This window comes from Paramormyrops kingsleyae, chromosome 13, assembly GCF_048594095.1.
Source record: "Paramormyrops kingsleyae isolate MSU_618 chromosome 13, PKINGS_0.4, whole genome shotgun sequence".
Classification (NCBI taxonomy): Eukaryota; Metazoa; Chordata; class Actinopteri; order Osteoglossiformes; family Mormyridae; genus Paramormyrops; species Paramormyrops kingsleyae.
The window spans coordinates 24,253,628-24,365,730 of NC_132809.1; the positions used below are offsets into that span (position 1 = coordinate 24,253,628).

The 112,103-nt window shown below is 43.2% G+C and overlaps 2 protein-coding genes and 2 long non-coding RNA genes across 7 annotated transcripts; 1 reads left to right on the top strand and 3 right to left on the bottom strand.

Moving 5' to 3' along the window:
• The first annotated feature begins 7,575 nt into the window (after positions 1-7,575).
• otud7a (OTU deubiquitinase 7A) lies at positions 7,576-67,324 on the top strand. Of its 4 annotated transcripts, none has more exons than XM_023811172.2 (13): positions 7,576-7,746; positions 26,797-26,895; positions 40,762-40,915; positions 51,561-51,728; positions 51,969-52,187; positions 52,677-52,778; positions 54,331-54,458; positions 56,051-56,145; positions 56,734-56,861; positions 57,646-57,795; positions 62,469-62,583; positions 63,914-63,998; positions 64,792-67,324. In XM_023811172.2, the coding sequence occupies exons 3-13, from the start codon at positions 40,831-40,833 to the stop codon at positions 66,217-66,219; spliced, it is 2,703 nt and encodes a 900-aa protein (XP_023666940.1). In that variant the 5' UTR covers positions 7,576-7,746; positions 26,797-26,895; positions 40,762-40,830; the 3' UTR covers positions 66,220-67,324. The 4 variants fall into 4 exon arrangements, with proteins under 4 accessions (XP_023666940.1, XP_023666942.1, XP_023666943.1 ...); XM_023811173.2 differs by lacking the exons at positions 7,576-7,746; positions 26,797-26,895 and adding exons at positions 37,141-37,289; positions 37,452-37,508; XM_023811174.2 differs by lacking the exon at positions 26,797-26,895.
• Positions 67,325-68,367: 1,043 nt separating this feature from the next.
• On the bottom strand, positions 68,368-69,953 carry LOC111843543 (uncharacterized). The gene is made up of 2 exons (XR_002838187.2): positions 69,914-69,953; positions 68,368-69,720 (listed from the first exon to the last, which is right to left on the bottom strand). It is a non-coding gene; the product is annotated as an uncharacterized lncRNA (long non-coding RNA).
• A 524-nt stretch (positions 69,954-70,477) lies between these two features.
• On the bottom strand, positions 70,478-88,665 carry LOC111843533 (Krueppel-like factor 13). The gene is made up of 2 exons (XM_023811189.2): positions 87,709-88,665; positions 70,478-77,302 (listed from the first exon to the last, which is right to left on the bottom strand). The coding sequence occupies exons 1-2, from the start codon at positions 88,154-88,156 to the stop codon at positions 77,010-77,012; spliced, it is 741 nt and encodes a 246-aa protein (XP_023666957.1). The 5' UTR covers positions 88,157-88,665; the 3' UTR covers positions 70,478-77,009.
• A 9,786-nt stretch (positions 88,666-98,451) lies between these two features.
• Positions 98,452-100,370, bottom strand: LOC140578153 (uncharacterized). Its single transcript, XR_011982190.1, has 3 exons — positions 100,295-100,370; positions 99,381-99,438; positions 98,452-98,540 (listed from the first exon to the last, which is right to left on the bottom strand). It is a non-coding gene; the product is annotated as an uncharacterized lncRNA (long non-coding RNA).
• Positions 100,371-112,103: the final 11,733 nt, after the last annotated feature.

Below are 112,103 nucleotides of genomic sequence, written 5' to 3' on the forward strand. Positions count from 1 at the left end.
GTTGTACTTAATGTTAATACAATTTTATTAGTCATACTAGTCAGGCGTGTGTACATCATTACACCAGTGGGTGGCGAAAAAGAGGGCATGTTGATCGCCAGCAGCGTGGACTAGCTCACTCATCAACGAACTGAACGATGAACTGAACGAAACATTATTCAACAAAAGAACTGAAACAATCAGTGCAGTGACTCCTTCACTTAAAAGATTCGTTCAATCGCACGTAAATTTCACGAGGTGTGTACGCCCTGTGATGGGCTGTCCCAGGTGCCGCCAGCCCTCCAGCTGTTTGCTGAAGAAGTTTTCGGACTTGCAGCAACCCGATAGTAGCCTATATTTGTGTTTTGTTTTTTGGGCGGGGGATGGTGGATTATTATTATTATCCCACCATTTTGCACTGTTTCTACCAAAATGGTTGTGCATCTTAATGAAGCCAGGCTGGTTGAGAATAATATTTTAGAAAGTTACAGAAAATATGTCAAACATTAATATATATGAACATATGTACGTATGTACATCACCCTGAGGAACCTATTTGCCATATCGACTTCTTTGGTATTTTGAAAACAAACAAACACAGAGAGAGAGAGAAAGAGAGAGAGATAGAGAGAGAGAGAGAGAGAGAGAGAAAGAGAGAGAGATTTGTAATTATATCTTTGTGGAGACTCTCCAGTCATTTCTATGGGGAAACCTCCGATCCCAACTTTAACCCCTACCCAGCCCTAACCTTAACCATAAGTAACCAAACAAAATATGAGGTATTTTTACTTTGATTCACAGATCTTTGTGGGAACCTGAAAAATTATCCCCACAACATCAAGATAACAGATTTTTATGACATTGTGGAGAACATTTGGTCACCACAATGTAATATAAACCTAATCCGCAAAGACACACATACTTAAAATGGTTATCCAATTAAAACATTTTAATGTGTCTTTTTGATCATTCAGTGTCTCCAAAGGTTATTGACAGAAAGCAGAAATATGCATGATCACCATAGCCATTACTGTTCTATGAAGCACAAAACATTCTGAAAATGGGTGCAGTTTAGAGGGATTTGTGTGGCTCAGTGGGTAGCACCTGTTCCCTCACACCTCCAGGGTTGGTAGGTGTAACATCTCCCCCCGCTCTGTGTCAGTGGAGTTTGCATATTCTCTCTGTGCTTCCTTTCCATTGTGCATCCTCCCATAGTCCACAAACATGCAGTTGTATGTCCCTTTTGTCCCTGTCTCTAGTGTCCCTGTGTGGCTCCAATGTGCCTTCAGTCTGCTGGGATGTTTCCTGCAACCCTGTACTGAATATATTTTCCATTTGTTTCAAATAGAAAGTATTACAAAGCACCCCAGAATACTTTTAAAAGTTATTATAATTAGCATGTTTGCCTACATAAATATTCCATATGACATGCCTTTTCAAAGCACTGTTATAGGGTATATTAGATTAATAGGTAGTAGCACACAAATTTTATAAAGAATTTATAATTAATTTTATGCATTCCTATACTGCTGTCGATTAATTGACCATTCAAAAGCTAGTTATTCTTTAACTGTTTGACCTTTCTATGTAAAAATAGCATTAATGCAAATATGACCATACACCCTTTAAAGGTTATCAGAATAGGTATTACTTAAAACAATATGGCTGCCTCAAGTCAATCAAATTACGGTATTCCCAAATCCCATTTGAAGCTACATCACTGAATAATGACTTAAAAATATGGCTGTCCTGGTCTTAGAAATGCTCTGCACAATTTTATTGTGGCTGTAGTCATTCGTATCAGAGGTTATTTAAACAATTCAGAGGTTGTTTAGACCCCTTCGCTAAAATGTAAAGGGAAATGTTTGATGACATATATGAACAGTTTTATAATGTTGAACAATATCGTTGCTATACCATCATATTTATACTCAATGAGAGTCTTGATTTTCTGCCAAACACTAATTTTTTAATACAAAGAAGGTTTAATGTTATAAGTGAATAGATATCTTAAAGTACCTTTATTATTGATGCTATTAATTTGAAACTGAAATGCTCGTCTTCCAGAGTCACATAAAAGTAATTGTTACACAAAATTTAGAAAGTAACCTGACTGCTATAGAACTCGATCATTATGCTTTCAGCCTGAAATATGGGGACATTGGTTTTCCTCATGTTGTTTCTGTTGCCTCTCTGTTTGTCTCAGACAGGAGCAATCAGACCCTAATCTTGGGTCTTTCAGCCTTTTCATCTCCTATAAGGACTCTGGTGATTTGCTGATCCTGTGAGATCATCTACACTAGCTTGGACACAGGGTAACTTTGGACTTCCAACCAGCTATAAAGCTAAAGAGGGACTGTTTGTCGCTCATCAGATAGAACTAGCTGTGTCTTGTCCTGTATGTCTGCTGTATTAAAATTTTCAATTGGATGTGACATTTTTTTGCTCTTCATCACCACCAGCACCAGGAAATTCAGCATTTTTTTGTTCAGTTTCCTTTATCTATACACAATATTACTCTAAATCAAATGTTTATTCCATAGCATAATACATTATTATTATTTCCTCCTTAGTCACTATAATTAATTATAGCATACTATGTCTGATACTAATTTACATCCAAGTAAACTTCATTAACAATTAAGTATCAGCTTTCAGGTCAGGTCAGGTGAGCTTTCATCATGCTATTTAATACAGAGATGGCCATAGTATTAGAGCAATTGGCATTAATGTTTCCAAGTTATCCCAGCTGAGAAACCAGGGGGGTGTTCCACAAAGCAGGATTTCTTGGTTAGCCAGATAACTTGTCGGATTTAAGATAGTCTGAGCTAAATGTAAGTGAACAAAGATAATGTCCATTTAGCCCAGATTACCTTAAAACCAACAAGGTATTTTACTTTATTACTTTAAGCCCCATAGGAAAAAGGCCAGAGAGAGAGAGAGAGATCCTGTGCTGTTTCCTTGATTGTTTCTAATTGACAATGGATCAACCCCTTGAATAAAAGATAACAGTCCCTGAGTGGTTCAGCCAGTAAAAGCTCTCTTCTCAAGGGCAACTAGCTTCCTACAGCTCGCCTTAGGGTTGAAATCCATTCTTTGTCATTAACTGATCATGACCAGCAGTCCCACACTGACAATCATCAGTGGTGCTTGGAGAACAACCTCTTTCTCAACGTCAGCAAAGCTAAGGAGTTGGTAATGGACTTCAGGAAGCAGAATGCAGCTCATCCCCCCATCTACACCGGAGGAGATGCTGTGGTGAGGGTCAGCAGCTTCAGGTTCCTTGGGGTCCCCCTCAGCGCCAGCCTCAAGTTCACAGAGCATGCAGCAGCTGTCACCAAAAAGGGCCACCAACGTCATTACTTCCTCAGACGTCTGAAGAAAGCTAGGATGTCTACCTCAGTCCTCATAAGCTTCTACAGGTGTGCTGTGGAGCCCATCCTCACGGGGATCATCACATCCCAGTATGGTGGCTGCACTGCACAAGACAGAGAGGCCTTGCAGAGAGTGGTGAAGACAGCGCAGAGGATCATCGGCACACCACTTTCTGCGATAAAGGACATTTACACCACGCGCTGTCTCAGAAAGACAAAGCGCATCATGGAGGGCTCTAGTCACCCTGCACTGCCATTTTTCACTTTTCTGCCATCTGGCAGGAGAATCAGGACAACATATACACGCACAGCACGATTCAGGAACAGCTTTTACCCTAGTACTGTAAGACTGTTCAACACCCAGTAACACAGTAACAAAAGAGGCTTTTCTTTCTCTCTTTTTCTCCGGGCAATAAAAATTCTGTCTCCTCATACCATGTGCAATGCTGTAGCACACAACACTTTACATGGCACTGACACTTTATGTTACGCGTTTTTTTTGCACTATTATGTCTTCTATGTTTTGTCTGAAGTCTTATGTGTTTTATCTGTAGAGATGGTACTCGAGTAAGAATTTAATTGTGCTTTGTACACTGTTCTCTGTACATATGATAATAATAAAATAAACTCATCTTGCCAAAGCAGAGAGGGGGGAAAAATCAGCTGGGATACCTCCAGATGTGGCAAGCAGCTGCGATGCTCCTGTCTCCAGTGCTGCGGGTTGTGCCGCTGCTTTAGTAAAAGTTCTTGAACATTCTTCACGATACCGTATGATTTCCAGCCTGGTCAGCAAAGCAGATGAGTGTGGGAGCTGAATTGGAGGATCATAAACCAGGTGGTTTATGCTGTCTGGCCGGTGTTCAGAACTGGAAACTAGAAATATCTAAATTCAGAAAACAGGGTGAGTTGCAGCTTAGTGGGTTATCATTGTTTGTGTTATTATTATTACTATTATTACTTTCGGAACTCTTATTATTATTACTAGTATTAATGCTCCATAGAGTAAAGTTCATAGTATATTTATTTTGTTCTTTGCATTCTATACTTTGTTACAAGAAATATAAAACGTAAATGTGTAAACCTGTTCAAAATCAAGCACTTAGCCCACACTCAACACGCAACACTCACTCAGCACGGGAAGGGTGAAAGACAAAACAAGTTCAAAGCAAACACTCAACAAATGAAAAGCGGGAGCTGTATTTGCACTGTCTGCCTCTGACCTCGAAGCTCTGAACATGCTGCTTTAAGGGTTTGCATGGTTAGAACGGTGGTAGAGCTGGGCGATATGGCAAAATATTTTATCAGAATAATTCTTCTTTCATATCAATCTATATCAATCTATATAGATAATTATTACACTATAATTCAAATCATTGTTTTCTTACTTCAAAGCTCCATTTTTGCTTGAAATTTCCATAGAATTACCATTAAATGGATTCAGAAAATGAAAATGTGACAAATTGAATGGACTGCAAATTGAAATCAAATTCTGTAACTTTACTGAAGGCCATGTTTTTAGTCATCTTTAAACACATTTATAATGCATTATAATGCATTCATGAAGCATTATAAACATTGCTATAAATATTTATAAAAAGACATAACACATTATAGCCATGTTCATTATGCATTATGACTGCCTTATGAAGCTCTCTATTATTATTTATTATGGATGTGTTTATTAATTACCAAAAACATGGCCTTAAGTAAAGTGTTACCATAATTTTAATAAATAAATCATGCACACATACAATTATACAAAAAGAATCTTTTTATATTGCAGGGTATAACACTAGAAATGGCTGCAATTTTCACATGCTGCCTCACTGCTCATTCCAGAGGTTTGACATTGCTGGGACAAGTTTTCGGCAGAGTTTAAAGTGCACAGCAACAGTTTGTTTCCGTGTCAGACTTTAAACTGCAAAAAGTACTGCCACATTTCAGAATATCTCCTTTTTAAGATGAGGGAGAGTGATTCTTTTCCACAACTCACATGCATTTCCATTACAGTAGCACATGGTGTGCTCCACTAAGTCAGACTTTCTGAGCATTTGTTTGGACTTTGGGTGTTTGTTCTTAAAGGACTACCAGATGATTGGTTGGAACTGGGCTCATTTCTGTTATGTGCTGCTATCTAGCAATGTTTCTTATCGACAGTTTATCAAAGTTCCTTATTTTCTTATCATTTAAATGACATATTATGATAAGTATGTACAGTATACCATTTATATTATACAGCCTATTAGAATACCACTTTCTTATGTGGGGGACTTTTTACTCAACCTATATTTCATTCATTCAGAACATTCATTCATTCAATCATTCATCATGTTATATACTGAAAAAATAAAACAAAGCTGTTGTTTGTTCAGGGTGTTTTTTCTCATTCCAATACTTGAAAATTATTAGTTTGTTCATGTAAACGTAACTTTCTTATGTATGTTTGTGGATGGATGATTTTGTACAGGCTAAACTGAATAAATTATTTACATTGAGGCAACTTAAAATATTTTATGTGATCGATTGCTTCAAATATTTCACATCGATTCACCATTTCCAGCATTTAATTCTTTCATTGTAAATCTGCTCCTTAATTCTTGGCAATCACTATGGTGATGAGGTGACCAAGTATGTAGAAAGATGAGAAATAAAAGAGGAAAAATCCAGTATATACCAGTCAAGTGCTTCACTGGAAGACTAGAAAAGGGCAAAAGAAAAAAGTAATCTTTACTGAGACATCGTTCTGCTAATCCAGTCATTTGGAAACCCTCTGGTTTCACACCCTATTGACTGAAGATGTAGTACATAAATCCCCCACATCCAGGAAGGACAGGCAGAGGGGTCCTCGCTTTTAAAGGAGAGGAAAGTAATGAAGACATACAGTACAGACCTTAGAGGATGCTTGAGCCACGTTGACATTTTCAGAATGGTAGCAGAAACCAGAATGAAATCCATATCAAACCGTGAGAGACAAGAGGAGTGTTACAGCTGCTTAAGGACGGCTAATGCCTTATTCAAAGGTAGATTTTTAAAACAAGACGTTTTAACATTTAAACATTTTGCCAATGCAATAAAAGTGTGACTCGTGGATTTTAGTGAAAATCAATGCTGAAAGTCTTCTGAATAAATCTATTTAGCCCACATTTTCACTGTAGGGTTCATACACTTTGTTAGCATCTAGTGGATTTCTACTCCATATTCACCGTCCTGAGGGCACAGTGTAAGCTTAACTTAACCCAGTTATTGACATTTTGATGGGTATGAATCGACATATCAGCTAACACACCAATCATTCAATCTGCGTTTTTTTAAATCAACCAATGAAGGTACCTCAACCGATGCCGAAAAGACAGCTAAACTTTCTGTAAAACCAACAGATGAAAAGCAAGCCTTGGTGGCTGTTGATGTTAGCTAGTCTGCCTTGCGAAAGGTACATCTCACACAAAATCCCTGTTCCAGCAGCTGAGGGGTTTGAACTCCCAGTCAATACGGATCACTGCATCCATTACTGGGTGTGACAGACAGTGAAGCTTACACAAACACAGCACAAAGTACGTAGTAAACTGCAGTGATGAGCATTACATCTTGGGAGAATGGTACATTAAGGTTAAATGCACGCCATGTAATGACATAAACGCCATAATAACTGATCCTGGTCCCACTTACGGTAAATAAAATACCTGTCCAGGCAGAGAAGACAGACTAGAACTGCTTAAAGGATCACTTGTCATTAAAATACAGGGCTGAAGAACAGCAGTCAAAGTTTGTGTAGTGGAAGGAATACATTATGTGGTAGTATTTATCACCGGGCAATTTAGAGGCACATATGCACCAGATATCACAAAATGATAGACCATAAATTGCTTAGAGTCAAAGGATTCTTGAAAAACTGAACAGAGACTGGAAATGTATAACAAGAGTCCCCTCTTTAAAAATGTATAAAAAAAAAAACACCAGTAGCAGCGGCAACTTACCTACTGTACCTAAAGCAATTTTAACGTTATTCAAATCACTATAGCATAAAAGCAACTAAAAGGCACTATGGCGGTCAGACGTGAAATTTAAGATCCTTAGTATATAACTAGAGATTGTGGTGCATTGACCGCCATGTTGGTGTCTTCCGACCCAGCCGGTCATTTCTCTTCTAGTCGCTTTATGATTTCTGTGAGTGTAACGGGGACGGCGGATGCTTCCCATGCTTGACGTCATGCCGTGGAGGAGCTAGGTGGAGGAGTGACTTTGTGCTTCTGCTGCAGCAGAGAGTGACATGATGAGGGACTGGGAGACGCACAGACAGGAAGGCGTCTGTAATATATAGAGAGCATCAGGCGCCGAGAAAGGAATGGGGAATATCTGAATGAACAGCTATGGAGAAATGATTGGAAACGCGACGGTAAGGCAGTGCTTTAATATATAAGCGAAGCATGATATGTATGGTAAATAGGAATATAAAGTGGTGTTTAACGGCATATCTAGAGCAGGTGCGTCTGGTTATGAGGCTGAGGTTCATCTACCGTCTTCCATTTAGCAACTTGCGTGTTTTTTCATTTAGATATGTAAATATAACAATGTACATGGGTATGCCAGTCTGGTATTTGGTGTTATTGTATTTTTACGAGGGCACCTTGATGCCAATCGAGACCAATCGAAGCAGCTGATGTCGGATGATGGGGGGAGGTTTTCAGATGACAAGAGCTCAAAGCGTGTGAATATAATAAAGTGCTTTTTAGACGTTTGCATAACCGGTGCTTTTTTCCCCCCATCTGCATGATAGACAGCGGCGACGGCGGCGGTATGCTCCCGCTGATTGTCGCGTATAGCGGTGCGCCCGACGTCCGGGCACACGCAGCGCTCCGTGAACGCGGAAACTAAAAGCTGCCCTATACACGCTTTATTCATTTTCAACTTTTATTCTCGTGCGATCTCTTTGTCTCATTGTTCACCGATCGCTTTGCCGTAAAGGATGATTGTGGCAAGCTGGCTAAGATCACCTTTTCTATTGATGACATACACACCGTTCCTGGGAGACAAGAGAGCAAGCGAAGTGCTGTTCCAATTTATCCGTATTATTATTATTATTATTATTATTATCGTCGAAACGCATATTTTGGACTGGTAGTCGTGTTTTCCTCATATCATGTCATCGGTCTACAGGTAGCCTTTAATAGAATATGCAGCACGATCACTCCCCTTGCTGATGGTCACAGACAGACGTATGGACGTGCATTAGGTGCCCATATACATATGTAAGAGCATTCATACGCTGATTGGCCTTTACCATGTGTCTCCTAAAAACATACAATGGTGCGTGTCGGGCACAAAAAGCAGCAGCTCCTTCGTGTGCCTTAAAACAACGCTGAAACTTGTTTTGATCTCGCTTACGGCACAGAGATCCTCAAGCTTTCATTAAAACAATTGTATATCAATCATTGATAACTTACATGTCGTTTCTGTTGTATTTTCCCCGATTTTGATTGTGTGACACATTCCAAACTTTTGTGTCGTGCGGAATGTATAGAAAAACGAACATTTCACATCCCAGCATCCTTATCAGCCACGTACCTGCCGACTTACTGTGACAAATGCCATGTGTTGAGCCGCAGACGTGAACTTTACTACTGACATCTCCCACACAATTTTGTGTGGATGTTTTAAAAGAATCACCGCAATGCACCCACTTAGTGTTGGCTGAATATGGAACCCACGTGAATTCTAGTAATTTTCAGAACATAGATGGAAGAGGTGAGTGTAATAAAATTACCATGTTTATTTACTTCATAATAGTAAAGGATACCACAAAGGATACTTACAAGCAGCATGGGTATTGCCTAATTGAGTTTATGTTTACCATACATGAACTATCTACAATTTTGAATCATTATTATATTCACATACTGTACTCATATACTCATACTGTACTCATATTCATATGCAGTTTTCTAATTTTTTAAATTAATAAATAAAGTTAAATACAGTGGTTTTTATGACACCCCTGTGATGGCACTTGTATCTAAAAACACTGGGATATTTCTCTTTTATCAGGTAGGAACCTTGGTTGCTGCAATAATCTGGCATGACTGTCTGGATTAACATTTGATTTTTGAATTTCGGTTTGTCCTGTTGCTTCACGTGTGTAAGGCTTGAGTGTTTCAGTCATACCCCACATTCTGTGTGTATGAAATTTGCATGTTATCTCTGTGCCACATGGGCTTCCATCAGCAGACCAAAGACAGGCAATTAGGTTAATTCCATCCATTTTCCGACTGCTTATTCAGTACATGGACTACTTTTTTCGTAAATGGATGAGTCCAATCTGCACAAATGCATCAGTCTACTCTGTTTAAATGGTTGAGTCCACTCTGCTTAAATGGGTGACTCTTCTCTGTCTCAGGATTACAAATAACTTAATAGCTGAGCGAAGCCAACTGTGTAGTGGACTGTAGACGCTGAGATGGATTGCTTGAGGCATATATCAACATAGTCATCTGCACCGAGACACACAGACAATCTTAACCACAGAGTCAACGCGGGACATTGAAATAGTGCATTTCACAGGACCAGGCACTGTAAGAGTGTGTTTCAGAGAACCAGATTTTAATGGAGTGTGCCTAGCAGGCAGAGTTGGACAGTTCAGGTCCAGAAAGTAAAAATCCAGAACAAGATTTTGTATCAACCAATCAGTTGACTTCTCAGTGTCTGTGACTCTATATTCTCAACTGACTGGTTGAAACTAAATCTCGGACTGGATTTTTACTTTCTGTACCTGAACTATCCACCTCTGCTAACAGGGGCAGACATTGGAACAGTGTGCTGTATATGAGCGAGTGTAAGTGGCACAGAGGACTTGAGCAGTGAAGGTGAAGATATTGAAGACTGGCAGGTGTTACTGCTGCAGGAGGTGTCACATTGCACAGGTGTCATGATTTTTCAGACATTGTGGACAGTCTCACAGAACATGCTTGACTGGAACAACGTTGGCCAATGTCACTTTTTGATTAATTCATTTTTTCAGAATCAGTTTGAGGGTTGTGGGTTCAAATCCCATGGTTGCCAGTGTGGTGGTATCACCACTCGGGCTTTTCGTCAGGTGCCTTGGGGATGCGGGCTAATCCTGCCCTCCGAATTGAAAAAAATACATCTGGAGCCGTATTAGTTCAATATTAACAAATGCGTCTTTAGGCTGTTTTAAGGTGAATTACTGAATTACTTTGCCTGCACCTGCCTTTAACCTTTAACCATTAATTGGCTAAACACAGTGTGTGACTCTAACAGCTTCCTGTCATTTTTGACAGGAAAGTTTTCCTCATTTATATGCCACTTTGGTCCAAAGGATCAGCAAATATATGAATATACAATGAAAACATCCAAGATAACTGTAGCCAGACGTATGTCGACAATACATCACTGTTTCGTTGTTTAGACAAGTTATTGCTATTCTGCTACACAATGGCATTAGCTGGGAATGCAGCTTTTGATAAATATAATGTTCTTCATCTCAAGTCACCATAGAAGTGTTACCCAGACACCTGGAGTTATATGAACAAGCAATTGAACAAAGTGCTCAGGAATACCTTTGAGCAACATCTAGTTGAACACTGATGATGAGTGATCATAGAAAATGAATTCTAGATTCATTTAAAAAATGGCACAAACGGCAAACGTGTACAAGGGGCTGGCAGCTGTCAGAGTCATACACTGTGTTTAAGTATTGGTCACGGTGCAAGGATGCAAAACATCAGTTGATGTTATTAATCAGCCACAAAACGGCACATTGATGGATTCATTAACCAATACTGCTGCAAGTGTACATTTTTTGTCTGCAGACTTTAAACACGTTTAGTGTGCAACCTTTAAACCATTCAGTTAAACATAACTGAATCAAACACCTTCCACTTGTAATCAGTATAGATCTTCGTTCTTTAGTGTGTTGCCTGGTGGTGAGATTGCAGTATGACAGACTTTTGATTGTGTGTATAATGTTGTGTGCTGCCAACATAATTTCTACAAATTTCAGAACAAAGTCGTTCTTGTTTTAAGGTTATATCGGTTGTATTTACTATGTGCTGATTTGTTAATATAATAAAAAAGGTGAATTGGGAGTGTGATAAAAAAGGTTTTGCTTAAGTCGTTAATCAAATCAAGAAACTTCTCTCACTGATAGATCTTACAAACTGAACCTAATGAGTGAAGCAGTCTGTGATGTTGATTACCCATCAACACTTTGTGGAAATTGCTAGAAGTTATTGGAGAAAGTGAAAAGGGGAAGCTATTGATGTGTCGGACTTTAGAATTAAATCAGCAGCCAGACAGCGTCAATGGATTTGTCCAGATATTGTAGCGCTGTGCTGCTTTTTCCCACTTTATGATAAGGGAATTAAATTACTTTACTACACAGATGAGACTGCTGGGGTTAGTGGAAGAATGGATGCAGCGAGAGTTTCAGACCTGTTCCCTTTCAATGAAAAAAGCTTATGATGAAAATCTAGCCAGCAGATGGTTACCTTGGTTGTGGCCTTTAACTTGTGTCTTAAAAGCTGAGGGAAGGACCTCCCTCATTAACCTCACCGGTGTTACCGTTCATTCTCACCTGCCATCACTATATGTGTCTGAAAGTCCCAGTTACTGGATCTGGTGAACAAAGATGTCCTGAGGCTTTAACACTTTTGACTTCCAACAATCATCAAAACAAAATAACCAAGAAAGAACGATTTTTGTCTTGCATTTCGTTTTGCATCGATGCCCTCGTTTTGTCTTGTTTCTTAAATCCAGCAGACCTCTTTCCAGCCCCATTTTATTTGTCTCTCAGTTGAATTAAATATTAACGGTTCAATAAAATCCACTGTTAAAAAGACAAGCTTTTTGTAAAAGTTCAATAAATGCATGATCTCAATAATGACCAAAATAATCGGCATCATTATTATTGCCATAATCGAGCAGCCCTGACATACACTGTGAATCAAGTTGCATAAACTGTGAATGAAGATAATTTCATTTGCACCAGCTACATTTATCTTTTGAAAACTGACTACCCAAAGTCAAATATATGCATTTTGAAAGAGCTTTGACTTAGACATGTATTGTGTACAGCCATCAGCCTCTTCCTGTGGCTCCCTTACTGACCACCCTGGTTACTTGTCCATTGGCCAGAGATACATGTGAGTGTCACCTGGCAACAAGGAGATCCACGGCGATGACAAAAAGCATGTCGACTGCCGGAAGCTCGCACAGATTACTAGCTACGGCCGCCAGTTCCCCTAACAAGAGGTCTGTGTGTGGAGCACTGAAAATACAGGGAGGACGCAGATACACCACACACACTGAGCTGGTACTCAGGTCAGACCTGTGATTCTGCAGGTTTTGGACAGTAGCTATGCCTTCTGAGCCAACATGCCGCAATTCAGTCATTTATTTATTTATTCGGAAGTAAGGCTGATGATATTTAATGTAATGTATGCACATGAGCTCAGAACTGGCCGACCACATAACGATGAATCATCTATAGCAGTACAACCTGCAGTTGGGTCAGACTAATTGGTTGCATATCAGAAGACGCCAATATTCTTCCATCACTGGCAATCTGCACAGACTCCTGCATCCTTCTGAAATCCCACACGGAACTAGGTGGCTTAGCGGACAGAGCAAACACCAAAAGGTTTCTATGAAGACCTAGATAAAGTAATGGAGCGGCACCGAGACTTGTCAAGTGAAATTCATTGAGGGCAAATGCAAGCGATTCTCGTGGGAGGTCGGAAATCTACTGCGCATGTCGCCTTCGGGATTTGGCAGTCCCTCACATCACGGGAGATGTTTGTGTGTTCGCATCAATGCCTCCCCGGCCCGATGAAGTGCTCTGCAAGGTGCCTAAGTATAGATGCTTAAGAGCACAAACTTTAAGCCAAAGGACAAGAAAGAACAATATTCTTATATTTCTGATTGCCTCAAGAAGCATTCTGCTGTATTAGAGCAAGTCTTGCTAAGAGCAACAAGATTTATTCCTGGTATTAAAACAAGGAAACATTTTCACACAAGGGCTGGTAAGGTTCCTGAGCGTCATTAATGCAGTGTGACAAGTGGAACTGCATGAACTATATTTTTTTGCTTCTGCTCTTCAGTTGTTCTCTTATCCACGTCTTTCCTTTTGACTGACCAATCACAATAGAACAGCAAGGAGTTTGTCACACACATTAGGGAAGTTCGAATGTTTTGTGTTAAGGCTGCGAACGTGGGATTGGCCAGCTAGAGGAGGCCTTGTGTAACTCCTCGCAGATGCCTTGTGAAGATGACTTAAATGGTTCTATGTCGCTGGGCAGAATAGGGGGTGTATGGCATGATGGTTTGTTTGAAGAGCAATTCAAGGCTGAAATAATTGTCCCCTCTGTCTGTTTGTAATAAACCAACATAATTTGCGCTTATGGAAATGTTTGATTTCTGATGGCCGAAATGACTGGCGGAAAATATGTGGGTGGTACCAGATGGCTGATTTGCTTTTACTGCAGTGCCCCCCCCCACCCATCACTAAACTACAGGCCAGGTTCAAAGTCATTTCTATTGTTTAGTGTGGGTGAGGTCAGTAGGGGCTGTCCATGTCTGTCAGCGATCCCAGCCATCACATTAACGGGGCGCGGTATGGCTTAGTGGGTTATGTCTCAGATCAGAAGGTGGCTAGTTCAAATCCCATGGTGGGCAGAGTGATGTCGCCATTGGGTCCTTAAGCAAGACCCTTAGGCCCATTTGCTCTAGAGACAAGCTGACTCTGCTTTCTCAATTGTATGACGCTTCAGGTAAAAGAATCTGCTAAATGAGTAAATGTGAAGGGCTTTTAAAACCAGGCACCTTCACATGCAGCTTTTGTGACTCTAGGAAGTGGTGAGTTTTCACACAGCCGATGATGAGAAGGTGTGATGTGAATGAAATGGATGTGAATTTAAAAGCTAACTTATAGCCTGAGTGGCTGAATGGCTGAATAGCGGTGAGGTGATCATCACTGTGACTGTTGCACGCTGGGCTCAGACCAGATTCTGTCACTCAGCCTCGATTTGAAACTTAATACCGTCATGTGAGGATGGGAGTCTTTTCTGCGTGTATAACCTGATTTCCTGTCTTGGTTCCTTGAGACCAGGCTCTGCTGCTCTGCTCTGTTTTGGCTTTCACGCTGCATGGGCACCAGATTGATCTGACTGGCCCCAGTCTAACTTCTCAGCCGTTTCTTGAACTGAAGTTATGTCCTTAAAGTAGGTTGTGCATTAACATAGGTGGAAAGTTCAGGTTCAGAAAGTACAAATCCAGACCAAGATTTTGTTTCAACCAACCAGTTGAGCACAGAGTCACATTCAAAGAATACTCAGCTGGCTGGTTGAAACAAAATTTTGGTCTGGATTTGTACTTTCTGGAAATGAATGCATTGTTATAAGTGTAGCATTAACATTTTTCCCATAGAAATGAATGAGCTGTCTCCTCAAAGTCAGTGTGTGTGTGTGGGGGGGAGACAAACAACTGTCCCCACAACATGATGAATACCCGTTTTTTGACCTTATGTGGACCAGTTTCCTTGTCTCATAAGGGAAAACTGAATTTTCTAAAATTCTGTGACTGCAGACAAAAAAATTAAAATGGAAAAACTCGTATTTTGTTTGGTTACTTATTGTTAAGGTTAGGGCTGGGTAGGGGTTAAGGTTGTAATAGTTAGCATTAGCATTTTTCCCATAGAAATGAATGATCGGTCCCCACAAAGATATGATTACATGACTGTGTGTGTGTGTGTGTGTGTGCCCTGCCATGGACTGTCATCCTGTACTGGGTGGGGTGGAGCCCAGCCTTGTGCCATATGCTGTCTGGGATAGGTTCCAGGCCCCCTGTGACCCTGACCAGGAGCGGCTAGACGATGGATGTGTTCTTCATGAGAATGTAAATTCCTACTTATACCCATCCATCCATTTTCCATAACTGCTTATTCAATGCAGATTTACAGTGAACCTGGATCATATCCCAGGAAAAGCAGGCCACAAGGCAGGGGACACCCGGAAAGGAATGCCTGTCCTGTGCATGGCACACTCGCACACATTCACACTCGCACACGTTCACACTCGCACACAGTCACATTCTCACACAGTCATATTCTCACACAGTCTCACACAGTCACACACAGTCACACACAGTCACACTCGCACACAGTCACACACAGGAAAACTCGCACACACACACTCACACACAGTCACACTTGCACACAGTCACAAACAGTCACACTCACACACAGTCACATTCGCACACAGTCACACTCACACACAGTCACACTCGCACAGTCACACACAGTCACACTTGCACACAGTCACACACAGTCACACTGTCATACAAGCAAACATGCACAATCACACTTGCACACATATATATATACACACACACACACAAACACATACATATATATAAATACTGTACTATACTGTAAATAATAATGAGACATTAAGGATGATATTAATTATATGGATGGCATCTATGTAATGTTAAATACAATGTAATGACTGTGGATATATACTTATATACTTCACATATATATACATTTGTGGTACAAAGTGATGTGTGCCATTAGTCATGGCATTTCTGCATACAAAGCATAGCAGAAATGTAGGGTTATCTTGCTTTGACGTTTTAGCTATCTGGGCATTTGCGGGCGTGATGTACAGGGGCAGCGAGGGACCCCTGCGCCCCCCCACTGGCCGTGCGGCACCCTGCCCTCTCCTTGACCCTCGCTGATGTTTACATGGCATCGGGGCCCCGCCTTGTGAGCACCCTCTGTGGGGGGGGGGGGGGCGGCTGGCACTGGCCTGGGCTCCGTTCCAAGCCTTTGGCTGGATGTCATTCCTTGTGTGCCCTGGCTTCCGCTAATTGTGAAGTTATAACGAGTAAAGCTTGGAGTTTCTGATGAAATGTATTCAGCATGGGGCAACGCTGCTGTTTTGATAAGGCATTATTTTTATTACCTATATTGACATTTAATTTAACATTTTCTTTTCAAAATATATTTTTTTAACTGATATTGATTATTGGTCATTTCATTTTCAGTGAATCATATTTCAGTATTTGGGCCAAAGGTGCTTGGTGGACTTATGTGAACTTTTAGAATAGCAGAAAAAAAAAAAAACAGGAAATCCCCATTTATTATGTCAGACCTGTGCTTAAAGGTCAAAATGTGCCTATTGTTTTTAGAATGTTAAACAACTTATATAATTACACCGAAAGGGCAGCAAATTGTGTTTGCTAATGCAAAATACACACATTAGCTGGAAAAGGATCCAGGTCTTTGTACAATAGTCCATTTTTAAAGGTTTAGAGTCATAATGCTTTGAAACAGAATGTAACACTTGAAGCCTATGTACTGTTATAACTTTACTGCTGTTTAAGTTAACGTATTATGTGTTGCTGGAGGACTGCATTTCCAATGATTCTTTGGGGGGGGAGAGAACTTCCGCGCTCACTGAAGTTAGTTAGTATGTTGTTTCGGTTGAGCCGCGATCGAGGAGAGACTAACTTAGGGAGGCCATTGTGTTTGTGTTGTACATCATTTCGAAGTATTGTATAAAGAATTATCATTTACGTAACTGAAGTCCTGTCCATTTTGTTAAGAGGATTTGCTACATGTTCCATATTCAAACAGTACAACATTTCCCACATGTCTGAGTTTATGTGTGTGTGAACATCACAGGATCGAGATCGGGCCCCCCCCCCCCACCACCTAGGCTGGACCGTACCACCAGACTGAGCTGACAGTCCGGCCAGTAAGAGCTTTAGATGTGTTTACTGGCTGCAGTGAGAGGCAGTGTCCAGAAGGAGGCAGTATACTGCGATGGCAAGGAGGCAGGAATAGCTGAAAATGAGCTCTCCCTTCCGGGACAGAAAGAAAAACAAGTGGAGAGAAGAACAGGTAAAGTTCTAGAAGAAAGCCTGTTTTAAACATTTTTGTGTGGTCGGGTCAAAGTCCTGACTATCTACCATCCGTCCCTTAGGGAACCCAAAGAATTTGTTGCTAAAAATTGGCAGCTGTTTGAGAGACCGAGGACCGAAATTCATTAAGGTAATATAATAATAATAATAATAATAATAATAATCATCATCATCACCAATAACGTAAGTGCCAAGGCAAGTCAAATGTCAGAAATCTGTCATTACAATATGACCTGATGTGGAACAGAAACAGCCAATCAAGGAAGGTGAGGAAAATGGGAAAATTAGTACATATATTGTAGAAAATACTTAATGTGATCTGCCACCAGAGCCACAGAAGCATTGGATACGTGGCAGGATGCACTTGGACAGGAAGCCATTCCACTGTACATAACGGAGAGCATTATCACTACAAAAACAAACTTAAAATGGCATCGCAGGAAGTTAAACTGGGTCTGAACTAACTCAATTAAACTTCAGCTACCTGCAGGTAATAATCCCACAAGAGTCCACTGGGGACCATCATCCACATCCTCTCCTTCCTCTCAGTCTTTCCTCCTATCTGCAGGCCAGCTGCCTTTTATCAGAGTGAAACTAAGCTAAGTTCTCTTAGACCCAGCTGGATGTCAGACTGACAAGCTTTTGTAAAATACTTGAAATGATTTTCTCCGAAAATTCAGCCCAGTGTTTTTCACTTGCTCTCAGCAGCAGGAAATGTCTGATTTCTATTGATTTAGTGAATAATATGAGTCCTTGCTGCCTTATGACTTTTTAGTGCTTTAAATTCAGTTGGTTAACAGCCATTTTGGGGAACCAATCATATAATATGAGCTTTTAAAAAATAATCAGCAGTTTCCTGATTTTCATTGACTAAGTCTGAAATTTTACTAGGGGAATTTATTCTTTTCATATTCTATGTTTTATCTCATTATTATATTTTTAATTCAGTGGTTTAAAATTTAATGGAATAACTGAAAGGTCATATAGATCATTTGCTGCTCTCAAATAAAGGCACCTTACAACAGGAGGCTAACTGCTATATGACAGCTGCTCTTTAAGCTGAATTTAATGCTTTATTTGAAAAGACTAAACATAAAGTTGATGTATCATTCTATTGTTCAGATTCATGTTTTGGAAAAAGTACTTTAAAATGTACCATATACAAATGTGTTTTTGTAAAGAAGGCAACGAGAGACTGATTGACTTCTTTGGAGGGGTACGATCGAGGGAATATCGACTCAGCGGACAGGCGAGGGATTTAGCCTGCTAATTCCGAGCAGGAAAATCAATGCTTTTATGGCATTGGATTGCTGGATGCTGGACTAGATCAGGCAACGACTAGGATGTTCACAGCTCGTAATTTCTCAGCCTACAGTAATGAGATGAAGGCAGCAAATGCAGCTTGTCAGCCATACATACACACAATCTGTGCTACTTTGGCGGGACAGAAGGGTCACCCGCCCTTTTCATCGTGACAGTGATGCATGTTAAGATGGTCACGACCCTTCTCTCTGTTGATATGTGAAGAAGACTAACTCTTCTGTATGAAAGGGATTATGTGTGGCTCTTCGGGTTAGGACTCTGTGGCCGTGAGTGGATGGTCGCTGGTTCAAATCCTGTGGCTGGCAGAGTGATGCTGCTGTCGGGCCCTTGAGCAGGGCCCCTCGGGGGCAGCGTGTGGCTCAGTGGGCTAAGCCTGTGTGCCTGTAATCAGAAGGTCGCCGGTTCGAACCCAGCTTCAGCACGTCTGTGGGTCCTTGAGCAAGGCCCTTCACCCCCAGCTCCCTGGGTGCTGCTATGGGTGGCTGCCCTTCACAGACAACATACTCTACAAAGAAGAGCAAGTTGAGGGAGGCATAAAGACAATTTCCCCACAGGGATCAATAAAGTATCAATTATTATTACTACTATTATTAACCCCAATTACTTCCAGGCTGACTGGTCTCTCTGATCTGTTGCATTGGACAAAAAGCATCTGCAAAATAAAAAGATATAAATGAACAGTTGGTAGATCAGTGGGCACCTCCAGCCACTGTAGACAGCCTGGCTGTGGGGTACCTCTGAACCCCTGCTTCCTGCTTGATGTGATCACATGACCCTCAGCTGCCCGGATCATAGGCTCTGCTTCCTGTGGCTTGTGCCACTGCCTCTTCCTTGTCGGGTGAGAGTGAGACAGTTCCCTGGCTGCCCTGCATTAGCCTGTGATGTGTGATCCGGTGCCACACATGACTGCCTGTCCCTCCACACTAAGCAGACTGCATCCAAACACACGCACCCAGTTTTCATCACAGGGCGGCTGAGACCATATGCAGCTTGTCTGGCAATTTCATGCTGAAACCCCTGCCCCCCCCCCCCTCCCCCCTCCACTTCACTCTGTTGATAAACTCTTACGATTAATATCTGTCCTTCGGTTTTCCATAATCGCTTACCCAGTACAAGGTTGCGGTGAGTCTGAGACCGCAGGAAGCCCGGAACACAAGTAGGGGGCGCCGTGAATGTGATGCCAGTCCATTGCAGGGCTTAAACTCCCACACACACACTAGGGGCAATTTCAAGTCACTAATTCACCTAAATGCATGTTTTCAAACAGCAGGAGGAAACCAGAGTACCTGGAGCCAACCCACGCATAGAACCATGCCACTCATTTAGTATCACAAACTATGTTACATTTATACTGTAAATGGCTATTATACGTATCGAAGACACAGCACTGCTGCGGTGAGGAAGTTGTTGAGGCATCAATTTCAGACCCACCTGGCGCTGGTGAACCTCCTCCTTACAGTCGCTAGTGGTCTTCTGCCTCTCGATTCCTGAAGCACCTAGATCTACTAGAGCAGGGTTCTTCAACTCTGGACCTCGATTCCAAATCCAGGCCGTGTTTTCAGTTCTCCCAGCTAGTTGTTTAATAATTACTGATTCTGATTGGTCAGAGGCTTCACACCTGACTGACAGGTAAAGGAAGGCTGGAAAACCAGCAGTGCTCGGACCTCGAGGACCGTGAGTTGAATAACCCTGTACTAGAGTGTCTGCACCAAAAGACATGCAGACAGATGGCTGCGGGTCCCTTCTCCACAACCTTAATCCTTTGGTGAAGCACTGTTGTTGAGTTCTTTTTAGCTGGGGTGTTAGGCCGGGGCAATACGAAGAAGGGAGTCTTCACCGGCCTCCTGGGGCTTGATGCTAACTTAAAAAGTAGGGCGTGAGGTCCCTCCTCGCAGAAATTGAGGAGGGCCACTGCAGACCTGGAAAAGCCTTCAGCACATTTGGCTCATGAACCAGCTACGGTATGGGGCTGACGGCAGCCTCATTGTTTACACCCAGATGATTGTAATTCCCTACCTGGGTTGTTCTGTAAGAGCTGAAAAGACGATCTGCTAATATACAGGGTGCTGTCGCTTCCTGTCTCTTCCTGGTGCAGTTCCAGCCTTGGCTAAAAGGACAGGAAGAGGCTGATAGCAGGGGCATCAGTTAGCTGACAGAACATGTCATAGAGCTGCTTGCCACTTACACCACAGGAGCTGGGCACTGACACTTCAACACCAGAGCTGGGGGGGGGGGGGGCACTAAAATCAGCTGCTTTCCCTAATCAGTCGTAGTTTTCGTGAGAGCTCGAATTCACATATGGGTGCTGCATGCATGTGACATGGAACCGTGTGGAGCCTCTGCAGTCTATAGATTTTACAGCCTCAGTAATGAGTGAGAAAACTAAACGAGTTCAGTTACAGGAATAATTACATGCTCAATCAAATGCTTAAATACTCAGCTAGAATAAAAAATTAAAAAAAAAGACCTGCTCACATTGCAGTTCTCCAGGATCAGAAGTGTAGAGCAAGGGCTTCTAGGCGGGCGGGGAACATATACAGAGGCTTTAACTTTTAAAAAGAATTTCAGAACCTTTCAGCACTGAGACAAATAGCCTGCGTGTTTTATCGGCATCATTAAAAAAGGCAGTACTGCACAAACATTTCACTTTAGCTTGTGTGCTGTAGCATTCAATCATCTGCTTTCCTGCTGGGTCACCTGTTCCTTTATTATTGATAACAAAGGATGCCAAGCTTTTAATAGTTTTTTTTTTTTACTCTGGATACATGCTATGTTTTGACTAATTGCAGTTAGCAGAATCTGTATAGCAGGAACTTGGCAGCTGGTAGGTTAGTATGTTCTCAAGGCCGTTTTATTACTTCTGTAGAGCTTCTTTGGCTACCAAATCTGAGAACGATCGAACCAGAAATTTCTACTGGCTTTTAGTCCTGTCGCGATCACGTCACGATGTAATCGCGATTGTATGGCGCGTATGCAGTCTTCACCAGGGCTTTAGATGACGGGTGAAACATTTGTCAGGATGCCGGCTTTTCGGCACTGTACAGACGTTTACTTAAGTTCACAGTTTGGTGAAACTCCTTCCCTCTTTGGAGACAGACAAACTTGAGAACGAAGTTTGGGATCCAAGCACATGACCAGGTAATTTGTACCATTGGAACGTTTTCTTTTAGGGGGGTGGGGGGGCTACGGGTCTTCGGTCAAGGGCCCAACAGCCATGTGACCTTGCTGTCAAGGACGGGATTAGAACTGGCAACTTTCCGATCCCAGACAGAGCACTAACCCGCTGAGCCACACACCAGTAAGCCAGACCAGTAAGTCCGCTGATCCATGTTCAGATTCGTCAGGGGTTTCTGTTCTCAGAGGACCAAACACCTGGTGAGTTAGACTATGTGACACCCAGTGAGCAGATATCACTTCTGTGTGTCCAACAGAGTCTCCAGAGTAGGTTTCCTCCTAAACAAGGGACTGTCATCCCTCCATTTGTTCTGTTCTGTCTTCCATTATCAGTGACCAGTGAGGAGACACCTTGTGCATGTTGGGCACAAGGTGGCACCTTCACACAGAGCATCACACAAAATGCTACTGTTGGGCACAATTAAATCAAATCTGATTTATTCTCACTTAGAACGAATAATGAACAGCCATGGACTATGTCAGGTCAGCTGTGAGCTGATTTCCCTACCTCTACAGTAAGGAAAAACAGTAATAACTTCCACCATGTTATTAATATAAATATCTTCCCCCACCAACACATCGAGCAGGGGTGCCAACTCTCGCGCATTTCACGTGACACTCATGCTTTCAGAATCTCATGCTCACACTAGAAATCTTACAGCAAATCTATATTTTTCCATTATAAACCTAAAATTAGCTGCATCAAAAGCATTGCGGTGGTTTGCACCCACTACAGACAATTTACAAAGTAATAAAACTGCTTCATACATGTAAATGCGTGTGCCTGCATATGAATACTTGGCTCGAATTGAAAATCTCACTCCAGCCAGCTGACCGAAGTTGGCAGCCCTGATAAAGGTGTCCCGGCCATTAGCGTCGGGATATTGTGAGTCTGAGAGGTGACGCGGACGGGCCTGGAACGTGAATCCTCCCCCACGTGTCTCTGTACTGCTTCCCATGTGATTAAAAGTGGAAGGGGGTGCACCCAATCAGCTCCCGGGCTGAACACGAGTGGTATGCGTGTGATTCGGCAGTGAATTTCAGCCACAGCATCCGCAGCTTGTAGTGCAGTGTCTCTGCCCTGCGCTTATAAACAAAGATAATCACAAACGTCACAGCTTCAGTGGGTATGTGCATGACTAAGCAGACATACCTGCTTCTCACATCATGACTAATAATGTCATTAATTCAATGGACATTACAGGCTGTGATAGGTGGATGTTTGTACATAAATTTTACTTTTAGCAGAACCATTAAGACTGTAGATTCCCAACAGCCTGTTTTTCCCTGTTGACATACCATCCTACCCACCTGTGTTGCAGATTACTTGTTTACCCCTGCTCTGTATTTGGGAGTGAAGGTAATGGAAATAACATATGAACCTTCCACATTCACATCTGTATTTATATTTATACATGTATTTACAAATTCCCCAGTACAGTGATCCTGTATCCATCAGCGATAGGTGAAAACCCGCGATATAGAATATATATATATACACACATCTCTCTCTCTGTATACATAATGAAATATATAAAAATAAAAAAATATATGGCTCTTACAGTATAAATTCTTTTCATCCTTCTTGATGTAGCGTACCGTCGATTCATTCAAGCCATAATGGCGAGCAATGTCCGCGTAACGCTTTCCTTCGACAGTGGGTATAGAGTCATGTCAGATGTTACTTTGAGACGGCAGTGGGTATGGGGTCATGTCCGATGTTACTATGAGAGGGCAGTGGGTATGAGTTCATGTCAGGTGTTACTATATGAAGGCAGTGGATATCGAGTCATGTCAGGTGTAACTAAGAGAAGGTAGTGGATATGGGGTTATATCCAATGTTACTATCAGAGGGCAGTGGGTATGAGGTCATGTGAGGTGTTACTATGAGAAGGCAGTGGGTATGAGGTCATGTCAGGTGTTACTATGTAAAGGCAGTGGGTATGAGGTCATGTCAGGTGTTACTGTGTGAAAGCAGTGGGTATGAGGTCATGTTCGATGTTATTATTTGAAGGCAGTGGGTATGGGGTCATGTCAGGTGTAACTAAGAGAAGGTAGTGGATATGGGGTTATATCCAATGTTACTATCAGAGGGCAGTGGGTATGGGGTCATGTTCGATGTTATTATTTGAAGGCAGTGGGTATGGGGTCATGTCAGGTGTTACTATGAGAAGGCAGTGGGTATGAGGTCATGTCAGGTGTTACTATGAGAAGGCAGTGGGTATGGGGTCATGTCAGGTGTTACTGTGAGAAGACAGTAGGTATGAGGTCATGTCAGGTGTTACTATGAGAAGGCAGTGGGTATGAGGTCATGTCAGGTGTTACTATGAGAAGGCAGTGGGTATGAGGTCATTTCAGGTGTTACTATGAGAAGGCAGTGGGTATGGGGTCATGTCAGGTGTTACTGTGAGAAGGCAGTGGGTATGAGGTCATGTCAGGTGTTACTGTGAGAAGGCAGTGGGTATGGGGTCATGTCAGGTGTTACTGTGAGAAGGCAGTGGGTATGAGGTCATGTCAGGTGTTACTGTGAGAAGACAGTGGGTATGAGGTCATGTCAGGTGTTACTGTGTGAAGGCAGTGGACCATGCTATGTTCCTTAGTGTGTCACAAAATCCAGTAGCACCATTGTCACTGTGATACATCATCAACACGTTTCCAGTAAAATGCACATCACTGTATTGCAGTTATCCTCTCTGACTAAACTCTAGGAAATGTATTGGTTAATCAATTTTAGTTCATTAATATTTTAGTCTAGTTCTTTTAGAAAATGGACTTTTGGGATAACTGCCCACTGGCTCAGCACTGTTATTTAAAGCAGCTCAATGCTCACCCAGCAGCTAAAGCCTGTCAGGCTGTTGTGTAGATCAGGCTGTTGACATTTTTCTCTGTTTATTCCAACCTGTGGCTTTCGTAGCAGCAAGACAGGTCATTCGCTCTGTGACCCCCCCCCCCTGTGCCTGCAGTGTGACTCATTCACTCCAGAATAACCCCCAGATCCCAGACCTCAAACAGACGTCATTGCGGATAGGGCATCCATCCAGAGAAGGACACCCCCAGGGTGATTCTGTCTACATCTATCACGACAGGCCCAAAAGGCAGGCTAACTATCAGAGCTGGTGAACTCTAAAGTCCTTTCCTGAAACTTAAGAGAAAGGCTGGGACCTCTTAAGTGTTTAAGAATGAAGCCGTAGAATACAGAGTATAGTATCAATCTGTTTCCAGCTTTTCCTGTTTTTAAAACTGGAGCTTTCTGACAGAAAACAAGGGTTAGGGCCTTAAATTCTGAGAATAGATCAAAAAATTACAATAAAGGTGAATTTTGGAATATTTTTTGCTTACAAAGACCAAAGTGCAAGCATTATTTAGATAGCTGTCTCAGCTCCAAATGGAATTTCATCATGAATTTGAAATTATATACTGTAAATTAACATTATCAACAAGTATTTGTGTTGTTGTAGGGTATTAGTGGTCTGCAATATTCAGTAAATATGCAAGTGATACTTAAAAACCATCCATCCAATACAGGTTTGTGGTGATCCCATCCCAGAAAGCACTGGGACACCAGGCAGGGGAACACCCAGTATGGGATACCAGTCCATCCATTCATTTTGTGAAACCGGTTATCCTATTCAGGGTTGCGGGGGGGGGTCTGGAGCCGATCCCGGAGGCTAAGGGTGCAAGGCAGGGAACAACCCAGGATGGGGCGCCAACCCATCGCAGGGCACACTCACACACACCATTCACTCACACGCACGCCTTTGAGCAATTTGACAACTCCAATTAACCTCAGCATGTTTTTTGGACCGTGGGGGAGAAACCGGAGTACCCGGAGGAAACCCCCCGACGACACGGGAGAACATGCAGACTCTGGTGCCAGAGGTGTGAGGCGACAGTGCTAACCACTGGACACCAGTCCATGACAGGAATTGTACAAAGTTACACAGTAAGAACAACAGTAGAGGTCTGTTAACATTGGAGGGCCAAGCTTGATATTTAAAATATATACAATGAATTGCAGAGATAAAAAGATATACATGTATTATATCAGTTATATATAGGCATATCTTAAAATAACACCCGGGAAAGCATTTAGCTTGCTTTTTTATGATCAGTGACGTGTGGGAGTAAAGGTGAACAGTCATTTAGCTGATGAGAACAGTCTCTGTTGTGGTGGTGGGGGGGGGGGGGGGGGGCGCAGTCAAGACAAAAGAAAATTGACAGAGCACGGCAAATAATATTTAAAAAAAAACACTACAATTTACAATCTAGTGAAATTCAAGAAAAGGAATATTTTTTTAAAAAACAAACGAGACATATGCAAACGTAAAGGCTCCAATTAATATGACAGCCTGTCACAAAGTGCACTCCCTTCTTACAGAACTCGTAGTAGATTAGAAGGTTCCAGAACATTCAGTGTCATGAATGGTTCACGCTAACTTCTACCCATTAAGTCAGGTGTCTGCACCTGACAGATAACGGTATGGATAGAATATTCAAAGAATATTGATGCAGACTATCTATCTACCTATCTATCTATCTATCTATCTATCTATATATCTATCTAATTTTTATTATTGTTTCTGTTATGTTGCTTAAATGATGTTTTTCCCAAATGATGCTTCTCCCACTTACGGTGATAGTTAGCCGGATCAATTTAAGTTTAACAGTCTCAAGGGTTCAGCCGCAGATCTGAAGCTAACATCTGTGTCTTTAAATTTCGAGCCATCAGACTGGACCTTTAAAAGCTAAAGCGCTTTGTCATCAATCAATATATATACATGACCTTTGCTCAAGGAAACATTCTGCTTCTAGCAGCTAATAATTTATTCATATATCCAGAAAACCCTAAATGAAATGAGCTGAGCTGTGAGTTTCTGCCTTGCAGACAGACAGCCCGTGCGTAAGATGGACATTTGTAACTGATGTTTGTTTGGTTTGTGAACAGCGCCTCTTCGAGTTGGAGGAATTTGGCTGATGACTTCCTCTACTCTTTGCTCCTTCATCTTTACAGGCCTGATTTCAGATGGCCTGGGCGTCCAGAGTGCTGGATACAGTGAGACATCAAGGGCTGCCTGCCAGAAAAAATCAGTCCCACTCTAAGTTCCTCATGGTAGGTGCAGATTGTTTAAGCTGCCTTTTATTCACACATTACAGTACAATTTACACATTCTCACTGGGACTGACATTTTGCACTTCTTTAAAGAAACACATTAACTGAAGTATTTTAACATCACTGTTTTGGAAACACGCCTGATGATTCTATGGTACATGGTATGTCACCACTGGATGAGGTTAAATGTGTTTACGTTTTATACTTTACACTTTTAAACTTAACACATGCTATAGGTTTGTAATGGTTGTATCGGCAAGGCTACGTGCATTTTGTACAAAAAACTTACAATAAAATTTTGAAATGTATACTATCACTGACACTGATTTTAATTATACTAAGGTGCAATTCTGAACACAGGACTTTATGTGCTCTTATTAAACGATGCTGCTTTTTCACACTTGATACAGCTTCAACCAACAAAACCCAAACCTGCCGGTTTTGTTTGTGTTGAATGTGTGGTGATTAAATGAGGCAATAATATTTACCCTCTAAAAACCTCCATCTGATATAATATGTGAAATGCAAGGGTGTAGGTGTGTGTGTGGGGGGGGGTGCTTCATAATTTAAATGCAAGCCAAATTAAACGGAGGGGTACACGTAGTCACTCCCGGTTCCTGCACCCCTGGTAAAAATGAAATGACCTTGGTAGACACAATGCCAAAATAAATACAAACCTGTGGAGGCAAATATGCTAACGCATACTCAAAAAGAACAGGCGGATGTTGTTGGACCTGCCTTTTAATGCTGGCCAATTAAAACCCATCCTCTGTTTTTCTTTAAACGTTTACGCCTGGGAGGAAATTCGCAGTTTGTGGCTCTCCATCCGGCTATCGTTTCCACAGGTTGCAGATCCACCTACGGTAATCTCCGAGCGGGAAGGCTAAGAGCAGCAGATGGAGAGTCGCGCAGGGACAGCGGGCAGCCCTCGCTACAATACGAGCCGCGGGCTTTAAAAAGAAGCAGCGCCGCGTGTTTCGCCGTCCCACGTGGCTGCATGTAAAGGGGACTGATCTCACGGGACTGGAGGAGCGACAACATGCCCCCCTCCCGCTGATCAAACGCACCATGGGGAAAATGCAATTTGGGCAAGCTGTCAACTAAATCAGTGGTGGTTTTGTATATTTTAATATTTAAAAAAATTAAACATGTATTATTCCGTTTTTACATTCCGGTGCTAATAAACTACTAATGCTTCTATTAGCTATTGCGGAAACGAGCTTTGATTTACAATCATTAAAATGATGCAATTCACAGTTGGGTGTCTTTTGAACGAACATAAATAGACAGGTAAATTTTAATGTCCGTATCCAAAAAGCTGTCTTAATCGTGTGCCTTCCCAAGCGCATTGAACAGCAGACTGCAGGGACGCACTGCAGGTTGCCGCTCCGGCGCCTGGCTGCGTTACTCGGCGTCACTGCGTGATTAGCGCAGCATCCGCAGTTAGCCGCACTAACTGCGGGGTCGCCGTTCGGGGTGGATACAAATACCAGGGTCAACATTTCTGCTTATTTTCTCCAGATTGAAAAGAGTGCATCAGCGAATAACTACCGTCTCTCTGTAATATACTTTCCCCATTTTATGTCTTTACAGTCCGTTCAACTAATAAATTAATTTAGGCTTTTCCGTGCATCCTGCCTAAGTATCCAGATATATAACATGTCTTTGATAACAAGGTAGTTAGGATTGAGTTAAAGCAATGAATTAAAAGCTAATGTCATCATGCCTCCTTAGATAATGTAAAATATCTAGTTAATATTTTTGTAAAGTAACCCTGTAGCAGCAACCCTGTAGGACAGAATGTAGAAGGCCTTCTTAGTGGTTTTATTTATTGAACAGGATGCTTATTGTTGACCTGCAGGTGCTTGGAGGGGGCGTTTAATCACTGCCTACTTAAATGGCAGCCATTGTGAGCCAGCGCTTGCTGAATCTCCTCCCCTCCCTGCCAGCTTCCCGTCCAGCCGTGGGCCACTCCAACTGAGCCCTGCTTGACCTCAAATACTGCTGAAAATTAAAAAGCAAATTGCAGTATCTGGGTGTCGAGTAAGTAGTTTCTCAGGATGCCTATGAATGGCCAAGTCCCTAGAAAGAGAGTTTAAAAAACTTCCGGAGGTGCCGCTGGTGTGTTTCAAGCTGGTTAGAGTGTTGTACCTGTGACTGAAGGTTGCTGGTTTGAATCCCAATGGTGCCTTTTGGCAAGGCCCATTTCTGCAAACGGTATGTTGCTCTGGACGAAAAAAAATGTGTGATATAAATATAGGTAATTTGGCGATTTAGTGTGTGACTCCACAGGCTAGTGCTTGTGACCGGAAGGTTGTCAGATTGAATTCTGGGGCTGGAAGACTGATGCTTTTGTGAGACCCTAGAGCAAAGGCCATCACCCCCTGATTGCTCCAAGGGTGCCAGGTAAATGGCTGACTCTGTGCTTGTATGTCTCAAGAAAACGGAAAGCAGTATAGTGTATGCGAAAATAGTGTTCTAGTACGCTTGTGCGGGTGGCAAATAAAGCATTGTTTATTTTTTTCATTTCACCAAGATCTTGCAAGGTGCTAACTGGCGAATAGCTAAATATCAACCATCCATCCATATTCTAATTGCTTCTCCTGGTCAGGGTCATGGGGGGGCCTGGAGCCTATCCCAGACACCAGGGGGCACAAGGCTGGAGTCCTCCCTGGGTGGGATGTACAGTGCCAGTCAAAAGCCTGGACATACCTGCTTTTAATTCAGTTGTCTCTATTTTAGTTATGTTACTCGCCTTGTAGTAAAAAGCCTTGATGCAATGAAGTAATACGCATCAATCACTGCAGTGACCAAAAGAAGGGTTCAACATATCAGTTTTCAAAATAGCGCCCTTTTGCGTCGATAACAGTAATGGAGACTCTCGGCATTCTTTCAACCAACTTCCAGATGTTTCTCCAACAGTCCTGAAGGAGTTTGGTCTGGGCACAAGTTGGCTACCTTGCTCTTACTCTTCGATCCAACTCGCCCCAAAGGGTTTCGGTGGGGGGGATTGTGGGGACCAAGTCACCTGTCACAGCACTCCGTCTCTTTCCTTATTCAGGAGATAATACAATACTTACATAACCTGGATTTGTGCTTATGATCATTATCTTGTTGAAAAACAATTTTCCATCAGTGTGTCCAGACTAATGACGGGTATTGTATCTGAATATCACGTAATCACAAACACAGAAGTTTAGTTAAATTTAGTTAAAATAAAACAAAAGATTTGGAACCGTATTGCACGTAAGTGTTCTCCTGTTTCGAATGGTATGCTGTACTTTGCTTTTTTAAAACATTCTAAAACATTTTCCCAAGCTGGAGGAGTTCAAAGAAAGCGTTTTAGAAAATGGATGGATGGCTGAAAAAGATGACATTGCAAACTCCAAAACCCATTTATCTGGCCATGACATCGTTCGTTGCAGAGACGTTTACCTCACACGGCTATTTAATGAGATGAAGGAATTATGAATCCAGTGCGCCCAGTACCGCTTTCAGAAAATGAAAGCTCACTTTTGGTTCTGATTATTGTTGATGAACCCACCAATACGCACCAGGGGATTCATTTGACATTGGCAAGCAGTTTGTCGAGGGCCTGCAGGAAGCAAAAACCTCGCTTATTCCGGCACATGTATGGTTTTAGGCATCTGCCCATGTCTTTAGCAGATGTTCAGGAGTCTTTATATAGGAGCAAAACTTAGAGAGTCCCAGTGTAGCGATGCGAGGTGATTGTGGACCCTGAAGAGGCTCAGTGCTATAAGGTCTATAGTAACATCTGCTGCAAAGCCTGTGATGATCCACGAATCTGTGGCTAATGCACAATCGGTTTGAAAGCTCCTCTGCCCTACGTCCATGAAACACTCAAGGTCGTGTAACATTATACGTTTTGATTCTTTTGTATGATATGAAAGCAACATTGCTAAACTTTATTGTCTGTTTTCATTCTTATTTGTACTGTATGCACTTTACCTGCTAGACACCTTGACTGAAGGTTTTCGCTAAACGAATAAAGCTAATGTAAGGTAATCCTCTCTCTCTGCCACGTCTCCACGGGACCATGATGAGCAGATGGCTCCTTCCAGGCTATCTTCTGGCCTGTACGTTTTAATGACCTTTCCCACTGAGCCATTGAAATGTGTTGCCTGGGCTTGTCAGGACTTGTTTGATTCTGCTGTAGAGTTTATCATACGCTCTTTTCGCAGAGGTGCTTCTCTGAACCTGGGGTCCCTGCGGAACATTGTGTTTACTTGTGCCTGATCATCTGAGCTCATGTGATTTAACGTGGTGGAGCCAGTAGAAGGAGCCAGTAGCATCTAAGCTCTACCTGGGTATATTTGGAAAATACCTTTGAAGGGACACTGCGCTAACTTCGTGGGCTAGAGAACCTCTGTGAGGCCTGTTGTGCTCCGTACAGACTTGTTAATGTTACACATGTGGCGCCTGGGAGTTCATTAAGCTCATTAAGATCCTGACTCTGTATATCCTGAGCAGAGAGCGTTGCCTGGAGATCAGTCTTGTGGCATCCAGAGCACAAGATTTTCTGCTCCTGTTTTGTGCATTTCGTTTGTCATGTGTTTGTCTAAACAAATTTTTATTGTTACCTGTGTCTTTGCCTCTGTCCATGTTACTAGTCCTGGTCTTGTGATCTCTTCAGTTCTTACCTTTTAGTTTTGCTCTTGCCCAGGCTTCACCACCTCTCTGGTCTGGTGTCCTTTTCCTGCACACCTCTTTCCGGAAGCTCCCATCCAGGCAGTAGCCCTAATTCCCAGGGGTTACAGTACCTACTTCCTATGGTGTCCTGTCTGATAGATGCAAGGATTGTCAGACTGAATGCCAGGTGGCATGTGAGGGGATGGTTTAATTCTGAATGTTTTACTGCTTGAACTCCTGACAGTAAAATCAAGCTCCTTCTTTCCTTCCCAGAATGCTCTTATAGTATTCCAACGATAATCTGTTAGAACTAGATGAAGTATTTGTGTATTCACTATTTAACATGTTTAAATGTGCTGTTGTATTGTTTCTGTACCATCCTCAAGTATTGTGTGTGGCACTATAGAATTAATTACACTCTTATTAGTGATGCATTACAGGTTGTGGTCACTATCCACATTCATGAGATCTCAAAAAGTAACATCACCGACATCAGTTTCAGATTTGTGGAGCTCAGAGATTAACCAGTTACTGGCATCAGCAAAATTAGACAAAAATGTATCACATATAGCTGTTCCAGTGTGTTATGTGTGTATATAACAGGCGCCTGGGTGTGTTATGTGTGTATGTAATGGGTTCATGGATGCCGTTCCAGTGTGTTACAGTATGTGTGTATGTAATGGGTACCTGGGTGCCGTTCCAGTGTGTTATGTGTGTATGTAATGGGTTCATGGATGCCGTTCCAGTGTGTTATGTGTGTATGTAATGGGTACCTGGGTGCTGTTCCAGTGTGTTATGTGTGTATGTAATGGGCGCCTGGGTGCTGTTCCAGTGTGTTATGTGTGTATATAATGGGCACCTGGGTGCTGTTCCAGTGTGTTATTTGTGTATGTAATGGGCACTTGGGTGCTGTTCCAGTGTGTTATGTGTGTATGCAATTGGCACTTGAGTGCTGTTCCAGTGTGTTATTTGTGTATGTAATGGGCACTTGGGTGCTGTTCCAGTGTGTTATGTGTGTATATAATGGGCGCCTGGGTGCTGTTCTAGTGTGTTATTTGTGTATGTAATGGGCATTTGGGTGCTGTTCCAGTGTGTTATTTGTGTATGTAATGGGCACTTGGGTGCTGTTCCAGTGTGTTACGTGTGTATATAATGGGCACCTGGGTGCTGTTCCAGTGTGTTATTTGTGTATGTAATGGGCATTTGGGTGCTGTTCCAGTGTGTTATTTGTGTATGTAATGGGCATTTGGGTGCTGTTCCAGTGTGTTATTTGTGTATGTACAGTAATGGGCATTTGGGTGCTGTTCCAGTGTGTTATTTGTGTATGTAATGGGCATTTGGGTGCTGTTCCAGCATGTTATAAGTGCATGTGATGTCTGCCCAAAAAAACAAATAACACTGCAAGAACTGTATGTCTAAAATAAATCCCTCAGAGATATCTGCTTGATAGTTCCTAGAGGCGATGGCAGAGTGATGTTAAGACGGGCTTATTAACACTTTGGCGCGCCTGTGTTGACAGCGGTGACACCGTGAGCGTTCAGCGTCCTGGGGGAGTCGGCGCAGAGGCAGCCATTGTCGGTGCAGGCAGACAGATGTGCCGTTACTGACTCTGAAATGGGAAACTCGGGCCAAGTGCAAAAAAGTCACAAACTGCCTTGGCAACAATGAAAGTTCTGCAGTCTTGCGACAGCAAATTTGTCACGAGAGCTGACATTTATCATGAGGCTGCAGGTGTGCCCACAGTACTGTGCAGAGTAATTGCAAACAGAAACCTTCTGTTGATTCTGAGTTACGCTGATTTTACACTTATATTTGTTTGTGCTGTAGGCCTTGTAAGGATAATTTTAGTTATGTGCTCAGTTTTTGAGCGATGGAAAATGGCAAGTGTCTCATTCTGTGTTCATTATCTTATCCACACTCAGTTAAGGGAATTGCATTATTCTAGAAATATATCTATCATAAAAGGCACAGCTATTCCCCTTCATGTAAAATGAACTAATTTAGTCTATGATTTTACCATTAGCCACTTTGTTCTAATAACCTTTTTTGTAGTGCCTTGTTTATATGTCTTGGCTTTTAAGCATTAAATTCCTGCCTTAAACAATAACCGTGTATACAGCACTGTGCAAAAGTCTTAAGCGGTCAAAGAAAACTATGTAAAAATTGTCTTATTGTTGGCATATAACTATGATATTATGTTTAGCAAAGTGTGTCAGCGTAGCCATTGAGAACCCTCTCCTAAGCTGTGTGAGTGTGTGTGTGTATATATGTGTGTGTGAATGTGTGTATGTTTGTGTGTGTGTGTGTGTGTATGGCTTTTATAGAAGGGCTTGAACCTGGAGCCTGATCGAGATTCTTCACCTGTACTGCCACCTGCTGTTAATATTTTGGTCAGACACAGTATTAGAGGCGCAGTGTTTCATGATGGAGCCCTTCCATGGCATGCTGCTCGCCACCCTATGGGAGAGCTGTTACTGCCGGTTTATGTATAAGTGCCGCACTTGGACGCCATGCCAGCCTAATGATGTTCCCTGACATTGCAACTTCACTGCAGTGAGTTTTTCTTTTCACTGACTAGTAGTAGGGTGAAGCGCTTAGCAAGAGGGCCCCTGCAAGGAAAAGAAAAACCGTGGGGGTGTGTGATGTGTGTGGGGGTAGAGGGGCACTTCTTGTGCGTGTGTGCTTCATTCTACTCGCCATCTGCTTCGTTCTGCTCGCCGTGTGCTTCGTTCTGCTCGCCGTGTGCTTCGTTCTACTCGTCGTGTGCTTCGTTCTGCTCGCCATCTGCTTCATTCTGCTCGCCGTGTGCTTCGTTCTGCTCGTCGTGTGCTTCGTTCTGCTCGCCATCTGCTTCGTTCTGCTCGCCGTGTGCTTCGTTCTGCTCGCCGTGTGCTTCGTTCTGCTCGCCATCTGCTTCGTTCTGCTCGCCGTGTGCTTCGTTCTGCTCGCCGTGTGCTTCGTTCTGCTCGCCGTGTGCTTCGTTCTGCTCGCCGTGTGCTTCGTTCTGCTCGTCATGTCTGCCGTTTGTGCGTGGGAGTGTCGGAGGCTCGTGACTGTTGACTGTCAGCTGGCTGCCTTCTCTGAACTCTGTAGAGCTAAAGGAGGCAGAATCTGGGAACATCGGCTGGAGCCGAGCCCAGGAAGTACAAGGAAGCGTAACACACACAGACACACACCAGGGGCTATTTAGCGAGGCCCGTTCACCTAACCTACTTGAGGAATGCAGAGTACTGGGAGGAAACCCACACAGCTCTGGGCGGATGGGAGTCAAACCTTCAGTCCTGCAGATGTGAGGCAGTATGGCAGGGATCCCCAACTCCGGTCCTGGAGGGTCAGTCTGCAGCACAGTTTGCAGATTCCCCTGCTTAAACATATGTTAAAAAGCTAATTATCAGGTTTAGTAGGTGTGCCTTAGCAGGGAAATCTGCAAACCGTGCTGCAGACTGACTCTCCAGGACTGGAATTGAGAAACCCTGCAGAACAGCAACTCACTGTGTGACCCATAATGCTTTTCTTGTTAGATAATTTTTCGTTGCACTGCTGAATTATTTCTTTATTACTGGATGGTGACATTCTCATGTCCACTGGTTTTACCTGCCTTAGTGATGTTAGCGTAGCGTCCGCCGCATAGTCCCCCCTGGATCAGAACGTGCTCACGGTGTGAGCTGAATTACAGCCGCGTTAGCATTAGCTTCTCAGAGTAACAGCCTGCCTATATAGCTGCCATCCTGCGCACCGTCAAGCAGGACCTCTTCCTGAGGGGAGGTAATGGATATGGCTGGTCCCTGGGAGGTGCTGTCTTGGCGCTCGTCGAAAACAGCGTAGAGAAACATTGAAAGTCTATTTATTGCAGCTCAATCGCAGAAGCCCCTGCTGCTTGGAGAGTTTTACTGCTTACGGTGGGAGCAGGTGTCAGCGACACCAGGAGACGCAGCGCGCCGGCGTGCCGAATGACCCACCCGCGGTGTGAGGTCTGGCAAGTATGGTCTGCGTTTATACAAAACGAGCATCGTACGTGCAACTCATGATGCGCTTAAGCAATATGAAATCCCGCCGGTAAGCTGATTAATTCAAAATGTGATGAAGGTGACTTTTATCGTACGGAGGCAGTTCTTATAATTCCCTTATTATGTCGGCAAAACTGTTATTGCCAAAGTGAATACAAACACAGCACATAGAAGGATGGAATGCTAATCCACCAGCATATACACGCGTCCTCATTAAATTGGCTTTAGTGTGTGTATGTGTGTCTGTGTGGATTAGGGTTACTAGGGTTGTGGGAGACCAAATGTCCCCCACAATGAGATAAAAACTTGTTATTTGGATGTCATGGGGACCATTTTTCAGGTCCCCAGAAAGATCAAACTCAAAAAAAGTAAAAATATCAAAAGTCTAATATTTTGTTTGGTTACTTATGGTTAAGGTTAGGGCTGGGTAGGGGTTAAGGTTGTCATGTTGGGATTAGAGTGTGTACGAGCGGGTGTGTGTGTGTGCGAGCGGATGTGTGTGTGTGTGTGTGTGTGTGTGCGCGTGTGTGTGTGTGTGTGTGCCCTACAATGCACTGGCCACCCTGTACAGAATCTATCCCAGCCTTGTGTTCTATGCTGCCTAGGATAGTTTCAAGCCCCTCTGTGACCCAGTCCAAGATAAGCAGTTAGTGGATGGATGGATGGATGGATAAATAGATAAATAAATAAATAAATAAAGTTTTCATTGTGATATCAGAAAATGTTTATGCATGCCACCTTGCTGTCATTAATAGAAGCCTCCTTGGTAACACTTTACATGACAGGGCACAAATATAGTATTATGCTATTACTTATGTATTAATTAACCACAAACTAAGTCTTAGTTACATACTGATCTCATGTTAATTCATCATTAATGAATTGTGATGCATCCTTTATCTAAAGCGGTTACTATATTACTATGTTAATTCTGTAAACTTTTGTGAACTACTGAAGGAACTACTGAGCAAATAATAATGAACAACACAAGTGAAATACTGATCATATTTGTTCATGATTTGTGCTTCAGTAGCACTAAGTATTTGTGCCACATTAAGTAAAGTGTTACTGCCACTCCTTCACGTTAAACATTTCTTTACTAGCTGCAAGATTCTCACGGCAGCCATGCATACTGTAGCTGTTCCTGTCTACGGTTGTTTCGAAACAGTAGAGAAAAGATACACAATGTTTGTGTTGAAGATCCGTTGCAAGACGTGGCACTCAGCTGACTTTGACGGTGGGCGAGGACGCAGCCGTGCTGGCAGGCCACAGAGGAGGCATAACTTCAGGAACGGAGAAGGAGCAGCGGTCCAGCCAGCATGCGAGCAGCTGCCGCAGTGAGGCCTGCTGGTGCATTAACACGCTTTTAATGCAACACACCCAATCTGTTTAAGATACATAGTAATGAGTCAGGCTGCAGTCAGGCCCACTCAGATTCCTTAGTTAGCACATTAAAGCCCGTATAGACTTAGGACAATGGTGTGCGTGAGTCATCTCCCTCAGCTTTCATCCTACAGGCTGGGAAAAAGCAGCCTAAGATAAAAAGCAGGTTAGTACTCTGGACTAACATCTGCCGCCTTAGTGTGTCCTGCGATAATCGTTTCAGAAATTGGATGGATGGATGGATGGGCCTGTCTCCTTTGTACTGGACGTACGCGTATGAACCCTGTTAAGTCACATCAGGAAGATCTCCTGATGGTGCCCCGGGTGAGATAAGTCTCCTTCAGCTTCTCGGATGTAAGATATCTTCGCTCCTTCAATGTGCTGCCCTTTGCCGGTGACCTTGCCAGTGAGAGTACATGTGCATGTAATATACCAAGGATGTATTAGTGAGCATGGACACTTTGTTACTGCACAGAAACGGTTACCTCTGAAACCATCCACTGTTTTCAATTTCAGAATCATAATGAAATGAACAAACCTCAGGTTTTTATGTCAGTCTGGACATAATGGGAGGTAAGAAATGTGGCCATTTGTTTAAGTACGCACTGTTGCATACGGAATGAAATCATTCCTCGGTTTATGGAAATGGAGGTTCAGGCATTTATTTAACACAATGAAGTGTTGTAATAAAAGGTAATTTGAGAAGCGGGGACATTCTGGCAAAGTGTGAGGACTGATAGATGGTTTATGAACAACCAAGCTGTCACGGGAGTGCAATGAGCGGGTGCGGTCGCGTGCTAGGTGTGCGGGGCGGGTGTGGTCGCGTGCTAGGTGTGCAGAGCAGGTGCGGTCGTGTGCTAGGTGTGCGGGGCGGGTGTGGTCACGTGCTAGGTGTGCGGGGTGGGTGTGGTCGCATGCTAGGTGTGCGGAGCGGGTGTGGTCGCGTGCTAGGTGTGCGGAGCGGGTGTGGTAGCGTGCTAGGTGTGCGGAGCGGGTGTGGTCGCGTGCTAGGTGTGCGGAACGGGTGTAGTCGTGTGTTAGGTGTGCGGAGCGGGTGTGCAGAGTGGGTGTGGTCGCGTGCTAGGTGTGCGGAGCGGGTGTGGTCGCGTGCTAGGTGTGCGGAGCGGGTGTGGTCGCGTGCTAGGTGTGCGGGGCGGGTGTGGTCGCGTGCTAGGTGTGCGGGGCGGGTGTGGTCGCGTGCTAGGTGTGCGGGGCGGGTGTGGTCGCGTGCTAGGTGTGCGGGGCGGGTGTGGTCGCGTGCTAGGTGTGCGGGGCGGGTGTGGTCGCGTGCTAGGTGTGCGGTGTGGGTGTGGTCGCGTGCTAGGTGTGCGGGGCGGGTGTGGTCGCGTGCTAGGTGTGCGGGGCGGGTGTGGTCGCGTGCTAGGTGTGCGGGGCGGGTGTGGTCGCGTGCTAGGTGTGCGGGGCGGGTGTGGTCGCGTGCTAGGTGTGCGGGGCGGGTGTGGTCGCGTGCTAGGTGTGCGGGGCGGGTGTGGTCGCGTGCTAGGTGTGCGGGGCGGGTGTGGTCGCGTGCTAGGTGTGCGGAGCGGGTGTGGTCGCATGCTAGGTGTGTGGGCATCTGCCCCCAGCTCCGTGCGTGTGAGCCTGTGAGGTTCGTGTGTCTAGCTTCCTCCTGAGTACACTGGGTCTCTCCCACTTTAAAAAGATCTGCTTTCCATGTTTCACATCTTGGCGAAGATGCATTAAATCTATATTATTAAAATGCTATATTGTGTGGCCATATGGGTGCAAAGCTGTGCTCCATATGGTTAACTTTGCTGTCCAAACCCTTCGGCCCGTAACTCCCCGTGAGAAAGGGGGAGGATGTGAAAGCAACAAACTGCTTAATTCACCCAAAATAAAAGTCTTTCCTGTTTCGCTCTCAACCATAACTTGTACAGCCATCGTGGTCACGCTTAAAGTAGAAGCCATCTTGGTCTCCCAGCCTGGTTTGTCCCTTTTCCACCCTGTTCATGAATTCTGACCAAAGGCACTCTTACACTTGAACTCTCAGTAAGATTGTATTCTAGAAAAACTATAATTACCAATGACAAACCAATTATGTCACAATCTGGTCCTCAATACAAGGAGGAGTGTGTATCCATGCTGTTCGCGATGCAAAATGAAGAAAGATGTAATATATCAGTCATCCCAGACAAAGGGCTGAGTCCTCAAGCAGAACCTCTTTACTCCCAGGATGCATTTCACCTCTCTTAATGGACAATCAGTTCCTTAAACCCCTCCCCCCCATCTTGGATGCCATAGGAAATGCTGGAAAGCACAGATGTCCTCACATCGGACGGCACAGAAGGGAGCGCTTCCGAGATGCTGGAACAGCGCCTCCCCATGGATATATGGTGCATGTTGTAGCGGTTGCTGCTGCTTCCTGGCGAGCAGATGTCTGAAGGACGTCTTGCTGCCCTCATACAGCTTCATCTGTCTGCTCCAGTCAGGATGGGGATGCTGTCTGCAGGCTGCATGTAACGTCATCAGATATGCGAGAGCATCCTGCGGCTGCTGTCTGTCATTTTTTGTTGATTTCTGATTGCGATGCAGTGGCCATGCTGGGTAGCATCACTCCATTAATAAATCTTGCCTCTTGAGGGGTGTTGGTCTGTACCCTTGTCCCCTGTGCCAGTCTCCAAACTGAATGCCACACAGGATTCAGCTGCCAGCATCTCTGTGCCAGTCTCCAAGCTAAATGCCAGCCAGGATTAAGCTGCCAGTCCTTCTGTGCCAGTCTCTGAGCTGAATGCCAGCCAGGATAAAGCTGCCAGTCCCTCTGTGCCAGTCTCAGAGCTGAATGCCAGCCAAGATTAAGCTGCCAGTCCCTCTGTGCCAGTCTCCGAGCTGAATGCCAGCCAGGATTAAGATACCAGTCCCTCTGTGCTAGTCTCCGAGCTGATTGCCAGCCAGGATTAAGCTGCCAGTCCTTCTGTGCCAGTCTCCGAGCTGAATGCCAGCCAGGATTAAGTTGCTAGTCCCTCTGTGCCAGTCTCCGAGCTGAATGCCAGCCAGGATTATGATGCCAGTCCTTCTGTGCCAGTCTCCAAACTGAATGCCAGCCAGGATTAAGCTGCCAGTCCTTCTGTGCCAGTCTCCAAACTGAATGCCAGCCAGGATTAAGCTGCCAGTCCCTCTGTGCCAGTCTCTAAACTGAATGCCAGCCAGGATTAAGATGCCAGTCCCTCTGTGCCAGTCTCTGAGCTGAATGCCAGCCAGGATTAAGATGCCAGGCCCTCTGTGTGAGTCTCCAAGCTGAATACAGACCAGGATTAAGCTCCAAGCTGGCCTCAGTGTGCTGGGGTGGGTAGTGTTGGGGGGGGGGGGGGTCACCGAAAGGGGGGCAATCAGCATCATGCAGGCCATTAGTAACCTGGGCTTCTTCACTGCTGGCCTCAGGAAGTGTCAGTGTGACTCTTCTGGCCTGGCAGGCTATGATTGCCCCTCCCAGGGGGTGGGACAGTCTGTTCTTGCTAGACTTAAAGTCCATGCTGGGAAGAAGCCATGGAGAAGGATCAGGGCAGCTGGCTGCTGCTTCCTGCAGGTGGACGCCTGTCCTGGAGTGACTGCCGCCTCTGGCCTGCTAGGGGAATTCCTGAGGACGGCTGCCTTGTAATCGACGCCATTTGGTGTCGCTTTCCCTTATTCCCTTAATAAATCTCTTAGTCTCCAGAGTCCCCTTTCCCGTAACATGACATGGGTGATTTTTCCTTGTTTCGTACTGAATGATGCTTGTTATCCCTTAGCTTCGTTTTTTCTAGTCCTGTACGCTCTGCCCCTTATGCATTCAGCACTGACTCTTCCCTCGTCCTGCGTCTGTCTACAGATGAGACTGTAAAGCCTGGCTACCACAGAGGCTTCCGCTGCGGTCTGGGCAGCGCATCCGCATGATCTCATGACCCTGGATATGGACGCTGTCCTGTCGGACTTTGTTCGGTCCACAGGAGCAGAACCGGGCCTGGCCAGAGACCTGCTGGAAGGTAGGAGCAGACCCCTGGGGTTCCTGTGGTTGGCGGTGTGGGTCGGGCCTGACTATCGCTCGGTTGCGGGCGGCAGGACGTGTTGTGAGTCGCTGATCGCGGAGCTGAGTTTGATCAATGCCGTAGCTCAGTGTCAGCGGTGGGTCGTCTCACGCGCTTGCAGGCACTTCAGCTACGTCACCACTCTTTTCTACGTCACCACTCTCTTCAACATCACCACTCTCTTCTACGTCACCACTCTTTTCTACGTCACCACTCTCTTCTACATCACCACTCTCTTCTACATCACCACTCTCTTCTACGTCACCACTCTTCTACGTCACCTCTCTCTTCTACGTCACCACTCTCTTCTACATCACCACTCTTCTACATCACCACTCTCTTCTACATCACCACTCTCTTCTACATCACCACTCTTCTACATCACCACTCTCTTCTACATCACCACTCTTCTACATCACCACTCTCTTCTACGTCACCACTCTCTTCTGCGTCACCACTCTCTTCTACATCACCACTCTCTTCTACATCACCACTCTCTTCTGCGTCACCACTCTCTTCTACATCACCACTCTGCATCACCACTCTCTTCTACATCACCACTCTTCTACATCACCACTCTCTTCTACGTCACCACTGTCTTCTACATCACCACTCTCTTCTACGTCACCACTCTCTTCTACGTCACCACTCTCTTCTGCGTCACCACTCTTCTGCATCACCACTCTTCTGCGTCACCACTCTCTTCTACATCACCACTCTCTTCTGCATCACCACTCTCTTCTACATCACCACTCTTCTGCATCACCATTCTCTTCTACGTCACCACTCTTCTGCATCACCACTCTCTTCTACATCACCACTCTTCTGCATCACCACTCTCTTCTACGTCACCACTCTTCTACATCACCACTCTCTTCTACATCACCACTCTTCTGCATCACCACTCTCTTCTACATCACCACTCTCTTCTGCATCACCACTCTCTTCTACATCACCACTCTTCTGCGTCACCACTCTCTTCTACATCACTACTCTCTTCTACGTCACCACTCTTCTACATTATTTGGGGCACAAATAATTAGTAATTACTCAGTTACTACTGAAGTACAAATCATGAATAAGTTAAGTTGCAGCTTGACAAAAGATGGATCACGATTCATTGATGATCAACAAACATGAGATCAGTATTTCACTTCTGTTATTCATTACTTGTTCCTTCAGTAGTTCACAACAGGTTACAGAAATAGTAACAAATATAGTAACTGCTTGAGATAAAACGTGTCACTGTTCATTAATAATGGATTAAAATGAGATCAGTATTAACTAAGACTTTTGTTTGTGATTAATTAATACATAAATAATAGTATAATACTATAATACTATAATACATAATAAAGTATTACCAGATTAAATACGATACATATTCAACGTGGAGTAACAAGTTGAGTAAGATTCTGTGTAATCTGTACATCTATAAGGAAAAAGTGAGAAACAGACTGTTCTAGAAATTGCCAATGTACAGTAATCGCTTTTTCTGTGGCAGGATCAATGATGAAGTTTCTGTAGCGTTTTGGCTAACATTTGCATTTTTGGTTTACCGTGGTCAGCCCTAGATACCATAATGATACAGGACATAGACTTTGGGGTGAAAGATTGTACATTTCTCTAAGGAAGAGAGGGAGATTTACACAAGGAATTTCACCTAAAGAGAATCAAGGAAAATGGATCTATGTAGGAATGTAAAATAGTAAGAGCCTTAGGTTCTTTAAAGTAAAAGCCATCCATCGATCTGCTTACCTTCGACTGGGTCATGGGGAGGGGGGGCACGGGGGGATGGTGGGGGTAGGACTGAAACCAATCCCATGTGGCACAGAGCATAAGGCTTGGGTACAGCCTGGATGAGATGCCAATCATCACATCAGGTAGCCGAGCTGCATGCAGGATGAAACACAAATGAGACACGGAGAAAAAATGAACTGCACACACTTAGAGATGAAGTAGGACTTGAACCCTCATAATAAATGTGTGATAAATGTTATATTTGATATTTTTCTCCATTTCATTGCTGGTACATGACTGATGAGAACTGCTGCCCCCTAGGGATGTTGAGAGAAAATGACATTCTGCCTTTTTGACGCTGCATAGTGCTGCATTGATTCACAGCTATGGGAAATCATTTTCAAGTTTGCCAAAGCTCTGCAGCTGCTGCAGGGGATGCGTGGGAATGTGACGACAGAGTCGCACAGCAAGTTTTTTTTTATGTATAAGTAATTAGTGTCGTTTTCTTTTGTAGTGAAAAGTATTAATAATTATCCATACAGTCATGGAATATTGTCTCCATGTTGTCTTTAAAGCCGAAATCCAATCGTTTTGTTTAAGATCACAGCAGTTCCCTTTGTGCCCTGTTACTTGGTGTGTTTCCAACAATATGGCCTTTCGAATATAATGTCAGTCGTGTGCTTTAACCTGCAGTGACGTGATTTAGTTATTATCCCTCCCAAATTTTGAGATAAACCTTCTAATTATATACAGCCGGCTCCTGGTAACAGCAAAACGGGTAAAGGGAAGGAAATGTGTCAGAAGTCACTGAGATGCAGGATGTTCGCAGCTCGGGACAGCCAATCAGCCGGCTTGCTGCAGCCCACAGCGCTGTGCTGGAATGATGTCATCCCGCTGCTCAGCTGGGGGTATGAACAGCGCGGTGAGGCTTCCAGCTGTAAGATGATTATCTGGAGTGCTGGTCACAGGAACTTCTAAGCTGTCACTCCGTTTATCAGTCCATTAATCCATCCATCCCTCTGCCAAGTGTCTGTACTGCTTAGTGTTACCTGGAGGACTGGAAATCAGTCCAGGGACGTCTAAAATATCCAGAACTGATAAATTACCTTTTTTTGTTTTGTTCTGATGTAGATTATGCTTTTAATTAGCACGAGTCTGCAGCGTTTTAAAGACAGGACATTTTGTTTTGTTCACAACATACATGTTATACCTCTGTAATCTATCCATCCATCCATCCATCCATATATCAGTTTTCCGTACCTGCTTATCCTATTTATGGTTGCGGGGTCCAGAGCTGATCGCGGAAGCTATGGGCACAAGACAGGGAACAACCCAGGATGGGGTACCAACCCATCGCAGGGCACACTCACACACCAGTCACTCACACACTACTCACTCACACACCACTCACTCACACACTACTCACTCACACACCACTCACTCACACACCACTCACTCACACACTACTCACTCACACACCAGTCACTCACACACTACTCACTCACACACTACTCACTCACACACCACTCACTCACACACCACTCACTCACACACCACTCACTCACACACCACTCACTCACACACTACTCACTGACACACCACTCACTCACACACCACTCACTCACACACTATTCACTCACACACTACTCACTCACACACTACTCACTCACACACCACTCACTCACACACTACTCACTCACACACCAGTCACTCACACACCACTCAGTCACACACGCAAACCTTTGGGCAGTATGGTAACTCCAATTAACCTCAGTATGTTTTTGGACTGTGGGGCGAAACTGGAGTACCTCTGTAATCGTGTTTTTAAAATACTACGTATTTAAATTGAAGCACTAGCTCTTAATAGCGGTCATTAATGGGCAGCATCATGGGGCAGTGGCTGCCTCAGCTGCCTCGGCTGCCTCAGCTGCCTCGCACCTTCAGCATTAGGGGCTCGGCTGCGGTCTGTGCTGTGTGGTTCCCCTGGGAACTCCATTCCTCCCACAGACATGCGGTTCTGCTAGCTGGTGTCTCTGAAATGCTGTACAGCAGTGCTTCCCAACCCAGTCCTCAGTATCCCACAGACGGTCCAGTAACACATTTCTTAACGGGATACAGATATAGTAAAAACTCAGTTACTACTGAAGTACAGATCATGAACAAATATAGTCAGTGTGTCATGATTCATTAATGATAAACAATCATGACATTAGTATTTCACTTATGATATTAATTACTTGTTCCTTCAGTAGTTCCTTAGTACTTCCTTCAGTAGTTCACAAAGGCTTCTTCCCCTCCTGCACTGACATCCCACCCAGGGTGGACCCCAGCCCTGTGCCCTAACCTGCCTGAGAAGGGCTCCATCCTCCCTGAAACCTTGTCCAGGCTGATCAGTTATGAGATGGATGGACAGCAATAATTTAGCTGAAATCCTCTAAATCAGGGAAGACGTACTGTACTGCCTCAAGTGGAGGAGTTTAAGTATCTCGGGGTCTTGTTCTCGAGTGAGGGTAGGCGAGATCGGGAGCTGGACAGACGGATCGGAGCGGCGTCTACAGTTTTGCAGGCGCTTAACTGGTCCGTCGTGGCTAAGAAAGAACTGAGCCAAAAGGCAAAGCTCTCGATCTATTGGTCCATCTTCGTCCCGACCCTCACCTATGGTCATGAGCTATGGGTAATGACCGAAAGAATGAGATCGCGAATACAGGCGGCCGAAATGAGGTTTCTCCGCAGGGTGTCTGGGCTCTCCCTTAGGGATAGGGTGAGAAGTTCGGATATCCGGGAGGGCCTCAGAGTAGAACCGCTGCTTCTTCACGTCGAAAGGAGCCAGTTGAGGTGGTTTGGACATCTGGTGCGGATGCCTCCTGGGCGGCTACCCGGAGAGGTTTTCCATGCATGTCCTACAGGGAGGAGGCCCCGGGGCAGGCCCAGGACTCGCTGGAGGGATTATATCTCTCGGCTGGCCTGGGAACGCCTCGGTGTCCCCCCCGAGGAGCTGGTGGAGGTAGCTGGGGAGAGGGAGGTCTGGGTGTCTCTCCTGAAGCTGCTACCCCCGCGACCCGAACCCCGGACAAGTGACAGATGATGGATGGATGGATGGATGGATGGATGGATGGATGGAAATCCTCTAAATACTTTGCTTTATCATATTAATGACAATGTTTTAACAATTTACATGAGCTAATTTAATACAAAGCAGGTTGTTTCAGTTCCAGATATTAGTATCACAAACCAGATTTTCAGTCTAATAGCCAAACTTTAAGTGTCCAATGGTAACTTTACATTATAATAATTACTGTATTGTTGAGTATACAGTGTCTTATCTCAGTAATTTTCACTCTGATCACTGCTGCAATACAAACAAGATAATTGGACTTTGACAACAATACAGGCAGTTGAATGGGCACCCATTCAGAGCCTAAGTGAAAGACAGGTGTTAAAGTATCAGTCATACTTCCTAGCTAATCAGGAGGATAGCCATGAATGGTCGGTGGAGTAGACAGTCGCTGCGGTTCGCAATCGAATTAATCAGACAGGTTGCTGCTGCCAAAATTTGACCAAGACACTGACAGGTTTTTTTTTTACTGCTCTACCTTTCAGCGTAATTGGCTCATTAGCATCAGGACGGCTACACTCTTTCTTGGAATATCTGCCCTTGTCACAGTTGTGGTGTTAAGCTGGTAAACTGGGGTACAGTGGAGTACATACAGTGGTTCTGCTATCAGTGAAGATGAGAACAGGATGAGTCGCTATCGGAGTTTCTGTCCATTTTCATATGAGCAGCATCAGCACTGTGTTGTGCTAATTGGGCTAATAAGTGAATATCACGGTAATAACATACACTGCATGTACACGTTTTTAAAAAGCGTTAAAGTTAACCTGGTTAGGTGGAGTGGTATTGTAAGGCTATTTGGAGTTTCCCTTCAGTCGTAGCTTAAAGTCAGTAAAGTTAGATGAAATTTCATGCAGTATGAAAATAATTAAGACTGTGTGCTTTCATATATCCTAAAATACAGAAGCAGAGAACAGTTATTAGCTGGCACTAACAGTGAGTGAATCAAACCTAACCGAGTGTGAAATTAAAGGGAACCTGTCAGTGAAATGCATTCAACACGCCTTCAGGAACTCAGGGCTGAAATTCGCTTCGAGATGCGAGTCTTGAGCTCTGTCTCACTGAACAGGAGGGACTCTGCGGGCCTGACTCAGGGGAGGCTCTGCCTCAGATGGGTCACTAAAGGACTGTGGGGAGCACGTTCATGTGCCGATGTCCTGTAGGTATGATGTCACACTCCGCTTGGCAGCCTGAGACCAGCAACAAGGGAAGCCAGTGAGGGAGGCTGGATGGTGTTCGGATATTTCGGGCCGTGTGTGCAGTGGGCTGGTGATGTAGGATGGAAAGGCCTCACGGCCGGCTGGGCTAGACAAGGAGATAAAGAGAGTCGGGGAATATGGGCCAGTCCTTCTGATGTCACGGGGTAGGAAATTTAGGGGCTGGAGAGGACGAGGTTCGTGTAGGCCGCGGTTGAGAGTCATGCCGGGTATGTGGTGACGTCACAGCGATGAGGGAGCCAGGTGCAGGCTGGAATATGGACTAGCTCAGCCTTGGAAGTAGCTATAGGTGATAGTCAGAAGGAGCATAAATGTCGGGGAGGAGAGGAAGGCAGCAGTTTTGTGTCATTATGAGAGGGTGGATGTTTTGTTTTTGATTTATTTTTCATCCATCCGTCCATGTTCCATTTCGTGTTTGCAGTACAGAGTCATGCTAAACCATGACGTCACACTGACTATCCTGCCAGCCCCGTCACACATACTGAGGCATCTCTATTAAGGATTCCTTTTACCAAAAGCACTTCTAATTTACTTCTAATTTCCATATTATATTATCCCTGCAAATGTTAAAATGTATATGTGAAATATGACTGCAAATCTTTATGCAGTCCTGTCAGTAGTAATGTATTCCAGTACTAGTGTGTCTGGGTTAGAGTCCATAGGCTGATTCCTTCTATAAATGTGGGTTGTGGAAACCACTGCCATCTAGTGTTGATACAAAGCATTACCATACGATCTTTAACCAGCATCCACCTACCTTTTATCCAGTGCAGGGGGGCCTGGAGCCTGTCCCAGGCAGCATAAGGTACATGACATGGGTACACCTGGCATAGGGTTATTATAGAGCACAAACACTCACAATCGCAGAATATGGGCAATTTAGAGACACCAATGCAATAACAGCACATTTTTGGATAGTAGGGAAGTTGAAGTGTCCAGATGGAATGTGTATAACATCGGGTGAGCATGCAGAGTCCACAGATATGGAAAGGGAGTGGGATTCAAACCCCAGCTCTAGAGCTATGAGCCAACAATGTTACCAATTGAGCTGTATGTCTTATACCGTAACTTTGTTCAAAATGGTCAATCAAAATACAACTGCAGAGGCAATGTGAAACCAAGCAATCAGTTATAAGAACTATACTACTCACATTTCCAAGAATGTTGTTTATTTATCTTTGGTTGACGAACAATACTTTTGTCATTTGTATCAAGCAATATTAATATTCATATTGAAAACAAATTTTACCCAAAGGCATGATTTTGTTTCGCCCAATTAAAGAATCTAACCTAAGATATTATTATAATCATTTTTTTTCTCCTGTTTCCTTTGTTATTATCTTGATTAGTCTATAAACCCTCGCATTGGCCGCGTCGCTGACTGTGTGATTTATGATTTGAGCTGCGGGAGCCGTGGGACGGGAGATGGGAGGGGGGCAGAGGAGGAATGAGAACACGCTGCAGGAAGGAGACAGAAAAAAGGAGAAAGAAATAAAGAACGGACTCATATGCCTGTAACATAGGGCTAATGATTGCTCACGTTAACATTTAATATAAATTAGCTGCAAATCTAATTTGACTGGATACTGATTTGTTTTTATGCCTGACTGTGGACTGAGCTATTGAACTCATACAACCAATTATTGTTACGGTAGGGCATGAAGAAGGAAAGGAGGGACAATACACAAAGCAGCTCACAACAAAAATGGGGTTTATTAACAAAACGGGACACAAAAGAGGAAAACCAGAAATAAAGGGAACACGTGGAAAAATAATGATAACTAAACAAATAAAAAGGAAAAATAATGATAACTAAAAGTAACCACAAAGTAACATAACTAGGGGAACAGAGCAAAACAGGGAGGAAGACTAGAAAACAACCGCAGCTACAAACACACAGTAACATCTTACACATCTTAAACTTATGGTAATTTCTACTTGTGGTAGCAAGCAACAGGACAGTGGAGGGAACAGGATGGCCAGTGACACCTGCTGGCTAAATGGGGACATGACACATATGGCAGGACCAGATAGGCACAGATCCTGACAATGATAATGTAGAGATAAGAAGTGAAAAATATAAGCCCTACGTAACATACAGTATTAGATCCTATGTGCGGTGCAGGTCAGGTGACCCCCCACCGGGGGGTGCTGGTGATTCACGCACTTCCTTCAGATGCCTCCTGGCAATAGGGAAACTCAGGTGGGCTCACACACGGCACTCTGATGGAATGAGTCGCTGCATCATATTGCTGCCTGAATTTCAAGGGTTTTATTGAATTGGTAACTTTCTGCTCAAGCTTAAGCAAAGGTGGCAATACCGGGCGGAGGAGCCGGTGTAAATGGGGCTGGAACTTTTTGGCTTGTGCTGAACATTGAGTAATATCCATTCAGCTAATTACACCCTCACTGGATAACGGTTTTATGAATTTGCCAACATGCTGCAGTACTGCTGCATCTGTATAATGATACAGCTCCTTTCTCTTAGCCTTAGCTGACAAGCATCCGTGGGTGTGAGTAGATGGGTGAGGAGCTGTCGATTCCCCCCGTGCCAGCGGTGAAACTTGCCCAGGGCACCACGTGTGCAATCGCCACTGCATTGATGCGCTAAACATCGCCAACCCTTGGGGCAGCCTGACGACATACTGTATTGTGCACGGTTAATGTTAATTGAATGAAATTGCAGCCTGTAAACTTACAATGCCAAGGGATCCATAATGTCAAACCACAGTACAGATATTCAGATTAATTAGTCAACAATTGATTTACTCGGTTGCCTAGAAACTATTAACTAAGCAGTTAAACAGTGGATCGTAATTACATTTACCACAATCGTAAATTAACAGCGCAAAGTTAATAAAATATTTTTCTTTTGGCTTTATTATCTGTGCATTGATCGATGGGTGCTGGTTGTTATTAATAACAGACAGTATTTTTCTGGCATTGAAAAATTCAGCCTTTCAAAATCCCAGCTGCTCACATACTGTTTTTGGTTTTTAATGAACAAGCTGTATGAGTCCTGCTGTTCTTGGATTTTCCATCCAGCGTCCATAAGCTTGTCACATCACTCTGGATTAGAGCTTTTCTACAAGACCTGAAATGGGTACTTACACGCGATGGGGTAAAATCTGGGTTACATTCTGTTAGGATCGAGAAGCACCTGTTACTAGGGGACTGTTCGCCCTGCCATGGCCATACGTACAGTATTATCCACTGAAACAACCACAATGAAAAGTGTCATTTTCAATTTCTTCCTTATAAACATCCATCCCTCTTCCAGACTGATCAGGGTCACAGAAGGACTGGTGTCTAACCCAGACGCCACAAGGCTGGGGTGAAATCCAAACAGAATTCCAGTCCATCACAGGGCACACACAAGGAATCTCATGACACCGGATAACTTAATGGCATGTCTGTGGAAGAGACCCAAACGGCACGGGGATAACATGCCAGCTCCACATGAACAAACTAAAAATTATTAGTTCAAAAGATAACCAATCAGATTGTAGAAGTGGTGGGTCCAAACAATTGGAGGAGGTTGGGCCAAGACATCTGATTGGTTGGTCCCACTTCCTGTAGTTGCTTGGACCCACCAACTATACAATTTCTTTCAATTTCTACATTTTTCGTTCGTTCTGCCCTCAGAACATTTTTATGTAAGTAAAACTCCCATGAACAAAGAATCAGTTTGTTTTAGCAGGTCCACTGACATCAAAAGTCAATCTACCAGCAAATGTTTTTTTTCCCATGATTGAGATTTGATATGATTTTCAATTACTGTTCTTTTTCAATTGTAGAAATACAGAAGATGGATTCTCCTTCTTTATTAATGTGATCAGTGGCAGTTTTCTGTATGTACTGAACGACTGGTACAGGAGGTCGATCGGTTGTTGGTGCTGTGAGGTTTATTGTCAATAGTAACTGGGTTTTAAGCATGTAGTAACTGGTGTTACGTTAAATGTAACATTGACACCTGTTTGTGTTTAGGTTATAATGTTATAATAATATATATGAATCTGGGATGTGACTGGGTTCAGGTAAAAACTAGGACTTGATTATGTCCGGGTAAAAACTAGTCTTTACCCTGTCTGTACCCTGGTAAAAAACCTGGATGTGTCTATCTCCAGTTAAAAACTGTGACTCACGTCCCACCCTTCAAAAAATGGGACTAAAAAGATAGGATCTAGGACATGTTCAGGTAAAAATTGTGATTTTTCTGTGTCCAAGTAAAGTTGAGGATTTTTCTGTGTTCAGGTAAAAATGGTGATTTTTCTGTGTCCGGGTAAAAACAGGGATTTTTCTGTGTCCAGGTAAAGATGGGAATTTTTCTGTGTCTATGTAAAAATGGTGATTTTTCTGCGTCCAAGTAAAGTTGAGGATTTTTCTGTGTTCAGGTAAAAATGGTGATTTTTCTGTGTCCGGGTAAAAACAGGGATTTTTCTGTGTCCAGGTAAAGATGGGAATTTTTCTGTGTCTATGTAAAAATGGTGATTTTTCTGCGTCCAAGTAAAGTTGAGGATTTTTCTGTGTTCAGGTAAAAACTGGGACTTGTGCGCTGCGCTCAGTGACTACGAGCAGCTTCGCCAGGTCCACACTGCCAATTTGCCAGAGGTCTTCAATGAGGGTCGATACTTCAAGGCCCAGGGGCAGGATTCGCCTCAGCTCCGGCCCTTTCTGCAGAGGCAGGATGATGCTGCTCAAGGTAGGTCTATAACAGTATATTGAGAATACGTGAAGAGCAAGGGTGGCCAATCTTATCTGCAAAGGGCTGGTGTGGATGCAGGTTTTTGGGATAACCTTTAGGTCGGCTGTTCAAATCCAAGTCTGAGGACTCTTCAGCCAATTAGTCCGCTAATTAGTAATCTAATTAGGGAGTTACAGCAAAAACCAGCATGACTTCTTTCCATCTAAAGTCCGTCGGTCTCGCTCTCTCCCCTTCTAGAGAAGCGACTGTCGCGGGGCATCTCTCACGCCAGTTCGGCCATTGTGTCGCTGGCGCGGTCCCACGTGGCTGGCGACTGCCAAAGCGAGCAGCTGCCCCTGGAGATGCCCATCTACACGTTCCAGCTGCCTGACCTCAGCGTGTACAGCGAGGACTTCAGGAGCTTCATCGAGCGCGACCTGATCGAACAGTCCACTATGGTGTCCCTGGAGCAGGCAGGTAAGAGCGGCATGTCTCAGCCTGCTATCACGGGCACCCAGTGGCCGTCACACAAATAGCCATTGGGGGGTCATGGAAATGCTCAGTTACTACAGTAAATACGTATCAAGTGGTCTGATTGAGATGATTTTCCCAATAGAAAACATGCAGTCAAAGAATCAAGGCTAGTCTATGACGAATGCTAATAGGGTTTCAGCACAATGTAAGATGGATCACAAAGCCTGCCTGTACGTTGTTTTGGGTAATTGTCCTTCAACAGGAAAAACTAATGTAATGTAATGTAAATGTTATTATATGAAGGGTGAGGGTGGAATTTGTGCTGTAATTAAAATGCAGTCTGTTCCCTGTATGCTTCTGGGCCGGTACAGAGAAATGATCAGTACCTTCTTATGCCTTTCCAAGCCTTGTCTGTCATTATTTTCACTCTGTCCATGACGTGGTGACTTTGAACCAGGCCACTTCTGTCTTATGGTCCGCCTGCTTCTGCAGGACGTCTGAACTGGTGGTCCAACATGTGCACCAGCTGCAAGCGTCTTCTGCCACTGGCCACAACTGGAGACGGCAACTGCCTGTTACACGCAGCCTCTCTGGGTGAGTCTTCGCCCAGAGCTGAATCCTTACATAAACTCCCTCCACGGGAGGGAGCACCTACGTAAAACTCCTTTAAATCAGCTGGATCTAGGACTGTTGTTCTGAACCCCTTAGTGAAAGCGCAGTAAAACTGGCAGCGTTCGTTTGACAGTCGGTTTAGCTCTATAAGCTGGAGGTAGGTCTCTTGAAGCATGCAGAGGTGAGGTAAAGCTGCAGACGGCTCTCGGAAGTGAACATATTACAGTAACACTTATACATAGTGTGGACTACAGCCTGGTGATTCCTCACTGGGATTTAGACCCTGCCTGAAGATCATGTGCTTTTGAAATCAAAGTTTATTAGTGTGAGCACTGCAAAAAGATAATTCTCTGAATACTAAAACACTGGAGAAAACAGGGTTAGAGGAATGTCACTTCAAAATGTAATAACTTACATCAAATGAATTGAATTAAATAATAAAAAGTGATACCAGTTTCCAATTATGTAATTATAAGCATTTAAAATAGGAATAATAACAATGCATTAATAAATTGCATCATAAACATTTCCTATGTGTCTTATGAGTCTAGTAACCAGTTATTAATGTGCTAAACTCACTCACTTGTCGTTTGCTGATAATCGGGAGTAGTGATGGCCAAAACAATGCCTCATGAACCATTTGCTATATTTTCTAACCCCCACTAGATGGTGCCCTTGGCTTACTTTGAACATGCTTTGAACCCTTTTTTGAACAAACAGCACCATCTAGTGGGATCAGAAAATACAGAAAATAGTTCATGAAGCATAATTTTTACCATCATTAATCAGGAGTCGTGAGCCATATCTACCATGCTGCAGGGCATACAAACAGCACAAATACAACGGATTACAGTATGCGGAGGGGCACTAAAGGCAACATGGCTACAGACAGTCTACAAAAAGCAAATAAAAATGAATTTTTTTAAAGTTGGTGTGTGTTTATATGATAATTTGTAATATATTTTAGAATCTAAGACTTTAACCTGTGCAATGCTACAAAAATTTGAAAACAGTTTCAGCCGATGCACTGAAAAGAACCGGTTCAAAGACCCATTACTATGGTTCACTTGGATAGCTGATTTTGAGTCCAAGTAGTGTCTCTCACTAAGAGTTTGTGTAGTGCTTTTGTCTCTGACTGAAATTTGCACAAATACAAATGCAAACTGCATTGTACTGGACTTCGGTACAAATATATTTGTCACATTAGACTAGATTAGCAGTGTAAAATCACACACTATAGCAGGACTGACAGCATTTTCACATTGTGGGGACTGTTTTTTTTTGGTCCCTACAATGCGAAACTCAATTTTGCAAAAATCCATGAATGCAATCAAAGAACTAAAAATGCCACAAGCCTTGTGTCTTGTTTGGTTACTTATGGTTAAGGCTAGGGTTGGGTAGGGGTTAAGGTCATCATAGCTGGGATTAAGGTCATGCCCATGGAAAGGAATGAACTGTCCCCACAAAGTTGTAGATATCTAATTTGTCTGTGTGTGTGTGTGTGTGTGTGTGTGTCTGTGTCTGTGTGTTGCAGGCATGTGGGGCTTCCATGACAGAGACCTGGTCCTCAGGAAGTCCTTGTACGCCATGATGAAAAGCGGGGCTGAGAGGGAGGCACTGAAGAGGAGGTGGAGGTGGCAGCAGACTCAGCAGAATAAGGAGGTCAGTCCCCTGCCCCCCCCCCACCAACAAGGCTCCATAGGAAGCTGATCCTGTAGGGACGCATGGGTGTGTGTGTGTGTGTGTGTGTGTGTGTGTACAGGCCACACCTGCTCAGCTCAGCACTGAGAGCACAAGAACATTCCCATTAGGTCACAAATTCATTTCTTATTAATGGGCTGTTATTCATCTGCAGTTGCCATTTTAACTATAGCCCACAGCTGCGGAAATATTCGGAACATCATGAACATCTTTTTCATAAACACTGTGTTCTGTGTCATAAAATCGGTGTTGTCATTTTATATTGTTGTAATTTAGCCTTTATGACTGTCAATGATGTGGTTAATTGACTTGGTGTAAATTACATCTGCAGTGATCTGTCACAGGTAATGACACTGTAATAAATATTACAGTGCAAAGATTTAAAAAACGTTTATAGCAGGGGTGTTTTATCCGCAAAGGGCCGGTGTGTATGCAGGTTTTGGGATATCCTTCAGGTCAGGTGTTCAAGCCCAGGTGTGAGGACTCTTTAGCCAATCAGTACTCTAGGACTCTTAGGGATGTAACAGTACACAAAAATCACGGTTCGGTACAGTACAGGTACAGAGGGGGTAAAAGAATCACAACATAAATTGCTTATTTTTTTTCTTTATTAAACAGTGGTTTACTGAACACTGAAAACTAAAATGTACTTAAAAGTCAATCAAAATAAATATTCTCTCAAGTAAATAAAAATAAAATAAATACCCTTGAAGTTGCACATGTAGAAAATTTACTGCACCTGATCTGTACTGTATTTACATTCTCAGCTTTCAGCTTCATATTAGAACTGTGCAACACAAATATCTCAAAAAAATGCAAAGCATAACAAAATGAATATCCATTGTGGTGCAGTAATTTAAAAAATACCTGTGCTATACTTGTATTCACATTAATAGCTTCCAGCTTCACATTAAGACAAGAGGGTCTAGCTGCAAATGCCTGTAGAGTGGAGCTCCACCGGAAATACGTCACGTCCACAGGAAACACGTGATCTTTAAGGACGTAAAGTGGAGCTTCGGTTAGGGTTAGGGTTAGGTTTAGGGTTAAGGTTAATGTTTATTCGCTGGTGGAGCTCCACTCTACAGGTGTCTGCAGCAGGACCCTTCTCCATTAAGACGTACGCACGCGAGTGTAATGGTGCGGCTTCATCTGCCCCTTTCCGAATGTTACTCGGGGGAAACAAACAAACACACAAAGGTTCCACATATGCTGCATTTGTTCGGTACATATGCATACCGAGCCGAAAGACCCGTACCAAATATTTTCAGCACAAATACGTGTACCGTTACACTCCTACTGATTAGTTAAGGGCGTTGCAGCGAAAACCATGGCCCTTTCTGGGTAAGATTGGCCACTTATGCTTTAGAGTACAATTACCTGTAATTAAAAGGTTCAGATAGTTTTAAATGTATTCTGCTGACCTGTGTGTGTGACCTACTAAACACTGACTACATGGTCAGTGTTTTCTCTCATCAGAAGTGTATTTCTGTGTTAGTGTGTGTCTATCAGATTGTGTGTTTACTAGTGTTTCGAATCTGGCATCTTGTCCACAGTCAGGGCTGGTCTACACAGAGGAGGAGTGGGAGAGGGAGTGGAATGAGCTGCTGAAGCTGGCATCCAGTGAGCCGCGTACACACACCTCGGGGGGGTGAGTGACAATGCCAGCACACACACACACACACACACACAGGTGGTTGGGGGTGGGTATGACTGACATTCCCTGCACAGGGGAGCCCCAAACTATACAGGGCTGCTGTGACAGTGTGAGTCCTGCTTCATTATCAAACACCGAGAGCAGCGACACTCCAGCTGTATCACTGTGTGGCCTGACGTCCACAGCAGCATCTGTCATTTTTGTCAATTATATTTATTTAGCAGACACTTTTATCCAAAGCAACGTACATTTTTGAGAAAGCAGGATCAGACAGTCCCTGGGGCAATTAAGGGTTAGGGTTAGGGTTAGGGTTAGGGGTTAGGGGCCTTGGTCAGGGGCTGTGAGCCGTGCTTGCTGGACAGACCAGTGCCACACTGCCAGCCACTGACCATGCCCCTTACCCCACCTTTCTATTTGCTTCTTTGTATCTTGTTGGTTTGCAGTAGGAGCTATGCTGATTTTTCCTCTGCTGTCCTGTAGGTGGCGTGTAGCTACAGTATGTATGTACCGGCTTGCGCTCCTGGCCTGTAGATGGGGTGCAGATACACTGTGTGCTGTTGTTGTTCCCCTTGCATCCCTTAGGGGTGAGAATTCAGAGGAGCCCGTCTATGAGAGCCTGGAGGAGTTCCACGTCTTCGTTCTGGCCCACGTGCTACGCAGACCCATTGTGGTCATAGCAGACACCATGCTCCGAGACTCCGGGGGAGAAGGTAAGGATCGGGATTGCACTCCAGGTGATCTCCTGCTCCCTGTCATGTCAGCGATGAGATGACTCATACAAGACTGAAGAGTAGCCCGTAGATTTACCTGGGCAGAAACGATTAAACATTGTATAGGAAACTTTCCTGATCTTACTCACTAAACCCCTAATGGAACAGGCATTTGAACTATAATATACAATATTCTTTTAATTTGAAACTTTTAAAATACATTTATATATTGCAGTATATTTTATATATATATATCAGTTACCATTGCATTTCATATAGCAGTTCTTATGGATCTACAATTTTGCCGGAGCTTAAAATGAATACAGTAATCAGTTACCTGAATAAACAGGTGAGGTGAATTACTCAGCGTCTGCCAGGAAGTGAAAGCTGATTTAGCCTGTTGCTTTGATGGCAAATGGGTTGGAGCTTTGTGCCCGTACCTTCTGGAATAGATTCTGGACCCCCACAACCCTGGGACAAGTGGGTACAGAAAATGGATGGATGGATGGGTGGGTGGGTTGTCTTATTTCACATAAATCCCATTCTTGAGATCGAGTGGTCTGGTGGCCTCGCACCTTCAGGGTTATGGGTTCAGTGCTCGCCCCTGTGTCTCTGTGTGTGGAGTGGGCATGTTTGACCCGTGTTCTTTGCAGATTTCATGTGGGTAGGTGAATTGTCTTCTCGAAATCGCCCATAGGGACAGGAGCATATGTAAATTAATTTATGATATGCCATAACTTGCTATATCTGTGTATAGGAAACGTGTTTCCTCTGTTCATTTTAGCATTTGCACCGATTCCCTTTGGCGGCCTGTACCTTCCCCTGGAGGTCCCACCAAATCGCTGCCACTGTTCCCCGCTGGTACTGGCCTACGACCAGGCTCACTTCTCAGCCCTTGTGTCCATGGAGCAGAGGGATCAGCAGCGTGAGCAAGGTACAGCTAACCAATCGCATAACAGAGTGAAGGAGAGCTGACCAATCACATCACAGAGCAAAGTACATCTGATCACTCACAGTACATTTGACTAATTATATTATAGAACAAAGTACATGTGATCATGTACTACAAGTGAATGACATAAATGTAATTCAAAAGCAGTTTACAAATCTTTAAACACAGCCGATTACAAATGCAGATAGCCTATATGCATATGTATACAGTGCATACTGCTATACTTACAAACGTGGTCAAATTTGTTGGTACTCTTCCACAAAAAACACAACTGTCTCCGAAATTAACACAAATCAATCTTTGCTTTTAATTATTGATTCAGTTGAATATTTCATATAATTAAACAAATCAAAATGGCACAGACAAAAAAAAGATGGTACCTTTAATTTAATATTTTGTGACACCACCTTTTGCAGTAATCACTGCCAACAAGCAATCTCTGTACTTCACAATGAAACGTCTGCATTTGCCAACAGGTAGTCTGGCCAACTCCTCCTGAGCAAACTGCTCAAGCTGTCTCAGGTTTGAAGGGTGGTGTCTCCACACTGCAATTTTCAGATCTTTCCATAGATGTTCAACATGATTAAGATCTGGGCTCATGGAGGGCCATTTAAGGATATTACAATGATTTTTCTCAGCGATTATGCAGTGCTTTTAGCTGTATGTTTTGGGTCATTGGAGGACCCATGACCTGCGACTGAGGTTGAGCTTTCTGACACTGGGCAGTATGTTTCGCTCCAGGATGCCTTGGTAGTCTTGAGACTTCATTGTGCACAGATTCAAGGTTCCCTGTGCCAGATGCAGCCAAGCAGCAGCATTTTTTCTTCTGTAAACATAGAGCTGATGTGACTGGTCAAAAAGCTCATCAGTCCAAAGGACATCTTCCAGAAACTTTGGGGCTTGTCAACATGTATTTTGGTGAATTCCACTCTGGCTTTTTTAAGTTTTTCTGTCAATAGTGGAGCCTCCTGGGTCTTCTTCCATGAAACCCATTATTATTCAAAATGCGACAGATGGTGCGATCAGAAAGTCACGTACTTTGACCTTGGAGCTCAGCTTGAATGGTTATTGATGGTTTCCTTGACTCTTTTTCTTCCAATCCACACTATCCTTCTGATCAACCTCGGGCTGCATTTCCTCTTGTGTCCACATCCTGGGAGGTTGGCTACAGTCCCATCAACCTTATACTTTTTAATAATATTGGCAACTGTGGTCACAGGAACATGAAGCTGCTTGGAGATGGTCTTACAGCCTTTACCTTTAACATGGTTATCTATAACCTCCTTTCTGAGCTCCTCAGACAGCTCTCTCCTTTGCTTTCTCCGGTCCATGTTCAGTGTGGTGCACACAATGATACCAAACAACACAGTAGCATGTTCTTTCCCTTTAAATAGGCAGGTGGCGCTTTGACCTTCTGCTCTGGTGAGTAACACCACAGCACAGATACTGAGGAACAGTTCATCATCTTCAGGTTTAGACAGCAGATTTGCATGCAGGACATTGTCTATCTAGCTGAGCGTCTGTATATAGCGGAGGTATTCAAACTATGGGCTCCCCCTGCTGGGATGCAAAGGCATTGCAGGGGGGCAGAGGTGAGGGGGGGGGGGGGGAAGAGAACTGTGTGAGGGGTTCGAGGTGCGGGTAGATCTATTTTGAAATTGCTAATTTAAGAAATATTAAGTATAATGTGAACATTATGTGCCTGTATACAATATATGATGCTAGCAAATAAAAATGATTAAATCTGTGTGTGTGTGGGCAGGGGGGATCCCAAGGGGTGAGTTTGAATACCACTGGAGTACAGTGTTGGCAGTGTTGGCAGTGTTGGCAGTTGCGGAGAGCTAGCATATAGTTGCATTTTGTTCACTGTTTTCGTTGATATGGAGCACTTCTGCTTAGTTTATGTAGTGTTTTAATATTGCTATGTTATGTTTGTATCTAGATTTAGTCTGTACTGTTAGCAGATTTTGAAGATCATGTTTTAAGCAGCAATGCCTGCAATGCAGAGTGGAGGACTGTGTGTATTTTTACCTGTAGGGGGCACTCTTCTTCCACAGTGCTGACGAACATAGCTTCTGTGATTATAACTGGTGGAATGAAATGTACACAGATGTCAGAACTCCACTCTGTGGTCTGGCAGCTTTGCACTACTGAATGACATCCAGCCTCCATTGCTAGCAGATACAAAGTTGTTCATATGTAATCTAATGTGTGATGAATTCTTATTGAAAAGAGAGATTGGTTAGTCATAAATATGTACTGATTTTTATTTTGCAGTGGGTTTACGCAATTACAGTAGCACAAAGTAGCGCACTTAATGGGTTTATCTCTGGAGAGGATTTGGGTTGGAAACAGGGATGACAGTGAGTGAACCTGACGGCCTCACAGTGCTGCAGACAAGCTGCTTATGCTACTGGCCATTACATCACATATGGTGATGTAATGGTGAGGTCGTTCAACCTGCCCTTAATCTGCCCAGTGCCCGCAATCCGGTCGTTCAACCTGCCCTTAATCTGCCCAGTGCCCGCAATCCGGTCGTTCAACCTGCCCTTAATCTGCCCAGTGCCCACAATCCGGTCGTTCAACCTGCCCTTAATCTGCCCAGTGCCCACAATCCGGTCGTTCAACCTGCCCTTAATCTGCCCAGTGCCCACAATCCGGTCGTTCAACCTGCACTTAATCTGCCTAGGGCCCGCGGTCTGGTGGGCACCCTGTCCTTAATCTGTCCAGTGCCCGCGGTCCGGTGGGCACCCTGTCCTTAATCTGCCCAGTGCCCATGGTCCGGTGGGCACCCTGTCCTTAATCTGTCCAGTGCCCGCGGTCCGGTGGGCACCCTGCCCTTAATCTGCCCAGTGCCCGTGGTCCGGTGGGCACCCTGTCCTTAATCTGTCCAGTGCCCGCGGTCCGGTGGGCACCCTGTCCTTAATCTGCCCAGTGCCCGTGGTCCGGTGGGCACCCTGTCCTTAATCTGTCCAGTGCCCGCGGTCCGGTGGGCACCCTGCCCTTAATCTGCCCAGTACCCGCGGTCCGGTGGGCACCCTGCCCTTAATCTGCCCAGTACCCGCGGTCTGGTGGGCACCCTGTCCTTAATCTGCCTAGGGCCCGCGGTCTGGTGGGCACCCTGTCCTTAATCTGTCCAGTGCCCGCGGTCCGGTGGGCACCCTGTCCTTAATCTGCCCAGTGCCCGTGGTCTGGTAGATGCTTCAACATGTAACGAGGAGGGATGGAGTGTGCTGTAAATGCCAGCCATCCACTTTCAGCAGGCCTTGGTGTAGTTGCACTTACATGGTGTTTCATGTTTCATAGTCCATGTTATCCCTGTTTTGCAGCTATTTTAATGTGAAAGACTTGTACAGGACTTACCAGTGGATTTATTTGCCAAACATGGTAAATTGCTATAAATTTTTGTTTTTTTTACATTGCGGAGTAAAGGGATATACAAATTGTGACCAATAGAGGGCACCCTCTCCTGCCAGGGCATGCAGTCACTAGTAAAGTACAAGGGCACTGTAGAAACCATATGTTGTGCATTCATTCATTTATTGCCGATTAAGAGGAAGTTGTAATTTTGCATAATTTTCCATCATAACTGCCATGCTGTTGAATTCCCTCAGGCACTTTTTTTCACAGCACAGATGATCTTTGCCTTGCTTAGAAATTCTCTGTATTTACCATGCAAATACAAATATTGATCAATTTTTTATGATGCGCAGGAAAAATCTGAATGCTCAGAGTCCATGATTGAGTAGTATTGTAGTAGTTCATGGTTTATGTAGTCGTTATACAAATAATTAGGTACCCATAGCAACAACTAAAACAGGAAGAAAACACTCACACTAAAAAAGTACAGGGATGATGACTTGTCCAGTTTAAAGTTCCCATTTTGTGTGCCAGTTCTGGCTAACATTTCTGCAGGACCCTGATGACAGTTAATAGTTTTCAGTTAGAAAACTGAATACATATAAGCCTAGATATCTATCAGTTATATATAACATGCTGCCCCCTAGAGGCCAGGGAGCAGCACTGCCTGTGTAACTCCAAACACCAAAGACTGAAACTATCCTTTAACTCAGCTCTATCTCAGACTGTAACTGTTAATGTTGAGCTGTTTTTGCAAAGACAAGTATAAAAGCATTGTATGTATGTATTTATTAGTTTATTTACTTATTATTACATACAGTGTGTGTTTGCAGTTGCCATCTAGTCTCCATCACATAGTGTTCAGAGTCGTGTGACCCAGATCACGTTCACACGTGCATAAGAAACACATGTTCGCAAACGCACGCACACGGGAACGCGTGGGGAGACGTGCAGCGAGCTGCGGTTTATCCCCACAGCTTAATCAGCGCCGCTGTCGGGCTTTCTGCGCACTCTCTACACCTACTTCCGGAAACATTGTGAAACAATCCAACGCAGCTGCCAGGACAATCCCTAGATTGTTTGGAGAATCCTGGATGGTTTCTGGCTGCTTCTCCACGCTGGGGAATGGAATGTGCTCTGAGTGAATAAACAGTGTTTCCTGAATGGGCGATGTCGGGGGTGTCGGGGGGGGGGGGGGGGGGGGGGGGGGGTTGGGCTTGGTAGTACAGGTCCGGTTAAGAACATGATGTGTTCAGCAATGTGTTTCAGTGAACTTGTCTGTCTGACCCTTACAGCCGTCATCCCGCTGACCGACTCGGAACACAAACTGCTGGCTCTGCACTTCGGCGTGGACCCCGGGCGCGACTGGGAATGGGGGAAGGACGATGGCGACCACGCCCGCATGACCAGGTGATACGCCATCCAGACGTCTGCAGCATTCGGCGCCAGGCCCATGTTCCGGATGCACCGTGACATCACAATATGTATCGCGTTGCGCAACATGCAGATTCAGGAACTGTCGATAAGCCGCTGTTTTCTCAGAACATGTTCGGTGTGGGAGGACTGGCGTGCGTCCAGGGTGTACCAGCCTTGTGACCTGCACTCTCTGTGGAAGGATCTAGGCTGACTGTACGCATGCGCTTGATGGCGGGTTACAGAAAGGGGGCGGAGGCATGAGATTATAAACCCCACTGATATGGGCTGATATTATGTGAAAAATTAGGAAAATTAGGAAAGAAGATGTTAAAAGTATTGCAACAATTTTATAGACTAAGGCAAAAATATTATAACAGTCAAAGGAAGGAAGATCAGACAGAAACTCAAGAACTTTTATTTGATTGTATGTTTTTATTTGGTAATGATTTTCATTAACTGCACCTTCATAATGCATTCATACAACATTCAGTGCACCTTCAAAATGCCTTTATAATGCAGTCATAGTATATTCATAAGCAGCATGTAAGTATACCTTAACACAGGGGTGGGGAACCTGTTTGGGAGTCGCTGTGGGTGCTGGTTTTTGGGGTGGCCTCTCAGTCAGCCATAATAATCCAGTGGTTCTCAACTCCAGTCCTGGGGAGTCTCTGTGATTGGCTGACTGAGAGGCCATCCTAAAAACCTGCACCGGCTCTCCATGGAACAGGTTCCCCACCCCTGTCTTAACATGTACCGTTCACAATACTGTCATTGAACAAGATATGACAGCTGTAATATACATTAATAACAAAACAATCATATAATCATAGAATGCTTGTTATTAATGTATATTAAAGCTGTCATATTCATTGAAAGTGTTATATGCTGTTTATGAAACAGGTCATTTGTGTCACTTAGCTTGTCTTTATATAAACAGCTGAAAGGTGGGTTTGAAAACGGGTAGAAATTTATGTACATTTTTAATTAAAAAACTTAAAACTTGCATAACGGTCTGTGCTTTCATCTGTTAAATAATCAATGTGGCACACAGTCTTTGACAGTAAGTACACAGGCATAACCAGACCATCCTACTGACATGGGACCAGCAGTGTGCCCATATTGCCAACTCTGTTGTCCATTTGATCTGATATTATAATCACTGCAATACAGTCACATGACCTTTCACCACATGCAGATTCCGTCTGGGTGCTTAACTTCTTTTGTCACTGAGTATGGTATTAGAGATACCAATTCATGCAAATTACTTGTTTCAATTGCAACATAGTGTTTGATATTAAATATACTATTTTGTTCTTTCCGGCAGTCATGTTCTGTCTTTGGAGGACAAACTTACCATCCTTCACAAGTACATGAATGTAACATGGATCCGAATTTCATCAGAATCAAGGGTAATTGTTTCTTACCTCTGTTTTCCTCCCTGCGGTTTTTGGCACAATAGGTTTTGTGATAATCACATGGATTTTATTACCCATAATTCAGTTTCTCTTCATTTTTGATTATTGGAATTTGAGGGTTGGATAAACAAGTAATCCAACAAGAAACCCCTGTAAAAATTCTTATTGACAATAAAAAAAAATTATTGGTGTTAGTGGAACACTGTCTGAGAGTTGCTGAATTATACAGTACTGTGCAAAAGTCAAAATGTTTAAAGATATTAGGTAATAGGTGTATTTGCTTATAAAAAAAACATACACACACAATTCAACATTAGAATATATGTAAATTGATAGTAACGGAATAAAAATTAACAAGAATTTCTGTTCTATTGATAGTAACTGATATCTAGTTGGATGGCTAGATGAACGGCGCTTTGGTTCCCAAACCTCTCTGCAAGGGCACCTCAGCCAATCCATGTATTTGTTACATTTCACCACCAGCTCAATAAATGTATTAATATAATTAGTTAAATAACTCAGTAAGTATTTAGTATTGACCACCCAAACATGGTGTGCTAGTGATCGAGTCAAAAAATACATTATGCAGTATTGAATGGTTGTTTCAAATATCTGCGGTGACTTCAGGAGACATGGCTAAACGAACACACTTTGACATAGTTTTACACCAACTTAAAGAACATTTAAACGTCACTTTCTTTGACTCCCTAAAACTTTTGACAGTACTGTATTTACCCATAATCCTCTGGTCTGTGCTTCTCTCATAGCTCATGTGTTCTCCTTCCAGGCGCCTCTGGCTCAGCCAGAGTCTCCCACAGCCTCTGTGGGAGAGGATGTCCAGTCCCTGGCCGACTCCATGGACTCAGACCGCGAGTCCATCGGCAGCAACTCCAACATCAACAATGGCAAACCCAACAAGGAGAAGGAGAAAGACAAGCAGCGCAAAGACAAAGATAAAAACCGGACAGACTCAGTGGCTAACAAGCTGGGAAGCCTTAGCAAAACTCTGGGGATAAAACTCAAGAAGAACATGGGAGGTTTTGGGGGGCTGGTGCACGGCAAAATCAAATCCAACTCCACTAGCAGCCGGAGTGCAGAGAATGGCGAGAAGGTCAGGAAGAAGGACGCCAAGCCTTGCAAGGGGAGCAAGGAGGATTCGGGACAATCCGCTAGCACGTCCTCTTCAGAGAAGACCACCAGCCCGTCCCCCACAAACAAAGTGCTGGGAGCTTCTCCCGTGGAGAAACACAGCAGCTCAGGTAGGTTCCTGGGCGACGGGGTGCCGGACCACTGGAAAAACAGCTCCGACGTCAAGCTGAGCCTCAGCATCTTGCGGGCGGCCATGCAGGGCGAGCACAAGTTCATCCTGGCCGGCCTGCTGCTCACCAGCCGCCGGCACCAGTTCCACCAGGAGATGATCAGCTTCTACTTGGCCAACGCCCAGGAGCGCTTCTCCGCCGAGCAGGAACAGAAGAGGAAGGAGGCAGAGAAGAAGCCTCTGACCAACGGGGCGACGCCGAAGAAACCGGAGCAGGAAAGCGCTTTCCAGAAGCCAAGGCCGGACTGCTCTACGCCGGAGAGCCACTCCCCGGTCCTGCACCCAAGCCATACACCCCAGAAGAGGCACAGCCCCTCCCCTGCCCCCTTCTCCTCCCCTAGTAATGGTGCTAAGTCAGGTGGGCCCATCGCCGTGTCTGCCCACTACAGCCATACGCCGCCCATCCAGAGACACAGCGTCATCCACCTACGGGCCGTCGGCTTGCAGTCACCCAGCTTCCAGGACGAGCCCCTCAGGTCCGCAGTGGGAACACTGAAGACCTGCGCCACGTACCCCCAGCAGAACCGCTCGCTGTCCTCCCAGGGCTACAGCCCGGCCCGCATGGTGGGTGTGTGCACGGCGAACACGGGGGAGTCACTCTCCTACAGCATGGTGGGAGATCACAAGTCCCACACCTACACTAACGGCTTCGACGCCGGCGACGTCCTCGACTGCCTCGAGTTTGCAGATGAGGACTCCCCACGTCCCTGGCGGGGCCACGAGAAAGCCAGGAGCCAGAGGGCACGGAACCCTCTCTACTGCCCCCTACAGAAGCGATGCAAGAGGGAAAATTGCTCCTTTTATGGCAGGCCAGAAACAGAAAACTACTGCTCGTACTGCTACAAGGAGGAGCTTAAACACAGAGAGAGGGAGGGGAAGCAGTTTAGACTTGGCTAATCCGCAGCAACAGAGCCGCTGCCACCCTGATACACAGTAATGGCCCACGGTAAAGCAGGTTTCATAACAATAGAGTATCCCTTTGTGTATCCTCGAATCAACCGACACACTCAATAAGAAAGCCGCAACTGAATTCAGTTTACAACTTTGGCCAGATACCTCTCACTTTTTAAAACTCATTCTCTGACCGTTTTATGTGTAACGCTTATGTGTTTCACAAACTCATGAGGCTCAAATGATAAAAAACGAAGACTGCCATATCTAAAACATTCACATTTAGGTCCTAAGTTAGAGTCCATTTATTTTTCAGCAAAAAGGTTTGCAAAACTGAACCACAATCTTCAGAAAATGTGAAAAAAGAAAAAACTGAATATCGAAAACCGTTGAATTTGTATGACAAAGAAATCTTTTACAAAGCAATAAGATTTTCAGTGTCATTGTTTTTTGTCAATCTTCTATCTATGCATCGATAATATCAGTAAGAAATTTGTTTGGGATTTAACCCCCAATTACTAACTACTTGCTCAATTAATTCCTTATGTGCGAAATTCTGAGTATTTTTACAAGATGCATCAGGAAAATCAGTACACAAATGAATTAAATTAATAGGTATATTAAATGTATTGTTTACATATAGGTCTTCAGCTGTGTTGGTGCGCTGGTATATTACATCAGAGTACTGCGGAGTCATTTTACACGAAAGTATCACTGCCACTAACACTGAGTTCTGGGGACGGGCTGACACAGCGCTTGGAGCCTGAACTCACCTAAGGGATATGCAGCAAAAACCATCCAGGTCAAAGTGCATCCCTGTCAGCCTTTTCATTCAACCTACAGCCCTTTGGGTTTCTCTGCTCCACCTGAGCACCATGCTATCGTTGGTTGAGTTTCTTCTGGCCAAAGATGTAGGCTGCTTTCACGGGTAACTTCCAAACACCACAAGCGCTCTGTGCTCTGTTTCCGTCTCTGTAAATACCAGATGTGTGGACTTAACACCATTAGGAATGTAAATGTTATTTTGTATTCATTTCGAAGTTGTACATTAAATTAATTTGCACATTAGGTACCAATGTAAAAAAAAAAAAATTAAAAAAAAAGAAAAGTGTTTGTTTGTGGACTAGAAAATGTTACTATGTGGGAATCTACAAGCCAAGGTTGAATTGTTATATGTAAAATTATTTTTATATTGTTTCCACAAAGTGTCATGAAGCAATATTTTGCTCTTTTTTCTTATAGACACCATTGTGACTTTAATTACTGGCCTGTCGAACGAACTGAAATGAACAAGCGGGAGTCTTATGAAGCCTTGTGTTTTTAGCTGGAAATCTGAATGCCGACTGACGCTTAAGTTACTGACTGCTGTGTCTTCATACCCGCACATGAAGTTGAATCGTGAGGAAAGTTCAATCTTCCGTTCAGTTTTCCCCCGCCCTCTTAAAGTCACGGCGGCGGGAGCGTCAGCGTCGTGTGCGGAAAATGAACACGCTGAAGCCAAGGGGAACTTCATTCGTGCTCAGCTGTGCGATTTAGCCAAGCTGAGCCTTGGTGGTGTCACTCTTCACATAACAGTAAGAGTTTTGGCTGGCATGTAACAGCAAATCCACGGGCTGGTTTTTCTATACACTAGAATATCGATATGCAGCAGTAGTGTGTGAGCTTCGCAGTCAAGGCCAGCCCAGATCTGGGTGATGCCATCACAGTGCGCTCCCATGACCTCCATAAGATACACCACCCTACTGTCCCTATTCCAGTGACTGGCCATTTTGTGCAACGACATTCAGGTCTTAGATAGGCCACACAATGTCCCTGTATTAGGTTACAGGTGTAGACTACTGTATATTGTTTTATTTGGCTGTTCGGTTTTTAATGAAGATGTGCATCTAAAAGAAAAAAAAAAAACTCGAATTGCTTCAGTGTTCTCAGCTCCCTTACGTTTTGCATTTGAAAAAAAAAAAAAAGTTTGAAATTTTAGTTCCAGAGAGCGTCGTTTGGATATTAAAAGCAATAACACCAACATAAGTGTGTGAACTCGGCTGAAAAGTGTCTCGTTTGGTGCTGATAATCCACAGCTGGTTTCCTTTTTAAAGGAAAATGAATCCTGTCACATTTCGCTTCTTCACTACTGTCATTTCAAGCCACATTCCTGTGTAGTTTTGCATCATCATTTAATAAGAGTAAATACAACTGAAAACAAATATTTCTTCAATCATCAACAGTTGTTTATCTCTCAGATAGGTCACAGTTAAAATACACAAAACAGTGGCAGAAAACACCATGATATCAATACAAATCAGTAGATTTGATCATAGATTAACATATGTAATCACTAACCAAAACTGCAACGGTTAACAGGAAGTACTAATATGATTTGTATATTATGCTGTAGTTAATCCACCATAGCACATAATCATATCACATTACTCATCTCAGTACTTCTTCAATTACTCATTACAGTACATGGTATGAAAAGTGCCACTCCACATCACAGTACTCAACACAGTATTCTTAATGCTACCATAATACTCCTTACAGCATTCATGACATTACTGTTCCATATCACAGTAATCATTAACATATTTTCCAACACTACAGGACCTCACCTACACACAGTATTCTACACAGTAGTAACAACATTTCATGTAACTCATAATTCCTATTTTAAAAATGCTTGATCTCTTCCTTCCTGAAGAGCACTTTTAAGATTAAAACTCCAGTTGTTGAATATTTAAATAAACAATGTTGATAAATACCCCATCATTTCCTTTTGAAAGCAGATGAACTTCCCATGACTAATTCCTTCTGGGAAGCGAGGAGTTTTTTCATGTAAGCTTGTCTGGATGGGGATACTATTCTGTGGTTATAGTGGATGCAGATTTCCAGAAAATGTCCCTGTTAAGTACAGTGTCCAGTTTCACTACACAAATCTGTTTACAAATTTTAAGGATGAAGAGTGAAGGATGTTTTTTCATCAACACAAAGACACTGCCATAGTTCCTGGCAAGTGGTCTGAATTGCTTTGTTTCTTCACCAGGAAGGAGGGCTAGTAGCTAGTTATCAGATGATGCTGCCGTTTCTTGTGGTTCGCGGGCTCTGCTTAGCATGATGGCTCAGCATCTTAAAGCTTCACAGCCAGGGAGCACTGTGAGTCATACACATGACAATAAAAGCATTTCCAGAAACACAGCGACACAAATAAGCGCTGTAAAATCAAAATGGGTGCATTGTTTGGTTTAATTTATGTTTTAACTGTCAGGAGAGCGTTGCAGGCTTTCATGGTGATGGGCCATTTTGAAAGTGGAAACAGTGCCTGGTTTCTAAGGCGATTAGAGATGCAGGAGCGGCCTTGCTCTGGCTCTGGCGGTAACTGGTAGGCTGACATGATTTGCTAGCATACAGGAAATAGGAAATCATATGACCTACGGCTTGATTATACAGCACCTCAGTAGTGGATCAGCGATCTGGATCAGCCATCACATGCCCCAGAACAAACGTGCGGGTGAACTGAGGAAAAACAAGAGTTTAAATGGAAGCCTCTGGTCAATTTTACTCTTTCCTCGAAGTACACTTTTAACTGTTTTTCACAAAATTTGGAATTTGCACATGAATACATGTAATTCCCCATTATTCACATAGAAATAAGTACATGCTGTTATGTAGGTAATCGAGGCATTTTAGTGTGACTGGAAATGCAAACCTGTCTGATTTTGCAGTGGTCTTGTTTCGGTCAATAAAACCACCCCTCTCTGCTTTAATTAATGTGGTCCAGCTGGCTGTAATTTGACTGATTACTTTGTTAGCTATAAATACAGCCAGCTGGGCAGCTTTTAGAGGATCCTGAGGAAATTCATTAGTTGAATATAGTATTGGGCATTTTTGGCTTGTGCCTTATGTTTTGTAGTTGCAGTCTTTTATTAGGTACATTTCTACATATTTTGTTTGCTTTTTAAAGGGACTTTGGTACCATTTGATTTGGCTTTTGGCTACCCTGCTGTCCTATATCCATCATACCGCTGGTGGTAGACCACCATCACACAACTTAATGTATAGTACTGTGTCGTACTGTGCGTGTGTGTGTATGGTACAGCACATAGGATTGGTCTGTCGTTTTATTTAATCCCGGACATTAATGGTTTTACTTTGAATTATTATCTGTTCAGTAGGTTCCTATAACTCATTATCATCCCAGAATATACATACTAGATTGGCTGTTTGGTATTCAGAACACCACTACAAATAAACACACAACACTCCAAAAAAAGTCTTTTATGTTTATTTATTTTTTTTGCCAAATGTGATCTTAGCTCATGCATACAGGTTAAGATGCTGTATAGAATTTTACATTTCGTTATTTATTTTTTTTTATTTGTATAGGACATAATCACAATATTCGTCTAAGTACAAAAAGTCATACAAATACATGGCAGAATTACAGGGCATTAAGTTCTGTGTAATCTGCAGGAATTTTAACTGTAACACTTCGGCAAACACAGAGATTTGGTGGATTAACAAATATGGAGGTTGTGGCAGCTTTGACAAGGTCATGAAAGAAACTGGTTTTTGTTAAGAAAAAGATTATTCACGGAATGGGCTTGGCGGGTCATGTGACACAGGAAGAGACAAATAAGTAAGGGTTTCTGCAGCATTGACGTGTGTGAGGAAAGAAAGGGCATTAATGGGTGCACAGTCTACACTACACTAAAGACACTGCAAGACCTCAAGTATCACCCCACATCTTATATTCTGCTGAATGCCAAGAAATTGCTACTCATCTATTTGACTGCATTAACAATTTTTCGAATTTATGAAGTCACTTACAACCTTTCTGGACAACTCCGGCTCATCGGTGTCACTGATTTTACAAAACAAAGCACGCAGAGATGGAAAGTGTAAACTTTTATAATTAGGGAAAGTGCATAAATACAAGGTTGGAGATAAGTGTGGTCTGGGGCGCTTGAGGCTACTTTACACTGACCCCTGTGGACATTTGTGTGGCAAGGTTTCAGGACATACTTTGTTTGCTGAATTCTTTAAGCAAATATCCATTTCACAATGAAGGCTGGTGACTTCCGGTTGGCGCATGCACCGGAGCTGGTGGGAATTAATGATCAATACTGGGAATTCTCCTTCGCCTCCTGCAGCCAGAAGAGTTGGTACACACTGCCACCTGGCCATTCGCTGCAGGCAGTGTCCAGTAGTGAAGAGACAGGACAGACAATGGAAGGGGGGGTCTGTCCATTTTTCATGCACGTATCCATATTTTGGAGTCAAATGTGAGGTCACGTATGCAGAATGCCTCATTCCTGAAGACTTTGGTCACGAGTGCTGACCACAATTTGAGTGAAAACATGGGAGGGGCCGCAGTGACCCGGCAGTGAGCTCCGCAAGAGCCCAGTGCAGCTCGTTGGCCTACAATGTGACGTTTCCCCATTTTCCATCCCTGAAAAAACAAGGTTCACAGACTTAGTCCGGTTCTCACAATGTCCTGGTCTGCCCTTTCCTCGTCGGCGAGAAAGAGGAGCTGGAATGTTTTTGAGCCGCAGGGTGATGTGTCCCGCTGGGCGGCGGCTTTCCCTTATATGGCAAATGGGGGGGGGGGGGGGGTTTGTTCAAATACACCAGTTTGACTGGACTGGAAATTAATATCTCAGCAAAATACACTATACAAGAAAGGAGAAAACTGAACTAAAACAGATAACTGGATAACAGTAAAAACATTGCACAGATGTAAATAAATACATACAAATTCAAATAAAGCCTTTATACAGTGGCTTGATGAATGCAGTCTAAATATAGTAAAAACAATCCTTCAGAAGCTGGAGAAAGTGTATTTTGAAAGTATGTCTTTTCAAGAGTTGAAATAGATTATGTCTTACCTATACAATAGAGGCAGTGACGTCAGTTATGACAAAATGGAACTGTACTTTTAAAAGGCTGAAAGCACATTATCAATAATATAAATTATTATTATGGAGCTGGTTTAAACCTGAAATACCTCATTTAATATTTAATATACAAAAAAAAGCCTGAAATTCATTCCTTGTAATACATTAAAACCATCATGACAGACATGTAAATGAACAAAAACTTCTTCTATAGTATCTCTGGATATATGCATTTAAATTCTGGTGTTTCATGATATGTCCCCAACTTTAATGATCATAATTATGCCAAAAGCAAACAGAATCTTGTTTAGTCTGTTGTGAACGTTCTATCCCATTACGTCAGCATTTCAAAAGTAATTTTGTAATCTGAACCGATCATTCAATGGCATTAATGGCTTGAGCCATAGCTTAATGCAAGGCTAAAGTCAAATTTTCCTGGATGATAAGCAATACTTGTTTTTTTTTGTAATATAATGTTACATTCTGTTAATCATTGATATCTGATTTATGAAAAAAAAATATTACTTTGTTAAGTAAGCTTAGAACTTGAACATTTTTATTCCCAAGGCAATATCATAATTAAATAATATTGGACCATTTTTCTAAGCCAGGAAGCTATTAACCTAACTTGTACCACCACCCTGAAAAAATGATGATGATCATCATCCTAGGAAGGTTCAACACTAGTTAATTAAAAATAACATCTCAGAAATATATATATGCCTACGCTGTACTACCTCACAATGCGGTGGTCTCCATGGTTATGTGACATACAAAAATAAAACACAGCAACCCCAGAAAAAAATACCTTTATGAAAATTCCCAGTTTAAATAATATATTCCCCCAAACTTTCCCTTTCTACATTGCAGGGAAGCAGGGCAATATTAAGTCCAAGGGAACTTCAGTGTCTATAGATGAAATTGAATGTCTGTTTCAAAATGTTCTTTGACATAATGAAGTCCACTCAATTACTGAACACTGTACAAAATTACAACAAATAACAATGCAAGCAAACAAAAACATAATCGATAACTACAATAATAGAATCCATACTGACTGAGATGCAGCACAGGTACCCTAAAATAAATCCAAAATGAACATTAACAACATCACACAATACATATTTAAAAAGTCAGAAAAGGAAATGGCCTCTTTTCCACAATGTTCAGATCAGTGTAATGTGAGACAAGCACAGAATAAATAGCACGTGTCTAATGTTTTGATTGGATCATTTGGAAAAAAAAAATAATAATAAAAACATTACACACACATACACACACACACATGTCCAGGCAACCAAAAATCATTATCATAATAGTAAAACATATTTGGAGTCTGATTTCATCTTATTTAGACTGCATAACCAGTTATACTCTGTATGGGCAGATTACATACTAATACTCTCAAAAAATAGATACTACACTGTTAAAATAGATACTACACTATTAAAAGATAGATAATACACTACACTTATGAATTTGGGGGGGGGGGCTTTCCATCACTGTAGGCCATTAGTTTTCTCCAAACTGATCAATGTTTTTACTGATTATACCTAATATAGGTGTGGGCTGCCTTAACTTTGCCAGTGAGCCCATACTGGTTAAGAAGTCTGTCTCCCCATCCATTGCCCAGTGCCTCTGTCACATGACTTTCTCCTCTAAGCCAAGCCGGCTCTCAGTGAAGTAACAAAAATGATCACTTGGGTTCTGCTGCCCCAGGCCAAGGAAGAAAAATGAGAAAATGAACAGCAGTGTAACATCCAGGCGCGAGGTGATGCGAGAGGGGCGAGATGTGGAAACTTCCTGCGGAGAACTGGGGACCTGAAATCAACCTCTGTGTCAATTCAGCCGTAACAGATACTCGCAGAAAGAGATGGGACACGCGGATGGGGCAAGTGAATGGGGCAGGCGGATGGGAAGCGCGGATGGGAAGCGTGGATGGGGCGTGCGGATGGGAATCGCGGATGGGAATCACGGATGGGAAGCGTGGATGGGAATCGCGGATGGGAATCGCAGATGGGAAGCGCGGATGGGGCGCGCTGATTCATGTCTGTCCTGAGGTAAAAGTGAAGCAGGGATGGAACAAAGCAGTGATATAAGTGTCATAATATGCAACTCTCCCCACACGTTGGTCTCAACAATTGACACGTTGTGGTAACGACCAATACAGTCCTCCATTTACGTCATGTGATTTTTGGGCTCAGAAAAAGAAAAAATAAATAAATCGTGGTGGGATTCTGTCACAACTTGATTTTAGTAGGCTGCCAACAAAGCAGCCTTTCAAGTGTCCCATTTCAGTGTTGAGTCAGTGGAACACTAAGTCAGCCACACGCTGTGTTGACACATGTAAAGCAGGCCTAGGTTTTTCTGGGTTTTTTATGAGGGGAAAACGGCTAACTTTGAATCTGTTGGAGTTCGTGTCAGGTTATGGACACAGCCCACCTGGGCCCTTTAACCCAACGAGGGCATAAAGCGAATTAATATCAAGGACATGCACAGGCTACTTTCAACAAAGGCACGCCTAGTTACTAACAGGCACAGATTGCAAGAATATATATATATATATATATATGTATATATATATATATATATATATATATATATATATATATGTGCATCAATGTATATAAACTAGATTAATATGGCATAAAATCTGTGTTAAAATATCTGGAAGCTTTCTTGGGCCTGTTTGCTGAGCCGGAGGGGGCCATTGTCACCCTTGAGGAAAATGCCGGTAGCAAACTGTTTGTTCTAGTACTTTGATGATAATTTGGTAGCATCATTATTTACAAAAACACAAAGAATTTTTTACAAAGAAATAAAGCCTTTTTTCTTTACCAAGGGAAGATGCTACCAGTATTCCGAGTGCTTTTTTTCTGTACAGACACAAGCGGCTCCAAAATAAGACCAAAAGGACTGTTGCCTCCACCCTTATAGACGAGAAGAGGGCCGGGATTTGCATCTCCTCTCATTACAGCCTCCTGTAGTGACAGATCACGTCTGAAGCCGTCGATGCGGTGGCACGCGGCGCAAACAAAGCAGTAATTACACCGACGACCACAACAAGGACCATCTTTTTCACATCCTGTCAAGACGCACATTACGGTAAGAGAGCAGGAAGGCGCAGGAGCCATAGGCTTTGCAGAACCGTCCTGAACTCTGCCAGTCAGCCACAGCATTTGCTTGCAATTTAGATTTTTTCTTCTTTTTTTTTTCTTTTGGTTTTTATAGGAAACTACACAGTACCCCTGGGTATTGGTCCAATAAATCCAGCTTCACACTCATATATTAGGTCAGCTGAGACACCTTACACTGAATAAGGAAGCTTGCTAAATACAAAGGCATCCCTAAATGAAAATTTAGAAAGGCATTTTGGAAGTTATGTACCGCTATAAAGTTTAAAACAGCTTACGGCAAGAAAAAAATAATAGTTAGTTATAAGTTGTACTGAGAAGCCAGCACTGTTTAAACTTGACATTCAAACACAGGATAGATGTAGCTCTGAAATCAACAGCACACTGTATGGATGGCAGTGATTCTGTGTGAAGATTGTATTCGTGTGGGTGTGTTCGGAGTGTTAGGTATTATTGTCCAGAGATGGCTTCTTCTTCATATCTTCGTTTATGTCAAGGGTGGAGAGGGAGGCTCAGGAAGGCTGTGTTTAATATGCTGGGGGCTGTTTTCATCACAGAAAAGGAGAAATATGGATATGTGAGTATGAGGTAACTGGGATTGGATCAGGCTGGTGAGTCAGGACCCGCCTCTGTCAGTGTTCATTCTCCTGGGGTATGAGAGACCCCTGCTACGGCATGACACTGAAACCTGTGTTTGCTGCCAGGTCACAGTCCTGTTTAGGGGAAGAAGGACTCGAGATGTTTCCAAACTAGATCATGGTTTGAAGGAAAGAAGACATCCATGAGATACACTGAAAAGGTTTTGACTTTCCACTGCAAGAGGTTGGCCCAGGGATGTTCTCTCTGGGGTGGTAATATTCACACCTTACAGGGCTTATGCTACAGCATACTGACTCGCCGCTTTGACTCGCTGCTGATTCATTGCACACGCAAGCTTCTCTGAAACATCCCAGGGCACCATGTTCAGAGAGTAGAATTCAGTGGGCCTGTGTGACCCCGCTCACTCTTCGCCCACTCCCAGAGCACCATCTGTGACTCCCAGGGGGATACCTGACTCCCAGTGCATAAAAAGTGACTTCCAGCAAGTGATCAGGCTTCCTGAACACAGCTGTTTCTGTGGCTAAGCATGGTTTACAGCCCAAAAATGAAAAACAATGTGACCTTCCATCTATTTCCCCAGGAATTTCTAGGTTATGTGGAGGAAAACGAGAGAAAAAAAGCTAAATCTCGACTTTCAATGACCATTAATCCAGTACTAGTTTCCTCCAGTGCGACAACTAACAAAAACACGTTCAGAGTGCAAATCCTGCAAAGCATAGCGTTGGTAATTCTTCTATTCATCCTCATTGTGGTCTCTCTGTTACACTGTCTTCCCTGAGCGGTGCTGAATCTTCAGAACAAAGTAATGCTAGTATTGTGCAGTTGAGTTAGAGAGCTGAGAAAAAAAAAAGTCCCAAATCCTGAGGTGCACAAGTAAACCCCCCGCCTTTCCCCAGTTGAGATGCAGGAAAAGGAATACACTGGTCCATACAGATCTTTTCGAACTTAAACTTCAGAAGAATGTCATCTTTAACAGACTTTTCTGCATTATCTGCCGGCTGCCAATAGGTTAGAAGATGAGTGTTTTTTAAATGGTTGTATTGCTATTTGAAATGGGAGTCATTATTGTCCTCTGAGGTGTGTAAGCAATTGCACAGTAAGGGGTTATGGAGAGCACTGTATAGTAGGCAGAGAGTTAGCAAGGAGACGACATCCGAAGAGCCTGAATGAGAGGCTAAGGCAGGCTGGAGGGGCTGGGGGCAGGGCTGGAGCCGTCGGAGCGGCTATAGTCACTGCGGGAGGTGGGCCGCAGGGTGGGGGCCTCGGGCTTCTTCAGCATGCCGGGCTGGAAGGCGGAATGGCGGCGGGCGTGCTTCATAAGGTGGTCACTGCGCATGAAGCGCTTCTCACACAGCGGGCAGCCAAAGCGCTTCTCGCCAGTGTGCGTGCGGTAGTGCCGCGCCAGCTCGTCCGAGCGGGCGAACTTCTTACTGCAGTCGGGCCAGGTGCAGGGGAAGGGCCTCTCTCCTGTGAGACATGGGGCGGGGGGACAAGGGGAGAGGTTGGAGGTCAGCCTTCATACGCTTTTGAGTAAGAATCAAAAGTGCCGTGTTACATCCTGGTGTTACGCACCGAAAGGTGAGGGGCGCTAGAAAAGCTGTGGCGAGACGGAGAGCAGAAATAACACAGGTAGCTGTCAGATATGGCATTAGACCGTTGTTTCCCAACCCACAGACTGTCCATGTTTTTGTCTGCATGTTCCTGAGGACTGGGTTAGGAAACACTGCATTAAAGCCAATGAGAGCCAACCACAATTCCAGTTAGCAAAATACAAACACTCATCTACTTACGAATGACGTACGTTCCGAACGGCCGTTCGTAACTTGAAATGTTCGTAAGTTGTTATTCAGCATCATTTGAAGGGTATACGCAAGTACAAAGAACTAGGATGCTGGGAGTACGCACGCTACGCTGCTGTGCAGCGGGAGTAGCAGCCAGAAGTCGTACCCAGCCCAATAAACACAATTTGGACTTACAGTCCTCTTCATTCGTATGTCTGAAAGTTCGTAAGTTGAAAGTTTATAAGTAGGGGAGTGTCTGTATGTATGTTTGCGCTGGAAATTCAAGTACCGACACAATAATGACCCAATTCCATTCATTTAGCAAAGTATGTATGTTTGGGGTGGAACAATGACACAAAGCACAGAGCAAACCCTGCAGATCATGTACAGACATACCCATAAAGAACCCGAACTGTGTCTGGTGCTGAAGATACATCTTCAATGTATTGACTCAAGGGGTTGATGCCCTTTGTAAATGAGATGAGACTTTCTATTTAGAAATATCATGAATGCGGCGAACTTCGACTGTGTTGAAAGCAGAAAAAGATTATTTCCATGTACTTTTTTTTTAATGTGAAAGAGTGTGGGGGCGGGGTGGCTGAGCCCTTTCTGGAGGTATTGTATGTGTAGTCATAACACACAGCCACACGAAGCCATGCGGAGGGGGGAGGAGTCGCCATGACAGGCTGCAAGCCGCCTGAAAGCTCTGCGCAGCAGCAAGGCCCCCCCCCCCCCTCAGCTTTACACTCTCATTTACACTCTTATCTCATAATGATCCCCTCCAAGTTCTTACAAACAAGTTGCAAAGGCAAATATTGGCCTGAAACAAACATTTGAAGTACAGCGGAATCTTAAATGTTTCCCGGAATGAGGAGCCCTGTTCCTTGATTGGGTTTGTATCAGCAGAGCTGTGCAGCCTCATGGGAACAATGTGGGTCAGGGGCTGTAACAGCACCACAGGAGTCTGGCTCTGTCTCACCAATTCATTCCCACCCCCCTACCCTGCCACGGTGCCCCTTCTCCACATGTTAGGGGTTCCTTCTGGGTCCCGATGTTCAGCTTGATGCCAGTACCCGCTGATAAGCCAGCCATTTTTGGACTGGTGCCAGGGCCTGGGCGCAGAAGCCCCCTTTCTCTGTTCAGGAGAGTAGGGGCATGACCCAGTAAACCCAGTGGCATGTTAAACTGGGCAGCAAACCCTGCCCGCCCTGGACCAATGGAACCATCAGATTATGTCACAGGTAGCAGGGTTATGTTAAATGGAACCAGGTGTTCGCTCATGAAATAGCTCAGCACACAAATATCCCAGCCACAGTTTTTCCACATTAAGGTTGCTTGCCAATGCCGTGAGACCTGCCCTGGAGCACACGAGTGAAAATTCAGCATCTCCAGCCCCTTCCTGCCTGAACAAGTCCAGGAGGCCCATCACCAGCATCACAGAGCAACATAAAAACTGAACATTCTTCTTGTTTCTTCAGCATTGCAGTGCAGCATGTAAATGATGTGGGTACTACAAGTAAATGATGTAGAGATGGTACATGTAAATGGTGTAGAGCATCATATATGTAAGTGGTGTGAAGGGAGGTACTTGTAAACAGTGTAGGAATTGCTACATGTAAATGGTGTAGGGAATCATACATGTAAATGATGTAGGGGTGGTACATGTTAACTGTGTAGAAGGTGGTACATGTATGCACTGTAGAGAGTCATACATGTAAATGATGTAGAGATGGTACATGTAAACTGTGTAGAAGGTGGTATATGTATGCACTGTAGAGAGCCATACATGTAAATGATGTAGAGATGGTACATGTAAACTGTGTAGAAGGTGGTACATGTATGCACTGTAGAGAGCCATACATGTAAATGGTGTATGGGGTGGTACATGTGAAAAGTGTAGGAAGTCATACAAATAAATGGTGTAGAGGTAGTACATGTAAATGGTGTAGGGGTGGTACATATAAACAGTGTAGGGGGTGGTACATGTAAATGGTGCAGGGAGTGGAACATGTGAAAAGTGTGGGGAGTCACACATAAATGGTGTAGGGGTGGTACATGTGAAAAGTGTAGGGAGTGGTACATGATGCTGCATGTGAAGCCACGGATCTCTCCAGCAAGTCTGAGAAAAAGACACAGAAGTGGGTGCCGGGAATCACTAGAGCGTGGGCTGTACTGCAGCATAAAACCACAGAAGAAGCAGAAGTACAAAAAACAAATCAATCTCCAAATCTTTTTTACAGCTTGCAATGGCATACTATGATATCCGTACATGGTCTGCGGCTAGATCAATCTCACCCTGAACCCAAATATAAAAACATTAATGAACTCTGTTAGGATATACATTCCTTCATTCATTGTCTTAGAACTGCTTATCCAGTACCGAGTCACAACAGCTGGGCGTGTTTCACAGGAAGCACAGGACATGAGACAGGGGGTGATGGATGGGATGCAAGTCACAGCATAATTTAGAGACAGCAAACCAGATGAATCTTTGGACAATGGGACCCCAACTGCAGATTCTGGAAAACAGCCACACAGACATGTAGAGATCATGTATCCACAGACATGCAGTGAACATGCATCCACAGACATGCAGAGAATATGCATCCACACAGACATGTGCAGAACATGTATCCACACAGACATGCAGTGAACATGCATCCACACAGACATGCAGAGAACCCCACACAAGAGTAGGAACTAGACCACCCAGAATACACTCTGTATGTATTAAAAATGTAGCTTATCTCTATCATTGAATGGAGTTCCAGAGGAAAAATAGGGTTAGAACAAATATTTGTCATTGCATTTCCAGGGGGAATTATTGAGTAAAGTTCTCTAAAAGAACTTAAAATAATTGGTGTATACTAATCAAATGCAATTACAGCAGAATTGTAACTGTAAAACATATCATGTTTGTTTTATATAAGTGTTTGGCAACAAGTGAAGTATTAAGATAGTTCTCTATGGCCTGTAAAGAAGAGCAGGAACAGTCTTTGGGTTGTGGAGCAGTGAGACTTTCCATTACAGATCAGATATACTGAACTGCAGGAGGCGTTTCAGATCCAGTGTCGGAATAAACAATGTGCCCAGCGAACAGACTGGGCTGCGGCTTTCCTGCAAACTTGTTCCCTGCTGGATCTTGCTGAAAGTATTAAAGGCTTATCTCACTAAGGTTACTTCTGGGAAATGTATGTTATAATACTTTGCAGTGGAGTTTGTTATGACTATGGAACTACTGAAAACGATATAAAATTTAAGAAGTCCCCACATTCTTTGTTTTAACACTCACTACTTTTCCCCCCGGCTTCACAGCTGCTGAGTACACTTCCCTGTGATTTGTAATAACCAGCACTTGGATCTTAATGTGACTGCAAGACCCTTTTTTTTATAGTGTTCATTGATCACTGTGTAAACTAGAATTTCAGCTACACAAATCGACAAAGCGGAAAAGAATTGCAACTTCGGGACTATTTTCAGTCCAATTTTTGTGTATAATCCTGGAATATTATATTATATTGTTTGCAATGCATGCAATGAACTATAACCAAGATATTTAGCATGATGCTGCTTATCATTAAAATTAGTGGAAGATGCTGTACAGGCATCCCATCCAGGGTATACCTCGGTCTCGTGCCTTGTGTTGCCTGTGATAGGTGCTCCAGGCCCCCACAACCATGGCCAGCATAAGTGGATGGATGGATGGATGGATGGATGGACAAGCTAGAGATCAATGGCTCTCTCTCTGATCACCAACTGAAGTAGTAATATGGTAATAGGTCCATTTATTCATACAGTACGAACATTAAGCTGAAACAAATGTCTCCAGTTGTCCCTGATGATGGATGGGGGGATGGGGAGGTTGTGAAAGGGTCGAGGAACATGCCGAACTCACAGTGCTGTAGACCCCTTCCTCCCAAGGGCCTGTTCCTCCAAACACCTGCTCCTGTCAGACCATCACATTGCCCGAGCAGAAACAAATTCCACCAGCAAAGGATCATTCTTCACATGCTCAGCAGAGAAACCAGGAGAATTACATCTTTATTTATTGTCTCTAGGTTCCTAAAATCCAGCCGGTGCCCTCCTATGTATTACCAACACTACATGTGCACCAATTACAGTGTTTTGTAGTTCAGTGTTTGTTAAAATTCTTGAATTCTTTTTGATTGGTGTTTAGTTTGTTCTCAAACCACTGAAAAATCGAGCTTAGTCTTGATTCATTTGCACCCATTTGTTTAGTCTTGTGTATGTTCTGTTTTTAAAATATATACAATATAAGGGTTTGATTAATACATTTTTCTCTCCCTTGTTGGTTTTTGCTTAGTGGCCAACCCCCTTCATCTGACCATTCAAGGTGTGCATTGTATGTTTGTGTTACATTTACTGTCTTAGTGAGCAAAATGGGTTTTATAAACATACTGCAGAAAAGAACAAACTTTAGCAAAAAAGTCAAATATTTATGCATTTGATAATAAAAGTGAGAATCTCATACATCTAACACAGAAAAATAAAGATAATTTAGGAGACTAGCCAACCAGAGCTTCAGTTCTAAAAAACAAAAATAGTTTACTAGACAATTAGGACAATAATCAAAAGAATGTGAAACAGAAATGAGAGAGAGAGAGAGAGAGAGAGAGACTGTCTTCCTGAACTTACTGCTAAGAGTTGAAAAAAAAACTGCCCATTTTGTCTGGCTTCTATCCGCACAATTCAGGAACAAACTCGGTGAACTGCTCTCTGAGATGGTATCTGCAGTGTCAGTTATGGCTCATGCCACTGCGAAAACCGCAGAATCAAAATAAGCTCCTTGGTGGCGTGTTTCTCCACGTCAGAGGCCCCATGTCTTTTCATTAAGTTGTACAGGTAGAAAAAAAATGTATATTAAATGTATATTAGCTGAAATATGTAGTCTGCAAGGACATGCAGCTTTAACCTGAAATTACTGAAATAACCAGCTTTCTAGGTGTCTAGAGTCACAAATACAAGAAAGTACATAGGAATATTTCTCACTTCTCACTGAAAGATCCCTGCCAATCAACAATTCATTTTCCCCGATGTCCCAGTCAAACACTGGCCACTTCAAAGGGCAAACGCCTAAGGCACAACCCCCCTCAGTAGTTGTGGTAGTCTAGCGGTTATGAGACTGCACTGCTTATCTATAAGTTAACTTAAAGCGCAAAAGGAAATGGCCAATTCACCCAGTTTGCGAATATCAAACCATAGCCAAGTAGACAAAGTGGGCTTTAGATTAAAAAATATGCCAGAGTAGTTAATGTGTCAGCTGCAGTGGCAAACTGGCACGAGGGGTGGAATATGGTAATGTTTCAGCGACAAGACCGCACCCTAACCCTGCCTCCACCCGAAGCTGTTTCCCATCTGCTCGCAGTTCCTGTTCTCTGATAGCAGCGGTCACGCTGCCCCCATCTGGGTGTCGCAAGCGCCTGCAGACCGGCTTCCCAGCATGGGGGAGGGGTGTAGAGAATGCACCTATGGCGCTGGGACCCAGGACCCAAAGGCTGCACGTTCAAATTCCAGAAAAGAAAATGCTCACACTTAACTGGAAGTCATATCTGCTCTCACCTTAATCTCACGCCTAACCTCTGGGGCTCTCATGTGTCACCATTCATACTTTCACAATGCACAAGGACTGCCTCAGTGAACTATAGACATTCATGCTCGCACGTTCATTTCAAGCCCTGCCAATGCATTTCACACAACCTTCCACAGAGGCAGGACCCAAAGAGATCCTTGTTTAACCTTCAGCTGCACAGTTCAGCCACAAAGTGTGTTTTTCTTCCGCGGCGCTCTGGCGAATGTGCTAATCGGGTCGTCTGCACACCCCCCTCAATGGCAGGCATTGACTGGCCCTGACACGCACTGCAGCCCCGGCTGCCTTCGCGCAGGATGGCACTGGGCTCAGGGAGGAGAAGCCAGCTGAGCTCCGCAGCTTGCACATCCCTCTCTTCCTGTCCCTGGTAACTGACACCATGGTGTAGACCACCGCCACAGCCAGGCCTCAGAGCTGCACGCTGATCTCTTCCCCTGCACCCTACCCCTGCTCCCTGAATAGGCAGGAGGTCTGAGACGCCAAAGATTCTCCGATCTACTCGTCGATGGGGCTGCTGAGGGAATCGTTTCCAGACCACCTTTCAGATAAGAGACCACAAGATATTTTGGCTCCCTTTCACTCTCTGCCTCTTAAAAAAACAGGGACACAAGACTAAAATCTGCTTGCTGCATGCCTTACCCTGAAGGATGGCCTTTTCCACTCTGTTATTCACACACGATTGGGAGATATTCCATTCACACCCTGACCTGGTTTACTTTCGGTCTCCTGCTGCCCTGCTCCCGCCCTCCACTCCCCCAAACCAGCATTTTCCCAGCTTGCTTTGGCCAGGCATACAATGACAGCCATAGTTTGTAGTCTGTAGCCATAGTCATTGTCTGGGCAGGTTTGCTTGGGTCACATTCTACTGTGTCTGTAGCAGTTGAAATAAAAAAAAATGAAAAACCTTCTACACAAGGTTGCACTTTATTGAAATGAGAAGAATCGTGTGTATTAATGCATGAAAAGGACCTCATCACAACACAGATTCTTCGATAACAAACAAAATCGTGTCTACAATAAGATTTGAAAAGATGGCCCTCTTATATTGTAAGTGCTGCTGACTGATCACAGTGGAATGTGGGTTCTGACTTTTATGTTGGGGGCCCAGAGAGTCCTAGTGAAAAATAAAATGCTAAAAACTGTTGGACAGACTGCTTTATGTGACTTGGGATCAGGAAATATCCCTGGTTCTTTATTCTACAAAATGTTATAATGATCAATGGAGATACTTTTATAGAAAGACCCCATTTATACACATTCATACGCAGTGGCTCTGTGGCTAATTCTGCACCCACACACTTAAACGGACGGGGGTTCAAATCTTGTGTGCATGTAGAATGGCTGTGAATTATTTCTGTCTCCAGGTTGTCCTTACACTGCGCTCCGGGAACCCAGTCCTAATAATTACTCCCGACAAACTATCATAAACATCTTTGTACTTACTTGAGACGACCATTTAAGAGGAAGTCACCGCGTCACTGAAAAGATAACAGTGCCTGACCAGTGCTCCCCCGTTCAGTGTGCTCTTCCTAGTTTAGAGTTCACTTCCCAGTTCTTGCTGACCGCTTGCAATTTCGCACTTCAAAGATCTATAGCTTGAGTCTGGAGGGAGGGGGGTGTCTCCCATTAGCAGGAACCAGACAAAGCTGTCTGGTAACCTTCAGCCTCCGCCTGCCACAGTCTTCCTGGCTGTGACTCAGCTCTGAGCAGCAAGGACAATGTGCTCCATGGGAATGGGAACTGCCTAGGACCCAGTTTTCTTCTGTCTGGGCGTAAACACACGGTTCCTAGGGTTTGTGCCAGTAGGTCACTTATCTTCTCTGTTAGATCCAGTCTCGCTCTACCCCAACACTGATGTAACATCCAATGCTTAAGTAATAAACACATAAGCGCCAACCCCTGATGACCCCTCCGCCAAATGGTAACTCAGCAGGCATAATCTCAGGCTAAATCCTCAGCGAATAACTGCTAAATAGGTCTGCTGTACATTAGCAGGTGCGGCTAATAAAAGAATATAACTGTCCGCTATCTGCTAACTGGCTAATCTCTTTCTGCTTATTAGCTTCACTTCGCTTTAAGCTTTTTTAAAAAGCATGTCACATATAACATCTATATTGGCCCAGAAGAATATGAATAATTTGCAGATTAATAATTATCTTAGTAACTCTTTGTGACTTTTAAGAAATAAGCAAATTATGCATTGTGCGCACATTATTCTGTGTTCATCAGCCTGACATATTTATGACACCATTCTTTTCTACTGAGTTCTTCGGTAGGATCTAAGAAGCAAAATAGGTACTAATGTTGTCTTTGGGGTTTCCTGGCCCATTCCAGATCTGCAGAAGCCCAGAGTGACTAATTTACCAGGGCCATAATCAGCAATAGTTCAAAAGTAAGGGCACTGAAAGTGTAGGAAATTACTGAGTCAAGTGAGGACTCAGCTCTCTTGGCTCATGTATTTGTTTTCATAACACTTAATTCCCTCATCATTTGAGCTGTGGCGTTTTACTGGAATCCCGATTCTCTGTGCTCTACTAGTAGAGACTGTTCCAGAATCTGCTGAGTATTCAAAACCCTGCCCAGGAAGGCTGATCCGGAGTCTCTGAACTCACATGACCCGCCTGAGCTGACTGTTAAAATGAAGGAGATGTTCGGGCTTATTTCACTAGAAAACTTTGAGTCGCTCACAAGAAAAAGCAGGGAAGTAAAACAGTTGCAGCCTGGGACCAATTCAGACAAAATCTAAAAGAAATTCAAATGATGCAGCTTTGAATTAAAAATTAGAAATTAATTAAATAACAATAAATGTACATAATTTAGGTACCTCTAAAACATGGCATTACATTAGAGTAGCCATTGGAATCGCTTTTTCCCATTTTTATCTATTAGCGGGCCATTTTAGAGCGTAATGTGAATGCTTGCGCTGCCAGACTCAGTATCAAATGCTGTGTCAAAATTCCAGAAAATTTGTAGTCTATTCTACACAATTATGAAATTTCATCCAATCATATAGTAAATTTATACGAGGTTCAGTATATTTTTAATTTATTTTTTATTTATGAAAGTAAATAGAAAGCATATATTCAGGTACATAATTTCGTAAATTCTAAATAAATCAATAGATGTGTTTTGCAATTACCATGTTGTACCAAGGGAAATAATGCTTTTAAATGTTTCATATTGCCATACAGAAATTCCTTTTGAATGCATAGTAGTGCTCTGAGATAAGGTTATGAGCCTGGAAATCTGATTATACTAAAACGATTTTCTTCGCATGCTTGACTGTTTGAAATAATGCCTTTGGAATCCTAATGGCTCAGTAAAACACTGGTCAAAGCTTGGTTTCCGTCGGATAACCTTCTTCCATCCAACCTATAACTTAATACAACAATACAGTAAAAAAGCAAGATACCTGACTTAAGTAAAAAAAATAATAATAATTTTAAATCAAACGGTAAGTGTCCCACAGTAACAAGTGTTTTATTGCACATGTGGGTTCAATCATTTTGCAAAGAATTGAACATTGTTGCTAGTGTGTCATAAACCACGGTGCATATTCTAATATATTTTTTAAAAAGTGAATTTCCAAACACCTGGGTGAACGACTTCCACAAACACCGCCCACCCACCTACCTACCCACCCTTCTTGTGCGTGATGCATTAAGCAGGTAACCCCTTCTCTGCTCTGCATTGTCGACACACTGCTTGGGTGGGGTGTAAAGTTTGGCCAAAGACCTGTTTTCACATGGTACAGATGGGCTTACGATCGTCAGACTCAGTCCCTCGGAGGTCTGCTAGCTGAGTCTGTTGCCGGTCAGATCAGCTGGCAGCCGGCGTTGGGGGGGCGGGGGTGTGGCGCATCACAACAAAGAAGCTCAGAGGCAGGCGCGCGACTGCAGTCGCACCAGCCCCCACACTTTCCGCTGCGCTTTTTGGTTATTCTACACCTCAAAAGAGTGAAAAACACACTGCGAAATGTGCACTACATCTGAATGAACGCATACAGGCCACCCGACGGCGTTGTTTCATTTCCCATTTACGTATTCTGGTATATTCTTTTTTCAGTTTCACATCTTTAGGCATTATTATTATTTAATTGCAGCTTTATTCGTGCAGAAGGTGCACGTTACCTGTAGCCACGTTTATTTCTAGCGTACTGTCCTCGTTTGACACGATACTTTTCAGCGGCCGCCCAGCCCTGACCCGGGTTATGAATGAAAGCTTCAGAACTCTTTCACTAGGTTTAAAAAGTACTGCACTGCAATGTAATTGATCAAAAACATATTCACATTTATCAGAACTCTTTCGGAAGCGACAGTATTAAATTACTTTAGTTATCTGTTACGCACCGGTGTTTAATATAACTGTTTTGTTAACCACAGACGAATACAACAATTACTCTATTATAGTGTTTTATTGTGTTCTCCTCACTTTATACACAATTTTCTAAGCAACAATGAACACCTGCTTAAATTCCGACTGACCTGTGTGTGTCCTTAGGTGGGCTTTAAGATGGGACGACTTTCCATAAACTTTTTCACACCCTGAATAGTGGCATTTGTGCTTTTTCTGTGCAGATTCGTGCAGAATGTGACAAATTACAGGTTTTCTTTTTGCTTTGAGACCGTGGTCGCCGTGCAGAGCGGTAGGTGTGGCAGTGTTTCCATCCTCTCTCGAAAGGGTTGTTAATTTGTTATCTTCCCTTACTTTTCCCTGTTCGGAAACACCGGGGGTGTGCTGGTTTAAATCCGCCAAAATCCTAGCTACCATAAAGAGATTGGAGTTGTCTTTCGCCAGAAGGTCAATGGGTTCCATTCCGTTTCTTGGGACAGAGGCAGGATCTGGTCTGATTTCTCTACTGTTCCCTTTAGAACTGTGGACAATAGGACCATTAGACATTGACACAAGGCACTCAGCTGCAAAACGATCCATTTCGTTACAGCGAACAAGCTTCCACGTTTTTATGATGCTTCGCTTGCTTGAATTATTTTCTCCCTTCAGTCGATTTGTGATGACACTGAGGTAGTTGGGTCAAAAAAAAAAAAAAAAACTCGAGATGTTTTACCGGCTTTTCGGAAAATTCAACTTCCTGGATCGCGATGAAATAAAAACGTCTGTGCATTTAATCAAACACGTTTGTCGCTGGGAGCATATTTTGTCTCAAGGTGATTCTTTGAAAGTCCATCGGATCGAAGCTGATACTTCCCATCATCGCATCTGTTCACTCTCCGGTATACTGACAGTATAATATTCTTTTATTAGAGCTGTGTGTACCCATGCTGTGGGCGTGTCAACCGGGAATATTTGCCTCTGTCGTCAGTGGAGTCGCAAAGCGATGTTTTTTCTGGCCGCTATGGACACTTCACTTCTGAAGACACCTGTTCGAAGCTGCACAAAACTATACGCACTTAGCGTGGGACTGAACATGCAATAATGCAATCTTTCCGTAATCGACAAAAAAACAATGATTAAGAGTTACATCGTACTAATGACGTAACGTCAATGGTAATTATCACGTGACTAGTGGGAGGAGAAATGCTGCGAACACCGGAATCCATCCTCCTCGCCGTCTTTTACATAAATATGCTAAATTAACTCCACATGCCGCATAAGAACTATTCAGTCGGTCTTGCGTGATTATTTTATGAACAGAGAGAAACATTCAGAAAAAAATACCTGATTATTTAGTGGTAAGGTTAACGAAAAACAAAACAAGTAAAAAAGTAAAACAACTAGAGCAAAATATATGGTATTAAATATACAGATAAACCCAAACGACTCTCGAAAATGAAGGGCGGAATTGCAAATCACGCAAATATACTTATATTTTCTATTGGCCTGCTCTTGACGAGAAGTTTTTTATTATTATTTTGGCGGGGGAGGGGGGTTACAATAGTGCAGGCAGTACACCTTAGAACCCCTCCCACCCTCCTCCCACATGGTTTAGGTTACCGCCATGGCTTTCTGCCAGTTAGGCATGTGCGGATGTGTGATGTTGACCCAGTCTAAGAGTGTTGCAAATTCGTTTTAATCGTGCGATTTTGTTTCCGAACTGTCCATACTAACAGACAATGACGCCATTGTCATTATAGTGACAACACGTTCATGGTACGATATGGCCCTGTCCCTAACACAGCTGCTCCGGAGACATACATGTTTAGTTTTGTAAATTTTAATATTCGAATATAGAAATTACACCGATGGGTCTTACGCGAAAAATCTAAACTCAATGTGTCTTTAAAAATTTGCAGTTTTTTAATGTTCTAATTCAGTCTCGCCAAAGTGAAAATGTAATTACCTTATACAAAGGTCTAATCCATAATAATTATGTTTCTTGTAGCATACATTAAAAATGATTTTTGACATTATTAAATTGTGACAGTTATCATTTATGGTTACAAAGTGTGCAGAATGGCCCAGTGCTGTGTCACGGCACCAAATTTCTGTATACAAGGGCACTGCTGTTGTACCACAGAGTGAGATATTTAATAAGCAACATTCTGATTTTTACAGGAACCTACAGACTGTAACGCAGCACTGGAATAGCTGTGATGTTGATATCCAGATGTGACATTTTAACCTAGCTGTTTCTGTTTGGTAGGAAAATACAAAGACATTAAACCAAATGCAGGTTTTCACAGGTTATTAAAGGAGGGGTCTGAATTGGAAAATAACATAAATTCAGGAGGAAATAATGCAGCCTAGAATTGTGGGTAACATGAGTCAGGAGGTGATGTAGCAGTTTCAGCATTCACTAAACAAACAAAACGAAAAAAAATTGAATTATCTGGTGAAGCAAGCTAGTGTATTTTTAGAGTAGCCCATATGAGCTGTCAAAAGAAGATTGTGAGGAACAGGCTACATTGTCTGCATGTAAATAAGCACAGATTAATAATAATTTACTGTATATGGTTCAAAAGTGCAAGCTGACAGGACGGGCAGCAAGAAGCACTTTCCTGTTTGACAGTCTGGTTCCGGTTCAGAGCTCAGCTCAGTAGCAGAGGAGGTGGGGGGGGTGGAGGCAAATTTTACAAAGTGTACCTTTGGATGAATTTGCAACAATTTACCAAGAACCGGCCCTTCCCCAGGTCAGCAAATCCTACCAAGAGGGTCCCCCACCCCTGTTGCCCCTCCCCCAATGTGAGAGACATCTTGGCCTGACTTGGTCAAATGTGGATCTGCTTCCTCAAACAGAGCCCAGTTTCTCAGAACTGTTTACAATGCACTTCTCTGGCTGTGGCAAAGCCCTGTATACCTACATGCAAACTCATTTTATTGTAGCTTACAGTAATCTGTAACTTAAACAAAAAAAAGACAATTGTATAATCTAGGTTCAATGCAGTAAGAGATGATTGATTTGTGAGGTGTTTTTGTCCTCTTGTTCTACTCACGTTAGTCCAAGTACAGCATGGCCTGTGCATTCTGTTCATGTGTCAGGGTGGCCGAGGCGATGCAAGGTCACCCACAGCACACAGAGAGTGAGAATGAGGGCAGTCCCTACCCAACCCGCACCCCCCCCCCCCCCAGCTCCTGGGACTTTGAGTTCCATTTATCATGCAGGGCAAGTTTCTGAACCAAGGCTTCACATGGGTCATCCAGGATTCGGTGAAGATTCAGTGGTTTGAGTGCAGCATGTTCAAAAATGCAAAGAACTCCCGGTTTATTCTAATTGTCCTGAATGTGCTGATTTTGGTCAGAAGTAGGGAAAAAGGTAGATGGCTTAGAGTGGTGTGTTTGCATGAGAGAGCTGGTAAAAATGTCTGGTCGCTTCAAATGATAAACAGGTAAAGAATTGAACTGGCCAGGGTATAATTAAATAAACCCGAAAAGCGGATGGGAAGAAGTTATCAATAAAGAATCATATCTTAATCTGCAAATTATATATAAGGTATAATTAAGAATGGATTATACCAAATTGGATATATCTCCCAATACTCCCAGTAGTATATAAGCATATTTTATACGGGCTACCATGTATACCTGCTTCAGAAGTACGGCAGAGGTTTTATGATTGTAGCAGAAATAAAGTCAAGTGTTAGTCACTGAATTTATGCTCTTCTTCTGAAAGCTCATATTAAAGAGCCTGTTTACAGCAGTCACACTTCCCCATGCAGTACTATGCTGAGAGTTCCTTGGAACATGAGCCTCTGTACTGGCACTTCACTTAAGGGAGTGAAGTTTACAAACCTTTGTCATAAAGCATGACGGGCTGAATTCAGCTGATCACAGGGACTTCAGTTTGGGGTTTGTTTGTTGGACTTGTAGTGTTCTCATGAATGTGGAAGTTTTCCAAGGCCTTCTGAAGGCCGGGCTAGACAGTGCTCCTGATAAAAATAACCTGACTTGGTCCCAAATGGCCCCATCTTTCTACTTACCCATAAGCCACTGCTGTTCTACATGCCTTTCTTTCATGCCTTACTGTATATCAGCCAGTTCTAGAATCCTACAAACATATCAATATCTGTTTTTTTGTTTCAAGAAGTCAAGCATGAAAGTCAGAGACCCTGCTATGTCAAACAGCTGTACTGTACTTTGTGTGGTTAGATGTTTTTGCTTGACACTTAGGAAATGTTTAATCTTTCACCTCTTTGCAGCCCTTCTTGGCTCAACCATTGAGTCAAGAGCAATGTGGCTCCTCAGTCGAAAGTGGACAGTGTGCACATAGTAAGCATTTGTGAGACATGTCCTTTGAAAATGTAATTATTAAAACATTGTTCATAGTTTGATTGTTCTAATTTGTCATTAGAAATGCAATCACATAACCTGGGAAATGGAAAAAAAAATCCAGGATTTCCAGAACTGCATTGCAGTGTAGGCATGCTGTGAGGCAGGAGCCTATCCAGAGAAGCACAGTGCACAAGGCCGTGGACATCTTGGACAGGATGTCAGTGCTTGATAGGACACATAACCGCACAGCAAGGACAATTCAGAGTCACCAATTCACCAAACTACATGCTTTTCAACAGCGAGAGAAAAGCAGCAAAAACACAGGAAGAACGCACAAACTCCATGCACACCAAGCTGTGAGCAGGTATCTAACCAACCACCACTGGAAACATGAGGCTGCCAAAAACAAGGACACAAAGCAAAGACAGAGATAAACAAAACCAAATGCTAAGGATAAAATAAAACTCAATAAATTAAACAAAAGGTAAAGCAGGCCTTTGGCCAGCCTCAAATCCATAGCTGGAGAGATGCCAGCTTCTAAGCCACTCAATCAGCCCATAGAGCTACACAGCAGTCCAGGGAACAAGGAAACACACTCGGGACAGAGGGAATTTTATGGCCAGTGACACCTGCTGGCCAAATGAGGACAAAACAAATAGGACAGGGCCAGATAGACACTGATCCTGACAGAGCTGTAGCTGCCCCAGTTTAGCTACTTTTACAGTCTCATGATCACTGGCACTCAGAATGATTCCTGTTCTCAAATGTTAATCACAAGCTGCCTCCTCATAAGTCAACAGCTCAACCCATCTGGTTCAGCAGCAAATACAATTGTATCATGGCTAGGTCTTAAGGAACTATGCCTGACTAATACCTGGGTCATTATCAAGTGTGCCTGTAGAGCAGCCAGGTCATTATCTAACATTAGTTAACAGTCATCTTACAGCAAATATAACTTGTAATAGAACTTGTTTTCCCTTCAACCAAGGATGCATTTTAGATAAGTCAACTTCCCTAAAATTACCCACACTGTGATAAACTAGCATCCCTTCCTGGGGTCTCCTTAAACTGTAGGATTCATGCAGTTTTCAGGGGTCATTTCACAGTATCAGTCCATCACTGCCACCATGTTTAGGTGCGATTAGGCCAAACAGGCACCTGCCGGGCTGTGACAACAGCACTGTAGCTGTGGATTAGCATTCTAGCTGCTGGCTGTCAGTTAGCAGGATTAAAAGGGGATTTTCTTTTCAGGATCTGAACACATGTTATGTTTTGTTTTTGCTGTTGCTTTTAGTCTTTGCTGTTTACAGCCCAAGGGGTGTTTTTCTTTCTTTTGAGTTTGCTTTGTTCATCCTAGAGACATGATCAGTTTACAGTCTCGAGTCACTCCAAATCCTGAATGATGTATGTAAAATGGTAAAAATTGCACCATTTTAAAGGTTTCTTTTATGTTTTATTTCATAATACTGTGTGGGAAAAACAATAGTTTCTATAACTGGTAAGTGGACAAGATAATACTAAAATATAATAATAAAATATTGTTATTAATAATAATAAATAGGCTTTACATCTTAAAACTATTCTAAATGAGTTGATAAAATACATTAAATGTTGTATCTATATTTAATTGCTTATACAACTTACGAGACATAAACCCCAAAACCAGCTGCTAAATTATACATAGGCTCTGTGTATTTTATTGTAAACCATGCTTGATGGTTTTGCCATGTGATGTGCTTTCAATGTTCCATCATAAACTCGATCTTGGTCTGCGTTTACATTACGACTGGGCTATAGTATGATGGCTCAGTTATAATGCATTTTAATGCACACACTGGTCGTATGCTTAAGTTTTAAAGTATGGAACTTAAAAAGAATCTCTCAAAAGCACCTGGAAAGGCTCCCTTCTATACATTGTAAAAGCCTGAAGCATCCCGAGTAATACAGTTTTACGTTGGATGCGTCCCTCAGCCAATACCAGAAATGTGGCAACCAGCTGTATTTCGAATAACAAAAAACGGCAGTATAAGTACCCCTCCGTTAAAATACAGATGTTACTGAACTGGGTGTGCCGAAAATAACTTTAAAACGCTAATTTAAATCCTGTAAATAGTCGTTTTTTGCCACTAGGTTGCGTGAAAATTAAGATAATCAACAGAAACCGACTATCATCAAAATGATATAAGCAAATGATATTACCAAGTAGAAAAAAGAAAAACACGCTGGAAATTAACACTTGCGTTTTGGTATTTAACACTGCTTTACACGTACACTGGCCGTAATTTCCTCGATCGATTGCTTACTTTCCCAAAATCGGGTTTTCAACCTTAAACCAGGACATTTACTACGTTTTAGGATTAAACATTCGAGCCCTCACGTTAAATATGCCTTTTGCTTTTTTTATTACCCACCCCCCTCAGCACAAACACATTCTTCTGGAGGTTGTTTTGATCGCTAATGTCAACGAGTTTGCTAGTGGGCGTGGGAAGCATGATCGCCCGCAGTAAGTCCGGGCGAGGGCGGCGCGTAGTAGCAAAACGCTCAGCAGACACTGTAATCTCAGCCCAGAGAAGAACAGAAATCGCAATGATCTTGGGCCGAAGTCCAAGAATAATCCGTCCCCGTGTACAAGTGACACACCAAGCTTGCAGGATCCAAAGGATGAACAGTTTCTGCTTGCGTGACCCTGCTTGCGCATTATTAGTAGCGCTGCCTGAGTCACTGAACTTGTAGTACGCTAAACTTCTGGTGCTACTCACGCAATCAGGGCAACATTACTGCACCGAGCGAGCAATATCATCCTATCAGATAAAAACCGCAATTATCTGACTCATTTCTGGTTTCACTTTACACACACCCAGGACAAATATAAAGTCTGGAGTCTAATCCTAAATTCACCCCAGTTAAGTACATTGTACCTTTCTCCTGCTGCAGTGACAAGGTCCCTGGAGGATTCAGTTATGCTGAGCCAAACAGTTAACTTGCAAATGCTTTATTTAGTCATTGTGTTTTTATATACATGCATAATAATATTGGGGCCAACTCTGACCTGTAGTTAGAGGCTTATGGCTTATATTTTTCTTAAATTTATTTTTATATGACGCAAAGACGTATCATTTTTCGGGTTGCTCACACCTCAGTGTTTATGCGCAGGATATGGCAACCACACAAAAGTACTACCCAGTGGGTGGTTTACAGTGAGACAATGTAAGGACAGGCTCCACACACACCTATGCCTTTTTGGTGTTCTTGTGATACATGATCTGTTCTGGTATAGCAACCTTTACCAGTGAAACACCTTAGGAATGCCAGACGTCACAATCAGGAGACAGTGTCAGAGCACCTTCATGAAATCACGCCAGCTATGAGCTGCACAATAATTCCGTAAGCGTGCTACATTGAAAGCCTAGGATTATCGTCAGCCACACCCCCAAGGTTACTCCGTGTTGTATTATGCCAACACAATAATAACGCTTTTTAACCAGAGTATAGCATCAAGTCGGTTAAACTGCTGAGATATTGATCTGGTCAGTGAATTAGCCGGGGGAGGGAGGGGGTAGGGGGGGGGGGGTTGTTAATCAGCTTCAGCTGCTTTGGTGTTAATGAAATTAACAACAGGTGCACTAGAGGGGCAACAATGAGAAGACCCCCAAAACAGGAATGGTTTAACAGGCAGAGGCCAATAACATATTTCCCTCGTCATCTTTTCTGACTGTTTTTTCAGTAGTTTTGCATTTGGCTACAGTCAGTGTCACTACTGGTAGCATGAGGTGATACCTGGACCCTACAGAGGTTGCACAGGTAGTCCAGCTCCTCCAGGATGGTGCATGGCCATTGCCAGAAGGTTTGCTATGTCTTGCAGTACAGTTTGATGGGCATGGAGGAGATTCCAGGAGAAAGGCAGTTACTCCAGGAGAGTTGGACAGGACCATAGAAGGTCGTGAACCCATCAGCAGGACCAGTATCTGCTCCTTTGTGCAAGGAGGAAGAGGATGAGCACTGCCAGAGCCCTACAAAGTGACCTCCAGCAGGCGACTGGTGTGAATGTCTCTGACCAAACAATCAGATACAGACTGCTTTTCACAGATGAGAGCAGGTTCACCCTGAGCACATGTGACAGACATGAAAAGGTCTGGAGAAGCTGCAGAGAACATTACTGTATGCTGCCTGTAACATTGTTCAGCATGACCGGTTTGGTGGTGGGTCAGTGATGGTCGGGGAAGCATATAAAAGGAAGGACGCACAGACCTCTACAGGCTAGACAACGGCACCTTGACTGCCATTAGGTATTGGGATGAAATCCTTGGACCCATTGTCAGACACTAGGCTGGTGTAGTGGATCCTGGGTTCCTCCTGGTGCACGACAATGCCTGGGCAGAGTTTGCAGGCAGTTCCTGGAGGATGAAGGAATTGATACCATTGACTGGCCCCAACACTTGCCTGACCTAAATCCAATAGAACACCTCTGGGACATTATGTTTCGGTTCATCCGACGCTGCCAGGTTGCACCTCAGACGGTCCAGGAGCTCAGTGATGCCCTGGTCCAGATCTGTGAGGAGATCCTGCAGGACACCATCCATTGTCTCTAGCACATGGGGGCCATTCCCATGTCTGTTCATCATTAATCAATCATAACAGTTAATGTATTTCAAACAGTTACTATATTTTGTTCATGATTTGTACTTGAGTAGTAACTGAGTTCCTCGGTTAGTTGTGCCCCTCAAGTAAAGTATCACTAAGTACCCTAATGGCTCATTTAAGCCAAAGCACTGAAGCATGGTGTGTAGTGAAGAAACCAATAGCTGCTAACAGGAAGTGAAATCTGCTTTGTGCTTACAAATATACTATCATCTGCATGAGTAGACTAGGGGAAACTAAAACCACACGAGTGCCAAGTAGTATTGTCTGAAAAAGCTTCTTTGACTTGACATTCGAACCTCATCTGACCTTAATTGACAAAGACTTCATGGAACTTCATCACTTTCATGTTTTAGCCTTGTTTTAAAGCATAGGTCATGGTGCAATTGTCCTCGTGTGTTTTCTAGCTTGCTTCTTTGGTTGTTTGCCTTAGTGTTTTGGCAGTGATTATGTGGGGTCGACCTTGTCCTTTCCCCCAGCTCCGTAACGGCAGCGCGGCCTGGATGCGCAGCGTGGGGGTGGCTGCACCCCCAGCATCCTCGCTATGTTTGCTTTCAGAGCTAGGACTGCTGCCTGGGGTTAGCAGGTCTGAGCCACATTGACTTGGCTCAGTTTACCGGAAAGAAACCCTCATCTCTCCCTAGAAACTCTGATTTCAAAAATAAATGTAGACCAGAACTGAGTTCAACAAACAGTTCAGAGTATCAAAAGAGCTCAGTGACATGCCGGTAAACACAGGTTATATTTATTTGTTATTGCAGTCAAACACAGCCATTCGGTGTACCTTAGTAATTTTTTTCTTTTTTTTCCCGCTGGTTCATATGTATATTCAGATTCCACCTATTACATTTCAGCAGCTGTGAACTTTGCCCTTGTGATCTGTAAGGTTAGATATACTAACCCTTTGTCTCATTATCCCAATATTGGTAACAATGTCAGAAGATGCACTGGAGGAATCTTAAAGAGCACCCCATTCACCGGCCGTTAGACAAATTGGTTGTCTCAGATTTTGTTTGGTAATGGTACGTGTTCTGATGTGGGCTGATCTGGCCTTCCAGGGACTTCATGGCTTGGACAGAAATGGCTCGGCCTTCCATCCAGGGTGTTCCCTGCCTTGTGCCCTCTGTTTCCTGGAATAGACGTCAAGCTCACTACAACACTGTACTGGATAAGCAGACATTTAAGATGGACGGGTATAAATTGGCCTGCTGCCCTACATTTCAAAGACTTTATTTCAAACAAGAACCTGAACTTTGATGCTTTAGAAGAAGCCATGTGGACTTAGGACCTTTTTTGTAATCTTGATCCTGCTTTCATTGGGATTGCCTACTTTTTTTTGTGTGTTTTGTCTTTTCTGGTTTATTTTGTAAGAATTACATATTTTTTGTATTGTTTTACATTTCAGACTGTGGGGGATCCTGGCTGAGAGGGTAACACTCCAGCCTATCACCTCCAGTGATGTGTATGCAGTCTCCCACTCTGTGTGTGTGTGTGAAGTTCATGCTTCACTAAGCTCCCATGTCAATACTGGGATGATGAGGAGGGCTTAAATAGCCATCTTTGTTGTAGGTTGGTTGTTTTCCATGCAGCGTTGCCAGGAAAGAGAAAAATGGCTCATTACCTTAGTCCAAGGTCACCTACGCAGGACTGCTATTGCAGTACAGGGAAGTGATTACATCACAGCTTCTCAAGCGCCAACGGTAAGACGGGAGGAGGAGTCGTGTGGAGGCAGGCAGGTGAGCTAACGGCACAGCAGCCAGTGTTAAGATCAGGCTCCCGGGGAGCAGCTGTGGCGTGACACGGCCTGGGACTGGCAGACGCAGGTCTGCACACGCCGAGGCATGTGTGCGTGACAACGGAGCGAGTAGCATCACGCAGGGCAGAAGGGCCGAAGTAGGGAGTCACACCTCATCTAGTCAGCTGGATTGGGATGCTACAGAGACGCCTGCACATCCAACAGAAGTATGAAGACTGGCACGATCTCCTGGCAAGGATCTCCTGTGCTCCGCCACTGTCACCCAGAAGGGAGTAAACAAAGACGATACTTGGGAAAATTGAGCTCATCTAGTTATCAGAGTAAACAACAGACACTAGCTCAGTCCTGGCTGAATGTGCTAGGGCAGTGTGCAGGTGACATGGCTACTCATATCCAAACTGCGAGCAGCACTGCTGTATTTCACATTCACATATACAGAGTTAATCTCTGCCATGTCGAGACAGATGGCACCAGGCAAATTACAGTACGATTCAACCCCAAACAATCTATCCTACAATTATGAGTCAGGGATTAACCCCTTTGGGGGACTACATTTATGCATGATGTCGAAACTAGTTGTTTGCTCATTTGCTTATTTGCTTACTGTTCATTTAGTATTAGTAGTTCAGGTAAGGAGTTTCTGCCGAGTACAGTGCTTCTGGTGGGAAAGCCTTTGCTATGCTTTTATTTTACACAAAGACCACGGCCAGAAAGCCCACAGGATTCAAGAAACTATCTGAATCACACGAGGAGCCAGAAGGCTGTTCCACACACAAAGTAACCAAAACAGAGTCACTGAGTCACCGAGAAAATTCCGGAAAAATATCCAGGGGCGAGTTCAGGTGGATTAATCATCGAGGAGAAGGAAACATCACAAACAACAAGCACCTATAAAATATATATATTTTTTTGTTATTGTGCTTGTGAAGCCTCCATTTGACACTGAAGAACATTTAAAAGCTTTTACGGTATAAAGCTGATTTAACTGCAAAAGACTCTGAGCAACAGTATCCACTAGTATATAAATGAGCACCAAGTGTACATACAAGAACATCCATCCATTTATTACACATCACCCTTAGGTCCCTCACGCACCCTCTGTGTTTATGAATCTGTCTTTCAGCCAAGTCCAAGACTTTAATGCAATGGTTTCCTGCAAAAGGTTTAAGAAAGGATTTCTATTAGAGAAGTCTGAAGTGGTACCATTTCTATTTATTTATTTCCCCTGTAAATAGTATAATGTTGTTATAGAAATTATATATTCAATGCCGCATAATTTACACAAAGTTATAAGCGAATTTTATGAAAACTTATTTCATTATTGCCCTGTCTGAAACACAGACAATTTATAGTAAATCAACATCAGGCAACACTTTACTTGCGGGGGCACAAACGTAACACTTTATAATACGGTTCCTTAGTAACTTAGTAGCTCAGTTATTAAAGTTGAAATCATGTTGTTAACAGTTAGTTCATCATTAATTAAGTGTATAAATATATTTTTTGTGCCTCCTTAAGTGAAGTGTTACTACGTGCCAGAGCATGTGAGCGGTGCGGGCGAAATTTGGTCAGAGCGCGGATCGGTTTTTTAATTAAGGCTGGAGCGGTCGCTCTGTCTCGCTCCAATTTCGCTCCGATACCGCTCCGATACTCTGAGGCGTGCGCAAATCTTCCCAGAATTCACCTATACAATTATCAAGATTTAGATCCGCTTTGGAATCGAAAAAGACTTTTCTCGGAAACATGAGTGTGCTACGCGAACACGCGGAGGCCAGAGCAAAACGTGAGGAAGTTTTATATGGTTGTAGCATATCAAGTCTATAAAGTAAATAAAAATATAAAAGCCTAAAATTTGATAATCAAATAAATTAGTTTGTCATTCAAATTAGGTCTAATAGGATTTTTTAAATTCACGTAACGCTGTCAGTGAAATTTTATTTTATAGAGAGAGACGCAGCAGCAGCATCAACAGAAAATAACTGAGGAATTTAAAACGTGGATGCGCTTACCCTGTATATTCTTTAGGCCAGTGTTTCTCAACCCAGTCCTCAGTGAACCCCAGCCAGTCCACGTTTTTGCTTCCTCTCAGCTCCCAGCACGCCTGTACCAGCTATTCGGTGTTCCTGATTGGCTGGGAGCTGGGAGGGAGCAAAAACGTGGACTGGCTGGGGTTCACTGAGGACTGGGTTGAGAAGCCCTGCTTTAGGCTATTAAGCCCACTGATTCCTTTATTTGTAAGCCTATCTTGTGTGGAATGCCATTGCCAAACCTGTCCGTTGTTGCCTATATGTTGTTTAAAAATAAATAAAAATAAATATTTTCTGTTCTGAGTGCTCACATTTCTTTATGATATAAGGCATCGGTTTAAGGTGACATTTGTTAGGCATGCAGATTATTTGTCCCTCTTTTAAATTGGAGCGAGCGTGGAGCGATTTGACTGGAGCGGGAGGAAATTTTATTAGAGCGAGGAGCGGTGTTGAGCAGAGCGAATTAGAGCGGAGGAGCGGGCGGAGCCAACAGCCTCGTGAGCGAGGAGCGGAAATTCTCACCGCTCCACTCTGCTCACATGCTCTGCTCCGTGCTTGTGTTGATTCTGCATGTGCTCCTTGTGACAGTGTGGGTTTATTTTAGGCACTCTGATGTCCTCCAGCAGTTATGGTGACAGGTGGCTGTGTGTGCCTTGTATTGCTGTTCATGTAGTTCCCCTACCTTTTATCCTATGATTCCTCATATAGATACTAGACTCACTGGGACCCCAGACTGTGTAAGCAGTTATGGAAGATGGATGGATTCTCATATTTAACAGCATGATATACTGTATGTCCGTAATTAATGCTTAATGTCAAATCTCAGTGTCAAGATATGTGCCTTTGAGAAACATCTGACACTTGTAAGACACAATGAACACTGGATATACTGCTAGTTCAACGTGGCAGAAGTCTGCTACACCCACATTACACATCAGCAGCTACAAGCCAAGCAAACATTTTCTAAATTTGTCATGTCACACGTTATTTACACACACGGTATGCAAAACATAAGGTGAAATACGACAGCGTGACCTTATGACCTTGTGATGACAATGACACTTTATATCAGATTTAATGCTACCCTGGGGCATAAAGACAGTGTAAAGTAACTTGATTAATTTTAAAGTAATTGTCTGAATGGCTAGCGCGAAAATTGACAGGATTGCCTAATGAGAAGTTGAATTCATCCCAGGTGTTTACTTTACTTCATTAGTTATCAATTTGCCTAGCTAATGAGCCTTTTGGTGAATGTGCCTATGTGTTTAAGGTCTGCTCCTGCTCTATGGTCTTGCTGCCTTTCTCATCCCATCCTTCCCCCTTTCTGTTTTTTTTTTCAGCTTTGGACACTGAATAAGTTGTTTTTTCCACACTGTCTGAAAAATCCAGTTAGTTTTACTGACCTTCCTTATTGATATGATTAAATTTCTGCCTGAACGTGTATTTGTTTAAGTCTTTGTGGTGTCATTGATTTAACTCAAAGGTTAACTTTCCCAACACGGTTACTAAAATAAACCAAGTAACAGCATAAATTCATGGATTCAGTAGAAGGAATAACTATGGCAAATCTGTTTTCAATCACAGGCTCAGGCATAGTCACACAGGACTAGGAAATCTCCCAGTTCCTCATCTTCTCCTTAGTCGAGGTTTAAACACAAGATTTGTGTCAGCTTAGTAAACACACATATCCTTTTAGAGTATCAATATCAGACATATAAAACATGGATAAAGACCCCGTATCGGAAATGATCTTCAAACGGTCGTTAATGACTTGAACGGAGCTGAACATAGCTTCTCTGCTCTATAAGTGTGGTTTACCAAAGTTGCAGGTATGTCAATCGGCAGATTTGTGGGGATTAATAAAGTCAGAACAGTTAAAAATAATACTGCTGTGGTTGTCAGCCAGTAAAAGAGTCATAGTGGAAGGCACCAAAATTAGAGAAAGATAACATAGTGCAGGGGACGTGGGCCTTCTTGAAAATAATGAAACAGCAGGCTTCTTTAGTTTCAGTGGAACACTTACTGCCCTCTGATTGGCAATGGTAGCAGATGCATGTGGCATCTGGCGGGAAGATCAATGAGACAGATACATTAACATCTGCCCCGAGCAGGTGGGGAACAACACCACTGACACAAATACGCACAGCTGCACGTGGCCTCAAGTGGCAGAAAAACAGCACCATGAGGAAATGGTCTTCAAAGCGTTTATTCTATTTTCGATCTTTATATTCAGCCAGTGGTCTTGCTGATGTACGCTTGAGTGAAGTAGGAAAATGTGAATACCTCGAGTATATACTCATCAGATCTTTGCATCATGGAATTGTTTACGTAAAACTCACCAGAGCGCAATATTTATACTGATATCAAACACTTTGCAATATGGCACCTTAATAACTTAGTTATAACTCTGCAACTGCGCAGTATGTGTGGCATATCTTTGAATAACAGCTACAGTCCTGAGAGGAAAAGCTAGCATATGTAGATAGAGTAATCAGCTTTGATGCCTAAGAGCTCACACCTGCACCTACACCTGACCTGTGGGTTTGCAGCATGTCCTGCAGGTCGGATTCCTGGAGGGAGTGGATCCAGGCTGTGCTGTAATGCGCGTCTGGATTTGATTGCTGTACTGGGGTGTGTTGCTGGCAGCTGTGTGTTTAAGTGAAAGGTGCCATTGCAGGAACCACTACAGAGTACACAGGAGATGTCAGGGAAGCACAGGGTCACAGTGGTAACTAAGGCTGTGGTTGTGAATCCAGAGTGTGGAGTTTACACTCAGGGACGGATTACGGACCAGGCCAGCGGGACCGCTGCCCAGGGGCCCTTGGGGTGCAGGGGGCCCGTGGGGCCCCTAGCCCAAAACAATTTGCAACACTTATCAACAATGTATTTTCGTTTGTCTATTTTAGAGGGTCTACATTCTTTGATCCTCTGCCTACAAGGGCCCCTGACCCTCTAAGGTGGGGGGGGGGGGGGGGGGGCTGCCGGATGGTGGTGTCCGGGGGGGGGGGATTGCTGGCGGTGGTGGTGGTGGGGGGGGCCCTTGCGAACGTTTTGCCCAGGGGCCCACACAACCCATAATCCGTCCCTGTTTACACTGCATGGTCTCCCTGTTCCACAGGTACTGAAAACAGGGCTAGAGCAAGGCTGACTGGGAGACTCCCTCTGTAGTAAAAAAACACTGTTCAGAAATGGGAATTCCTACAGCTGACTGTAATGGGGGTGTTCAGGTGGCTCTGTCTGCCAATGTACGTGGGGAGCATCTCCGGATGTCATTCTAAATTTTGACAAATATAAGAATCATAATTTGGAGGCTACAAAATTACAAAAACTAATTCCAATTTTTTTTAACATTCCCTTTTAGAACATGAGCAACATCAGGATAGTTTGTCAAGGGGGAAATTATTGTTTTTTCTCAATGTCTGTATTCGTTTTGTCACTATGAAGTGAATGAACAGGCATCTCAACCGCAAGATTTGCTAGAATCCAAGATGATGAGTAACGGCCTCCTTTTTGTTGACCACACCCCTGGCACAAAGTGCTGACTGATGAGTATAAGCCCTCTTTTTGTTGACCACGCCCCTGGCATATAGGGCTGTGTGATGAGTGACGGCCCCCTTCTTGTTGGCCACGCCCCTGGCATATAGGGCTGTGTGATGAGTGACGGCCCCCTTCTTGTTGGCCACGCCCTTGGCATATAGGGCTGTGTGATGAGTGACGGCCCCCTTCTTGTCGGCCACGCCCCTGGCATATAGGGCTGGGTGATGAGTGACAGTCCCCTTCTTGTTGGCCACACCCCTGGCATATAGGGCTGTGTGATGAGTGACGGCCCCCTTCTTGTCGGCCACGCCCCTGGCATATAGGGCTGTGTGATGAGTGACGGCCCCCTTCTTGTCGGCCACGCCCCTGGCATATAGGGCTGTGTGATGAGTGACGGCCCCCTTCTTGTCGGCCACGCCCCTGGCATATAGGGCTGTGTGATGAGTGACGGCCCCCTTCTTGTCGGCCACGCCCCTGGCATATAGGGCTGTGTGATGAGTGACGGCCCCCTTCTTGTCGGCCACGCCCCTGGCATATAGGGCTGTGTGATGAGTGACGGCCCCCTTCTTGTCGGCCACGCCCCTGGCATATAGGGCTGTGTGATGAGTGACGGCCCCCTTCTTGTCGGCCACACCCCTGGCATATAGGGCTGGGTGATGAGTGACAGCCCCCTTCTTGTCGGCCACGCCCCTGGCATATAGGGCTGGGTGATGAGTGACGGCCCCCTTCTTGTCGGCCACGCCCCTGGCATATAGGGCTTTGTGATGAGTGACAGCCCCCTTCTTGTCGGCCACACCCACAGCAGTAAGTACTGGGAAATAAGCAACAGACTCCTCCCATTGTCAGCCCTGTCACAATTTTGTAAAAATCAATTGCAATTTAAAATTTGTCATTAAAAGAAAAATGTCCAGATGCTTGAAACCTGGCATCTCTCTGACAAAGCTGAAAAGTGTGACAAGTGTACATATGTGACTTCAGCTCTGTGTATCATCCATCCATCTTCCAAGTCAGCATGTCCATCACAGGGTCTTGGTTGGAGTCTGTTCATTTTCCCAAGAAAAACAGAAGTTCAAGACAGCAGTACCCACTGGGTGGGATACCAGGCCAATGCACATATACTTGCATACACTTTCACACCCAATCACACACTACAGGAATATTAGTGATGCATATTAGCCTAACTGCATAGCTTTCCATGGGACACTGACAAGCCAACCTGGAGGAGACAGTGATACCTAGTAGAAGTTGACGAGCAATCTCTCTTTGTTCTGCTCTACAGTCCCAGCATGCACTGCAGAACACATTATTAAAAATGAATTCATTGGTCTTCTGTATGCCTGAACATGTTCCAACATGCCCCAGTATGTCCCAACATGCCTGGGATGACCTGGAGGAAATGCCAGTCTTTCCCAGACGTGCCACTGTGCTTCTAAAACACGCCAAAGGAGGAATCCCTACGGCCTGGAGACTCCCTGACCAGGGGCATCTCCTACACACCATACAGCAGTGTTCCCCAACCTGGTCCTCAGGATTTGCTTCATTCCAATGTCCTGAGCTTTATTCCTGTGGCTATAGTGGATAGCACAGGGATACTGGTTAGTCTTCAAAGGTCAGCCCTGATGTTCATTTTTTTTAGATTGAATAACAATATTTCAAATAAATGATGCAGAGAAAACCATAAATGTGAAAGATTTAGCAACAGCTTCTTTTCCATCAGACAGACAAAACTGATAAGTGGCGATTAACACTTCATATACTGGTATGTTTATCTTTGCACCAGTTGGTCGCCAAATAAACTGTGCAGTGTAGACGCGTTAAGTAACCTGGCAGTCTGAAGTGCCCCCTAGTGGTCGATTAATGAAACTGGGAGACATTCTGTTACTTGGCATACATTACTTGGTACTTGCATAGTGTCCATTAAACAACATACAACAGTAAACTACAACATTTGCAATTAAAGAAATATGTAATCAAGAAAAACATTTATTTTCTTTCTTTGCCTACAATGAAGATGCTGTGAGCCCTTTGTCTGCTCATTTTCCCTGTAATTTGATGCATATTTAATGTGTCACTATTCAATACTGCTGTTTTTGTAATTCATACATGAAAATATAGCAATTGTAAGTTGGAACATAAATTATTACCAGATAAGCAGTGAGCCATTTTAATACTTCACAATGGGTATAATCAGAGTCACATAAAAAAAAGCTGATCAATGAATTAATATTTAAAGGTGCCCTGTGGGCTATAATGAAGTCATCAGTGTAAGTTTATCAGACTATAAAACCAATATTATCTGGATGAAGAGGGAAATAAATCATTCTTCAAAGTGACATGAGGAATCTTCTACCTTTTTATCTTAGCCCAGGAGTAAAGTGCATTATTAACACAACCCACTGACTGGAATAGAATAGAATAGAATAGAATTGCTTCTTTATTTCTGAGCAGCCATCATTTTTGGTAATTTTTGTTGTACAGTAAAGGATGATCATAATACCAGAAAATAATAATAATAAAAAAAATAATAATAATCCTAGCAAAAACAATAAGGTTCCAGAGCACTATGTGCTTTGGACCCTTAAAAAGGACATAAATTGTATACAGTACAGAATAAAAACACAACTTAAAGTGTGCAGCATAGGACACATCTGAAATGTATACAACAGAATTAGACTTAAGAAACACTTACCAGGTAATATTGAATAAAGTGCAGAATAGTTGTATATAGGCTTTAAAGTGCATTGATAAGGAAAGATGGAGGGGTGACACAAAATGATAAAGTAGTGTTACGGTTTTGGGGAAGAAGCAATTCTTACATCATGAGGTTTTGGATATGAGTCGTCTGTCAGAGGGGAGCAGTTGAAATAAGCTATGAGTAGAGTGTGATTAGGTCCGCCATCATCTGATTGGCACATTTACTCGTCAGTTGGATGTACAAAGATTAAACTAAGGGGAGGTCAGGGTAAAACATTTATTTATTAGTCGTAGCATTCTGCCTGCCAACAATAAAGGCATTATCAGCTGTTTAGTGCTCTCTTGTTTGCTTCTCATGGGAAATCGAACTTAACCCTTTTTAGACAGCAATGAGGCTGACTTCTGAAGGGCAAGAAAATACCACAAAATGCTGCAAAATTACAGAGACAACAGAATAAGAGTTACTTGTTAAAAAGATTTTCTAAGTAGGTAAATGTAACAATTACTATTCATACATTCATCCATCATCTATCACCTGCTAATCATGGACAGGGTCGTAGAAAGGTCTGGAGCCTATTCCAGACAGGCTCACACCCAGGACACCACTGGAGATTTTGGACCCTATTAAATCACATGGACCCCCAATCTCGACCAATCGAATTATGTTCCAAATTTTTTTACTCATGGGCCCTTGGAATCATCCTAACTTTTTCCCCTTCACGGCACCCCTGCTCACACCGATGAGCTGTGGGTTCTGTGTGTGATGTTTATCTTCTCTTGTCGTGCTGCATGGCTTCCCCCCCACAATCCAAAAAAGATGCAGTTAACTTAACTGGCTTTTGTAAATCGCTTGTAATGTACATATCCCCAGCAAATGAACGAGACCCCATCCAGGATGTTCCCTTGTTTTTTGCTCTTTGTTGCCTGCGATTGGTTCCAAGCCCCCACATGACCCAGTAATGGATACGCGGTTGGAGGAGTTTTATTCATCAAAGAGTGTGGCAATAACTTATTTTAAAACAACATTTTTTCAACTGTAACTTAGCATGGAGGTGCAAGGGGTAGCCCTGTGGCCTGACACCAGCAGGGTGTGGGTTTGATTCCAGCCCCACCTATGCCCTCTTTATGTACTCCAGTTTCCTCTTGCAGTCCAAAAACATGGTTGGGAGAATCAGGGTCTCCAAACTGCCCGTAGTGTGTGATTTGTGGGTGTGTGCCCAGATTTTCTAAGAGCACATTTTCTACTAAAGATCAGAAAATAATATCAGTCCAAAAATATTAGTTTTCTCTGGGTATCTTGAAAATTAATATCCCTTCATCCACTTTTTTTACAACCACTCTGTCCATCTAGGGTCACAGTGAACTGGAATCTAACACAGGATGCTTGAACCATGAGTCAGAACATGAGGCAATAAAACAATAAAACAATACACTGTCTTTAAATACAGTCAACACAAAGACTGTATGTATTAAATCTTCTATTTCACCCTGTTTGTTTACAGGTTCCTAGTGTAGTGCCTTTACAATGTTGGTGTGTTTGTGCTTTGGTCCTTCCTACTCACATACAGCAATGTCCTTTACCTCACACATATTTTAAAGAAAACCATTAAAAGCCACTTCATTCATTTCTGCTCTCATATTCACCGACTGTCCAGTCGAAGCTGAAACAAGGACTAATTCCCCTCCGTGACTGGAGCTCATTGTGTAGCAGAGATCAGCTTTAATATAATCCTCTTACTGAGTATTGGGGGACTGTGCTTTTCTTCATTTAAGCGATTTCACGAGTACGTTCATTTGGGCTGGTCAAACCATTCCTCTGCAGACCTGCAAACAGAGAACACATATTGAATATCTGAAAGGCTTCAAAATACATTAGACAAGGATATAGAGAATGACTCTGATACACTTGAATACATTTTTTTTATTGGAATTAATAATACTTTCTCATTAAAAGAATGAATAGAGCCCAAATAGCTTCAGTTGTGTAAAAACCAAAGTGTGCTAAAAATGCTACTGGGTATTGTTCCTTCCTGCTGCCATTATTAATTGCACACACAACATCGCTAATTTATTATTTTTATCTTTAAATATATATTTCACTTTAATTAGAATACCTTTATTGTCACTGTACCATGTTACAACGAAACTCAATGCGTATGATTCCCTAGCAATGCTTCATATGCGTATTAAGGGAATAAAGATAAACCAGATTAAGTTAAATAAATAAAAACTGGTATGTAAAGTATTAAGATATGAAGTATAAAAATACAAAGATAAAAGAAGTAGAGAAAGTGACTGTGCTTATGGTATACAGCAGCCTGTTTATTAAATATACATGTTACTACATATGAATGTAGTATGAGGTAGGCATGTAATACAATCATGCCCATGTGACACTTTTTAGTTAATGGGTGTCATAGACATCCTGTAATGTTAGTGGCTGGGTCCCTATCATCTGCAAAGCTTTCCTGTCAGCAGAGGAGCAGTTACTGCACCACACTGAGATGCAGTATGTTAGGACACTCGCAGTGGAGCAGTAGTGGAAGGTGTCCAGTAGCTAAGCCTTCTCAACTGTGGTTGTGCTTTCTTCATCACCGTGGTGGAGTTAGTTATCCAAAGCTATCCAAGAGAGAACCTGTGAGATTTCTACACCTGGAAATTCAAAGGTAGAAACTCTCTGAGCTAGTTCACCATTGACATAAATGGGAGCTGGCTCAATGTTGTGTTTCCCGAAATCTATGAGAATGTTTTTTGGTTTTGTTGTTTTTCAGAATTAGATCATCACACCATTCTGTGAGATTGTGGTCCTCCTCCCCGGTAAGGCTGTTCATCTTCCTCTGAAATCAAACACGCACTCGTTGTACTGTCCACAAACTTGATGGTGATATTTGGCAGATACAAAGTCGTAGCTGCAGAGAGAATATAGGAGTGGACTCAGCACTCAGCCTTGTGGGACACCAGTGTTTAGTGTTGGGGTGGATGATAGGTGGGTTCCGTGGTATTTCAATATTCTATTTTTTCAGGACATTTTATTTGTGTCCAGTGACCTGAAATAGGATAAGTGGTTACAGAAAATGGATGGATGGATTTTATCTGTGTAAGGAGTACTCTTTAAGTTTGTTTATACTTCATTTACTTGTTTACACTACTGCCATTGAACCTTGTCTGTTTGGCACTACATGAATCTTCGTCCTTGTTCTGCGATCTTGTCACTATATGCACCAGAATATTCCACCGGGATAAATACACCTAATCTAAAAAATATACAAGGTGACAGAATTTTTAGTTGTTGACATATTAACTATGAGAAAATGTTATGTTCTGTTGTTTTACCATTTGATGTTTCTTTTGAAGGAAAATCCAGTGATTTTATTGCTGTGAGTGTAGTGCTGAGATTGTGAAATGAATGAATTTGTGACTACTGATCATCCATAGGTTGAGCTGCCAATTTTTTGATATATTAACATAAAAGAAAATGTAACAGGATTATTTTTTTTACCGCAAACATTTTTTATAAACAGCAAAAATCCCAAAGGAAACCAGCCAGTAGCAACTAAATGACACATTAGATCATTTTAAATGAAAAATGAAAGATAACTGAGTTTTGCAGAAACTCTGCTGCACTTGTCTCACAAGAATTCTTTTTTTCTTGTCAGAAAAAATATATGTTTGGCATTGGTCTCCGTCAAATCACACTGTTCTCCAGGATTAGTCAGAATATGTATTTCAGCCCATAACAATAATGTTCTGCCCAAATAAAACAATTACTATATATTTGGCGTATATTATTTGGCCTGACATCTTTCAGGAATGTCTGTTAAAACCCAAGCGGGTCTTTTTCCGCAAAGCAGGGGTTATGCAAACACATAATAAATATTCTTACCGTCACGGTCTCTGAAGTTCAGTGCAGTGCAGCAGGAGTTTGGTGTGAGCTGTAGAAAAGCATGTATGACTTCATAAACAGACACACCTGCTTCATTTCCACATTCTGGCTCCGTGTCAATAGGATAGACCTCAGGAGTGTAGGCTGCTCTTTTCCTTTCCTTCAGGCTTGTCATAACTTTTCATTTGAATACATTCATTTTCGTTCATTGCTAAAATCTCCGACTCTAAAAATGCAGTTTAAATCTGTTGTAATTTCCAGGCGCTCTGTGTGTGGTAACAGTTTGATTTTAAAGACTAATACATGAGTGTGAATTATGAAAGGGTTATGGCATGAAGTTAGAAATGTTTTCAAAATATTCCCTCTGAGAGTATCTGAAAAGTGGTTTATGTTTCTTTGAGTGGATTTTTATTTTAACTGTACTTTCAGACAATGAAAAGTTCAGCGCCTATTCTGACCAATAACAACCACAGTTTGTCCCTGTTGATACTTCTGTGGCAAACAAAAAGTTTGGCATGGGGCAGGCAGTACATATGAGACCTACAGTACAGCAGATTTACCTGAGGTCATCATCGTTTCAGTGTAGTTATTGTGCTTAGAAAACAGCCGTGTGGGAATGGAAAATTCCCAACATGACCTGGGGCATATTTCAGGGAGAAGAGGGTGCGGAGGGTGGGGGATTGTATCTCCATAATTTCACTGCGTTTCCAACACATCTAATTAGACCAATGTAACCTGGAAAGTACCAAGAAATTCTGGACCCCCTGACAAAATGTCATCTTGCCCCCCCTCCATATTTCATGTATAATTTTACATATTCCAGGGGCCCTTGCACCTGCCAGTGTGTCCATGCGCTCTGACGCCCCAGAATGTCCCTCTACAAGTTTCTGCCAGAACATACCAGTTGTAGTATCCCTCCCCACCCCTGTCTGACTGGTTCCGAGGAGCTACAGGCATTAGTCTGAATTAACAGACAAACAAACCTCCAAAATGAGCAGCAGCAGACAATGAAACACTTCATCCAGGCCAGCAGAGCCACCGGCACAAAACTTTACCAGGACAACGAAACACAAAGATGGTTGTAGTAGCTGGACCATTGTTGTTCATTGGACTTGCCTTCCCTGTCCACCATTATCGAACTTCTTTGTCCTGTATCTGATGCTGTTTGATTAGCTTACATAAGAAGAAGATGATTGAATTATGATTAGAGGTAAATATGTGTAGGTATATTATTTATTCTATGTAATTATTTTTGTTTATGTTTGCAGGGTCATTATTATTAATGAACGTTAAAAGTATAAGAAAATATTTTCATAAATTGAAATAAAATAGATGTGAAAGATAGGAAAATAAAAATAAAACTATAACTACACAAAACCTAGAAATATTGCTGGAATTAAATAAGAGTAAACCTCTAATACTTTCCATTGCCATTTTTAATGGTTTTTTTAAACTACTTAGCTAAAGTAATGATTTGTTCATCTTTCCTCCTTAATGGAAATCCTGTTTCTTGCCTTCAGATGACCATTAATCCCTGGAACATGTTTTGCTCATTTCGAGGACTTCAGTACATAACGTGCACTGTGTATTCATGCAGGATTCTCTAAAGACCCGACACATAAAATACCCCTTCAGCCTTCAATCCATCCCTAAACATTGCTAAATCCAAATATATAA

Bases quoted from the DNA above. Each gene is read 5' to 3' on its own strand.
- otud7a (XM_023811172.2), top strand. From the start codon at position 40,831: ATGACCCTGGATATGGACGCTGTCCTGTCGGACTTTGTTCGGTCCACA. The intron at 40,916-51,560 runs GTAGGAGCAGAC...TTCTGTGTTCAG, and splicing joins GGCCAGAGACCTGCTGGAAG to GTAAAAACTGGGACTTGTGC. The intron at 54,459-56,050 runs GTCAGTCCCCTG...TCTTGTCCACAG, and splicing joins AGACTCAGCAGAATAAGGAG to TCAGGGCTGGTCTACACAGA.
- LOC111843533 (XM_023811189.2), bottom strand. From the start codon at position 88,156: ATGGATCGTTTTGCAGCTGAGTGCCTTGTGTCAATGTCTAATGGTCCT. The intron at 77,303-87,708 runs GTCAGTCGGAAT...CATGTCTCACAG, and splicing joins CCACCTAAGGACACACACAG to GAGAGAGGCCCTTCCCCTGC.